The sequence below is a fragment of the Myotis nattereri genome, assembly GCF_964212035.1.
Source record: "Myotis nattereri genome assembly, chromosome: 8".
NCBI classification, from domain to species: domain Eukaryota; kingdom Metazoa; phylum Chordata; class Mammalia; order Chiroptera; family Vespertilionidae; genus Myotis; species Myotis nattereri.
Genome location: NC_138083.1, coordinates 72,806,371 through 72,950,549, shown reverse-complemented (window position 1 = coordinate 72,950,549; position 144,179 = coordinate 72,806,371). Strand labels below are relative to the sequence as shown.

Sequence of the window (144,179 nt, the reverse complement as noted above, 5' to 3'; positions counted from 1 at the left end):
AGCAACCACCCCTCCGACTCAGTGACCCCACTCCTCCTCCAGGGGTGGGGGAGGGAGCAGAGGTGCTCATCCACCTGCTGTGGGACAAGGGCGCCCCCCGCAGTGCCATTCCATTAACCCAGAGAAACTGGAGGCAACCCGAATCTGTTGTGAGAGAATTGGATAAATAGATTGGGATGCAGTCAGACTATAGCAAGTAAAAAGAATGAGGGAAATATATTTACTAACCTGCCAAGGTTTTGAAGATACACACACACACACACACACACACACACACACAGCAAGCTGAAGAGCATTCTAGACAGGGTATCCCAGCCCCCATCATTCTCTGCTGTGGGGCATCCTGTGCCCTCAGGGCATTTAGCAGTGTCTCTAGCCTCCACCACTGGATCCAGGAGCAGCCTCCCCACCAGCCGAGATGACCAAACAGTCTCCCGCGTTGCCTGTCAGCCCGCCTGAGAACACTGGGCCGGACAGCGTCAGGGATGTTTATGTGAACAGAGCAGACACCAAAGCTAGTCCTTCCTTAGGGAAGCTGGTGAGAGCATAAGGGAACGTCTGGAAGGCAAGACTGGGAGCTGGGCTACCTCTGGGGAGGTGGGGAGGGCCCAGGACAGGAGGGTCAAGGGAGAGTGTGGCCCTGAGTGTCTTGTCTGCATGTTTGCCAGGGAGAATGTATGTGCTTGTCCATTGCTTATGTAATAAGAAAGGAACGAGGGGAGAGGAAAGAAATCAGAGAAGGAAGAGGAAGAGAGGGGAAGGGAGGGGAGGAGAGAGGAAGGGACTGAGGGGGGGGGGAGGAGGAAGGGGGAGGAGGAGGGAGAGGGGAAGGGAGGAGAGGGAGAAAAAAGGGGACGGAAGGGGGAGGAGGAAGGGGAGGGGGAGAAGAGGAGAGAGCTGGGAAGAGTGGGAGGAGAGAGCAGGAGGGAGGGAGGGAGGGAACCCCAGAGCCAGGTCTGGGCTGAGATGCTATGGGACCTCCATGCTGCCTTCTTCTCTCCGGTCCTCAGGGTCTTCAGAAAGAAGGGGGCTGCCCTGTCCTCAGGCCAGGAGAGCTCCAAGGTGACCTGGCCCCTCCCTCCACAGCCCTCCCCACACAGCCCAGCTGTTACACAAAGAGAAGCAGCCTGGGGTCTGGCACCCCCTCTCCCAGCTCCAACTGATTGCTCCTCCTGGGAGGAGGGAGGACGGGCTGGTCAGCCGCCCAGCTCCACCCAGAGGACGCTGCGGGGCTTGATTAAATAATTACACAGCACCCACTCAGTAATCACGCGTCTCCAGAAGCACGGAGCACCTTCAGAGGGAGGCCCCATTAGTGATTTGGGGGCGTGTGGCTGTCTCCCGCCTGTGAAAAAATTATCAACCTCAGGCCTCATTAGCAAAACGCATCCATCTCCCCGTCTCACTCGCTCGCCTCCCAAACCGGGTATACAACATAATCCTCACTCGGCCCCTGCAGAAACTGAGGCTCGGAGAGTTTGGGGCTGGTTCAAGGACCCAGGGGTGGGGAGGGGCAAGTCCTGCTCCACCCGCCACCTCCAGGGGCTGGTGCCCACGGTGATCATGTGCCAGAAGCCCACACGAATGAGGCTCCAGACCACAGGAGCCTGAGAGAGACTTTGGGTGTTGCTTGCTGGTTGTTTTTGTTTGTTTTCCACGGGACTATTTCTCTCCTTCCCTTTTGAAATCAGAAGCTGGTCACATGAGCCTTCCTAAGATCTGTTGCCAAACAGCTGACAAGAAGTTGCTCCCGGCTCTCTGTGGCCCAAAGGGGCATGCCCACTGCCTGCTCCTTGCTCATAAGGCTACCCACCCGCAGGCCCCATTGGCTCATTTATGCCGGAACAGCCCAAATTCATGCATAATGATTAGTCTCTCCTTGAAAAGAGGTGTGCAATCAAGGGCCATTAAAATTTAAGTGCTGGAGGAGGGAGGACAGGAAGGGGGGGAAGCAGGAGGAGGGTGCAGGATGGGCCTGGGCGGCAGAGCTGGGGAGAATCCCCCAGGGGACTCAGACACTTCCTTGCCTCAGGACCTTGGGCCGGTCACATGTGGTCCTGTCGCTGAGGCTGGGTGTCCCCATCTCTGAAATGGACAGGCCGTTGTGATGATGGCATCAGGGGCAATGTGTGTGGAAGCATCCAGCCAGGATAAGTGCTGGGTGACCCTCCCAGTTGGCTCCCAGCACCAGGACCCTGGTGGGGAGTTAGTGGAAGGAGGCAGCGAGCATGATGTCTCCTGCTAGGCCACTTCTCAGGGCCAGTCGCCCTCCCTGTGGTCCCTGGGCACCACACACTGCCCACCTGCCCAGTCCCAGCACCCAGGACAGGGCCACAGCTCTGCCCCCTCTTCTTGTCGCTGGGCAGAGCAGCGTGGGAGAGGAGAGAAGGCACCTGGGAGGAGGCTGGGCCGGGCAGAGCCGCCCTCTGCCCTCAGCTCCCACCTGCCACCTGGTTTCTCAGGGGCCTTGGGTGCAGAGAGGAGGCCCCAGGACCCTCACACCCACCCACTGACCCTCCAACTGTCCTAAGTGACAAGAGACCAAGGCGTAGCCCTCTGCCGGGCACCAGGACATCCGACAGGGAGCCCTGTGCACGGGACACTGTAAAACGCGTCCCTCAAAGAAAATTCAAAGAGAAACAAAGAAAGGAAGCGGACGAAGCTGGAACCCTGCAGCCTGGTGGGTCCGCGTTTCCTCGGGGAAGGCGAGGAGCCCGCGTTCCAGGTGTGCTGGGCCCTGGGTGTTTGTGGCCTGGGATTCCCCTGAGGACAGGAAGTGAACTTTCACACAGGCCCCATCATGTGCCAAGTTCTCAGCCTTGTTACTTCGTCTACCAACCACAAGGACACCACAAGGTTGATATGAATCATGACTTTTTGCAGAAGAAAAACACAGAAAGGCCAAGCGGCTTGTCTGAAATCCCAAGTCTGGGGCAGTCACAGCGCTAAGGCCCAGATTCGGGGCCAGAGTGTGGGCTCTGACTTGCCTCTTCTTCTCCCCCACGCGCGCCAGGCCCCTGGCTCACGAGGATCAGGCCCTGGGCCTGGAAGGAGCTGCCATGTGATGACACCAATAACGATTCCTCCGGCGGACGCTTCCCAAGCCCTCCCGTGTGCCCGGCTGCGGCTCTCTGCAGGTTTGATCATCCACCCTCCCCACAGCTGGCAGAGCCCGGGACTACCCGTCAGACCCATTTCATAGTGAAGACCCTGAGGCTCAGCGAAGTTAAGTGACTTGTCCAAGGTCATGCGCGAAGGACGTGGCAGAGCCAGGACCCCACCAGAGGGACTGTCAACTCCACCAGGACCGAGCACCGTCCAGCCTGGCTCGCCCTGCCTCCCTCGAGTCCTGACCCTCTTCTGTCCACCACTTCCATCTGGGCTCCCCAGAGTCTGGCTGCCCCACCCTGAGGATGGGGGCTCTCAGATCAGCCCTGCCAGGGTCTCCAGCCTGGGAACAGTGAGCTCCCCATCACTGGAAGTTTAAAGCAAAGGCCGAATGGCCACTTGGAGACCCACAGGCAGGATAACTGCCTGGAGAAGACCGGAAATCACTTTGAAGTGATTTCATTGGGCTAATGGGCTAAGCATCGCCTTGCGAATGATCACAGCGCCATCTGGTGGCAAAGTGGGAGATGGCCCAGCTCATCCCAGGAGCCAAGTGCATCTCACAGTAGGGGTATTTATTTATTTATTCACTTATTTATTTTAATTCAAGTATAGTTGGTACACAACATTAGTTTTGAGTGTACAATATAGGGACTCAGCATTTACATACCTTTAGACATTCTGGAAATGTTGATGGAAGTCCTAATTAATGCCAAGCACTTTGACGGGTTGTTTTCATATATTACATCACTGAATTCTAACAATGCTCTCGAAAGTATCATTATCCTTTTTAAAAATAAGGACACTGGGGTGCAGAGACACAAGGTCACACACAAGTGACTTGCCCAAGGGCACACAGCTAGCAAGTGACAGAGCCAGAACTTGACTCTGAAGCCACACAGCCTTCCCTCCTAATCGCTAAGCCTCAGGGGTCTGGTGAGAAAGAAAACAGACATGTGGGCCTTTCTCATGAGGCTTACAGCCTAGGGGGGAACGGAAACCACTGATTCATTCATTAGGCACCCACTGTGCCCTAGATGCTGGGCTAAGGGCTGGAGACTCCGTGGTGAGCAAGGTGGCCAGGGTCCCTGTCCAAATGGACAATAATCAAATAATCACACAAATAAACATGCCACAGTGGCAAGACACAGGAAGGAAAGGACAGGGTTCTGAGGCAGGAGATGAAGGTGCCTGGAAAGTGATGCACTGAGCTGAGGTCTGAAAGATGACCGGTTCTCACCTGGGCAAAGAGGCATTCATTAGCGAATGGAAACAGTATCTGATATAAATCCATAAATAATATACTGAATATGTGCTTTTGCAACTTGCTTCCTCACTCCACATTGTTCCTCAGGTCAAGACCTAGAACCATTAGTTTTAACTAAGGAGACCGTCACACCACGGACATCTCCCACACACACGTGACGGATTTATCCATGCCCCTGCTGACAACGCTTGGGTGGTTTCCAAATTTCCCCTCCTACAAGCAGTGCTACAGCCCACATCCTCCACGCATGTGCATCTCAAGGTGTACATATGTCCTAGTTCCCCTGGGGTCTGTGCCCATATTCTTTTAAATTTTTAACATCGTTTTGGTGGGGGTGGGGAGAAATACGTTTCTATTTTTAAAAACGTATACAGAAACAAATTCGCGTACTAATTCATTTACCCTGACTGAAGCCAAGCTAAGATTCTGAAACATATTTGCCAAAATGTCCCCCACGTTTCTGTGGATCTTATTCTTTCTTCCCTTTTCTTTTATAATGTTTCCATCACAGACAACTTCTTAGGACACATACTTAACGAGTTTTAAACAATGGGGGATTTTAAATCACATGTTTCATAAATAGGACTACCTTTTGCAAGCCTGGTTTCAGAATTTCCGCTGAGTGCTCTGTGGCTGGTCCCCCCACCCGGAGAAGTTGCACCATGTGACCAGCAGAAGTACAATCCCTAGAGATAGGTGGCACCTGGGAGGAGGGGCTTACATTCCTATTCAGGTGTTTTCATGTTGTCTAGTCTGTGAGGAGCTAGTGAGAAAACCTGAGGTAGCCAGCACCATGCTTCCTGTCGATCCCCATCATGTGTGATGCCCCACACCTGGCTCCAGGTGCATGTGTAAACGCCAGCCATAGTCCAGGTTACTAGAGGAAGATACCACTGGCACAGACCCTGAGGTCCAGGGTGATCTGTGTGTGTGTGTGTGTGTGTGTGTGTGTGTGTGTCCATCCGTCCAGTAAAGGGTGACTCCCCAGTTCTCAACTCCCTTTTCTGAAATTGTCTCTGATTTTCAGAACTATGGTGCCGCCTGGGAAATGCTAGGATAGTGAAAGGTGAAATGGACTCTACAGCCAGGCCTTACCACTTTCTCTACCAGGTGTATTCACTGGGCACTCTCCTTGGTCCACTCCCAGGCGCTGAGCTGAGCTGAGCTGAGCAGAGCAGGAAGCCGCAAAAGACAGGGCATCTGATCCAGCAGCAATGCCAGAATGTGCCACCAGGTGGCAGAAGAGCAATGACTCTAGACCTGGTCACTCACTGGGTTGGGGGTCCACTAGGACTCAGAGCTACATCCAAATCCCTGTTTGCAGTGGCCTGTTTCAGCTTTGCGATTCCTTCTGGGTCCCCCTCCCCCAATCAGAAAGCCCCTCCAGCTAGACAAGGTCCTGCAGTCAGCTGAGGCACAGAGAGCCCATTGGTTCCATCACACAGGAGGCACAGGGCGGGGCTACCAGACAGCCCTGCAAAACCCAGGAGGCAACAGGAGGAGACTCAGTGTGCAAGACAGAGAGGACTTCCAGAACCCAATAAAGCAGCCTGCTCCCGGTCCCAGCTTCTGTCCCTTCCCCCCCTGTGGCCACAAGACTCTGAACACAGGTCAGCTTCTTTCTCTGAAGCCATGTCCTGGGTTGGGCCCAGACCGACCTGGGAAGGTAGATGGAAGCCCAGAGGTCAGTGGTCTGTGGCCACATTCCAAGCACTTCCATCTTCTCTGCCCACCATTTCAGGCAGCCCTGGCCTCAGACCCCTACATCCCATGCATCAGCACAGGGGGTTCCCTGTGAAACCCCAGATATCTGGGCCAGCAAAGATCCATCCCACAGCCCCAGGATGCTGTTTCTGGCATGGCTTCCAGCCCTTGGCAACCCCACTCCTTGGCCAGGGCAGACCAGCCTTTCTGGGAAGGTGGGCAAGAACCAGCCATAACCTGGAGACACTGCCCAAAGCCCAAGGTCGAAGCCTGAGGCCTGGCAGGTTCCCAGCTCCACATACAATCCCTACATCACACGCGTGGCAGTTATATTTCTATGACCTGCACATGTGTGACCTTTGAATGCCCTGCTACCCTCCTAACCTGTAAGCCCCATAAAAGAAGGGGCCATGTTCACCCCTAGAATCCTTGCATTGAGCACAGTGCCTGGCTCAAAGTAGGTGCTCAGAAGATAACTGTGCAATAAGCAAAAGAATAAGTGGATCTTCCTAAAAGAGACTCCTAACACCTGCAAATTGTTTTATACTTGACAAGGCACTTCTCATTTCATGCTCCCACCAACCCACAGAGCAGGTACTGTTATTACACCCATTGTTAACACACAGTGTAGTCATGACCTACCACTGCAGCAGCAAATTACCACAAACGTAGCGACTAAATCAACACACCTTTCTTATCTTACAGTTCCGGAGGTCAGAAGTCCAACAGAGGTCCCAGGGCTAGAATCTCAGTGTCAGCGGGGCGGCATTCCTCCTGGAGGCTCTTGAGGAGAAACCATTTCCTTGCCTTTCCCAGCTTCTAGAGGCTTCCCGCAGTCCTTGGCTTGTGGCCCCTTCCTCCATCTTCAAAGCCGGCAACGACGCAGAGCTCTGACAGAAGCCAGGAAGGCTTCTCAGCTTTAAGCATTTGTGGTTAGATTGGGCTCCCCATCTCGAGGTCTGTAACCTTAATCACATCTTCCAACATATTCACAGGTTCCAGGGATCAGGACATGAGCATCTTTGGGGGTGGGGAACCCACAGGACGCCTCTAGCAAATACAGATTCAAAAACAGAGGTGAATTCACTTGTCCGCCCCTCCCAGCTTCTGAGTGGTGAAGGGCGTTCAATTCAAACCCAGCCTCTCTGGCTGCAGAAACTGAGCTCCTTCTCCCCTTGTTGCCCTTTTATGTGAATACCCAGGGCTTCTGGACCCCTTTTCAGGAACCAGAAGGGCAGGACACACAAGCCCAGCCCCCTTAGGGAAAATAACTTTTATTTATTTCTTAAAACTGTCATTGTTTAAACATAAATATACCTTTTTCAATTAGGGGAAGAAAGGATTTACCCACCTCATTCACTTGGGGAGTGAGTGGGGCGGGGGCGGGGGTGGAGAAGGCGCTGAGCAGGAACCTCCCACCACTACACATTTGCAATTAAACAAATGGCCAGCAGATGGCGCGACAGGCTCACAGCCGGCTTCTCAGCCACCTGGACAACAGCTGAGGGTGCGAGAGGTGGAAGGGAATGGGTGGCAGGGTCGGTGGCAGGTGTCGAGGTCTTTCCCTTCTCTTTTCCAAAACCTGCCCTTGGAGGAAATGCCCAGAGGGGCCTAGTCTGGAAAAGCAAGGGCATAAAGTCCAGAGGTTTCACCCGGCCTAAAGGCAGTTCGTTTGGGGACCTACACCACCCCATGTCCCATCCGCTGAGTCAGGCACAAGGAGCAGAAGTCAAACCTGCAGGAGTTGAATGAGGTCAGGCTTGGTTGCAGGGCACCGGAAGGGAGGAGCAGCTAGTTTACAGGATGCGTAGGGTGGCCAAGCACCTTACACACTTTCACACACATTTCATCTCATCTTCCCTGTGGCCCAGAATGGGGCCTGGCATCAAACGTAGGGTGAAGGGGGACAACTGCCAACAATAGAGAGAGAGAGAGAGAGAGAGAGAGAGAGAGAGAGAGAGAGAGAGAGAGGAAAAAATAGTGGATTGGCTTGGCATGTAGTAGCAATGCATCATTTTTTAATCTCTCCCAATTCCCACATAAAAATAAACAGATAAATTTAGCAAAAGCCAAACCACAGACAAAATTAGGCAACATAGCAATGCCCACACCAAAATGAATGGGGGGGGGGCACCTGCATGTTATTGGATGCCCTGGGGTGCCCCCCCAACCAGGCTGGCCTTTGAAGGCCCACCCACTGACCAGCAGAGAGAAGCAAGGGTATGTCTGATAGACCTGAGAAGAGAACCCCAAAATAACCAGAAGGTATTCACTGCAGAACGTGGAGGGACAATTTGGTCAGAGCGACTGAAACCGGAGGGAGTCTTGCCCGGTGCCATAGCGGGCGAGGTGGAGTCCTCAGGAAGGACTGAGGGCGGAGCACTCCAGCCTGACCAACTTGACACCCACCTGTTCCAGCTCCCTTCCAGGCCCTGGTCCCCTGCTGAGGAGACACTGCTTGGAGTGGGATCAAAATGGAGGAGGGTCAGTCCAGACAATCAAGAGGAGGAAGGAGAAGATCCAGATCCAAGTGGCAGAAGGAGATGGAGCTGGAAACTTCGGCATGCAGGCCACCACGTTTGTGGAAACCACGGGAAAGCAAGAAGAGAGGCAGCTCCTGAGGTTGGAAATGCCTTCCTGAACATCACCTCTGAGCTCAGCGAAACTAACTCCACATAAAAATGAGCAACAGAGACGTCTGAAGGACAAATCCCATTCAGAGTTAATTTAAACAAAAGGAGAACTGGGAGCAAAATAGCAAAATAGCATGCCAACAAAGAGTAATAGCGTGCCAGCAAGACATTTATTCCAAGCAGATCAACCCCAAAGCCTTTGACTTCAAAATGACCTAAAAGACGTTTTTTAATTGTGCAGGATGTGAAAGGACAACATAAATCAGAATTAGAAAACCTTATAAGTAAGATAACAGAACTCAGAAAAGAACTAGAAATACAAAAAAAAATCATTTTAGAAAGGAAGACTTAGATAGAAGGAACACCAGAGCAAACCAGCTGGGCCTCAAGATGCCATCTACTTGGTTTCTTGCTGGAGGATGTGTGTGTAGTAAAATGGATTTCCTTATAACCAAAAAGTGGCAGTGGACACCCCTAGCACTGAGACCGTGGTCATGAAATACCATTTCCCACTTTTCTTAAAAAAATAATAAATAAAAGGCTTTCTTGAGGGAAGGGCTGATTCCAGGTCTAGAGCAGGAAATGTACGAGATGAATCTGGTACCTCTTGTCTAAAGAGAGCAGCGCTCAGAGACCGCTAGGTTATATCAAAAGTGCTCACTGGTGTGGCACAATAAAATGAGGCCATTTGAGCTTCAGAATAGACAATGCTTGTAATCAATTGCGGCCCATCAGATGTGTTTAAGTCCGAGCGTTCATAACGATATTGAAAAGAAATGTAATGGTCTCCTTAAAAGGATGGTAAAGAACCAATTGCTTTTCTTACAAACTAGTAAATAGAGGGAAAGCCTTTGGCAGGTGTCCTGCCTTTCCTATGTGAACCACGGCATGGAGTGACAAAGTAGCTGGGGGGCGGGGGGGGGGGTGGGGAGCATCTCCTCTTAAAAGTCTCTTTCCAATCGTTAGACGAAAAAAGGAAGGATGAGATTGGAATGTTGCCACTTGCAACCCCCACTGAATTGATGGACTATTGGTAATTGATATTGACCATCAACTAAGACAGAAAGAGGGATCACCTGACATAAAGTGCCGCCCAATACAAGCCCACCGAGGATCTCGCCACAGGTGCGGACCCTGAGTCCGGTCAAGCCAGCTGCCAACCAGCAGAAAGCACAGAAGACAGCGGAACATGCTGACCGGCGCCCTGAGGATGAAGTCAGCACAATCCCGACTGTGGGGAACTCTGCAGGCCCAACAGCGGGGTCCTTCAACAACTGGCTTGTAAGGAAGTAAAGGGCAGAGGGGGACCTATTGATTCCAAGTGACTTTAGAGAGATATCTATCTATTCTTTTTAACAGGCAAGTCTAAACCATAGTCGCTAGAGATACACAGGTACTAGTAGGTGGTAAAACAAAGCATTGCAAGAAAATGATTACAAAGTCTCACCTGCTGGTCAACTGCAGAGGCAATGAGAGGGCTCGGTGGGAAAGGGGCACCTGGAGGGCGTTGGGGAGATGTGTGCTTGGGAAGTTCTAGTTTATTCACTTTGGTAATGGTTACAAGGTGTTTGTCTTAAGATAATTCATTAAAACACCCATTTGTTTTGTGTGGTTTTTGCATCTGTTTACTTTATGATAAAGGTTTAAAACTACAAGATAGAAATGACTGAATGAACGAAGAGCCCTAGCACCATGGTCGGCAAACTGCGGCTCACGAGCCACGTGCAGCTCTTTGGCCCCTGGAGTGTGGCTCTTCCACAAAATACCACGTGCGGGTGCACATACAGTGTGATTGAAATTTCATGGCCCATGCACAGAAGTCGGTTTTCGGCCTGGGTGAGTCTATTTTACAGAAGTACTGTTGATATTTGGCTCTGTTGACTAATGAGTTTGCCGACCACTGCCCTGTCAGGTCTCTGCTGGTCTCTTCTGATGGATGACAAAGGGAACACTTCAAGAGAAAAGCAGTGCCCCCAAGGCCACACAGGTGCTGAGCTGCCCAGCTGAGCTTGAACCCAAGTGAGGTTCATCTGTTCATCCGACAGTTGCTGACACCTGCTGAATTGATTGCAGCCAGCTGAGTCAAAACAGCCTGACGCCAGATCCACCTGCCCTGTCCAGGCCTGAGGGTGCGGCAGATGTACGAGATATTGCTTGGTCTTTGTACCAGCTGAGTACAGCCACAGCACGCCGCAGGGCCCTTGGGCAGGGCTCATGCAGTGCTCTCAGAAGCTGCACCCACGCCCTGGCCCAGGACCCTGGACATGGCAACTCATTTGATGAAGTTTCACTTCTGTTTCTCAACACCTTCCAGACTGTCATCCTATGGAGAGGAGGAGGGTCTGGGAAAGGGTCCTGGTCTGAAGTTAAAAGGTCAGTTGACTTCCCCCCAGCCTTGTGACCCCTCCTGGGTGGGGCACCAATGAGTTGGGGCAAATGGGGAGAAGAGGACACTGTGCCCTCAGCTCTGCAGGCGGATTCCCTCCCTCATCTGCCTTGGTCTCTGGTATCCCCAGCATTTGGCACTCGGTCTCACAGAAAGCAGGAGCACAATACATGTCTGTTGAATGAATGAATGAATGAATATGTACCACTTTTTTTTTCTCTTAAATCTTTATTGTTGAGAGTATTGTATTACAAATGTCCCCCTTTCCCCCCCCAAGGGTCCCCCTCCACCCAATTCCTGCCCTGCCCCAGGCCTTCACCACCCTATTGTCTGTGTCCATAGGTAATGCATACTAGTATATTCATATAAGATCTTTGGTTAATCTCTTCCCACCCCCACTCTCCTTCCCTCTAAGATTCATCAGTTTTCCATGTTTCCATGCCTCTGATTCTATTTTATTCATCAGTTTATTTTTTATTAGATTTCTTGTTTATTTTTATTTTTAGATTCAATTGTTGATTGATATGTATGTATTGCCTTTTATTGTTCATATTTTTTATCTTTTTTTCTTCTTCTTGAAGAATACCTTTCAACAGTTAATGTAATACTAGTTTGGTGGTGATGAACTCCTTTAGCTTTTACTTGTCTGTGAAGCTCTTTATCTGACCTTCAATTCTAAATGAGAGCTTTGCTGGGTAGAGTAATCTTGGTTGTAGGTCCTTACTATTCTCACTTTGAGTATTTCTTGCCACTGCCTTCTGGGCTGCAAAGTTTCTGTTGAGAAATCAGCTGACAGTCATATGGGCACTCCCTTGTAAGCAACTAACTGCTTTTCTCTTGCTGCTTTTAAGATTCTCTCTTTGTCTTTAGCCCTTGGCATTTTAATTATGATGTGTTTGGTGTGGGCCTCTTTGGGTTCCTCTTGTTTGTGACTCTCTGTGCTTCCTGGACTTGTAAGTCTATTTCTTTCAGCAGGTTGGGGAAGTTTTCTGTCATTATTTTTTCAAATAGATTTTCAATATCTTGCTCTCTATCTTCTCTTTCTGGCACCACATAATGTGAATGTTGGTATGTTTGAAGTTATCCCAGAGGCTTACACTATCTTCATATCTTTGGATTCTTTTTTGCTCTTCTGGTTGGGTGTTGTTGTTTTCTTCCTTGTATTCCAAATTGTTGATTTGATTCTCAGAATCCTCTATTACTGGATACAGAGTTCAAAACAATGGTTATAAGGTTACTCAAGGATCTTAATGAGAGTTTCAAGGGACTTACTGAGAGCTTCAAGGGAATTAATGAGAGCATCAAGGGATTTAGGTAGACTTTCAAGGATCTTAGTGAGAAAGTCATGGAAAAGGACCAGTCAGAAATTAAGTATACACTGAAATAAAGAATAATTTACAGGGAGTCAACAGCAGAGTAGATGTACCACTTCTTTTTTTCTTTTTAAAATTTGTTATTTATTGATTTTGGAGAGAGAGAGAGAAACATCAGTTTGTTGTTCCACTTATTTATGCATTCATTGGTTGCTTCTTGCGTCTTGTGCCCTGACCTGGGGATCCAACCCACAACTTTTGCATATTGGGATAACGCTCAAATTTTTTTTAAAATTAAATCTTTATTGTTCGGATTATTATATTTGTTTCTCTTTTCCCCCCCATAACTCCCCTCCACCCAGTTTAGATGTACCCCTTTTTATCTATTTCTCAGAATCTAATGATCAAAATATACTTTTAAAATACATCATCTTTCACTCTAACATGGGAATTATACTAATGTCTACCCCTAAGTCATTGGGAAGATTGAATCACTTAATGAATGTAAAACCCTGAGACTATTGTCTGGCACATACTAAATCCTCAGTGAATTATTCCTGTAAACTGAGAGAAGTTTGTTCAAAGTTAGGACCCAGTGGATGTAGAGTAGGGGTCAATCTGGGGCCAGAGCCAGAGGTCAGATGGCGGAGAGAGCTAGTTTAATCTGAGATTAGGCTAAAGGACCAATTTGTAGCCAGCCTGCAGATTTTTACATTAACCATGTATTTGTTCATTGATCCCCGCATTGTTCCAGAAAGACTCAAGGCAGCCTTTAGGAATACCAACTGCAGAAATCAGGAGTACGAGATGGAAGTGAATATGATCCTAACCTGGGCATTCATGTTGGTACCCTGAGGACCTTCAGCCCAGAGCCCCCATCAGGTGATCAAATCCCAGGGTTTGATAGCCACTCTAAAGTCCACGCTGACAGCCCAGGGTCAAGCAGAGCCAGCCTCACAGAGTCCTGGTGAGAATTCCATGAGCTAACCCACAAGAAGTGCTGGCACATAGTAAGTTCTCAATAAATGTTGGCTATTAGCATCAAAACACAGACTGAGGTGGACCAGAGGGCCTGCTTGGAACATGCAGTGAGTAGTAGGGACCAACTGGCATTTTCTCAATGGCCCGACCAGCACACCCTCTTCCTATGAGCAGTCCCCATCCCTGAGTCAAAACCAGGGAGAGTGGGTGTTCAGTGTGATGCTAAAGTCCAGTTTAGTAAAAACAATTCCCTCCTGGTGAGTCCTCCAAGGTTAAATGCTACCAAATACCCGTTCAATAAGGGTTTCTAAGAATAAGAAGCTAAGTGACCCAAGGCATCCTGAGTTTGGGAGATGTATAAATTTGTGCCTCTGTGCTTCCTGCAAGTCGGCAGCTGGATCCAGAGACTTGATCAGAGTTGGATTCAATTCCTTTGGCTGGCTTCTCAGTGAGCTCACGGAAGCAGTAGGCACCAATGAGCATGAACTGTCAATACCTACACACGGAAATATGGATAAATTTCATCAGCACAATGTTGAGCAAAAGAAACCAGATAGCAAAAAGTATGCACTGCTGATGCGAAATATATAGAAGCTGACAAAACTGACATACACGGCTAGAAGCCAGGATAGCAGTTAACCTTGGAGGTCATGACTCTAAGGCAGTTGGAGAGGGCTCTTGGGATGCTGGAAATGAGTGCCGATGACATGGATGTGTTCAGTGTGTGAAAATTCTTGTACTATCAGCACTTTTCTTAGTGTATTTTTTTTTTAAGTTTTTAAAACTGGTAGCAGGTCCTTATAACACAAAATTTAAATTAGGGGTGCTGTTTGGGGAGACAGGACCCCAGTCTATAACCAGAGTTGGAGCTTATTCTAGGGCTGGAATCTGGGCTCAGCCAGGATAGAGGTCCGTGTGGGCCCAGGGTCCCAGCTCATCCTGGCGTAAGGGCTCAGTTGCAGCTTGACCACTGTCATTTCAGGGTCTGACCACTTGATGTCTCCTCTGGACAAATTGCTAAGTGAGGAACGGGCTGGAGAGAGCTGATGGCCCTACACTGAGAGAGGTTGGAGCTCACAGCTCAGGGAAAGACTAGGAAACAGAGAGTGAATCCAAGTGGAGTAGAGCTGGCCCGTCTGGGATTGGGGTCCAGGCCCGTGGAACAGTGGGCAGCAGAGGGGACCACGAAAGCAAGGCCAGCTCAGAAGCCCCCAGCTTCATTCCCTATCTCAGTCAGCATTATTTCATTCATTCATTCAGTTTAATGAGCCCCTGCTCTGGGCCAGGCATTGAGGATTCAAGGAGAGCAAACAGGCCAGAGTCCCTGTCTTCATGGAGCTCATGTCATACCCACACCTTCTCCCTTTCCTCTAAGCCCACCTCTCAGCTTAGCATCCACAGCACCCTCCCAGCCCAGAAGAACCTCGGTTAGAATCCACCTCCTGCTGTGGCTGCCGTGGCTCAGTGGTTAGAGCTTTGGCCCATGCACCAAAGGGTCACAGTTTGATTCCCTGTCAAGGGCACATACCTGGGTTGCAGGTGGATTCTAAGCCCCAGTCAGGATGCATTAGGGAGGCAGCCAATCGATGTGTCTCTCTCACATCGATGTCTCTCTCTCTCTCCCCCCCCCCCCCCCGCCCTGCTTCATCCCTCCTTTCCATTCTCTCTAAAAATTAATGGAAAAATATCCTCAATCAGGATTAACAAGAATAACAATAAAAGAGAATCTACCTCCCAACCTCCGCAGGACCCCTTTTCCTGTTGTCTGTCTGTCTTTCCTGCTAGGATGGGTGTCCAAAGGGCAGGGCCTCATCTGTCTTCTAGGTGTTCTCAGGGTCTGGCCCAAAGTTGATGACCAATAAATATGTGTTAAGTGGAAGTGGGATACTAGTGAGGTGATCACATCATCCCTGCAGAATCAAGGAAAATAAGGCAGGGGGGCTGCCTCTGGGTCGCGGCGCCAGGCTCCCCAGACCTGGCACTGCTGGAGGAGGCCTCTGACAGGGCTCTGGGTGAGGTGGGTGTGGGTGGGCACCTGAGTAGGACTGAGAGCTGGAAGTTTCAGGGGCCAAGGCTGCTGGAGAATGAGCTGTCAGCCCAGCTCACCGACCCTGGGGCAGATCCACTTCCCCTTTTTCAAAAGTAAACACAGTGGGGGAGGGTCGGGCAGGCTTCCGTACAACAGACCTAGGGACCTGGCGACAGGAACAGGAAATACGAGGCAGCAGAGATTAAGTAGGAACCAGCTAAAGTGAACATACAGAAGGCCAACAGATACATGGAAAAATGCACAACCGTCACTAATCACCAGAGAGATGCAAATTAAAGCAACAATGAGGTGTCACCTCACACCTGCCAGAATGACTACCATCAATAAATCAGCAAACAACATGTACTGGCGAGGATGTGGAGAAAAGGGAACCCTAGGACACTGCTGGTGGGAATGCAGACTGGTGCAGCCACTGTGAAAAACTGTGTGGCGTTTCCTCAAAAAATTAAAAATGGAACTGCCTTGCCTGGCCGGTGTGGCTCAGTGGTTGAGCATCATGGTTCAATTCCTGATCAACGCACATGCCTGGGCTGCAGGCTCCATCCCCAGTGGGAGGTGGGCAGGAGGCAGATGATCAATGATTCTCATCATAGATGATTTTTTTCCTCTCTGTCTCCCTTACTCTCTTAGTTGTTTTTTTTTTTAATATTTTTTAAAGTATGGAACTGATTTTTGACCCAGCAATCCCACTTCTGTGAATATATCCTAAAAATCCTGAATCACCAATCAGAAAAAATACGTGAACCCCTATGTTCATAGCAGCGTTATTTACAATAGCTGAGATCTGGAAACAGCCCAAGTGCCCATCAGTAGATGAGTGAACAAAAAAGCTGTGATAATTTACACAATGGAATACTACTCGGGCCATAAAAAAGAAGGAACTCGTACCCTTTGCGGCAGCATAGATGGACCTGGAGATTATTATGCTCAGTGAAATAAGCCAGTCAGAGAAAGACAAATATCATATGATCTCACTTAAATGTGGAATTTAATAAACTGCTGAACAAAATAGAATCAGAGGCCTGGATACATGGAACCGGCTGACAGCTGTCAGAGGGGATGGGATAGGGAGGACTGGATAAAAGAAGGTGAAGAGATTAGCCAAAGAACATGTATGTATAACCCACAGACACAGGCAACAGTGTGGTGCTGGCCAGAGGGAAGGGGGGGCGAGGGCTGGGTGGAGGTGGGCAAAGCGGGGGAAATCGGGAATACCTGTAATAGTGTCAACAATAAAAATAAAATAAAATAAACACAGTGGGGGAGGGTTGGGGCAGGCTTCCCCATCACATGACAGGCCCAGAGACCTGGCGACAGGAACAGGAAAGATGAGGCAACAGAGATTAGGTAGGAACCAGCTGGGGGTGCCCTGCCTGCCTCCACCATTAGGCAGCCTACCAGCAACCCGGCAGATAATGGTTGGGGCCTGCGAGGACCCTGGGAAACAGACCTGGCCATGACTTTGGGGAAACAGGCTAGAGAGGGGGGGATGGAGTGCAGGTACCCTTGGAAGAGGGAGCGGGACTAGGAGCCTGAGACAGACTTGGATGGCCATGTGGGTGCAGGGACACCCTGACCACTGGGACTTTCTGCAGTGATGACAATGTTCTACAGCTAGGTTTTCTGATCTGATAGCCACTAGCCACACAGGCCAGCAGCTACCAAACTGGACAGCACAGCCTGGACTCATGGGTAAGATGAGCAAAGCCACCTCCTCCTCCTTCCATTCTCTCACATGGAATATAGCTCAAGCTATCAGTCAAAAAATTCGTTGTAATGGGTGTGAATTTCACAGGCCATAAACTCATGTGAAATAAATGTATAAAATATTCAATTTTTCTGTAATTGAGTGTAATGCCTATCTCAAGTACCCATCCTGCCTACTGGCAAAGATTTACCCTAAATAAATTCATGTTAAAGGCAGTTGTGGACCCAGCCAGTGTGGCTCAGTGGTTGAGCATAGACCCATGAACCAGGTCACGGTTTGATTCCTGGTCGGGTATAGGCCTGGGTTGCGGCTCGATCCCCAGTGTGGGGCGTGCAGGAGGCAGCCAATCAGTGATTCTCTCTCATCATTGATGTTTCTATCTCTCTCTCTCTCCCTCTCCCTTCCTCTCTGAAATCACTAAAAATATATTTTAAAATATTTAAAAACTTTTTTTAAAAAAGGATTACTTATGGGAGAGGAAGAGACTAGAATGGAAAGAACAGGTACAAAAGCTAGATTCATCTGAATACACTTTATTTTGAAGATTTGGCTAGGAATGGTATAATAAATTCTAATTATTACATTCTAATAATTATTAAAGAAAATGTAATATTAAATAAAATAATCCCTAAAACTTGATAGCAAAACAAAACCGATGTATCACACTATGAATTAAGTTGATAGTGTACCCACTCAGAGAAGAATTTTTTCAAATGACATTAGACACAGTAAATTGATTATACATTCCCATCAGGATATACTCAAAGGACAAAAGGAACTGAAAATAAAACCCACAAGTTTTTAATCTTAAAATATTCTTGATAATCCTATTATTAGCAAAAATTGTTATTTTATGCATTATAGAATAAAGCAAATAAATCTAATTTTTAATTGAATTTATTGGGGGGGTGATACTGGTTAACAAAATTATACAGGTTTCAGGAGCACAATTCTACAGCACAAATCTAATGTGATTGCCACTAGAAACCAAGACTCTTGGCCTAAGAGAAAAGAAATACATATATAAAATAAAAGAAGTTAAGTAAAAACTCTGTAATCTAAACTGAAGTTGAAAATATCCATGTGAACTCAAGAACCTCTTAAATATTTTTATCTCTATCTATTGAAAAGATGTAGAAGCAATTACCAATGCAATAGCTACAAGCACCCTGAGAGAAAAGGTGGTGAAAATGCTAAATACTATTTCCCAGGATACACCAGGGCTCCTGGGAGAAATGGCTGATTCAAGGTCTGGAGCAGAAAAACGTACTAGATGAACCTGGAACATCTTGCCATTCCAGAAAGCAAGGAAGAAACAAAGTCGTGTCAGAAGGGCTCAGAAGCCACTTGGAAGAAGTTCTAACTGGCTGAAGATGAGATGATTTGAGCATCAATAAGGTTTAAAATCCAACAGGTTTAAAAGCCATAAGTTCAGAATTATTCTTTAAAAGTGGAAAGAAAGAAAAAAGAAAACCTCATTGGATTCCCTTTGCGTGTTTTAGGGAAGTGACTCGACATTTTGGAAATTGCTAAATAAAGGGAAAGAATTAACCATTCTTTCCTACTTTTCCTATATGTACTGGATCTCGTAACCAAATAATTGGTTAGAGGAAGTTTCTCTCCATAGTAGTATTTCTGCTAGGAAATAAAAAAAATTAAAGAATTAGGATTAAAAAAAATTTTTTTTTATTTTAGAGAGAGAGGAAAGGAGAGGGAGAGAAAGAAAGATCAATGTGAGACATAAACATGAATTGGTTGCCTCGATGCACACCCTGACCAGGATTTGAACCCACAACCTGGGCATGTGCCCAACCAGGAATCAAACCAGCAAGCTTTTGGTGCACTGGAGGACGCTCGACCAACTGAGCCACACCGGCCAAGGGCAAGAACTAGGATTTTGCATTTCGTATTTTGTAACCTTTAACAAAATAATAAAGTTAAGCCATGATCATCAATAGCTAGGAATTTCACAGAAAGACAGATATATATACGTGATGTGCCTCCTGGTAGAGATACACAAAATCACCTGTGAAATATTCTTGCTGAAAAACATTTCACCTGACTATTAAGATACTAGTAACATGAAATGAAGGAGTCAAGGAATGTTAAATGACACCACAGGGATGCAGTCAGCAAAATCCAGAAGACAGGAAACCCTACAAGACAAATAGTTCATTTCTTCAATAAATTAACTGAAGACAGAAGGGGAGAATCACTCCAAGTCCTGTCTGTTTCACCTCCCAGGCTTCGAAAAACAGAGAAACAGAGGGAAAACCTTTAGACTTAAGAGATGTATCAACCAGTGCAATATATGGACCTTGCTTGAATCTTAACTCAAACAAACACATTATGCGTTTTAAAATTATGGGAAAATTGGGTATATTTGAACACTGGGTGTTTGATAATATTAAGGATTAGTTGCTGATCTTTAAACACAGTGGCACTGTGGTTTAAAGTTCTGATCTTTTAGAGAGACATAAAGAACTGTTTGCAGATAAAATGATATATCTGACACTTGCATCAAAACGACCCAGTAGAGGAAGGAGGTAAGTGGACACAGACAAGCTAGGAGATGGGGACATGCAGGTTTTGTATAAACTTAAAATTTTCTATATAACAATGTTTAATTTTTTTTAAAAAAGCTAGCATTAGTCTTTCTACATTCCTGCTGTAAAAAACATCTCTAAAGCCAAAGGTACTAGTCTGAACCTAAGAAAGGTGATGGGATAAAAGTCTTTGTACAAAAAAAACCCAAAAAACTTCAAACTATTTTTTAACTGAGGTGACATTCACATAATACAAAATGAACTATTTAAAAGTATACAGTTCAGTGGCATTCAGTACATTCACCGTTTTGAACAACCCCTACCTTTTCCAAGTTCTAAAATATTTTCATCCCCCTGAAGGAAACCCCATACCCATTAAGAAATCACTCCTCATCCCCCCCTCTCCCAAGCCCTTGGCAACCACTTATCTGCTTTCTGTCTCTATGGATTTACCTATTCTGGATATTTCCTATAATAGAATCACGCATTATGTGAGCTTTTATTTCAAACTATGTCCAACCACAGATTTACCGAGCTCTGTTATGTACCAGGACCTAGCTAAGAGCTAGAGATAAGATGGTGCAGAAGACAGATGTGATCACCGCCATCGTGGGGCTTCTGAGACAGCCAGCATGCAAGTAAATACACACCATTAACTGTCTGATTACAGAGGTGCCAATGCTGCAGAGACGAAGAACAGAATCTCTGGGGAAGGTAGGACAAAAAGGGCCTGATCTGGTTTGGGGGATAAGAGAAGCTTCTCTAAAGAGGAGGCATTTAAGCTGAGCCTTAAAGAATGACAGGGGGTAAGCCACGGGAAGGAAGGACTAACCTTTTTGGCCAGGTTGGGTGGAAGGTCTAAACAGAGGAGTCATCAAACTTGATCTGTTGTTGTTGTTGTTGTGAGGGGTTTGCTTTACTTGACTAAAGTCCACAGTTTACATTAGAGCTCACTCTTGTGTGGTACAGTTCATTGAGTTTTGACATCCTATATAATACAGAGCTAATATGCTAATTAGACCGAACAGCAGAACGGCCACCCGGACGACCTTCCGGACGAAGCCAGGGCTGCGGGGCCGAGCCCCTCGCACGAATTTTGTGCACCGGGCCTCTACTATGTATAATAACATGAATTCACCATTAGAGTATCATACAGAATAGTTTCACTGCCCTGAAAGTACCCTGTGCTTCACCTATTCATCCCTCTCCTGTACCCCTCGACTGCTGGCAACCACTGATCACTACTGTCTCCTATGGTTTTGCCTATTCCAAAATGTCACGTAGTTAGAATCATCTAGTATGTAGCCTCTTCAGACTGGTTTCTTCAACTTAGCAATACGCATTTAAGGTTATTCCATGTCTTTTTTTTTTCATGTCTTTTCATGGCTTGATAGCTCATTCTTTGTGTGTGGGAGGGGGGCATAAAATATACATAACACAAATGTTATCCTTTTTACCATTTTTAAGTGTACATTTCAGTGGAATTATGTATATTTGCATTGTTGTGCAACCATCACCACCATACATCTCCAGAACCTAGCTTATCCCTGTTTATCACTGAATAATATTCCATTGTATGGACAGACCACAGTTTGTTTATCCATTCAATTCTTGAGAGAGTATTTGTGTTTAAATAGGAACACTGGCTGCCAGATGGAGGACCGATGGGCCGGCAGCTAAGAGTGCAGGCAGGGAAGCCAGGGAGGTGGCTAATACTGGCATCCAAGCAAGAAGTGACAGAGGCTTCAACTGGGCTGGGCTGAGTGCAAGTGGAGAGACGGGGACAAATATGAGAGAATGAGCGGGTGGAACTGGCAGAAATTGAAGACAGATGGGGTGTGGAGGTGGAGGGAGAAGGAGGGGGTACGGTGAGGGCCAGCACTGTTGTTGGAAATAAAAAGGGAAGGACAGGTTTGGGAGAAGACCACAAGTTCAGCTTTGGATCTGGGGCTTTGAGTTTGAAGTGTCTGGGAGACAGCCAAGTGGAAATGTGAAGTGCCCATGCCTCAGCCCACTTTGCCCTCCCTTACCAAACAACCCAGTCCACTGACCTTGGTTCCATTCCTGAACAGGCCAAGCTCCCTCCAGCCTCAGGGCCCGGAACACTTCACGCCACAGATGGCCATATAACTAGCTCCCTCTTAACATTCAGACCTCAGGTCAAATATCGCCTAATCAGAGACTCCCTCCTCGGACCCAAGCTAAAGGCAGCACAAGGAGTGAGCAAAGGACCCACTGGTCAGATTTTGCTGTGACAATGCTACATAAAAAACAACTTCTATAAACTCCGTGCTTTCAACGGTACACATTCATTTCTCACCCAAGGGTCTGTAGGTCAGCTGGGGTTCCTCAGGGCTTTCTGAGCTGGCGGGGCTCGGCTCCAGGCTCCAGGTGGAGTGCAGGGATGCCTTGCGTGTCTTTCACTCTGAGTCCAGCCTGAAGGAGCCCCAGTAATGGGGACTCGTGGTTCTCATGGCCGAGGACAGTTGCTCAAGGAGGATGAATGGAAACACTTGGTGTCTTGGAGCTGGCTCCTGTCACTTCCACACATACTCTTGTGATCAACGCAAGTCACATGGCTAGGTCCAGTATCAACAAAGTGGGGAAGTATATTCCTCCCACGATGAGGAGGGCTGAGGGAAGTAAATATTTGCTGAACAATCTACCACAAGACCTAACTCTTTTTTTCCTAGATGGTCATGTTTATTGAGTTATCCCAGTACATTCACCATCCTGTATGAATGAATGAATGAATGAATGACTGGGGGAATGTGCCTTTCAAGGCAGGAAGATTCTCCTTACTCTTCAAATGAGGAACCTGAGGCTCAGAGAAGGGAAGTCACTCGCCCGGGGTCACAGAAACCACCTGTGGCAAGCCCAGCCTGTTGGCCCACTTCCCTACACACAGTGAGGCAGGAAAATGCCATTCTCTGGGCAGGGGGACCGTATCACCCATCCTGCCCACTCTGAGGCGTGGTTGACATGCACACAGTCAGGGGGCGAGTACACTGGAGGGTCTGTCCGCTAATTCAATCTCAGGTCTCCCTCCAAAGCAGGTAGGATCTTGATTTGTCATTTCCGGGTCCCAGATGGTAAGTGCTCGCTAAGCAAATGAGTCATATGTACAATGGTGGCTTTAATTGCTGATTATGTGTTCCCTGAAATTCCGCGCCCCACCCTGACTGTACCTGCCCCTGGGGTTCAGACAGACATATCTACTTCTGCAGGGGCTCTGCAGTGTCTAACGCAGAATGGGGCACATAGCAGAGCTCAAAATCTGGGTACTGGCATAGGAAAAGTCTGGAAGGACATGCCTCAAATAAACAGTGACACTTCTTTTGAAACAGGCTTACTTAGGACTTTAACTCTCTGCTTGAAATCTCTATGTAACATTTGCACAGCTCACAATGTGCATAATTTGCTTCTGTAATCAGAGAGGACAAAGCAGTCTGGAAATATTTTAGAGTCTGTACTGGCGTGCAAAAAAGCAATCACTTGCTGGTTGATTGGGAAACCCCTGAAAATCATCTTCCTTCAGAATCCTCCTCCCACACGTTGTTAGAAGCCTGTTTTCAGGAACTGAGTCAATTCCCAACCACTCCTTCAGTCAACAAGCCAGTAAGCACCTACCATGCGTCAAGGGCTAAGTGAGCCACCAGGGTGACGAGTGACAAGCTGGGGAACAGGTGGCAGTCCGAGTGAGTGAGGTCTGCCTTCATACCACAGCCGACATGAATAGGGCTGGCCCACGGGCCAGACACTGTGCTAAGAGTTCCACATGGATTAGCACATTTAATCTGCGCAGCAAGTCGATGTGGTAGGAGCTATAATTATCCTGCTTTACAGCTGTGGAAACTGAAGTGCAGAGAAGCGAAGGAACCTACCCAAGGTCACAGACCGGCAGATGGTAGAACTGACATTTGAGCTCAGAGCCTGTGCTCTTGACCATGACCCCGCACCCCCTCCCCTAGGAGTCTGCCCACATTCCATAGGCAGGACGTGGCAGAATCAGAATCCAAACCAGCCTCCATAAAGTATGCTCTTCAGTGATCAGACATCCTTTCCATTTCTCCCCCTCCCCCCTTCTGGATCCAACACCACCAACACGCTGGGTGACTCGGGTTGCCTCCCCGAGCCTCAGTGTCCACAGCGGAAGATGGGAAGAATGCTGCTTACCCCGGGGGAGCTGAAGAGGCTCCTGTGAGAGGACGGTTCCTCCCATGGATCATGGCAGGCATGTTCCACGAGTTCCGTGCCACTGGCCAAGTGGACCTGGGAGCAGGCCCGTCCCATGAGCTCTACACCGGGGGGTGCATGAGGTGCAGTGAGGCCGCCGGGGCTGGGCACAGGATGAAAAGTCAAGGGTTACTGTGTATTCAGAAAACTCAGCTGAGGGAACCGTGAAATAAACAATCCCTAGAAGGGGGAGGGGTGGAGGTTGGTTCGTCATCTTTCCTGTTTTCCCAGTCTGGCGCAGTCCCAAAGCCTCTCTCTTAATCTTGTCAGGATTTTGGCCCTCGGCCCGAGGAAGGAGCCGCCAGGAGGCCCACAGTGAGCCAAGTCTTCAAGGAAGGGATGTCTTCTCTGGGTCAGGAGGAGGGAAGAGGCTTTCTGGGAGAGAGGGGAAAACAGGGGCAGAACAAGGGGAGGGCCCAGCTGGCAGGCCCCTCCTTGAATCAGTGGAGAAACCGAGGCTTAGAACAGGCAAGGTTTAGTCATTTGCTGGTGGCAAGAGTGGGGCAAGTAGCCTACAGCAGGTCCTCGAGTAATTCCATCTCATACAAGGTCTCTTGTTATAACATCTCTGAGATGCCTTGGAACTTAACTCTTGTTTACATCAATCAGCATATGGCAAAATTGGTTTCATTATACGTCATTTTGCCCTGGTTCCAAGGACTTATTGAAGATGTTAAGTGAGGGCTTACTGTACACACCTGCCTCCCAGTCCTGAGCCTTCTCCAAGTGCTCAGAACCAAGTGCTCACTCCCTTCCTGCTCTTGGGCTAGCTAGGCAGGAGTAGCTGCCACCACACCCTTTTTCCCACAGATTTTCCCAGCAACATCTCTCCATAACTTCGAGGGACACTTACTAGTAAAAAAACAGGTGTGAGTCCTGTGGGGACTGCAAAATCTTGTTGGGTTTGACCACGTAGAAAATGGGGATGATAGACTCTCTGAAACAAAGAACCAATACTTCATGACCACCTACTGTGTGCCTACACAGTGCAAGCACATTCAATCATCACACTAACTGTGGGAAGTAGATCACATCCCTATTTTGCATATGCGAAACCGGGGGCTGATGGGAGGGCTATTTCTGCCAACTCTACTTCCACCCCATAACTATCTTTTGAGCCCCAGACCCAGCTATCTACTTTGTCTTGGGCATCCCCATCTGTACGCCCCACGCAATTCTCCAATTCAACTTGAACAAGCCTGAACTCATGACCTCTAACCAGAGACCTCTGCTTTCTCCCATCACTGTTCACTGTTCAGCCTTGACTCCACCCTCTTTGCCCTGGTCCCTTCTCCAAGCAGTCGCCTGGGCCAGGAACCCCACTTCTGATTCTATTTCCCAGACACTGGATTTCCTTAACTCCAGGGTTCGTTGCATTGTCCAAACTTTCATCGCCTCACTCCTGATGACTCCCACGGCTTCTCATTAGGGCTTAGGCCATTCTGCCTCCAGGTTAGCCCTACGCTCATGTGCGCTTCAGCCTTCACCCAAATGTCAAGGTAATTTTTTTCTAAAATGCCAGTCTTCCTAGCCTCACCCAATGAAAACACCTCGGTGGCTTCTCAGTGGCCTCAAGAGAAACCCCTTATACGGGCTTACCAGGCTCCCCAAATTGTGGCCCTTGCTGCTCACCTTGGTCTCAGGTTGGATAGCTCCCTTCCCCCTGAGTCCCCAGCCCCCAAGACTCGGATGTCCTGGAATATACTCAGTTCCTCTTTCACTCAGGACCTTGGCACATGCCATTGTCTCTGCTTTCCCTGGCCAACTCCTTCTCATCTTTCAGGTCTCAGCTTAGTCACCACTTCCTGACTACCCTCCATTAAGCTTTGTGAGCTGTCACTCTGGTGAATTCCCACAGGCCCCCTGCCCTTCCTGCCCTGGGCTACCCGCCCCCTTTCTCTCACATGCCCCTGCATCCGCCAACAAAGCCTTGGAAATGGAACGCATGCCAGGGCCATGGATAACTATAAATTTTCTAGTAGCCACATTTTAAAAAGAAATAGATAAAATTAATTTTATAGTGTGTTTTTACTTGATATTTCAAAAATAGTCTTATTTCAACATATAATCAATATAAAAGTATTAATATTTTATTTTCTTCTCTTCTCATACTAAGACTTCAAATCTAGTGTCTATTTTACACTCACAGCATGTCTCTGCTTGGAGCTGCCACATTTTAAGTCCTCAGCATTACCATGTGCTAGTAGCTACAAGATTAGCTGGTGAAGTTTTACTTTTTAAAAAAATTGATTTGAGAGAGAGAGAGAGAGAGAGAGAAAGAGAAACATTGATTTGTTGTTCCACTTATTTATGCATTCATTGGTTGATTCTTGTATGGGCCCTGACCAGGGATTGAACCCGAAACCGCGGCATATCAGGAGGACGCTCTAACTAACTGAGCCACCTGGCCAGGGTTGGACAGTGGTTTAGAGCAGTGGTCACCAACCTTTCGGACCTCTCAGACCACCAGTGGTCCGCCGCCCACCAGTTGGTGACCGCTGGTTTAAAGGATGCTTAAAAATGAACTGTTGTGGGAGACACTAATCCTAAGAAATATTCCTAGGCATTCTGCAGGAAAAAAAAAAAGGGTTCTATGTCCAATAAGTCTTGAAAACACCAACAGAGTGAAACAGGGATTTTACGCTTCAGGACCTCCCAGAGTCTTATCTGTGCTAATGTACGATGTGATAGTAGACCTGACCACAGAGCATGTAGTCTTTACACAACTCATCTGAGCTCAGAGCTCTGTTTTCGTAAAGCATTGCTGGGGATCAGTGTCCAGTGCAATGTGACCTGGAAAATGCTGGTTTAGCCACATCCCAGGCAATTCTGGGATCCCCATGGGAAGAACTTGGGGTTCAGGGAGCCCACCTCATGTGCCTCTGAACCTGGTACAGAGGAAGCACCTAAAACCTGATTGAAATGACTAACTCTTGGAAGCTGTAAAAGTCAAGCTGAGAATCAGCAACCAAAAACATTGCAGCATATTTGAGCTCAAACAAGAAAGTTTTGGGGGGTTTTGTGTGTATGTGAGTGTTTTCAACAGTTTAAAGCAAACTTGCCAGATCTGTCTGGAAAATACAATTGGTGGCCTTGGAAGATGCTGATTTCTCCATCACTGGGAGTGATCAAGTTTGGCGTTCTGGGGGAGGGAGAAGGGAAGGGTCTTCCCCTGAGTTCCCAATTTCCTTCCTTCAGAACAAAAGGAAGGAGAGGAAGAAAGAGAAAAGAAAAGCAGCAGTTGGCACAAGAACTCGAATTTCAGAGGAAGTGATCAGAGGTGCATGCAGACATGTCTGAGCCCTTTATTAAGAACACACGTTGGGATTCTGGCAGCCCAGTGGAGGGTCAGTTTACAGCCAAAGCTCCTTTGAGGCTACAGGCCCTTGGTTGAATTCAGAAGAGTTTTTATCTAGTTTATAAGCAGTCAACATCTGGTCAATGACTATTCGAATCTATCAATCATGAACCAATCAAAATGTATGTATGTCTGGGGGGTGGACAAGAGGATGGCCTGTTTTAAAATTGTTTCTGTGGGACAAATGCAGGCAAGACCAATCTGTGCTGTGAGAAGCCATCAGAATAGCGGTTAACTTGGGGGTAATGACAGGAAGGAAGCACAGGGGAGCTTTCAGGGGGGATGGCAAATTCTGTTTCTTGATTAGGTGCAGGTTACACAGATGTGTTCAGCTGGTGAAAACTCACCATCTGAGAATCTGCATCCTTTCGATATGTGCACATTTCTGTGTCTATCACACTGTGGTAAACAGTTTTAGAAGTTGCTTTTGTGATGATATACGACTTAATCACACTAAGAACTAAGGTGTAATTGCGATTAACCTAACTAAACATTATCAGGCTGGTCTGAGATTTGAGCTGAGAAGGAAGAGGTTAACCAACAGCCAGATGTTTCTCTTATAGAGCCTGAGCAGCAGTTTTGCTGGCTCAGAGGGCAGCTGAAGGTTAGCCATGCTGAGGTGGCCCCTACCCATCCACAGACAGGCAGCAGATGAATTCAGATCAATTGCTTTAGATCTGGAGTTGCCCATCAATAGGATACTTAGAAGTGTCTGGAAACGGGAGCGTTAAAGATTGGGTTCTGTGTCCCCATGCCATGCATGGGTCCTGGCACAAAGTAGGTGCTCACCTAGGTGTCCCTTTCCTTCCTCTGACATGGATTTCAGGTATGGCAGTCCCAGATGTGCCAAGGCCTTATGTCAGAAGAGGCTGGAGGTCCCATTTAGAGCCAGCAACGATCTCAGAGATGGGCACAGCTGGGCTGACAGCAGAAGAGGAAATGAAACCTTGCATGGCTCACATGTGCTCAAGTAACTGCAAAGAAGCCACCTGCGGTCAGTTGAAAGCATGGATGGGGGAGAAAGACGGAGCTTCAGAGAAGTGGTGAAGGTGATGAAGAATGTGCATTTCAGGAGATAGAGAGGGGGGAGGTAAAAAAAAAAAAACCCCAAAAAACAGCAGTTAAGAATAGCAGATAACACACCATGCGTTTAGGGGTGGGGGAGGTAGGCTTCAGGTGGGAAATGTCAAAGTAAACAGCAGTTTATAATAGGCAGTTCACTATGGTGCCGAGGAATGAGACCCTGGACTTAGAGCTCTGTGGTGTTGGCGAAACACCTAACTAAGCAGTTGTTTCATCTGTAAAAATGGGACAATAATAGTTCCAGCCTCTAGACCAGTGGTTCTCAACCTTCCTAATGCCGCGACCCTTTAATACAGTTCCTCATGTTGTGGTGATCCCCAACCATAAAATTATTTTCGTTGCTACTTCATAACTGTAATTTTGCTACTGTTATGAATCGTAATGTAAATATCTGATATGCAGGATGTATTTTCATTGTTACAAATTGAACATAATTAAAGCATAGTGATTAATCACAAAAACAATATGTAATTATATATGTGTTTTCCAATGGTCTTAGGCGACCCCTGTGAAAGGGTCGTTCAACCCCCAAAGGGGTCGCAACCCACAGGTTGGCGGCCCACAGGTTGAGAACTGCTGCTCTAGGGGTTGTTGAGAGGATGAAATCAATGATGTGTGTGAAAATATGGTACAAATCTCATAGCTGCTGTTCATAACAATGGTATTGGCAAGAGCATGGCAGGGAGAAGCTCTGCTTCTGAAAGAAAACCAGGTGGACTGCTCTGGGAGCTACAAACCACCAGAAATAGAGGGGAGGGGGGAAGAAGAAAGACCTCCTAGAGGAGGAGCTCTTAATTAAGGTGCCCCTGCATTTCCGTGCAAAATGCTGTATTTACAAGCATATGTATTTTTTGAAGGAAGAAGGCCCATGACCCACATCAAGTGTCCTCAAAGGGGTCTATGACACCACCGCACCAGTTGTTTAAGAATGACTGATCTAGAGAAATGAAGGGACACGAGAGGGAAGCAGATGAGGCAAGAGGCCACCACCATCCATAGATGGAGGGGGGCACCTCCATGAACCTAAGACCCGGGTTTGGGTTATGGAAGAGAATCTAGAAAGAGGAGGCAAAGGAGAGAGAGTTTGCTGGAATGAAGACGCAGAGAACCAGCCAACTCACAGTGGGGCAGTGAGGATGGGGGTGGGGGTTCAGCTCAATCATCACTGCAGCACCCCAAAGGCTGGGTGAGTGAATGGATGGGCAGGCAGCCCAACCCAGCAGCTGAAGATTGGGAAACTAGTGGTGGTGGTGGTGGTGGGTGGCGGGTAGAATTAAGTGACCTTGGCTGTGTGTCTGGGGAACTGTGAAGGGACTGAGTGGAAAATTCTTTCCGTTTGACTGGTGTGATGGGAAAAACTGTCAGCCAGTGTACAGTGTTCTCCACCTGAAATACTTCTGGCTCTGTGGATGAGGATGTGCAAGAAGGCACACTGCCAGGGTGGGGGAGGGGGGACTCTTAACTGCTATTTTATGGCTGTCTCAAGGACACCCCAGGGTGGAGTGGGAGAGGCAGAGACTTTGCTATTTAACGATTGTGAGGTTGTATCCCGATTTGGCCATTTCATACATTTATTCACGCAGCAAAGATTTCTTAAGCACCAACTATGTGCCCAGCTTTCCACCGGGTGATGAAGATGCCACAATGAGTAAGAATGGTCCTTGAGCTCAGAAGTCTTGCATCTAGTTGAGGAAATGGGCAATGACAGTGCAGAATGATAGGGACTGCACTGGTTGCTATGGGAACAGAGAGGAAGGGCACTCAGACTTCTCCAATCTTCAGCCTCATTTGCAAAATGTGCCCCTCACTGCAAGGAGAAGTGAATCGTGTCACTCACGACAAGTTTCCTGGCACATTCCAGGCCCACTTCTCAACACATGGTAGGAGGAGCTCACTGCAGCCCATTATTATACTTAAAAAGTATTCATTGAGCATCATGTGTGTGCCAGGCACTGCTATAGATGCTAGAAATACAGCATGAAACTAAACAGACTTGTTTTAAATCCCTGCTTTCATCAAACATATTCCAGCAGGAGGAAAATGAACAATAAATAAGTAAAACATTCAGTATTTTGTGACTAAATACTGAAAAGTGCCTTGGAGACAAGCAAAACAGGAATAAAAGGTGGGGACGTGATGAGGGAAGGGGGTTGTAATTTTTAAATAGAGTAGTCAGAAGTATCACTGAAAAGGAGATATTTTAGGAAGGATCTGAAAGAGGTGAGAAAGTAGACCATGGAAACATCTGGAGGGAGGATGTTCTAGGTAGAAAGGTCCTCCAATGAAAAGGTGCTGAGGCTGGAGGGTGAGTGGTGTGTGGTGGCTGGAGAGGGGTGATGGAGGTGGAGAGCATTAGCAGATGAAGCTGGGGAACCAGGGATGGGGGAAACAGGTAGGGTGGTCTCTAAGGCATTGTAAGGACTTAAACATTTACCCTGAGTGAGATGGGAGCCACTGGAGAGGTCTATGCAGAAGAGTGGCAAGATCTCACATTCTCAAAGGATCACGGCATTAAAGGATCACTTGTTCTGAGGATGTCCCATGGGAAGACAAGCATCAAAACAGGGGATGTCGCTGAAACCGGTTTGGCTCAGTGGATAGAGCGTCGGCCTGTGGACTGAAAGGTCCCAGGTTCGATTCCGGTCAAGGGCATGTACCTGGGTTGCGGGCACATCCCCAGTAGGAGATGTGCAGGAGGCGGCTGGTAGATGTTTTTCTCCCATCGATGTTTCTAACTCTCTATCTCTCTCCCTTCCTCTCTGCATAAAATCAATAAAATATATTTTAAAAAAACAAAAACAAAAGCAGGGGATGTCAATGGGGTGGCTCCTGGTTAAGCCAGGTGGAGATGATGAGGCTTGGGTTAAAGTGGAAGCAGAGGGAACGGTGAGAAATGTTTAGCATCTGGATATGTGAAGATGGTGTCCAAGAGTTTGCTGACAGATTGGATATGAGGGGTAGGCAGGTGAGAGAGAGAGTCAGGGATGATTCTGAGGCTTGGCCTGAGCATTCATTGTGATAAGGAAGACAAGGGTAAGTGAGGTTTGGGAAGGAAGGCAGAAGCTTGGTTTGAGGTGGTGTGTTTAAGAAGCCCATTGGATATCCAAATAGTGACGTTGGGGAGGCAGCCAGACATACAAGCCTGCAGTTTACAGTTATAAACTTGGGACTCCTCAGTATGCAATGGGTATTTAAAGCCACAAGAGTGGATGAGGTAGTGAATAAAGAGAACAAAGAGATCTGAGGACTGAGCCCAGGGGCTCTCCAACATCCGCAATGGTGGCCTCACCTGCTTGTGATTTGGAGATTCCAAGGCTAGTCTTGGGCATTCTGTAAAGTTTTGTGTAAATATTTTTTCAGTGTTCTATCTCCCAGTTCTGAATACACATGCTCACTAGGAAGAAAAAAGTTTGCAGAAGGAAAAAAGAACATCAGTTTGAAATAGATTGTGCTCCATGTTCCCCAAAATAACAGGAGGGCCAAGCTCTGGGTCTTGAGGAGGATCTGAAACCCTCAGCTTTCTGCCATCAAACCCTGGAGGCTGGGCTCCGATGGAAGGGTCTGTCCGATTTGCCAGGCCATGTCTTGTAATTGATGGTTAACGTGTTGATCTCCTCTCCTGGACTGTGGGTTCCTCCAGGTGGAGGCTCGGTCTAATTCATCACATAGCCATGCTACTACCAGGGCCTGGCACCAAGAGGCATCAGAAAATGTTAGTGGAGCTTAACCACACTGCAGAATCTGAGAAGGAACACCCATCCCCCCGGGCTCTGGATGTCCTTCTCTGGCTCACCACCAGAGCTGGTGTCTGTTCTGCTGGGTTCTTTCCCTGACACATGCAGCTGAATCCTGCAAAGGTAGAGACAGATTCTGAAGGGCTGGACTCTGCCCTTTGGGAGGAGACTATCCCTAGGGGCCTTGATAAGCCAGCCTGCAAAACGAGTTCCCTGAGTCAGTCCTCACCCTGGAGATGAGGTTTGAAGCAGCCTGTGGCCTCTTAGAGGCAAGGAGGAATGTTTCCTCCAAGGGGACCTCTTACTGGAAATGTCCTTATTTGGAATTCTTGGCATGTCAACCCATTGTGCTAGCACTTTGTCAGAGGGGTTGAGATTATCTAGAAGACCCTGAACTAGAAATTAACAGGCCCTCTTATTAGCATGTCTTGTCCATCAGAAAACAAACAAATAAACAAGCCAACAAACAAAAGCCCTCTTAACCCCAGGGTACTCTTACTACTGCTTTATGTTCCTCCTCTTGCTTAAGGCCAAACTTTTGAACAACTTGTCTAAACTTGCTAGCCTCTACTTCCTCACCTATTTACTTCGTAACTCAGGCCTGTCTCTAAAATTAGGCTTTCCTTCCAGGCCCTACCAAGTTACCTCACCTAGTCTAAGTACTTCAGGTACCACCAGGATGTCGATAACTTTCCAGTCCCTCTCCAGAGCTCCAAACCCATATATACAACTGCCAACTAGATATCTTGACTTGGCTAACCCACAGATATTTCAAACTGGAATATATAGAGCTGAACTCATCATCTTTCCCCAAAACCAGGTCAGGTCATCCCCAAGTATTCCCTCCTTTGTGAATAGCATGTCTATCCATAGCCTCGATTCCTCCTCTCTTCCTTTCTCTGATTATATATATATATATATATATATATATATATATATATATATATATATAATCAATCATGATGAATATTTCAACCCTGTGTCATGAATATCCCTCAGATGCATGCACTGCTCTCCATCCTCACAGCTTCTTTGCCAATCAGGGCCGTCATCGCCATCATTTTTGCCTAAATGACATCAACCTTCTTAACTGTGCTCTAAGAAGCCTCTAGTCTTGACTACTTCAAACCCATTTTCTGCATTGTGGGTAATATTTGCTAAAATGCATATTATGTTCCTCCATTGCTCAGAACTCATCAGTGGCTCCCCACTAGGCTCAGGATGAATTCCAAACTCTTTAACCAAAAGGCCCTGAGTGAGTCGGGCCTTGCTTACCCCTCCAGCCTCATCTCTCATCACCCCTTCTCACACTCTAACCCTCAGCCCTACGGCAGTTCCCCAATGAGCCATGCTCTACCCAATTTCCAAGTCTGTGCCCTCCGCCTCTAGTGCTCATCTCCCTCACTTGTCTTCTCTATCTTCCCTAACCTTCACCTGGCTAACTTTTGTTTCCACTTCAGGCCTCAGTTTAAATGTTATTTCCACTTGGAAGCCTGGTTGGACTCCTCAATTCTGGGATGGCAGCTCCTCTAAAGGGCTCTTCTAGCAAACACACTACTTTATCTCCAAAGCACTTCTAATAATAAGTGGCAATTACTTGTTCTTGTGTCTGTCCCACCTACTAGGCCCTTGAGATCAGGCACCTTGTCTGTTGAGTTCACTGCTGAATCCCTAGCACCAGACATGACACCTGGCTTACAGTTGGTGAAGAACTCTAGGGAAGGAAGGCGAGATAATTACAGAAGGAGGCTTGGCAGACTCTCAGAGGTAGTAGCCACAATGGGATAGGGAGGAGGATAAGGTAAACTCAAGAGGCTCTAATTCTGCCTCTTGAGCTGAGCCTGTGAGACTGGGAGTAAGGAGAGCTATTCACCGAGCAGAGACCGTAGAAGGAAAGGGTAGGTTCAGGGCAAAAGTTGAACTCAGGAGCAGAGGATTCTGGGGGCCACCAAGTGGACACATGCAATAGGTGGATGTAGCTCCAAAAAGAAGTCAAGGCTAGAGACATCCATTTGAGGAGCTATCTACATAAGTCAATATAGAATCCATAAAGCTTCCAAGAGGAGGGTGTGTAGAGAAAGAAGGTTGATGACAGAAGCTTTGGGACTGTTTACATTCTGCTGGGAGAAGAGGAGGCGGGGGGGGGGGGGGAGGCATTTCTGGAGGTAGGAGGAAAACCAAGAGAATTCATGTCATTTGAGCCAAATGTAAAGGACCCAAAGAATGTGCCATCCACATCCTTGAGTGCTGCAGAAAGGCCCAGGAGAATAAGGCTGCTCTATTTAGAAACTGGGCAGTCTCTGATTAGAAGTCACATCAACAGTGTTTAAGAGATGGGAAGTAAGGCAGAAAAGGCAGCAAGCATGGACGAACTATCCTTTCTGAATATTTCAAACAAGGCGAGGGAAACTGACCTAAAGGCAACTTTGGAGGCAGTACAGGGACTCAGAGAGTGGGCTCCACTGTGAGACTACTTCGGTTCAAATCATAGCCCCACCACTCAATAGCTGTGTGACTTTGGGCAAATTAACTTAGTCTTCTTAAGCCTCAGTTTTGTGGTGTGTATAATGGTAGAACGAGTAGTACCTGCTTCATAAGGTTATTGAGAAATAATGTAGGTGAAGTATTTAGCATAGGGCAGAGCACATGATAATTAACATGAGATGTTATTTTTTTTAAGAAGGTCAAGGGGGTAATTGGGAGAGGAAGCAAGTGGAGAAGTTGCTATGCAGGAGGAAGAGAAGATGCTGTAGTGAGTCAGGCTCTGTGGAGGTGAAGGCGATGGGGTTGAGGACTTGGGGGGCTTGTTCGGGGTACAAGGAAGTAGAGCTTTTCAAAACCTGATCTGGCTAAGCTGTCATCTGCTGGTTACTAAGTGCAGTTGCCACTTCTATTCCATTTTCTTGGAGAGTCATGCTGAGTCAGCTTGGGGTTCCCCTCCCAGAATTTTACTGTATTTCCTGGAGCCCCAGTTCCTACCTCTTTGCTTCCCCTGCCCACTGGTTCTCAAGTTGGAGGCAGCTGGATCTGAGCAGCAGAATGATGTCCCAGCACCATACCCTGTGAGAGGAAGGTTTCAAGCAGCAGTTCTCAACTGGTCGAACGACCTTTTCACAGGGGTCGCCTAAGACCATCCTGCATATCAGATATTTACATAACAGTAGCAACATTACAGTTATGAAGTAGCAACGAAAATAATTTTATGGTTGGGTCACAACATGAGGAACTGTATTTAAAGGGCCAGAAGGTTGAGAACCACTGGTTCAGAGAGAGCTGCTGTCATAGCATCTCCTTGGGCTGCACCCTGGACACAGGCCAATAGCCTCTGTGCCCTTCACAGTCTGCATCCTCACAGTCATTCCATGGTTAATGATGCTTCTGAAACACTTCCAGCAGTCTCCATAGGCCTCCTGAGTAATCTTCCCATTTCGAACTGTCCCCAACTCCTGGTTGTTCTCAAACCCCTGGCATAGCTTACCCTGCAGTTGCTTGCTGTCACTGAGGCGGCCTCTCCACCTTTCCAGCCTCCTTATCTTCTCACTTCCCCTTATTCTATTCATGCCCATGACTTTGCCTTTGCATAGGATGCTCTTCTTCCTGCAATGCCTTCCATTCTTTTTCACAGGCCAGCCCTCCTCATCTTTCAAGAATGGCATCAAACTGAAAACCTTTCTTAATGTCCCACCCCCCAACCACTGGTGATTTGGATATGCCTCCCCAACCCCAGTGTTCCCACAGCAACTGATGGCTGGCCATCTCATGTCTGTTATTCCTTGTACCGTATGGTAACCGTTGGGAAATGTCTATCTTCTGATCAGACTAGAAGCTCTTTCAAAATGATGATTAGGTCTTCTTAATATCTGTAGCATCGTACCCATCTACCACGATAGTTCCCCCTCCCTCATTCCTCAGGGAATATTGGTTGAATGAATAAATGTCCTCAGGGCAGAAAGGATGTCTTCTGGCGGGAAGACAAAGGAGGTATGTGAAAGTGGACTCCCTTCCTTGCTCTGAGCTACATGCCAGCTCCTACATCCTTGTTGCCTGTCCTCTCGTTCCATGACTCAAGGGTTGCCAGCTTTCCTGTTGGTTCTCTTCTTCGGCAAATGTCAACCTTTGCTGAGCTATTAAGGCAAAGGGCATTTCTGGTTGTTTTTGGGATTGCCAGCCTTAGCCTCCTTTCTGGATGTCAAGCAGATTCTTTTCTGAGGGTATCCAAATCTCAAAAGGGCAGCAGGTCCTTAGGCTAGGCACCATAGGCAGGGACAACTGCCAGAAGATACTGCTGCCCCCAAACTGGCAAATTCGAGACAGTGCCAGCATCCAAGGTCAAAATGCCAGGAGGTACCCAGGTGCCATTACACGAGGGGCCGTGGGCTAGGGCCAAAAGGAAAATAGAGGCCTTGGGAATGCCCAGGAGTCAAGTATAGATTAGACTTGCATCACTTAGAGCTCTTGGTCTTAAGTGACCCATCAGAGCTCCATCAAATAAAAGGGGGGACTTATTTAAAGGTACAGGAGCAGGAGTGAAATAAGGCCCCAGGGGGCAGTAGGAACCAGGGCTCTAACCTCCATCAGTGTCTTCTCTTTTTTCATTTACTTGTTGGTTACACATCTGTTCTGTAGGCCCTGTTGCTGGGTGCTGAGGAGTGAGTACTAAGCAAGATAGACGAGGTCCCCACCCTTCAATAGGGGAGATAGAAATAAAATCATTAATTACCCCCATTAGTAACTTAATAGCAATTGTGATAAATGTTGCAAAAGAAAAGGACTCTCCATGAGGGGCTCCTAATCAGCCTGGGGAAGAGGGAGACAGAGAGTAAGGGTGGGGAGGAGGATCACTTTGAGGAAATGATCTTAAAATTGGGCTTTAAAGCATTCATACGAATTAATCCCAAAGTATTTACCAGTAGATGTGATAGGGACAATTTCAATGGTCCATGGGTGAACATTTTTGTATTTATTCATAAACTAGACACCTGGCGCATGAAATTCATGCATGGTACAATCCCTAGGCCTGGTCTGTGATCAGGGCCATCTTCCCTGGCTGCCTGCAGCCACACTTCCCTCTCCCCCTCACCGCCACCCACCCCCAGTTCCCTGTTCACCATTGGGTGATCGGAGCCTGCTGCTGGGGAAAGGGACCGAGAGGTGGTCAGTGTGCCTCATAGTGACTGGTCAAGTGGTCATTCTGGTCATTCTGCTGTTAGGGCCAATTTGCATATTACCCTTTTATTATATAGGATGATTTCACAGACATTATTATTTCATATAGTATCATTTAGGATGAAAGTAAATAAAGAAGGGTACAATTTAAATATTAAGTAATAATAATGGAAGTGGTAATAGGACAAAAGTCACAAAGGTCACACTTGAATTAAGCAGACTATGCAGGGCCTTGGCAGCTACTTTAAGAATTTTGAACTTTAAACTAAGAATGATGGGAAGTATTGTGGGAAAGGGATGATGGTTAGATTTCGGTGTTGAGAAGATCACCTTAGCTACTGCTGGTGAGCACTATGGGAGAGGGCCAGACCGAAGCGGGCACCCCTGTTAGGCGTATACTGTATTTTAATAATACCAGCAAGAGATGATGCCTACTTGGACAGGTGTGTGGGCAGGGGAGAGAAGTAGAAAATTAAAGAAATGCTACCAGCTGGACTAATGAGAAATGAGGGAGAGGAAGATGTCCAGCGTGGAGCTTTTCTAGCCTGGTGGAGGAGGAAGATGGTGAGTTATCCAAGTGTAGATGTCAAGTAGGTGGTTGTAGGTCACATGTCTGTAATAGTTTAACTTCAGTAAAATAGGCGACTTCACAGAGCTAGTGTGTATACTCACTCAGAGCGCAGAGGACACAGTAAATGTTCCACAAACTGCAGTTCTGCCCCTCTCTGTCCCATAGCGTGCTAGTGTTCCAGCGGTGGTCAACGCTTGGCTGTGGTTGTGTTTACTCCAGGCCTCCTTCCCCCTGACCCCTTGCACCACCCTCTTTCTCGTCACAATTCCTGGCTCACAGTGGATGCTCAATGTATGTAGAATGAACGAAAGGATTTTGCGCCTCTTGTGCCCCAGGGCGTCCTGTACCCGGCTGAAAACTGGAACTGAACCAGATCTTTGGTTAGTTGTAAAATTAAATTTTAAGAAGTGTGCATGAAATAATACAGAAGTTGGAAAGCCTGGACAAAGGCCGGGGTGGGGGCTCCTCCCGCCAAGCGGCCTCCGAGTCTGATGAATGAGTGAGGAAGCGCTGGTGGGAGCTCTGGTACCCCCGTCACCAAGGCTGAGCAGTCCTGGGGAGATGCAGAAGCGGGCTATCACGTCCCGCCCGCCCGGCGCGGTCTGCCTTTAAAGGCCCACCACGTGGCCGCGCGGCCGGCCGGGTCCGGAGGCGGGTCCAGGCTGCGCCTGCGCACTGCCATCAGCGGGGACCGGGGTTCCGAGAAAAGGCTCCGGGAGAGGAAGAATAGGTGTAGGTTGCTGGGGGTGGGCGGCCGTGGGAGGAGCCGGCTCCTTATGCAAATCACAGCGTCACGCGTGGGCTAGGGGCGGGGCAGTCGATGCAAAACCAGGTACTCCTTTGGAAGCGCGAGGGGGCGGTCCCTCTTTCCACGAGTCTCTGACGTAGCAGACGTCCCGTTTAAAAGCGGCCGCGCAGGCGCAGTGAGTCGAAATGCGAACTTAGGCTGTTACACAACTGCTGGGGTCTGCTCTCGCCGCCGGCCCGGCAGTCTGAGCGTCGCCGCCGCCGCAGCCGCCGCCGCCGCCGCCTCAGCGTTCCCGGAGGCTCAGACCCTCCGCCCCCGCCCCCGCTTACCCGCGCCTCCGGGAGCCTCCGAGAGCCCCCGTCCGCCCGCACAGGCCGGTCCCGACCGCCTGCGTCTCCTCGGCGCCCCTTGCCGCCCGCCGCGCTCGCCGCTCCGGCCGAAATGAGTGGGGACCATCTGCACAACGATTCCCAGGTACAGCCCGACCTCCGCGCCCCGCCTCGGCCCCCCGCGGTCTCCGGCCCCGGCCCCGACCTCCCGCTTTGACAGGCCGGAGCCCCCGGCCAGGGGCGGTCGGCCAGAGGACATCTGACCTCCAGGCCCCGGACGAAAGCTCCGAAGTTACGGTGTGGGGGGATGGCTGCCCCCTCGGGCCCTCCCCGGGGCCCCCAACCCCTGGGGGGCGCAGGGAGGGCCAGGCCCCCGGTGCGCGCGCTCGCCGCCCGCGGGGTTCATGTCCCTGTTGTCTCATAGTCTCTCCTTTTCTCCCTCCAGATCGAAGCGGATTTCCGATTGAATGGTGAGTGTGCCCCCCGCCCCGACCCCGGGCCCCCCCGCTCCCCCCTTCCCCCCGTCGCCGGCCGCCTGCCCCGCGCCCGCCGGCGCCGGCAGAGGACAGACATGGCGTCCCAGAGACTAAGTCCGGGCTCCTCGCTCACCGGCCCCATTGTTCCCATCGGGCCGCCTCTAGACCTGCTTTCCGGGAACCCCAGCCCCCCCAGATCGCAGCCCTCCCGAGAGGGGGCAACGGAGACCCCGTGTCGCCTGCAGCCGGGCCTCGGGCAGCCTGTGCGGGTCCGGATTTCTCCCGGGAAAGTCGCCTTGTCGACAGTCGGGACTTAGTCTCTGCGCCATTTTCTTTTTCTCTCTCCTCTCCTCTCAGTGCCTGAGCCTTTCTCTCCCTCCCTCGGCTCCTTCCCGGAGCTGCCCAGAGAGAGCTCTCCGCAGAGCAGAGCCGTGTCCATCACAGCCCGCGCCGGGCAGGGAAGTGGGGGACGGAATTGTGACTATTTTTTTTTCCCCCCGCAAAGTGAACTTTATTTTGGGGCTAATTCCCCTTCTGCTGCTTGTTTCCTTTTCTGCATCCAGAATGAAAGCGTCCCTCTGGCAACTGTTGATTTTTTTTTTTTTTTTTTGGTAAGATGTTTATGATAGGAATTATGGCTGTAAAACTAAAGCCACCCTTTGTGGAGTTCTTCCTATTTTGAGATTGTTTTTCCCCAAGTTGTGTTGTTTGCAAAGGTAGTGAGTGGTACCTCCCTTCAAAAAGTTTACAAGTTCTCCATGGGCCACCCAATGTAAATGTTGAACTCAGGCATATTGATTTTAAAAAAATGAAGGTAAAGTGTTATTGACTAGAACTTTTCAAATGGCTGAGGTTCCTAAGGCAGCGCTTTTTAAGAAATGCAGTTTAGTGTACTTGTCAGGGGGAAAGGTTGTGGAGCATCTCATCATGGTCCTGGGGTATTGGCTTTGTCTTTTGGACTATGGAGAAGGGGAAAAAAAAAGATTTTATTTATTGAAACAAAGAGTGACCAGCAACCCATCCAGCTTCCTGTTCATTCTTTTTCAAAAGCCGCTGTGTTTTTTTTTTCAGGTATCAAGAGCTATTTGCTTCCCCCTGATCTTTATGTTTTTGAACTTGGTTCAGCCAAAGCAAGGCATTTATTCCTTGAATATTTTCACTTCAGTTACCCAGTGAAGATTCTCCCAGTAAAAGGCTTACTGTAACTTTGAGCCTTTTCGACGTTCTTGGTTAAGGAGATCTGGTGTGCTGGGAATTCCCACAAATTCTGTTGGTACATAATCTTGTTCAGTGGAGTTGGGGGGTCCAAGAACCTCTCCAATGGGAGAAGCTGATGAGTAGGTTTTCTGATGTTGTCATCAGCAGCCCATCATGTTAGCCTGCTCTACTGAGAGCAGCTGTATGTCCAGATTTTGAAGTGGTACTCTGGCAGGAGATAGGCCGGTTAAGTAAGAATGTGGCATTTCTTGAGCACCTAAAATGTGCCAAGCCCAGTGCTAGACCGCAGTGCTGCGCCTGCCCTCAATTCAGTGTATTGGGGGAGACATAATTAGTTAATTATAAGGTAGGTCCTGGGGCATATGTATACCCAAAGGGCTTTGGGGACTAGGGGACTTAATTTTGTCTGGGGGTGGGAAAGTTTCCCAGAAGGTGACTTCCGAGCTGGGTGTTATGCAAGACTACATAGATGCTAAGTGTCTTAACTATGTTTAGCCAACCCAGGATTTTAAAAGAGGGCGATGAGACCCCTGGAGTTCAGAAAACTTCAAAGAGTATAAATATGCTTCTTTGGGATGTGGGAGCAAAGAAAGGATGTGGCAGGTAAGGATGTAAGAAGTCCTTTTAAAACCTCTCTTGGAGAAAGGATCTTAATACAGAAAAAGTGTTCTTTTGACTTTCAGAATGGGGCTGAGTAGGTAATATATTTAGTAATGAAACAGAGTTTAGTACCTTCTCAGAAAGGTAGGTCGTCACTTAAATTATACAAAGGAAATATTGAATATGTGAGTGACTGTGGGCCATTTTTATAGAGGCTGGAGTAAACCGGCAATATTGACTTTTAGAATGTGTTGACTTGTAATAACAATAATTGCTAGTATTTACGGAATACATTCTATTTGCCAGGCGCAAATTGCAGCTCTTTCCATGGAGCATCTAATTTAATCTTCAGAAGGACACTTATGAGTTAGGTACTATCATCTCTATTTTACAGATGAGGAAATTGAGGCTTAAGTTTATTTACTAACTTGCTCAGGGCAGTGAGTTGAGCACTCCAAAGCTCACAGGCTTTAGCCACAATGCTATATATGTGATTCTGAGATGATTCTGATGATTCTGTTTGAAGCTGCTCTACTTTCTTACAGAGCTGAAAAAGGCAAGAGAGGTGAATTGGATAGTTCGTCATTTGCTTACTTTTTCATCTAAATCTGCTCCTTCAAGAGAAAAAGCACTTTCATTGCCTCCCCATCCTAAGAGTCTGACAATGGAATGATTATCTTGTGTGTAGAAGAAAGATGTAGAGTTAGTAACACTGTGCTTGCTCTATTAAGGAACACTGGTAATTAGCAATTGATTTATGTAACTATAAAAGACAGTTTTGAAAAAATAAAAATCAATGTTTAATTATGCTCATGACATGTCATTATTGAACTTTGTATTAAGAGTTTGCTTAAGCTCAATTTTAAGTGGACCTAACTTAAAGCCATCTTACAGATTAACTGTGCAAGTTCATATATTAAAGCAAACATCCCTCATTTTTCCTGCCCTCATCCCCTAAGTTCTAGAAGGTTTTGCCCTTTGGAGCGCATTCTTTACATTAGTTAAAACTATTGGCTGTTCTTAGAGATTTAGAACATTCTGACCCATACTCAATTGTTGAGAAAATCTTTTATATGTGAAATGTATTTATATTTAAAATATTGACCGTGAGCTGGGAGTTTCAGGAGTAGAAACTATATTCTCTTTTACCTAAGTTAAAAGACTTCCCTTCTAACTGTAATGGGCTGAGTCATGGTTACAGTACGGTCAGGCTATCAGTAGAGTTGATAGTGATAACATCAGGTTGGAGGGGTAGTGATCCTTTTGCTCTTTCAGAGACTTGAAGTCTGCCTATTTTGGAGTTGTGGGGTTCTTCCCTCCCCAGCATGAGCAAAGTAAGATGCTTGATTCCATCAGTGATTATTCTGAGGAATGTTATATGGGGTTGTAGTTTGACATCATCTTGTGTTGATTCTGGTTAGCTTAATGGATTCAAATGGGATGGGGGAATGAAATATAAATTGTTTCTGATGCTAGCAGATAGTTGTACTTCTGTGCGGTTGGGTGCAGATTGGGGTGGGGGATAGCTGATGATGTAGCTATCTGAAAGGTCCTATCACATTTTAAAAACGACAAACTTCTAATGAGAAGTCTGGCACATCTTCCTCCTCAATCCAAAAACACTTAAGCATCAGGCTCCAGTGTCGTCTTTCCCAGCGCTGTAGATTACTTGGGGCACCTTTTCAGAATTAGCAACCTGTTGTAGAATCTTTATACCACACTTAGATATAAAACTAAAGTTGCCTGTTAACATGTGTTTTTTATATTACCAGTATATCAGGACTCATAAACAAATTTTAGATTCTGATGTTCCGTGGTAAAACAAGAAAATCTAGGAGTTACTAAAGGAATCTGAAATACCTCATGGTTTGAAAGGTGAATACTGGATTAATGCTAATTGTTATCAACTCACACTTTTCTTTGCTAAGTAAGGTAAAATGGAAAATATGAACCCAGGGTCAGTCCCCAAATCTCATTTTAACCAATAGTAGAAAAAACTTTTTTGAATCTGATTATTTTCTTTAACATCAGCATAAAAATGGGTAATTGTGAGAGTTTGAAAAAGGGATTTGTTCATTTGTTCTGGGTCTTAGTGAATTAGTATTCATTTATACATTATACAGTGCCAAGGATTCCTAACATATCTTAAAAGCTTATATTGCAAAATTAAGCTCTTGGGTTTTATTGTTTTTGGCATGTGGGGATGGGGAGGTGTGCAAAAAATGCCTGCCTTTTTAGTCTGTAAGTATGTTAGAGAAAGCTTTGTGTTGTCTATTAATTATAATAACAGTTATCTTCTGCTGATGGTATGGGAAATGATTCTGTTGTACTTTCTAGATGTTATTTCACGTTAGGAGCCTTCAGATTATACTGAAATTATTATTTCATGTTAGTTGGGTGTGCAATGGGTGTGTATGTTACAGGTTTTTAACAACTTCTGCCATACTTTCAGTGCAAAATCTGGTTTTCCTCAAACCCATAGTTTTTTCCCCAGAAGCATGTTTTGTGTGGGATTGCATTCTTTCCATATGAAACTACGTTGAACACAAATAAAGCTTTAGGTTCACTTAGAAAGTGGACAAAATTGTAATTATTTACATTTGAATGAAGCTATGGAAATTATTGAAATGAGTATTTGATCTGGGACCCTGAGTTTAAAACCCTCTTGAAAAGTAAAATGTAATCAATTCGTTGCATTGAGAGGTGGAAGAAAGTCAGTTGAGTGACTTTTCTGTGTCCTGTGGTTTAGTTGATCTGACTGCCCTTAATTAACTTGAAACCATTAACTTCTCATAATAAAGGCATTGGAAAAAATGTTTGAGAATTTGGCTTCTTAAGGTAAAAAGTTGGGGATGGGAGAAGTTCCTAACTGGTCCTTAAGAAGTGAATGAGGTATTGTGTTTAAAGGAAGCTTTCAATTGTGTTTAAACTTTGAGCAGTAATAGTCTTTTCTCTCTATTTCCATGCATAGTAAATCTGAAGTTTGAGAAGCAGCTTTCCATCTCCAGGGCTCCACACCAGTAGTTGAAGTAGGAAATCTAAAATAAAGTAGAGGCAAATAGCATGGAATGATTAGCATTTTGCCAACCCTCACCCTTTCCCCACAACCTGCCTATCTAGGTGTCTGCAGTGTGCTCTGCGCTGATAGCCTAAGTCCTAGGAACGGGGGATAAAGATATGGGGAGTACGGTAGCCTCAACTATATTAGGTGGGAAAAGCTTTATAGTTTATAGTGGAATATCTGTTAGGTATTAATGGTATTTTTGGTAGTGTTATAGAAAATGACTAATAGTTTGCTGAGGTGATTTAATAGCAAATAAATGTTTAACATGATTTTTATTCTATATGTTCAGGAAAGATTCTAAATTTTCTTTAAACTGGGAGAGAAGTGACTTTGCTGATTAAGTCAAGTATATCTCTATGGTTTATGGGTTGTAATATCATCAAGCTAGATAACCCCTTATCAAAATCTGTATTAATGGCTGTCATTTATGTCTCCATATTTTAGAAAAGAAACTCCAAGTGAGCTAGGAAATTTAAGTTTTAAATTTATTTTTGGTAGCTATTCATTTTTAATTTGTTGTCTTAAGTTTTTAGATCCATTCATTTATCTCCCTGCCACTTTGACCTTATATACTATTCTTGAAATATTTTCTGAAATGTCTAGCAAATACTTATTTTTATTTTTATTTTTTAAACATTTTTATTGATTTCAGAGAGGGAGAGGAAGAGAGAGAGAGAAGCATCAATGATGAGAGAGAATCATTGATTGGCTGCCTCCTGCACAACCTCCATGGGGATCGAGCCCAAAATCCAGGCATATGCCCTGACTGGGAATCTGTGACCTCCTGGTTCACAGGTTGGTGCTCAACCACTGAGCCACATCGGCTGGGCAGATATTTTTATTTACATCTCCCTTCTGCCCTCCTGATTAGATTTGGGGTAAGGTGCATCTCTACCAGGCCTTCAATTCCTCTTTGAGCCTTTGAAGTTAACTTTGTGTCTTTGGATTTAAGGAGCCAAAGGACTCAGTTCATTAGCATTTCTGAAACACCTAGATAAGCTCCAATAAAAGGTGTTAAAGCAATCAGGGATGTTGGGGACTTTATTTCTCTTTGGTGTTGAATATATTGAGAACAAGATAAGTAGATTCCTGGGTATTCTGACATTTTCCTGTATGTATTTTAACAACAAAAACAAATCAGTCAACCCTTGAACCCAGTAGTCTTTGTATTTTTCTTAGCACAGCCTAGCAAAGATAGATGCTTGGGAGATTTCTTGGAGGAGATATCCTTGTCGATTTGGTCCCCTCCCCTTATACCCCACCCAAAAATTTTATGTTGAAGGTTAGTCTTATAACAGAATTCATTAGAAATGTACCCTTTGCTGTTTAGTAAAAGTTCAGATTTTGATCTTGCTACTATATATGAATGCCCAGATACATAAAGCTTCATAGGCAAAATACTGGTTGGGCAGAAGACTTACCTAGCAGGTATCAGGATAGGTGGATTAGGGGATCTCATTGGCTAAGACCCCCTTACTTTACCCAATTCCTATAACCCCTTTATTTCTTCTTTTTTTAAAAATATATTTTATTGATTTTTTACAGAGAGGAAGGGAGAGAGATAGATAGCCAGAAACATCAATGAGAGAGAAACATCGATCAGCCGCCTCCTGCACACCTCCCACTGGGGATGTGCCTGCAACCAAGGTACATGCCCTTGACCGGAATCGAACCTGGGATCTTTCAGTCCGCAGGCCAACGCTCTATCCACTGAGCCAAACTGGTTATGGCCCCCTTTATTTCTTTTTTAAAAAGGTATTTTTATTGGTTTCAGAGAGGAAGAGAAACATCAATGCTGAGAATCATTGATAGGCTGCCTCCTGCACGCCCCCTGCTGGGGATTGAGCCCACAACCTGGCACGTGCCCTGACGGGATTGGAACTGTGACCTCCTGGTTCATAGGTCGACACTCAACCACTGAGCCACACCAGCCACACCTCCCTTTATTTCTTTGTAGTTAGCTGTCACAGCTCTTGCATAGCAGCAGAAGGGGAAATGAGAAGAAAGGAACTAATTTTGAGAGTTTAGTAAACATGTTTTTGTATTCATCAAATCTGAATTTAATGCAAATAATACAGATTACATAGGTTTGTGGGAGAAGCAGGGACCAGGAAAGGAAACTTTCTTTTTACACCTTCTCACCTCCCCTTTTTGGTAGTATACTGCCTTTCAGATTCCAGAAATCCCACTCAGGTTGTAGTTTGTAAGCTTCTAGTACAGATGTCACAGCCTGCCCTTAATTATCTGCTGATAGAGATATCTTAGACCCCTTGCACCTGGAATGTTAGGTCTTCAGGAGATGCTTTGGTGTTAAGGCTGGAACCAGGTTGATATTGAAGGGTATCAGTGATGAAGAGGGAGGTTATGGGGAGATAGCATACTCTTGAGCAGCTGTGGTAAAATAGAAAATTGGAATAGAAATCGGAAAAATCTAGATAAATCCCTGTTCTTACTATGAAACTTGCTCTGGCCACTATACTTTGTTTTGTCATGTACAAACAAGGATGTTATTTCTATTTTTCACACACTATTGAGAAATAAGTGAGTATGTGAACGTGCCTCTCTATTCACATTTTAAAATTTAAACGTTGGCAGACAGCTTCTACTTTGAAATGGATCTTCACTTTGAATATTAGGTTCGAAGTGGTGATGTTGGTAACTCCTTCCTTCACTGGTATTCCTTGTTAATGCTTTCAGTTTTTTCTGACAGTTGCATAGTAAACAGTAGCATATAACAAGAGTTGGTTGAATCTTCACCTAACTGAACTGCATAGCCTACACTGATCTCTTCCACCTATCAAGCAATCACTGTGAAATAAGAGGTGGCGTATCTATGTCTAGGTTTGGGAAAGTAGGAGCCCAATGTATATCTGGTTCCTACTTTTCTATAAGAACAAGTCTAAGGCAAGGTGGTCATCGCTAAAAAAAAGCTCTTCCAGCTATAGAGAAGACGGGCATAGAAATGAAAGAAGTGTATTGATGTGACTAATTTCTCAGTCCTTTCCTATGGATTTTCAATAAAAGATACCCAGAGCTTTACCTTTTAGATACATTTAATAAATGAAATGCCAAATTCATTATTTGTGATTTTTTTTTTTTAACCACAAAATACAGTGTATCTTGTGTCAACATGTTTTTTCAAAGGCCACTATTTTACTTCTCCCCTAACATTTTTTAAATGAGAAAATTCAAAGCATCCAAGTTACCTTAATTTTTCATGTATCCATATGGTTAAAGTGACCAACTCAACTTCCCGTGAAATAGTAATTCCTGGGAAAAAGAACCCCTTAAATCAGTGGTTCTCAACCTTCTGGCCCTTTAAATACAGTTCCTCATGTTGTGACCCAACCATAAAATTATCATCGTTGCTACTTCATAACTGTAATGTTGCTACTGTTATGAATCGTAATGTAAATACCTGATATGCAGGATGGTCTTAGGCGACCCCTGTGAAAGGGTCATTCGACCGCCAAAGGGGTCGCGACCCACAGGTTGAGAACTGCTGCCTTAAATAATAAAGCTGAGGTAGGTATGAGAATTTAAGTAGTGAACACCATGTTAACAGTCTTGTGTAAGTCCCAAGTTGAGAGATTAAAAAAAATGTAGTCAGCAGACATTTCAGTAATGGCTCATAAGTCTAGCTAATGTTGAGTATTGAATTGTCTTGAACATGTTATTTTGGAAGTGCTACTTGAAAATAAACCAGAGTCAGGGGTATGTTCACTAATGTCCATTCGATGAAGCCAAAAGGATCTTAGTAGAGGTCTTCCACAAAGGATTATCAGATAAGCATCACAATAGGAGCAGACTTCAAAATTAATATTCAATCAAAGGTAGGCCAGAGAATGTAATTTTGTAGAATAGAAACTACAGAATAGGGTCTAATTTTAAAGAGTCTTCCAAGACTCTGGCTGGTGTGGCTCAGTTGATGGGTGTTGTCCTGTGTATGAAAGGTTGCCAGTTTGACTCCTGTTCAAGGGCACAACCTGGGTTGCCAGCTCAATCCCTTGTAGGGGGCCTACAGGAGGCAGATGATTGATGTACTCTCACATCAATGTTTCCCTCTTCCTTCCTCTCTAAAAAATCAATCAATTAAAAAATATATAAACGTTTTAGGAATGTTTGGTTCTTAAAGTATATGGGAAAAAACCTGTGGGAATGTGAATATTTGTTAATATTGCATGGCTATACTGCCCTCAGTATGAGTCCAAAATAGGATTGGATTTTTTTTTTTAATATATTTTATTGATTTTTCACAGAGAGGAAGGGAGAGAGATAGAAAGTTAGAAACATCGATGAGAGAGAAACATCGATCAGCTGCCTCCTGCACATCTCCCACTGGGGATGTGCCCGCAACCCAGGTACATGCCCTTGACCGGAATCGAACCTGGGACCTTTCAGTCCGCAGGCCGACGCTCTATCCACTGAGCCAAACCGGTTTCGGCAGGATTGGATTTTTTAAAATACATTTTTATTGATTTCAGAGAGGAAAGGAGAGGGGGAGAGAGAAACATCAATGATGAGATAATCATTAATTGGCTGCCTCCTGCACATTCCCTACTAGGGACCAAGCCCACAATCCAGGCATGTGCCCTGACCAGGAATCAAACTGTGACGTGACCTCCTGGTTCATAGGTCCACGCTCAACCACTGAACCACACCAGCTGGATAGAATTGGATTTTTAAAAGGCTGCAAAACTTTGGTTTCTTTCTTTTATATAATTTTTCTGATTCAGGATGTTAATAGTTTTGGAGGGATTGGGTGGGGCTACCCCCTTCCCCCCGCCCTGCCCCAAGTCAGGCAACCTGATATAGTGGAAAGGATAGAGACTCTCAGCCAAGGGGAAGTTAACCTCCGAGTCTTAGTTCTTCACCTGTGAACTGTCGGAATACTTAACCCCACAAGGTTGAGGATTAAAGAGCATGTGAGGATCACTGGAGAAAGGTAAAGCTTAGAACAAAATTTTTAGTTCCTTGTCAGTCCTTAAAAAATCCCAAACACCTTTTTCAGAGATTGTTTCATTAGTCTTTTGTACAAAGGAAACTTCTTTAATTTCTTGAAATTTTGGTATTGTGAGATTGTACTCAAGGGGGGGAGGGTCACTAGGGAGCTCGAGTATGCTCCTCTTGCTTTGAATCTGAGACAGGCTGGCTCAGGGTACAGACTTGCCTTGACTTTGTGGCCCTGTACAAATCACTTGTTACTTGTAAGTTAAATTATAGTTTAAGAATCTTTGGCAGTGAGTAACTTTCTCCCCTTTGAATTTGGGATAGTGCAAAAGGTTACATATAAGCTAAGAATTTCATGTTTCATTGCAAATGGAAAATTTAAGTTGCCATATTCATTAATTCAAACATTCAGAAAGTAAATACTAGTAACGACTAGACACAGGTAAACAAGATAAACCCATATGGCTCTAAGAACAAACATTCTGAAGTTAGTCTGTTGTAGGTCTGTACAGTCACTTTCTCCATTGAGATTTCCATATTTTTCACTGGTCCATGGGACAAAGGCTCCTGTCATACCAGGGTGAATGGGGATGGATGGTACTTTCTGGCAGTTAATGCTTTAGTGAAAGAGTGATTTAGAGAGAGTAGTTCCCAGTACTAGGAGGTTTGTTTTGTTTTGTTTTTCCTTAAAATTGGAAACCTAGGTTCTTACATTTCCAAAGATGTTCAGATTCATAACTGTTCTAGAAAATCTTTATTTTTAGGATGCCTCTAAGCTCATTAAACCTTTTCACATGTAATAGAAGAATAGTTTAAAGTTCTATACATTTATTTCTCAGTGTTTCTTTGTATCAGACACCTGTACTGAATGAATTTTAGAATAGTAGGTTTTCAGGTAGATTTGTCAGAGTGACTAGAAATGTAATAAAGAGTGTGAAATCACCATCTTTGTAAATTTGAGAAACTAAAATCTTAGGGATTAGACCAGCCGTGGGCAAACTACGGCTTGCGGGCCGGATCCGGCCCGTTTGAAATGAATAAAACTAAAAAGAAAAGACCGTACCCTTTTATGTAATGATGTTTACTTTGAATTTATATTAGTTCACACAAACACTCCATCCATGCTTTTGTTAAGGCCCTCCGGTCCAGTTTAAGAACCCATTGTGGCCCTCGAGTCAAAAAGTTTGCCCACCCCTGGATTAGACTCAGTACTTAAACTCCTGGGAAACTAATTTCATGAAACACTTTGAATATATTTACTATTATAATTCCTTCCTAATCATGCAATATTTTGATATGGACAATACACTAAAGCTGTTAAACTCAGGAAGGGTCATAGTACATAGAGGTATTACTATATAGTGATTTGAGTACTGGAAAAGTGATTGAGACTAAATGTTAGACTTAACTGTACCTTATTCTTAACAGTCAGTGTGTTTTCACCGGAATGGATGCAATGTCGGTAGTTCTTGCTATTTAACATTAGAGATAAACAAGAGCCTCGGGGAATTGATCATACCTCAGAACCTGTTTCATAATTTTTCATGGTTTCAGTTAACCTTTTCAAAAGGAACCAAAAAAGGAGAAGATGAACACAATTGACTAGTCTTTGTAACTGCCACTTGTTACACTTCCAAACAAGAAGCTCTCCAAGGCCAGATACCCCAACTCTGTGAAGTCTCCCTTAGCAGTGCAGAAATCCTGGGCAGATGGGGTGGGCTCAGTGGAGGTTCAGCTGGTGATAGTTTGACGATAGTTACTACTTTTTCCCCTTAAAAATCAAATCACCTTCTTCCCTTGTGTGATATAAAAATAGGCATTTCAGCAGAACTAATCCTTTGTAGATGTTAGCACCAACTACCCTAATCTCAGAATGTTGGGAAAGTTGTCCGTTAGCAGAAGTATGTTGTTTTCTCTGTGGGGAAATGGATTCAAGTTGGGCAAACAAGAAGTTAAAAATTTTCTCCTTGCCCTGGCTGGTTTGGATCAGTGGTTAGAGTGTCAGCCTGCAGACTGAAGGGTTGCAGGTTCGATTCTGGTCCAGGGCACGTACCTCAGTTGCAGGCTCTATCCCTGGCCTAGGTCAGGATGCATGCAGGAAGCAACCATTAGGGAGGCAGCCAGTCAATGTGTCCCTCTCACATCAGTGTTTCCCTTCCTCCCACTCTCTCAAAATCAATGGAAAGAATATCCTTGAGTGAGGATTAACAAACAAAAAAAATTGTTTTTTTCTCCTTATAGTCCTGAAAATACTATAGAACTCCTTTAGGACTTGAGGTAACTCTAGAATTGAGATGTCAGATAATCTTGAGCTCAGATTTTTAGGGAAATAGTTTTAAAGTTATAATACAATATGATGAAATGTATCCATAAGTGACTGAAAACATAGTAAAAGTGTTTGCATAAGACTGGAAGAACATCAAGCAGAATCCACACTGATTGCACATAGGTAAATATGTAGGCCAGTAGGTGCTATTGTACAAAAGTGGAGATACTTTGCTAAGTGCTTTTATTGAAAACATTTTGTTGTTTTTTAAAGGTCTTCTCCAGCCACCCTATTTCCTGAAAATAAAGTTCAGTGTGCATTCTTTTCCCACAAATCTATGATCCTGTTTTGTTCTGTTCAAGTATTTCTTTTTACTTAGAGTGCCTCTTGGGTTTAAATAAGTATACCCAGGACTTCTCCAATTTATCACCTATTTTTAGGAAGGAAGGCAGTATTCTAAGCTCCTTAGAAATATCTCAGAGCCTGTTTTAGTATTGAAGGCACAGTCATAGATACTCTGTTTCCTTTCTAGTGATGTCTGTCTGCAGTCACCACTTAACCCCATGCCAGAAGTGACCACTTTTCTCTGGCTTTCACGGAGTCCTTGTCCTGTTCCAGTTTTTCATTCTGGTCTGGAGAAATTTTCATGTTTTCTTACTTTATTAGGAAGTCGGCAAGATTATTATTTAATTCTGTATGTTCAATAAAGAGGCCTTCAACAAATATTGTGAAATGAGAAGACCTCAGCTGATTGAAGATCAAATGAGAAACATTGAGAGCTTTCCACTAAATTTTCGTTGTAACATGTATAAGAATCACCTGGGAGTGTTTAGTACAAATACATACAGTGGGGCCTTGACTTATGAGTGTCCAGAATAACGAGTTTTTTGAGATACCAGCTGTCTCTCGGCTGATTTTTTGCATTGAGTTGACAGAGTAATTTGAGTTAACGAGCTCCGTCTCGGAAGGAATTAAACTCGTAAGTCAAGGCCCCACTGTATTCCTAGTCTTATGTCTCTAAGTTGATTCTGTAGTTAAGTATACTGAGAAATCTGCATTTTAAATATATCTTAACAATCTTAGGTGACTCTGATTAATGCAGGTGATCATAAGTGACCTTTGGAGAATCTGATTTATCTGGATTTTACTGTTGTAAATGGCTAAGATGGGTGTTTTGCCTCATTTGACTAAGGTACTCAATTGGTTGAGCTCTTAAGCTTATAGGATTTTTAAAAAAGGAACAGAACAGTATTTTCCAAAATAAGTTTATTAAAGCTTGATAATTATCCCACTCTAATTTAAATAAATATCTTCTACCTTTCAATGAGCATTTACCTAAATAGCAGATACTTAACTGCCTTTGCAGCTGTTTACTATGTGTCTTGTCAGAATCTGAATCCTTTCTCTTACTTCCACGTTTAACAAGCTTGTTTGATTCTGATGTCATCTTTTAGGATTGGGTGACTAAATGGAGCACAAAGTGAGAGGTTGTTTTCATGCTAATACCTATTCCTAGGATGGTTAAGGCGGGGCTTTAGTGGAATGCTGAGGATCTAATCTTTGTAGGTCACTCCCCTGAGATTAAGTTAGGGGTCTTTAAACTATTGATGGCAGTGATTGAAATGGGAGTATTTGAATAGAGCAGTGATTCTTAAAGTGTGGTTTCCTGATCACCAGCATTAGCATTGTCTAGGAACTTGGAAATGCAGTTTCATCCATACCTACCTCTGGGAGTGGGGGCTCAAACATCTAGGTTTTAAGGAGTCAAGTAGGTGCTCTGATGCACACTAAGGTTTCAGAACCAGTGGAATAGAGTAAGATTTGAAGTTATTTCTCCTGTTGAGCCTCGCATTTTTAGGAAGAATGAAAGACAGTTGGCAAAGTCCACCTGCTCCCCAGTGAAATATAACGTTGGGTTCAACTCTTTGTTAGCTGGGTGGCCTTGAGCAAATCACAGCTCTATCCTAGTTTTCTCATCTGTAAAAATAGGGATAATAGCTACCTCAGAATCATATGAAAGAGCACCTAGTATCTATCTGGTCCTGCTATTTCCCCAAAGTCAAATAATTGACAAGAATAAGATAAGTTGACTGATCAAAATAAACTTCTGATCAAATTCTTTAGTCACAATATTTATATGATGCCTAGAACTAGTATTATAGTGATTCAGCCTCTTTAAGCAGTGCTCTTTGTTTATTTTTTTCACAAGGTGGATAGCTGGGCCTCAGTAGTTGTTTAGTACTTGTACTTCCTTATAATTATGAAGTTGGAGTAATTCATAATGGGAGGAGGGTCCTCTGCAACATAAAAAGGAGCCAGTTACATAGCACCAGAAAGGCTTCTAAACAATCTGTGCTCAGGCTTAGTCTTTCTACACTTGTCTTCCAGAGACTGTCCTGTGCATGTCAAGCACCCTCCTTAGTGGTACTCTAGACAATGAAGGCCCCAGGTTTGAATTAGTAGTAATAGGATGTGTGAAGCAACACATCAACACACTTGACACCTTTATGGCTAGACAGCTTGTGGACTTGTTGGCATTTTGAGGCCTATGTCCATTGGAAACAAGCTGCTTAAGCTGAGCTGTGGATTTCTGTGTAGCTTCGGCACAAGGTTTGTACTCACGTTCACGACTTCTCAGGCATTAAGGGCTCACTTAATTACAAGCAAAGGAGAACAAGTTGGCAGGAATGAACTTGTCCTAATTGAGCTGGTACATTTTCAGGTTAGACAAGTCCTTTTTCCCCTTTAAGTTCTGCCTCCTGGAAAAGCAGAAGCATTTTCAGTGCAGGGGTGTGCTTGTGACTCACTACAAAGAGTATATGAAATGCAAATGCCCTCATAAGGGCCTTGTACTGCTTAATTACTTTAGGAGGCAAGAGTAAAAAATTCCAACTTTGTCTTCTATTTGAGAACAAAGATGTGTTGGTAAAATGGAATTTGTTTGCCATACTCCTGAAGCTTAAAATAATTGCTCTATCTAGGTTTAATTTCTACTTCGGTGGCCAGCACTCATTGAGGCTGTGATTCTCCAGGAGCCCTGTGCAGCAGTGGCCTGCTTTTTGAGATGGCCACTTTAGCCAGGCAAACTTCTGGCTGGCCGTAAGGAACTACACACCATGTAGAGCTTTGCCATGTAGGCAAAAGGCCTCTGACCTGGGGTCCAGCAGGGGAGTTGGTGTAGGCAAGGCATTCAGACAAAGAAGGTCTCAACTGGACTTTATCAGCTGTGACCAGAGCAAAATCACACTACATGGTACCTCCTTCTCCCTACCAGTAAAAGGAAGGTGTTGACCTGGATCCAAGTGCTTGTCAGTCAGCACCGATTGAAATAGAACTTTCACTGACAGCAGAACTTTCTGTCATGATGGAAATGTTCTGTACCTGTGGTGTCCCATATGGTAGCTCTTAGTCATATGAGACTGTTGAGTCCTTGAAATGTGGCTAGTGTGGCCTAAGAGCTTAATTTTTAAATTTCATTTTACTTAAGATTAAAATAGCTACATATGTGGCTAGTAGCTACCATATTGGATAGCACAGTTCTAGATAAAATTTAGGTAAGAGTAGAGAGATTCAGGTTTATATTTTGCTTGGAATATGGATGGCTGGAGCTCTTGGAACTTAAAAATCCAAAACAGGTGTAAATTCAGTGTATTATAAGTTTGAGAAACAGTCTTCCTTCTGTGTGCATACATTACCTTAGCTTGGGTGACATTCTAAGAGAACTTATGACTGGTAAGTTGTTTTTACTAAAGCAGTCGGAAGACCAGACAGTTCTCCATTGTACTTTAGTACTACACAAAGATGAACATTTAAGGCCTTTTGGATTGAATAAATTATCATTTTAGCAACCCTATCAGGTAGGCCATGTCCATTTTGTAGGTGACAAAACAGATTAACTTACATTTATATGCACCTTTAACCTTTAAAGTGGATGGAAGATATTAGTTTGCAACTTCATTTAAAATTGCAGGTTTTTAGCATGTTGCTATAACAAGTTAAATATGTATTTGTTAAATTGTACTCAAGTAATGAGTGAATGACTATAAGGATAAAGAATCTAAGATTGTATATGCAAGCAGACACACTCAAGAAGTTAACTCATCCAAGATGTTGCTGATAGTAAAAGCAGGTCAGAACAGTGCTTTACACCCAACCTGGGGTCTTCCTCTCTTTTGCATGCTTGTAGTGAATGTAGGCTGCCTCTTATAAGTCATCTAGCCCACAGTTAGCTAGACAGCAGTAGTCTGCCGGAACAAATGGGATTGTATCCTTGGCCACTGTGCGAACCACTGACATGGTGGATATAGTTGGCCTTAACACCTTAAGTAAACTGTTTCAAGACCAGGAAATGTCCAGTTTCCTCCAGCTTTACCTTCAAATTATGATCAGTTATTTTAGATTGGGAAGAAGAAAGGGAAAGGAATGAAATAGCTGATAATTTGAATATTTACTGTCTCCACTTCACCTTTGAAGAAACTGAGGCTCAGAGGTTTGTTTGGTTTACTTTTGAAGAATCTGAGGCTCAAGGCCGTGTGGGTTATAAGTAACCCACAGAGATGGGAGGCTGATTAGGCCTATCTGATGCCACAGCCTGAGTTCTTAAATGTGACACAAAACAAGGTCAATGGGGGAGGCTGGGTGACTCAGTTGCCTCCTGGGAATTCTGGGTTAGTCTGATAATATATGAGTAGTGGAGCTACTACGAATATAGTATCAGCCTAAAGGCTCTCATTTCATAGAGCACTCGTCTATACTTACAATGGATCCTTACCAAACTACTACCATTAACTAGTAGGCTCTGCTGCACTTCAGTGTGTGTAATCCTTCCCCTCTTGAGGAAAGGTTGCCTGCCTGTGCAGCAAAGACCCCTGGATTATTTATTTTTTAGCACTTCAGCTTGGAGCCAATTATTCCAGAAATCAGCGAAACCTCTCTTTATCTAAGTACTCAAGAAAAAGGATCTTTTCGTTAACCAGGGATTAACTAACACCCCCCATTTCAGAAGGATCTTTGAAGTCTGTATACTTTACTAAGGAATTTCATTGGAGGTGGTTTAGCAGTATGTGAACAACTATGATGTTGTTTCTACTTCAAGGGGGATAAAAAACAAACTTAACCAGCTTGCTGCTTAAGAAGCAGAATTAGCAGTGGGCTCAGCGTTGGCCTTCCCTTTGCACTCATGTGACTTAACTTTCTCTAGTTCTGCAGAGCAGGAGTAGATTTTTAACCGCTAATTCAAGTTGATGAATGACTGCTCATGAGCTGTTTGGAGGAAGGAGAGGGTTGGGAGCCAGGCTTATCCTGGATATTGGTTAGGAGAAAGATTGAGTCAGAGAGGCTTTAAAGCAGTGATTCTCAACCTTCCTAATGCCGCGACCCTTTAATACAGTTCCTCATGTTGTGGTGACCCCCAACCATAAAATTATTTTCGTTGCTACTTCATAACTGTAATTTTGCTACTGTTATGAATTGTAATGTAAATATCTGATATGCAGGATGTATTTTCATTGTTACAAATTGAACATAATTAAAGCATAGTGATTAATCACAAAAACAATATGTAATTATATATGTGTTTTCCGATGGTCTTAGGCGACCCCTGTGAAAGGGTCGTTCGACCCCCAAAGGGGTCTCAACCCACAGGTTGAGAACCGCTGTCTTATAGGTAAAGCAGGAAGGATGTTTTCCACTTACACTGATTTGAGAAAGGCACCTCTCTTTATAGTGGACACAAGGGTTAGTTTCTAGTCTATTAATTAGTGCAGTGTCCTGCAAACGGTGTCTCTTTTGTATAGCCCGTGAACTAAGAATGGTTTTTAAAGTTTTTACTGGTTGGGGGGAAGAATAAAATAAAGAATACTGTTAAATATACCTGAAACTAAATGTTATATATCAATTACACTTCAATTTTTAAAAAGAGAATGTTATTTCATGACATGGAAAAATGATGTGAAATTCAATTTTCAGTGTTCATAAATAAAGTTTTAGTGGAATGCAGCCTTGCTCTTCATTTATATATAACCTGTGGCTGCTTTTGTGCCACACTGGCAGAGTTGTGTGCCTTCAACTGAGATCAAGTGTGCAGCAAAGCTTCAACTATTTACTACCTGTCCCTTTACAGAAAAATTTACTGACCCTTGAATTGGTAAGAAGTACCAGTTGCTTACCTGATTGAGTGGTTATTGTGTGTATCACTGGAGGTTCACAGCACTCCATATTATCTGAAAGTCAAGTGTCAAAAGTGGACTGTGAGTTTGCAGCTTCATTAAGTCTTTATCCATTTTTTTCTCTAGTCATTTCCCCAACCGAGTTCCACTAGCAGGACTCAAGTTCACTGTTTCTATCTAAGCATGGCTCTGCCCTCTGATGCACAAACAACAGAATTTCTATTCTAAAGAGCCTGACTACCCTGTTCCTTACCTAAGTTGGGGTAGCTGTGTAGATCTTGCTTCTCTTAAATAGGGCCTGGGATAATAGGTGAAAACACCCCTTCCTTCCTCTATTGTAGAGACTCAATATTCTCAGCTGTAAATTAAAAATAAAATCCTCAGGCATCACCTTGTGCCTGCCTTTTAAAGAAGAGAGAGACATAATTGAGGTAGAAACATTAAAATGAAATCAGTAGCATGTTTATTATTGCATGTGGCTGATATTTGTTATTACTTATTGCTCAAAGTACCAAGAAAAAACAGGCAGGGGTGTTCAAAATATGATTCTGGGCGATGTAGATTATAGTCACCTGGAGAGCATGTGGTAAAATGCACATATCTGGTAAATCCCAGGTCTCACACACTGGAAAGTTTGAGAACCACTGCTCTTGAGCATTAAAACAATTTTTTTTACCTTAATTTGTTTGAACTAAAAAATTTATATATATATATTTCAGAGAGGACGGGAGAGGAAGAGAGAGATAGAAATATCAATGATGAGAGAGAATCATTGATTGGCTGCCTCCTGCACGCCCTACACTGGGGATCAAGCCTGCAACCCAGGCATGTGCCCTGACTGGGAATTGAAAAATGACCTCTTGGTTCATAGGTCGACGCTCAACCAGAGTCATGCAGGCTGGGCTGACATAAAACAATTTTTAAAGGGCATAGAATTCTTGTGATTGGAAGTGTAAGGGGGCCAGTGGAGATCATTTTACAAATTAGAAAACAGACCAGAGCAGAAAAATGAATAACCTAGGATCCCATCAGGACATTTTATATAAAAGATTTGGACTTGCTCTAAGGATGTCTTCTTACTGTTAGTGGAATTGACTTTTAAAATACTAGTATGTCATTTAGCCCTAGCCGGTTTGGCTCAGTGGATAGAGCATCGGCTTGCAGACCAAAGGGGCCCCATGTTCGATTCTGGTCAAGGGAAAGTACCTTGGTTGCAGGCTCCTCCTCTGCCCCGGCCCCTGGTCAGGGCGCATGCAGGAGGCAACCAATTGATGTTTCTCTCACATCAATGTTCCTCCCTGTCTTTCCCTCTCTCAAAAATCAATGGAAAAATATCCTCGGGTGAGGATTTAAAAAAAAGAAAAAGTAGTTCTTGGCAAAATTAAATAACAGTGAGCATCTTGTTCCGGCCTGTAATTGTGTCTAGAAACATCAGTTCAGAAGACCTTATAGTTAGATAACATACTTTTTTTTTGAAGACAGTTTGATGGTCCCTCACTTAAATTGTAAAAAAAATACAATTAACTGGTTCCTGGGAATGAGAACCAGAAGAAGAAAGGAAGATGAACTTGAATTTCAGGAGAATAATGGAAGGAATGGGATGGGAGAGAAGGTTGTTGTAAATTAAAATAAGGTGCATATACTGGGAGGGGCTGAAAAGAAAGATTAAGTTAATTGTAGTGTTGTAAAAGCATAAAAGGAGCCAAAGAAATTTAAATATGGATGTGTATTGGAAGATAACATCCCCTGATCATTTAACCTTTTTTGTGTGGGATTGAGGCCTTAAAGCAAACAAATTGGCTGCTTCATGTGGTGTCTTTTGCTTGTCAAGGCCCTTAGGACAACATCTGGCCACTAATCTCAGGGTTGCTGATGTTTAGAAACCAAGGTAGGTTCTCAAATGTTTTTTAATCCGTTTGTGGCATTTCTTCTGAATATGTAGACACTTTGGAAAATGTGACAGGTTTTAGAAATTTGAAGTTGTGCTGCAGAGCTGATAAAAACAAAATTGAAAATGCTGGGCTTCTATCTTAGAGCAACTCTGAGTCTTTTAATGCAATGTACTTCTAAGTTTCTGATGTTGAAATTTTACCAAGCATTGAATATTAAGGAGAAAGACTTGAGCACTTTGCAAAATAATTGGCAACTTTTATGTGATTATGTTTGACCCTTTCTTTGACTTGGCCTCCATAAGTTCTTATAAGGTCTTTTCTAACTACAACATTAAAGTCTGATTCTGGAACTTAAGGGGGGCCAAGTCCAAAGAAATGGGCAGTTATGGGAAATCCCTTTTTCCCTCTTTTTTCAAAGTTACTCATTGAACAGCTGCTGCTGTTGGGGTGGGTATTAATGCTTTATTATGGGACTTCATGAGGGCAGACTTGGTGTTGTTTTCTGCTATATTTTTACACTTAGAACAATGTCTGGCCCAGAGTTGGCACTCAACAGGTATTTGAATGAATATTGTGAACCCAACTTCCTTAAGGAGAGAAGAAATATTTATAGTTCCAGATGTCTTCTCAGCTGGAGGCTTTGCTTGTTTTATTAGCCTGAGAGTACTGGGTCCCTAATGGGTGAACCCCATTAGTTTTAATAATGAACAGGTCAGGTCTATCCATGACAAAGGGTCTTGTTTATATAAAAAACACATTTGGGGAGAACAGATGATAATTTGGACTTTGAAATTTGGAAATGTTACTAATTCCTTCTCTCATTCTTGAGTTTTAAGGTTTTTGTTGTTTGTTAAGAGCTGAATCCTCCCAGCATTTCTCTTTTAAATTGTGGAGCTCTTTGAGGTTTTAGCCAGAACAGCCTCTGTCCTGCTTACTTTGAAAGGCTATTAACCATGCCCTGGAATTTTGGAAGTGTTCTCATTGAGAATCACTGTGGAATAGTGGTAAGTACTCTTCTGTGGGCCACAAATTAAAGTCATCCACCATTAAGATGGACATAGACACAGTTTCCTGGATTGAAAGTGGACCAGCATAGGTAAAGTCTAAATTTAGACAGCTGTGTAGAGGAAGAGGGAAGGGTAGAATTCTTTCACCCTTCAACCCATCCGCCTTCCAGTTATGGGCTTTCAGGCTTCCTGACTGCTTTTAGTTTGGCATTAAGTTCCTGGGGAGATTTGCACACTCCTGATACTGACCACACTCCCGGATGCCAATCTTTATCACAGAGACCAGCTTGTTATCTGTCCTAGACAAAAACAGTCTTATTTTAAAGTGTAGAGTGTTAAGTAGAAATGTTGATTTTGTTTAAACTCCAGCTCCTGGGGATGTGGTATCCGTGAAGGTCAGGGAGGAAGATGCAAGCGTTTATCCCAGTAGAAGTGATTTAATAATGAGTAGGTGATATCTTCTTTAGAAAATTAATTTCTTCAGCCAGTGTTTTCACTTTCCTAATGCACTGGTTGTGTATTTGTGTGTCAGAGATTAGCAGGAGTTATTTTTGACAGAGTTGTGTTGTGAGTGCCTCTTTGGGAAATACAGCTTTGGTTGAGTAATTCTGTTCCCCATTCTCCACACACGACTTGATGACTGTCTTTGTAGGAGGAGCCCATCATATTACACATCTGCTTTAAGTGTCAAAAGCCTGTTGTCAGAAGTCAGTGTAAAGAGGTCTGGCTCAAAACATGGCAAAGAACCCCTCCTTTATACCAGAAAAGTCTCTCTCTCTGCTTTTGTTAAAAGGAAGCAAAAGACTCCTCTCTCTTGCTCTGATTTGATTGCCCCTAACCATTTAGAAGAATGGTGGAGTAACAAAATGCCTAAGATCAAAGATTAGTTGATAAAATGATCAGTACTCTGCCATTCCTTAACCTTTCTCTATTAAGGAAGTGTAAATGTTTATAGTACTTGGGTTGAAATGTGATTGCAGTAGAGACCATGGGTGGAGTAGGTTTGGCAGCATTATTTAGCTACCTACTGATTGCAGCTAAACTAATGCAAGTGTTTTTATGTAGGAGGTGTAAATTGATTACCAGTGAATCCCTTAAAACCTGTAGGTTTTTTTTAGGCTTCTGGCTATGATTGTTAGAGCAGGCCAAAGTTTTACTTCTTTCTTCACAAGTGCTTTTCTTTCCTAGGTTGGTGTATAGGAAAGACAATCAGGTGGTCTTTTATCTGTGGTTGGCTGGTCGGGCAAGGTGAATGGGAATGGTTGCTGTCCTAAATGCATGTATAGAGCTTGATTCCTAAGTTATTTGGAATAATTGGGTAGTCTCAGTTCAGTTCTATGTAAATTAGTCATGAAGAGGGTTCAGTAATAATTGTACTTTATTGACAGCTGTCAACATGTTTGTCATTTTGTAGAGATTAGTCAGGAATTCTACAACCATACACAAAGAATTTGACTTTTGAAATAAAATTCCTTAAGGTCATTTAAATATTCTGAGCTTTTTTTCCATCCAGAGGAGAGGTCACAGTTATCAAATCAATGATGAACAGAGATTTGAAGCTTTTAATCACTGACCTATGCTGCTTCTTTTAGACTCAATAGTTAAGTGACTTTTGCCCAAGGTCACATGGTAAGTGGTAGAACAAGGATTTGAATTAGATCCTGTTCACTCTGTTGAACCAGCTGGCTTCCTTCAGAGGTCTTATAGCATCCTGTGCTACTCTGTACTGTCTTTAACTGACATTAGGGTTTAGCCATGGTCTTTTGTGCTAACTGCATCACTCTTGAACATGTTTAACTAAGTGTTTTATGGACTTGACTTCCTGTTATGTATGTGTCTGGTTCCCCTGTGGGGACTGAACTGGCCACCTTATGCCTGGTTTGACACTGATTTGGTGGCTACTTTGGGTTGACTCTCTACCTGGTTTCCAAACCTGCAGCTTCATTGTCATACTGGCATTATACCAGATTACAGAGACTTTATAACAGCTGGATCAAATTTTGCTGGACTTATTTGATACTGAAGTTTATTATTCCTAGGTGTTTTATTTCTCGTCTATCTAAGCAGAGAATTAGGACTCCAAAGCTACAAGAAGCATGAGTTTATCTGTATCTTTTTAAAAGAAACTGCTTTTGGGAATACATGCATTTAGAGAGTCAAATATAATATAATTTTGGGATTTCATTTCTTAATATGTCCCTGACAAAAATCAACTTGACCATTTCCTAGCTGGCAGGAAGTAGATCTGACTTAATTTTGCTCAGTCATGACAAGATCGATTTTTTTTTAGCAGCAACAATAATTATAGATAGTTGATTTTCATGGCTCATGGCCAAGGATGCCTTTCTCCTTCCCCTATTTTGCTGACTCCCTCTTAACCTTTAGTAAGACTTAGCTCAAACACTGCCTCCTCCAGCGAGCCTCTGTTGGCTTCTCACTGCCCTCTTAGATACAGGCTCTTTATTTTTTGTTCTCTGGTGGAATCAGGCTGTTTTCCCTTGCTATATTACTTTTCACTTGGAAACAAAGGAGGCAGTTAACCCATATTAATTTTGTTTTTAATTAAGACTTTTTAAAAAATGCCTATAAATTAAGTAATCCTGCTGGCTTCCTACCCTTACTGAAAAAATAACAGGGCAGGAAAGTAGAAAATTCTGCCATCTTGAAAGAGATGGAGATAAATGACACCCACATGTTTCATGTGTAGACATTTGAGAAAATGCCTATTACCTTCATAAAAAATTTTTCATAATTTCTAAATAATAGGAGCATCATGATGCAATAAAAACACTGTTACTTTAATGTCAATCATTTGACATTTGAGATTTTGGGAGTAGGAAAAGAATTTTAATCCATTCCAGCAAGGCTAAAATTAAAACAGGTTTCTTCTGACTTAATTTTCTCTGCTTTCATGTATATATAAACCAGTTTAAATTTTCTACCTCAGAAGTGTATCTTCAAGGTAAATTCTTAGATATAAATTGCTGGGTCAAAAGAGTATGTAAATTAGTTTATTTTATTTTATTATTATTATTATTATTATTATTATTTTGATTAATTCTCACCCAAGGATATTTTTCCATTGATTTTTTTAGGGAGAGTGGAAGAGAGAGGGAAAGACAGAGAGAAACATCAGTGTGAGAGAAACATTGATTGGTTGCCTCCTGCACGCGCCCTCCACCCCCCACCCCCCACCAGGGCCCAGGCCGGGGAGGAGCCTGCAACCAAAGCACTGCCCTTGACTAGAATTGACACCCCCCCCCCCCCCCCCCCCGACCCTTTAGTCTGCAAGCCAGTGCTCTATCTACTGAGCCAAACCGGTAGGACTAAATTAGGTTTTTGGTTTTTTTAGATACTGTTAAATTCCCCCTCCATGGGGATTATATGAACTACATGCACCTTTTCAGAGATGTTAAAGGGCAAAACTGTGTCTTAGATTTGATGAAATTGGTACCACCCAGAGAGTTGTGAAACTAGAGGTAATACGAAAGTATACTACTACCTTTTGCAGAGTACACACTAAATAAGGGACAACTATTATTAGTATTGTTTGTGAAATGGGGATGATATTTCCTTATCATGATAGTGGTAAGAAAATTGAATGTGGGACAATGTTTGTTAAATACTCCAGCATGGTCTGGCACCTATATTAGTGCCCTTTTTCTCTTGCATGCCTTGGGCCCTGGCTGTTTGGGTTCCACCTTAATTAGGACCTTCTTGGATTGTAAATTCATTGAGGGCAGAGTTCACGTCTGATAAATCTTTTGCAGGGAGCTTTGGATTTAAGAATATATTTTAAATGGTTGTAAATGGAATTAGACCTCAGAATGTAATTCTGAATTGAGTAGTAAAAGGTTTCCTTTTCTTTTTCATGTTAACCATCAAGTGCTTGCATAATGCTAGCCAGCAACTGTTCCAGTACTCAGAGAAGACACTGATTGATACTTTCCTCTTTTGTCATTTGGAAATCTCTACTTAAAATCTTTGTTAGTCTCGAAGAACACTTTAGGTAACAACAACAAAAGATGTTGATTCCTATTCTCTCTTTTCATTATGGAGTAACTCACTTATCCAGTTAAGTTAGAATGAAAGGAATTAATTGCTACCTGTCCGCTGTTTTCTCAAGACTGCCTTATTTCAGGGGGTCTTCCTCCCATAAATTCATCTCAAATTTTTGAATGCTAGGATTTCAAAACAATTGTTATTAGGTGACCTGAATTCATAATAAATGAGGTTTCCTGGTGATTTAATATACAGTGGTTTTCATCTTTCATTTCTAAATCTGTCAGTCAAGTTCAATATAGTTCTTTTTGCATTTAACTGATACTTGAAATGGCAAGGTCCTTTCTCCAAAACATTTTAACAGTATCCTTTTTTTTTTATTTTTATTGCTTAAAGTATTACAAAGAGTATTACATATGTCTCCTTCCCCACCCCCCCCCCCCCGCCCTTGACAATCCCCTGGCCTCCCCTACCCCCCCAGTGTCTTATGTCCATTGGTTATGCTTATATGCATGCATACAAGTCCTTCGGTTGATCTCTTACCCTCTCCCTCCTGCGCCCCCCCCCCCCCGCCTTCCTGCTGTAGTTTGACAGTCTGATAGAGGCAGCTCTGCCTCTGTATCTATTTTTGTTCATAAGTTTATAATGGTCTTTATTATCCATGCATGAGTGAGATCATGTGGTATTTTTCCTTCATTGACTGGCTTATTTCACTTAGCATAATGCTCTCCAGTTCCATCCATGACGTTGCAAATGGTAAGAGTTCCTTCTTTTTTACAGCAGCATAGTATTCCATTGTGTAGATGTACCACAGTTTTCTAATCCATTCATCTACAGATGGGCACTTAGGCTGTTTCCAGATCTTAGCTATGGTGAATTGTGCTGCTATGAACACAGGGTTGCATATATTCTTTCTGATTGGTGTTTCTGGTTTCTTGGGATATATTCCTAGAAGTGGAATCACAGGGTCAAATGGGAGCTCCATTTTTAGTTTTTTGAGGAAACTCCATACTGTCTTCCATAGTGGCTGCTCCAGTCTGCATTCCCACCAGCAGTGCACAAGTGTTCCTTTTTCTCCACATCCTCTCCAGCACTTGTCGTTTGTTGAATTGTTGATGATAGCCATTCTGACAGGTGTGAGATGGTACCTCATTGTTGTTTTGATTTGCATCTCTCGGGTGATTAGCGACTTTGAGCATGTTTTCATATGTCTCTTGGCTTTCTGAATGTCCTCTTTTAAAAGGTGTCTATTTAGGTCCTTTGCCCATTTTTTGATTGGATTGACAGTATCTATTCTTAGATGAATTCCAGTTAAGGGGAAAGGGTATGTACTAAAAGTAATCTTCAAGGCCATTAGTAAGCTGTCTACAAATATTTTCACCATGAGGGATATAGATCCATATGCCCTATTGGCTTCACTTTTTCACCTACTGGCTTCTCTTCTGACCAACATGTTTAGTTAGATGTCCCACTGTTACCTTAAATACAATATGACTTCAGTTAGTTGCATTATTTCTCCAGTCTTTCTTTTCCCCCACCTTTTGTCTGCAGGACTTTCCTGTGTCTTCAAAGCCACTTTGTTCTCCTAATTACAGGGATCCAAAGACTTTGAGCGTTTGACTCTTCTGGATTTATTTATTACACATGGCCAGTGAGTTCCTGAAACTGAGTTCTAATTCCAGTTTCCTTAACATGCTTTTCTTTTTCTTTTTTTTACATTTCTTCCTTCGCAACCCTGCTGCTCTCACTTTTTTCTAGACTTCTTCAAAAATCATCAGCTAGTTACTCTGCTTTTACCTTTCTACCCACACTGTCCTCCAATTAATCTTTCTTAAGTATGGCTTTTATTGTGTGTGTGTGTGTGTGTGTGTGTGTGTGTTTCCTTTTCTGCTTGAAGTGGCTCCTTGTTATCCTTAGTGTAGGACACCCTGACTCTTGGGTTAATTTTATCTATCAAATTGTATCTCTTTCTACTCCTTAATACAAATTATCTCTTTGCTAGTCTTCTCCTTGATGTTCCCTTATATAATGAGGAAAAAAAAAAAAACAGATTAGAAGGGAAGAAGGTTAAACTTTTTTTTTAATATGTTTTTTATTGATTAAGATATTACATATGTGTCCTTATCCCCACGTTACCCTCCCCCCCCCCCCCCCGCTCATGCCCTCACCCCCCACCCCCCCGTTGTCCGTATCCATTGGTTAGGCCTATATGCTTGCATATAAGTCCTTTGGTTGATCTTTCCCCCTTACCCCCACCCTCCCCTACCTTCCCTCCAAGGCCCGACAGTCCAATCAATGCCTCTCCATCTCTGGATCAGTCCTTGTTCATCAGTTTATGTTGTTCATTATATTCCACAAATGAGTGAGATCATGTGGTATTTATCCGCTCTCCAGTTCCATCCATGCTGTGACAAATGGTAAGAGTTCCTTTTTCTTCTTCCTCTTCTTAAAGAATACCTTTCAGCATTTCATATAATGCTGGTTTGGTGGTGATGAACTCCTTTAGCATTTTCTTATCTGTGAAGCTCTTTATCTGACCTTCTATTCTGAATGATAGCTTTGCTGGATAAAGTAATCTTGGTTGTAGGTTCTTGGCATTCATCACTTTGAATATTTCTTGCCAATCTCTTCTGGCTTGCATGGTTTCTGTTGAGAAATCAGCTGACAGTCGTATGGGTACTCCCTTGTAGGTAACTGACTGTCTTTCTCTTGCTGCTTTTAAGATTCTCTCCTTATCTTTTGCTCTTGGCATTTTAATTATGATGTGTCTTGGTGTGGTCCTCTTTGGGTTCATTTCTTTCACCAGGTAGGGGAAGTTTACTGTCATTATTTCTTCAAATAGGTTTTCAATATCTTGCTCTCTCTCTTCTTCTGGTACCCCTATAATTCTGATGTTGGTACGCTTGAAGTTATCCCAGAGGCTCCTTACACTATCTTCATATTTTTGAAATCTTTTTTCTTTTTTCTTTTTCGGTTGGGTCTTTTTTGTTTCTTCGTATTTCAAATCTTTGACTTGATTCTTGGGATCCTCTTGTCTGCTGTTGGATCTCTGTATATTATTCTTTATTTCAGTCAGTGTATGCTTAATTTCTAGTTGGTCCTTTTTCATATCCTCGAGAGTCTCACTAGATTTATCGAGGGTCTCACTAAATTTATCGGCGGTTTCCATAAAATTCTTGAAAAACCTTATAAATGTGGCCTTGAACTCTATATCCAGTCGTTTGCTTTCCTCCATTTCTGTCATTTGTGACCTGTTTCTTTGTCTCCGCATTTTTTATGCTTCCCTGTGTTGGTAGAGTGGTTTTGTGTGCTAGGTGTCCTATAGGGCCCAGTGGTTCAGCCTCCCCAGTTACCTGAGGTGGACACTCTTGGTGTACCCCCTTGTGGGCTTTTTGCACAATCTTATTGTAGTTATGCCTTGATTGTTGTAGGATCACTGGGAGGAATTGACCTCCAGGCCAATTGGCAGTGAGAATCAGCTGTGTCTGCAGTGGGAGAACTGTGCTGAAGACACCCTTCTGGGGCAAGACTTGCTTCAGTGGGGTTTTGGTGCTCACTGAGTCTGCCCCCTGAGTGTGTCCCTTATGGATCTGAGGAGTTGTAATCTGGATGGTCCCCCTCTGACCACTGGGTACACTGGCTCTTGGATCTAAGGAGGTGCTAATTTAGCCTCTGCCTGAGGTTACACAGCAGGAGTTACGAAGAGAACTGCAGATTCCCCTTCCTTTTTTGGAGTTTGGAGGTGCCCTGATGAGGCCCAGCTGTGAAGCAATGCAAGCAGCTGTGGGGCCTTGGGCCTTCTCTTGGAAGTTCTGGGTCTGTCTGGCCCAGCTGCAGTTAGGTAATTTTCAGGTTGCAGAGGGCCGGGGCATTCATATGCAAAAGCCTCTGCCGCAGCCTGGGTGGGGCGGGGTCTCAGGGAATCAAAGGGTGGAGCAAGCAGCTATGGCAGATCCTCAGCCCTTCCCTAAGGGGCCAGGCGTCTCAGTGTCTTGTAATTGCTGCAAGCACCTCTGAGGGAAAGCCGCCCTCAAGCTCCGAGTTCTGCCCGCTGCCAGACAGTCCAGTTTCTCCCCGTATGAGTCCTGGGTCCCCAGAGACTTCCCGGAACCAGAGTTCAGAGCAGTAGGGAGCTTGTGACTCCCTCCCGATTCAAAAAGACAGCCGCGTCCTCAGGTGCCAGCCCCTTTCTGCTCGCGAGCCTCCGTACCTCTGCACTTTACTTCCGCAGCTCTTCTGGCTCTCAGTGTGCTTTTCTTTCCTTCTAGTTGTAGAATTTCCACTCAGCCAGCTTTCCTGTAGTTCTGGATGATGTCCGTTTTGTCTTTATGTTGTTTTTCTGATGTTGTTGTGGGAGGCAGCAATTTCCCGGTGTTTATGCCGCCATCTTAGTTTCTCCCCTAAACTTTTTATTATGAAAAGTTTCAAGCATATATGGCAGTAGAGAGAGTAATGACCTCCTGTGTATCATATCTGCCCACTTCAATAACTCTCAACCTTTTGCCAATCTTGTTTTATCCATCTCTGTATCTCTTCCCCACTCCGATTTTTTTTTTTTTTTTACTTGTAGGTATTTGAAACCTACCTAGAATTACTTTCAATTTATTTTTTATTTAATTTCCTTATTCTTTAAATTTAGTGCTTTTTAAGTGAATTAAATTATACTAGTACTTCTCAAAGTAAAAAATTATAGCTTGGTAATTTTAAAAATAACTTTTTTTTTATAAAAGTGATTCACATGGGGAAAGGATTGGAAAAGAAGACAAAGTATATACCAAAAATCAACTTGCTCAGAAATTCACTACCCAAAGATAACTACTTTTAACATTTTGTCATCTGTCTTCTAATCTTTTTCTTACAAGTTTGTTTTTGTGTTTGTTGAATTATACAAAAGAGTAATTAGAAAAAGATATGTCCCTGCCATACTCTTGAGCCATAATAGTAGATCATAATATTCTGTTTTCTGTTTGCTAAATCTGGCCCATAAATAAAATCAAACAATACAGACATCATTCCAGGTTGTACTGCTGGAGGCATGTTTTGTCATTATTATGATTTTACCCATAAGTGCTTAGTTTAGAGCAGAAGTAATTGCGGGTTTTTATTACTGTCAGGTATTGGGGGCCACCAACTTGGTACATTGGATTGACTCAGCATTTTAAAGTTTTAGACTTGAGACTTTTAGAAGTTGGAGTCTTCTGTGTGTATTGCATGGAGGATTGCGTTCAAGTCCTGCTTCTGATACCATATCATTTTATTCTTCCCATCTCTGTGGGATGAGAAATTCTTATAGGTAAGGGTACGATCATGTACATTTCTGTCCCCATAGGGCCTGGCACAGAATACTTAGTGGATTATTCCAAATGTAGCTTCTTTTGACACATTTTGGGAGCCAGGAATGGGATGAACACATACATTGCCTATCCATTATTAGTTATCTATTCCTACGAAATATGCTACCTCGAAATTTAGCAACTTAAAACAACAAACGCTTGTTTTCTCACACAGTTTCTGTGAGCCAGGAATCCAGGAGCAGCTTAGCTGGGTGGTTCAGCTCAGGGTGTTTGTGGGGTTGCAGTTATCTAAAGGTTTAACTGAGACTGGGGGCCTACTCCAAGATGGGTCACCCACATGGGTCTTGTCGGAAGTTTCAAGTCCTCGCCATGTGGGCTTCTCCATAGGCTGCTTAAGTGTAACAATATGGCAGCTGGCTTCCCTCAGAGCAAGAAGAAAAATCCAGTGTCTTCTATGACCTGGTGTCAGAAGTTACATGCCAACATTTCCATTTTATTCTGTTTTTTTAGGAGTGAATCTCTAGTCTACTCAAGAAGGAAATTAGGCTACACCTATTGAAAGGAAGAGTATCAAAGAATCTGTTAAACATATTTTAAAATCGCCACACGTGTGTTAGGTACATAAACTTCCAATTGATGAATATTTAACTTTGGGGTGACCTGGCCCCAATGAACCTCATTTTTAGTAGGCCCTTGGATTAATTCTGATACACCCTATAATTTTGAGATTTACTGACTTAAATAAGTGGAGAGAGAGGCCCTGTTCATGGATTAAAAGACACGAGAGTGTTTCCAAATTGCCCTATGGACGCAGTTCCCAGCTGGCCTTCTCTTTTTTAAAAGAAATTGACAAAATGAATCTAAAACTTACATGGAAATGCAGAAGACAAAGAATAGCCAAAATTACTTTGAAAAGAATAAAGCTAAAGTACTTAATATTATCTGATTTCAAAACTTCCTATGAACAAGAACCTTACTGTGAAGCTATAGTAGTAGATAGTGTCTGTGTAAAGATAGGATAGAGTTGAGAAATAGGCCTGTGATTATATGGTCACTTCATTTTCAGTAAAGAGGTCAAAGCAATTCAATGGGGAGAGGGCTATCTTTTCAAAAAATGGTGAAAGAGCAACTGGGTATCTTTATAGATTAAAAAATGTGCCCTGTGTGTCCCTTACCTCTGTAAAACTCTTTGAAAAAACCTATTCACAATATATATAGCTAGCCAAAAAAGTCATAATCCAGAATGTATAAAGAACTCTTACAACTCAGTGATAAGACAAATATTTTTAAAATGGGGGAGAGATTTGAAGATATACTACATTAAAGAAGATATATGAGTGGCCAATAAACACATGAGAAAATACTCATCATTTAATGGAATCTTCCAAGGAAAATTTCACAAAGCAGCCCAGACTAGGCCTCCCATTACCCTGCCTCTAAAACCAAGACGTGTTACAAATGCCATTAGAATCTTGTCATTGTGCTTTAAAAAAAAAAAAAAAAATATATATATATATATATATATATATATATATATATATATATATTGATTGATTTCAGAGAGGAAGGGAGAAAGAGAGAGAGAAAACATTAATGATGAGAAAGAATCATTGATTGGCTGCCTCCTGCACACCACTAGGGATAGAGCCTGCAACCTGGGCATGTACCCTTAACTGGAATCAAACCTGGGACCCCTCATTCCACAGTCCCACGCTCTATCCACTGAGCCAAACCGGCTAGGGCTGGGTTTTTTTGTTTTTATTTTAATCCTCACCCGAGGACATGCTTAGAGAAAGGAAAGGGGGTGGGGGGAAGAAACATTGGTGTGAGAGAAAAACATTGATCAGTTGCCTTCCATACATGCCCTGAACAGGGATGGAACCTTTCAGCGCACAGGATGAAGCTCAACCCACTGAGCCACTCTAGCCGGGTGTCTTCTTGACTGGCCTGTCAAGGTAGGCAGGCAGGAGATAACTCATGACTCCTCTTAACTGGTTCATCTCTTATGGTTGCAGATTCTCATAAACACAAAGATAAACACAAAGATCGGGAACACCGGCACAAAGAGCACAAGAAGGACAAGGAGAAGGACCGAGAAAAGTCCAAGCATAGCAACAGGTAAGGGTTGAACCAGCAAATCCTTCATTCCTCAGCTGGTTGGCTGTGGCTTGGCTCACCTAGAATAGGCTTTAACTTGAGCTACAGTCATAAACAGTCAATCCTAGATAGCAAAGTAAGCAGAGACTGTATTTGATTTGAGTTTTTAAGAGATAGCTTTGATAATTCAGGCTTTACTGGTGATTCCATTGTTCAGATCAGAAAGTGTAAGGCAAGTATAGTGAATTTCTATTCAATATATACCTCATTAAAAGTATAATTTTTAAGTAAGTCAGCTATGGCTTTATTGTAGTATGATGGAATTTAATCAAGTGTCCAGAGAACTTGTCTTGATTAAAGGTGACTAGATTGGAGACATGATTTATTTTTTCCTTTCTATACTTTTAAAAGGGTATAAATGAAAAATTCTTAACTTGGGTTTCCATGGTCTGTGAGCTCCTGAAATCATATGCAAAAGATTGAATATATGAGATTATCCTGGAGAGGGCATTCCTAGCTTTCATCAGGTTATCAGAGGAGTTCAGCTCTCACAAAAGCCAATGACCCACCAATATAAATGAAACTCAGTAGTGCTGCCCTCTGGGATCCAAGCCTCTGAAATATGTTTGTGTTTTTTTTGTTTTGCTCCCATTTTTTTGGTGTAGGAGGCAAGTAGTTAAGCTCAAAGATGTGTAGGGTATCTTTGGATATAGTACTACTTGTTGAAAATGAGGACTTAGGCTTCTATTTTGAGTTAAAGGCAGTTGGTGAGAAAGTTGTATGGTATTCCCATGGTAGCTTAAGTTTTGTTAGAAGGGAATGTAAGATTAAACATTTATTAGAACTAGTGCCTCCAGCCTAGAATCTCTTAGAACTACACTTGGTTCTTGAACAACTTGTTGGTCCACTTATATGCATTTTTTTCCAATAAATACTGTAAATGTATTTTCTTTATAACATTTTCGTTCCTCTGGGGGCTTACTTTATTATAAGACTAAGTATATAATGCATATAACATGCAGAATATGTGCTAATTGACTGTTTATGTTATTGATAAGGCTTCCAGTCAACAGTAGGCTATTAGTAGTTCAGTTTTTGTGGAGTCAAAAATTATACGTGGATTTTTGACTATGAATGGGGTGGAAAGTTGGCACCCCTACCCCCTCATTGTTCAAGGGTCAGTTATACTTCATTAGCTTGGTCTATTGGCTGTAGACAAGTTAAAGTGAGAATTGCTTTTAAAGTATGTTCTTTTTATGAATCACTAAAATTTAAAAATACTTTTCTTTTTATGAATACATTTCTGAACCATTAAAATAAGTAGGTTAATTTTCTCTAGTGGGAATATTTCTTCATGAATCATCTACCACTTCTGTGGTCTTTTTTTCTCCACTGCTAACTCATTTCTTGCTCCCTGATCATCTAGTTTCCATTTTCATTACTCTAGTGAATTTAATCTTAGTAGATTAGATGAAGAAATGCTCATTTTCATGTTACCAGAAATTTGTCCATAAAGACTTTAAAAAGATAGAGGTTAATATTGAAAACTTGAAAAAAATGATCCCTTCTTCTCTGGTACATACTTCACCAATCATGATTTGCTATTGTGGTGGGAGACAAGATTGGGTAAAAGTGGCATAAAAGGCTTTAGGACATAATTTTGGTCCTGCCCTGACTTGTCAGAATTTCCTTTTTAAAAATGAAAGATGTGATTTTGGTGTTATTTTTCTTGAAAAATCCATAGTAGCTTAATTACCTCTATCTGGCAGAAGGCCTCTTGTCTTTGTCCACCTGCTTTGGTCTCATGTGATGTTGGCTAGGTTAAATAGCCTTTCTTAACACAGCTTTCTCATCTTCCTTAGTTTCCTCATATTACATGCTTCAGAGGGGACCAGTCAATAAGCATAAAAGCACTGTAACTGTGACTGCTCTACAAATGTGGGAGATACTTTGTACATTCATCCTAGCATACTTTCCAAGATTATAGTATAGGCAAATTCAGGAATTTTTCCTGTGCAATTTTGTGTCTTTTAATATTTTCTTCATGTCTGCTCAAAATGCTTAAGAAAATAATAGCCTGTTTGCCAAGAGGCATTGGAAAACCTGGCCTGAGTTTCTGTTTACACATGACTACATGACTAAATCTAGCCCTGGACCTCTAATTCACATGCGAATAACTTTAAGACAGTTTAAGTGGATGATGTGTTGTAAGCAGACTTTTAAATACTTTCTGTTTGACCTCTATTGACACACTACCTCTTTGCAACAAAGGAAGTGTCTTGGTTATAGTCCATTAAAATCCTGTACACCATGTTCCTTTTTTAAATGGCTTCTAATCTTTCAAGTAGTTTTGGGTTTTTTCATTTTTCTTCTGTAGCAGATTAAGGAAACCTTGAGGCTTGTTAAGTCACCTGTGAAGCCCAGAATAATTAAGATTTCATATATTCTGTTTGAAAATGCTTCACTTTATTCTGATACTTTGTTAACAGTAATGTGTTTGTATGTTCCTTTTGACTGTTAGATTTTAGCATCAGTCATTTTTCCTTGGGTTACACTAAGGACCCATATCCAGGAGGCATCTTTTTGCTGCGTAGTAACACGTGCTGCATACTTGGAATGTCAGAGAATGGAAAACCAGCCTTTCTGTTGAGAGAATGGGATGTGGACCCACCCCTCAAGGAATCCCATCTTATTCCTGTGATTTTCCCTTTGTTCTTAAGGTGAAAATAAGGGAAAGGGTATTAAAGATTATTTCATCTTACCTCTTTGTGTATCAGAAGTCTGAGGTGATATGCTCATAGTCACAGGGCAGTAGGGTAGTAGAGAGAGGATGAGACCAGGGCTTCTGAATCCTCATGTTTTTCTTCCACTACATTATTCTTTCCAGTCAAAAACAAAACAAAACAAAACAAAAACTCCCTCCCCAAGGAAGGTTAGTTGTGTAACTAAACTGTCTGTGTTTAAATAATAAGCACCTCTTTCTCATTTGCATGTCATAAGCAGCTCAGCGTTTAAAATGCCAGAACATTTCAGGCACGACCTCTCACTTTGGGCCCCACATCTCTAAAGTTTTTGGCACTAGTTGTATTAGTCTCATTAAATTCTGACCCAATGAAAACCCCATCTCTGACTATCTCCTGTTTGGTCTGTAACATCACAGGAAGAGTTTATACCAAAGTCAAGTAAAAATAATTTCTTCTGTTTATCTCTGACACTGCTTCTTTCTGTTAGCATTAATATTTAGCACTTTAGATTCTTGTAAAAAAATGTATATATAGATCCTTCCCCAAAAAACCCAAAAGGAATACTATTTCTTTTTAAGATGTTTAAAATTGATTTTTAGAGAGAGAGGAAGGGAGAGGGGAAGAGAGAGAGAAATATTGATGTGAGAGTGTATCATTGATTGCCTCCTGCATGCCATTCCCACCAGGATGAGTGTGAGGGGGCAATTGAGCCTGCAACTCAGGCATGTGCCCTGACCAGAAATCAAACTGGCAACCTTTTGGTGCATGGGACAACACCCCCACCCAACTGAGCCACACTGACCAGGTCAGGAATACTCTTACTAGATGGTAAGGAATCACTGGGCTTATAGGCTCTCACCAAACACTTCTCTTGAAAGGTTGCATTATTTTTTTTTATCCTCACTTGAGGCTATGTTTATTAATTTTTAGAGAGAGAAAGGGGCATCAATCAGTTGCTTCCCACACGTTCATCTGGGGATTGAACCTGCAACTTTTTGTTATGCAGAATGACTCCCATCAAGTGAACCAACTGCCCACGGTGAAAGGTTACATTCTTAGCCATAAATTATCTTTAATACTAGACCTCTTCTGTGAACATTATTAAAAGCAATTTTGGCCCTAGCCAGTGTGGCTTTGTTGGGCGTCAGTCTGTGTACCAAGAGGTTGCTGGTTCGATTCCTCGTCGGGGCACATGCGTGGGTTGCAGCCAATAGATGTTATATTCTCATATCAGTGTTTCTTTCTTCTCCCTTCCTCTCTCTCTAAAAATCAAACTATTTTTTTTCTTTATTGAGTAAGGTATTACATATGTGTCCTTATTATCCCCATACTCCTGCCCTCCCCCCCCTCCCCCACTCATGCTGCTGTAAGAAAGAAGGAATTCTTGCCATTTGAAACTATTTTTTTTTAAGGCAATTGGGGGATGGATGGTGGTTTTAGAAAATAAAGGCTATCACATATGTGAAAAACAGGATTCTTCCTGCTGGTTTATTTTTTATTTATTTTTATTTTTTAAATTTTATTTTGTTTAAAGTATTACAGATAGTAGTATGTCTCCTTTTTTTTTTCTTTCCCCATTGACCTTCCCCCGGCCTCCCCCCTCCCCCCCCCCCCCCCCCAGTGTCTTGTGTCCATTAGTTATGCTTATATGCATGTATACAAGTCTTTCGGTTGATCTCTTACCTACCCCCCACCCCCAATACTCCCCAGCCTTCCCACTGTAATTTGACAGTCTGTTCAATGCTTCTCTGCCTCTGTATCTATCATTTTGTTCATCAGGTTATAATGTTCTTTATTATCCATAAATGAGTGAGATCATGTGGTGTTTTTTTTTCACTTCCTGGCTTATTTCACTTAGCATAATGCTCTCCAGTTCTATCCATGCTGCTACAAATGGTAAGAATTCCTTCTTTTTTTATAGCAGTGTAGTATTCCATTGTGTAGATGTATCATAGTTTTCTAATCCACTCATCTGTTGATGGTCATTTAGGCTGTTTCCAAATCTTGGCTATTGTAAATTGTGCTGCTATGAACATAGGGGTGCATATATCCTTTCTGAAATGAATTTGGCAATACAGCAGGATAGAAAATTAACACCCAGAAATCTATGGCCTTTTTATACACCAATAATGAACTCACAGAAAGAGAAAGGAAAAAAACAATCCCATTTACCATTGCACCAAAAAAATTAAGATACCTAGGAATAAATTTAACCAAAAGACCTGTACTTGGAAAATTACAGGACATTGAAAAAAGAGATAGAGGAAGACATAAACAAATGGAAGAACATACCATGTTCATGGATTGATAGAATCAACATCATTATAATGTCCATACTACCCAAAGCAATCTATAGATTCAGTGCAGTACCTATTAAAATACCAATGGCATATTTCAAAGATCTAGAACAAACTCTCCAAAAATTCATTTGGAATAAAAAAAGACCCCGAATAGCCACAGCTATCCTAAGAAAGAAGAACAAAGTTGGAGGGATCACAATACTAGACACCAAACTATATTACCACGCCACAGTTCTCAAAACTGCCTGGTACTGGCACAAGAACAGACATATAGGCCAATGGAACAGAATAGAGGCCCCAAAATTGACCCAAGCCATTATGCTCAATTAATACTCGACAAAGGAGGCAAGAGCACACAATGGAGTCAAAACAGCCTCTCTAATAAATGGTGCTGGGAAATTTGGTCAGATACATGCAAAAAAATGAAACCAAATCACCAACTTACACCATACACAAAAACAAACTCAAAATGGCTAAAGGACTTGAATGTAAGACGGGAAAACCATAAAAATCCTACAAGACTCCATAGGCAACAAAATTGCAGACATATGTTGTAGCAATATCTTTACAGACATAGATCCTAGGGCAAGAGAGACTAAGGAGAAAATAAACAAATGGGATTACATCAAAATAAAAAGCTTCTGCCCAGCAAAAGAAACCATCAACAAAACAACAAGAAAGCCCACTGCATGGGAGAACATATTTGCCAATGTTATCTCCGATAAGGGTTTTATCTCCAACATTTACAGGGAACTCATACAAGTCAACAAAAGGAAACTAAACAGTCCCTAAATAGACTCTTTTCAAAAGAGGACACTCAGAAAGCCAAGAGACACATGAAAACATGCTCAAAGTCACTAATTATCCAAGAGATGCAAATCAAAACAATGAGGTACCACCTCACACCTGTCAGAACGGCTATCATCAAATCAACAAATGACAAGTGCTGAAGAGGATGCGGAGAAAAAGGAACCCTCCTCTGCTGGTGGGAATGCAGACTGGTGCAGCCACTGTGGAAAACAGTATGGGTTTCCTCAAAAATTTAAAAATGGAACTGCCATTTGACCCAGTAATACCACTTCTAGGAATATATTCCTGCTGGCTTTTGACTGTGTGCCGTTCTTGCCAGTTTTAAACCCGACACTTAGGCTGAAGTGACAAATTTTGGAAAGCCAGGGAAGACAGAAAAGCACTGCTGTGAAATAATAAACAAGTGCTTTTCCAGCCATGTTGGCCTTGCTGATCCATACAGTCAGTGTGAGAGACATTTGAGAGTAAGGATGCTTTGGGTTCTGCTTTCCTTTCAGTTCCAGATCCTACTTGAAGTAGAATTAAGAGAATGTAGGATCTTGGGAAGATGTACTGGAATTAAGCAATTATATTAGTGGAATTTCAGATTAGGGAAATTTTTCAGAAGATAATCAAAATTTTAAAAAAATATATTTTTTTATTGATTTCAGAGAGGAAGGGAGAGGGAGAGAGAGATAGAAACATCAGTGATGACAGAGAATTATTGATTGGCTGCCTCCTGCACACCCCTCACTGGGGATGGAGCCCGCAACCGGGCACATGCCCTGACCGGGAATCAAACTGTGACCCTCCTGGTCTATAGTTCGAAGCTCAACCACTGAACCACACTGGCCGGGCTGAAGGTAATCAAATTTAAAAAGAGATGTTTACTCCTGGTTTTTTGTGGGGGTTTTTTTTGGTGAGCTGTTTGCTGAAGCCTTTTATTTATCTGCACATCCCTGTATCATCAACCTGTCTGGGGGAAATGAACAATTAACATAGGTAGGTAGAGAAGAGGGTTGGGTACTTTAAAAATGAGGAAACTGAATACATCACCACCATTCACATAGGAATTAATGTGATGTAGTGAAAAGCACACTAAAGTAGAACTCAAGGCCAGGTTCTCCCATTTACTAACCTGTGTGCCCCACATTTACTCGCTGTGTGTCCTAATCCAAGCCACTTAACTTCCGGGTCTCATTTTCCATTTTGGTCAAGTGTTGAGAGCATTACTGGCCCAGTCATGTTTTCGAGTTTGTTATAACGTACTAAACAATTGAAATGATGGTGGTGGTGGTGGTGATGACAATGATGATTGCCACAAAGCCTGGTGAGTATCAATGAGATATATTGGAGCTGTCAATTTTGTTGGTTGAATCTAATTTATTAAAGATTTCATGGTGGAAACAGCATTTGAGTTAGTCATTGAAAGATGGTTAAAATATATTGATTTCAGAGAGAAAAGGAGAGGGAGAGAGAGAGAAGAATCAATGATGAGAGAGAATCATTGATTGGCTGCCTCCTGCACACCCCCTCCTGGGGATTGAGCCCGAAACCTGGGCATGTGCCCTTGGTCATAATCGAACCTGGGACCCTTCAGTCCGCAGGCTGAGGCTGTATCCACTGAGCCAAACCGGCCAGGGCAAGATGGTTAAAATCTTGACAAAGAAAGGTGATGGCTAGAAAGAGGGGCATTTCAGACAATAAGAAAAGCATGAACAAAACATGGAAGCATTGTGTAATATACATTGCTCTGAGAAGACTCCAGTTGGGTGGGTGCCTGGATTATAACATGATGGAATGGTAGAAAATGAGACCATCAAAGTGACTTGGGGCAAGACTATTAAAAGCTATTTCAAGAAGTTGGGACATTAAAAAAAAAAGTTTGGGACTTGATTCTAAAGGGAACAAGAGGCCACTGAAAATAGTTGAGAAAGGGAGATAAAGAATTTAGCCACAAAGGGCATGAGGGGTCTAAGAAAAATGGCTCCTAGTTTGGATAACTTGGGTGGCTGTTTACCCTATTAATAGAGGTAAGGAACTTAGAGATAGGGGAGAAATGGAAGTTGAGTATATGTATTGGCTTGGCACATCCCTTTATCCTTTCTGACCTGCAAACAAAGAATTAAATAATTTCTGAGATTCCATTCAACTCAAAGTTCCAATAATTCTCCTCATTTTGAGCATTCAGTGATAAGCATTAAGAAATCTTTAGAGGGAGAACCAAGATGGCGGCATAGGTTAACGCCGGAGTTTGCTGCTTTGAACAACTACTTCAAAAGTGAAACTAAAAGACAGAGGGACATCACCCAGAACCACTGGAACGCTGGCTGAGTGGAAGTCCTACAACTAGGAGGAAAGAGAAACGCATACGGACACTCAGAGGAGGCGCAGTGCTGAAGTCAAATTCTGAGGTGCGGAGTGCGCGCGCGGAGCGGGCTGGCGGCGGAGGGCGCGGTTGGCGTTTTCAATCGGGAGGGAGTCGCAGACTCTGAGCTCCAGATCCGGGCGAGTCTTTAGGGACCCAGACTCAAACGGGAGAAGCGGGACTGCCTGGCTTTGGTCAGAGCGAGTGCAGCTTTCCCTCCGAGCTTTGCAGCCATTGCTGGGACTCAGAGAGGCAGAGCCCCTGGGGACAGGACTGAGAGCGGCCATAACTGCTCTCTCTGGCCCACCCTGTTGATCCTGTGCGACCAGCCCCGCCCAAGCCCTGCACAGAGGCATTTGCCGGATAGCCTCAGGCAAACGCCAGATTAGCACCTCCCTAGAGGACAGAAGTTCTCTCACTGCTGACACAGCTGATTCTCATAGCCACTTGGCCTGGAGGGCAAACCCTCCCTGGAATTAGCTACAAGACTGCACACAAAGGCCACTAGGGGGTGCACCAAGGAAGCATAACAAAATGCAGAGACAAAGAAACAGGACAAAATTGTCAATGGAAGATCTAGAGTTCAGAACCACACTTTTAAGGTCTCTCAAGAACTGTTTAGAAGCCGCCGATAAACTTAATGAGAGCTACAAGAAAACTAATGAGACCCTCGATGTTATATTGGGGAACCAACTAGAAATTAAGCATACACTGACTGAAATAAAGAATATTATACAGACTCCCGGCAGCAGAACAGAGGAGCGCAAGAATCAAGTCAATGATTTGAAATGCGAGGAAGCAAAAAACACCCAACCGGAAAAGCAAAATGAAAAAAGAATCCAAAAATGCGAGGATAGTGTAAGGAGCCTCTGGGACAGCTTCAAGCGTACCAACATCAGAATTATAGGGGTGCCAGAAGATGAGAGAGAGCAAGATATTGAAAACCTATTTGAAGAAATAATGACAGAAAACTTCCCTCACCTGGTGAAAGAAATGGACTTACAGGTCCAAGAAGCGCGGAGAACCCCAAACAAAAGGAATCCAAAGAGGACCACACCAAGACACATCATAATTAAAATGCCAAGAGCAAAAGACAAAGAGAGAATCTTAAAAACAGCAAGAGAAAGAAACTCAGTTACCTACAAGGGAATACCCATACGACTGTCAGCTGATTTCTCAACAGAAACTTTGCAGGCCAGAAGGGAGTGGCAAGAAATATTCAAAGTGATGAACACCAAGAACCTACAACCAAGATTACTTTATCCAGCAAAGCTATCATTCAGAATTGAAGGTCAGATAAAGAGCTTCACAGATAAGGAAAAGCTAAAGGAGTTCATCACCACCAAACCAGGATTATATGAAATGCTGAAAGGTATCCTTTAAGAAGAGGAAGAGGAAGAAAAAGGTAAAGATACAAATTATGAACAACAAATATGCATCTATCAACAAGTGAATCTAAGAATCAAGTGAATAAATAATCCGATGAACAGAATGAACTGTTGATTATAATAGAATCAGGGACATAGAAAGGGAATGGACTGACTATTCTTGGGGGGGAAAGGGGTGTGGGAGATGCGGGAAGAGACTGGACAAAAATCGTGCACCTATGGATGAGGACAGTGGGTGGGGAGTGAGGGCGGAGGGTGGGGCGGGAACTGGGAGGAGGGGAGTTATGGGGGGGAAAAAAGAGGAACAAATGTAATAATCTGAACAATAAAGATTTAATTAAAAAAAAAAAAAAAAAAAAAGAAATCTTTAATTCTGAAGAGTCTTTCAGAAACTGCTGTTGTGTTTTTCCCCCAAGACAACAACTTAGTTTACCTAGAATTTTTATTTAGCAAACATTTAAGCTTTAATTGTCTGCTTTCAAAGGGGCTATGTATTTCCTCCTTTCACAGCCTTGAAGCTCTCTCTCTCAGCTCTCGGCTCTCCTTTAGAAATCCACTGGGATTCTATTGACCTGCAGTGAAGGACTGGCTGCCTTGAGCAGTCAGATAGCTGAGATGAGTGCCTACCCTTAGCCATTAGTGGCTAAGTCCTGTCAGAAGACAAAGGCTCCTTCTACCCCCTAGCAGTGCCTCATGTTTTTGTTTGTTTGCCTCACTTAATATTTTCCCATTGATTTTTAGAGAAAGCGAAGGGAGGGTGGAAGGGAAAGGGAGAGACAGAGAGAAATATCGATGTGAGAGAGACACATTGATTGGTTGCCACTCACACGCACCCTAACCAGGGCCAGGAATTGAGCCTGCAACCTAGTTACATGCCCTTAGCCAGAATTGAACCCAGGACCCTTTAGTCCACAGGCCGACGCTCTATCCACTGAGCCAAACCGGCTAGGGCTAGCAGTACTGCGTTTTTGCTTTATTTGGGAAGTATTGTAACACAGCTGTCCACTCTGGAGCCACACTGCCTAAGTTTAAATCCTACTTATCTCTCCTTAGATATGTCTCCTTGGGTGAGTTACTTAACCTTACCTGCCATGTCTCAGTTTCCACATCTGTAAAATGGAGATACTAGAACTTATCTCAGTCTTTTTATGGGAATTAAATTGCTTAGAAGAGTGCCAGGCACTTAGTGGTATTCAAGTATCTGTTAAATACTTTTATTGATGATAGAGGACAGATTGAGGTGTTTGTTCGTTTGTTTTCTTTAACAGATTTAAATGGTTTCCCATAGCCAACATCCTAGCGTTCCAGAATATCAGACACGGGCTTTTTGTTTTGTTTTCTGAAGAGATAGCAAATGCTATCCGGGGCAGAAGGAAAATAAATGCTTTTCCCTCCTGGCATTTCCCTTCCATCTTCTGCCCGAGTGCCTAAGAGTGATAACCCTGGTCAAACTTGTCTGCTCAGCTCCAGCAAGGGTCACAGACAAAGCTTTCACTGTCGTCACTTTAAAAATAGTGTAGGTTACTTTTTCCTTGGTGGAATTTAGCTAATTGAAGCCTAAGACTTTCATGAACACTCTTGGAGAGGTGGGTTTGACTCTTGCCATTTGTTCTCTTTGGCATTGACTTCTGCTTATCCAGACTCTGCTGGTGTGGTGGATCTTACCCTCAGACAGACATGAGCCTTGAGCCCCAGGAGTCAGCATGTGTGCATAGCCACTAATTGGGTGTTTTCTCATTCAGAGTTGCTGATGATGAAGTTCCTATTTCATCCCAAAGTGTGACCATTACAAAGGTTCTGAAATATTAGCTACCGTCAGTGCTTTGACCTTCAGTGTATCTCAGTCTAAATTCATTTTTTAAAATATATGTTCTTCAAATCTTTTGTTTCCATACTATGACCAGTTTTAAGCCTTTCTCCCAGTTTATTTTTCTTATTTATCCCTGCTGAAGTTTCTTCAATTTCTCCAACATCTGTTCGACAGCCTCTGAACTGGCTGGTATTTGTAGCCTCCAGTGGTATTCAGTGAGTTTGACATTGTGTATGTAAAAGTAGTGGATCAGTATAAAGGCAAGAGGAACATCTCTTAAAACAGGCAGTCAACACATGAACTCCTGCACTGGTCTAAATTTCCATCATCTATCAGTGGGAAAGGTGCTGCTCTTTAAGCCACCATAAAAGCCAAGTTAGTTCCAAACATTTTGGAAAAGAGGTACATGCTAGGAGGAAATCCTGAGTGATGATGAGTTGGCCTAACTCAGTGGTCAGCAAACTGCGGTTCGCAAGCCACATGCGGCTCTTTGGCCCCTTGAGTGTGGCTCTTCCACAAAATACCACGTGTGGGCGCGCACATACAGTGCGATTGAAACTTCGTGGCCCATGCGCAGAAGTCGGTTTTCGGCCTGGGCGAGTCTATATTTTGAAGAAGTGATTCCGAAGTGGGGGTGTCCTGCGACCGGAGACGTAGCAGCATGCAGCGCGGGGGAGGCAAGCGCGTGATTCATGCGCGAGTTGAGTGAGCCAATCAAGATGAGTGTGGATGGTAGAGTTGGAAGGGGTCGACCTCAGTGAACATATCTCAATCAGATTGAGGACGTTTTTAGCAAAGGTCAGCTTAGGAGTACCCTAATTAAGTTAACAATGTACCTACCTATATAGTTCAAGTTAAAAAATATTTGGCTCTCAAAAGAAATTTCAATCGTTGTACTGTTGGTATTTGGCTCTGTTGACTAATGAGTTTGCCAACCACTGGCCTAACTGATCCCAGATTTGCTCCATTTTCCACCACTGGCCAAATCCTGCTCCTAATTTCTGTGGCACAGCCCTAATGAGACCTATCACAGGACTTTGTCCCCCAGATGCATTTGCTCCTTCAGGTAGATTCCTAGGAAGCACTGGCACCATGGTTTGCCCTTTGCCAGCACTTCTGCCTCTGTAGGGGTTATGGGTGACGGGTAGGACCTGAGTCCTCTCTATTTCGGGAGATAGGGACAGGAACAGCAACTGACAAGTAGATATATTAACATTGTATTCAGATGCTTAGTAGAGCTCCACAAACTCGAATTTCTAACAGTTCCAGTGAGATGCCTTGTATACCACAAGATGTCCTTACTCCTGAATCATCTGAGTTCACTTAATATAAAAATCCAAACCTGTTCTCTTACATCTAAACATTGGGAGAGAATTTCCTTTGGAAAGTTAAGTTGATAGTTTCATTTCATTCTGGTCTTTGTGTTCGATTATGACTACAACCGGGTTACTATTCTAACAGGGACTTTGAATTTCCTGAATCGACTTCCCTCTGGGTAGCAGGCAGAGGAAGTATCTGACTTTTTTTCACTTTCCTGGGTGGCCTGCATACTGTCTCATTGCCTTGTCATTTGTTGCCTTCTTTCCCCTTATCTCTGGTCAGTGTGATAATGAACAACAAAGCTGAAAGCTGGAGGGCTGTGTGCACTTACAAATTGCCTGTGCTGTGAATGCCAAAAGGCCAGAAAGCTAGTTTTGTAGTGAAATAGAGTAATGTTCTGAGAAATGCCTTCATTGAGGAAGAGAACAAGGGGGAACAGTGGAACATAAAGGCGGATAGAGTGTTTCTAAATTTAGATTCCTGAATTGGCCATTTATAGTTTTGTGGGAAGACAAAATGAGGAGCAGCTATCTCAAAAGGTTTTATCCTTTCAGTTATCCAAGATCTCTATTCTAGAAAGTTTCTACTTGGTGGTAAAATAAAGTCTTGACCTTAATATATCTCAGATTGGCTGTGCATTTGTCTCCTGCTCTAATCTGCCTTTAGTGGTAGGTATTAACTTTATGAAAATGTGATGGTATTGATTTAGTGGGAGGCACTCTGAACTTGGAGATGGAAACATGAGTTTAAATCTTAACTTTGCTTCTTTCTAACATATAACTTTGAATAAGACTGAACTCCAGGCTCCTCTGTTTCTAAATCAGTCTAAGGCAGTGGTTCTCAACCTGTGGGTTGCGACCCCTTTGGCGGTCGAACGACCCTTTCACAGGGGTCACTTAAGACTATCCTGCATATCAGATATTTACATTACGATTCATAACAGTAGCAAAATTACAGTTATGAAGTAGCAACGAAAATAATTTTATGGTTGGGGGTCACAACATGAGGAACTGTATTTAAAGGGCCAGAAGGTTGAGAACCACTGGAAGGGATTGAATGAAACAATGTATGTGAACATACCAAGCACATTGCTTGCTTAGAGTTTTTCACTTTTTGTGGGGGGAAGTATATTCATCCAGTAATATCGTGGATGTGATTGTTGCATATTTTTTGCTTTTAGGCAAAAACTTGTGTAGATGTCCATAAATATCTCCTACAGTTAATGTTAAAAAAACAACAGACAACTAAAACTACAATGACTGTAGAATAGAATAGTGATAATTACCATACATTTTGCTGGTAATATAAAATCATGTGTAAATTCCTGAAGTGGATCAGTTGCAATTTTGGCAACTTTGCAATTTTACCCGTCATTCTAAAGCTGGAGTGTTGTGCAATTGAGAGCTATTTTTGTACAGAGTAAAGAATAAATTTTTTGACAAAACATTGCATTTTGGTAAAAACAGATTATGAGAGTACGTAGAGAGTGACATTATAATGATGCTGAGAATAAAAAGCCCGGTGGGAAAGCTTGGTTGCCATGTGCCTCTAGGCACACAGGAACTAGACTCAGCTGTTATGAGTTCAAAAGAAAAGTTTGCTCATGTGGAAACTTGTTATTTCAATATGTGGCACCTCTGAGTAACCTAAGGAGAGCATAGTATATATAAACAAGGGAAAATGGACTTTTCCCCCCCAGACATTTCCTAGATCTTCCCTATCCTGTAGTTGTGTGTTTCTATTAGGCCCCATATCCTCTGGCTAGATTTCATAGTTTCTGCTTATTACTCGACCCCCCTATATCTATTTGGGGCTCCTTTTGTGTACAGAAATGTACGTGACAGCAGATGCTCTCCTCACCCAGGTTCTGTGGCTCTCACCTCACTAGATGCTATCGTTTGTTTATCCATTTTTGGCCTTCAGTGTAGCTAAGTAAGCTGGCCGAATCTCTTTAGGACAAAATTCATGGGGTGAACATAACCTAATGAGCCCATTGCTGGTAAAATGTTTTTTGTTTTTTTTTTCCTGGGCTGAAGGTGTTAATGTGACAGATGGGAAATGCAGTCTGTGGTGGGAAAGGCAAGGGGCCCATAGGCCTGATTGTCCCTGTCAGCTGTTTTGTGTGTGGGATGAACCCCACCAATTCATAGCACTTGAGCTCAAACTTCCTTTTGTTGTGGAATATATTGGTGATGTAAGCAAGGATCCTAAATCATCTGCCTGGTGCACTGAAGAAAACAGTCATCCAGTGTTCTGCCACCTTAAACTACAGCATGTAGTTTTTGCTTATTGCCCGTCTGTCTTTGTTCACATCATGCTTTTTATGTTGTTGCAGTCATTTTATATGTGTATGTATGTATTGTTCTATACCTTTAATATAAGGGACTTGAGCATCTGCAGGATTGGTATCTGCCTGGAAGAGATGGTGTTCCTGGAACCAGTCGCCCTTGGATACCGAGGGATGACTGTATCCCTTTTTTCCATTTGTGTTATAAACATTTCCCATGTATATTTGTAGGACTCATAAATTATAGCATATTAGCTACCTAATTTGATATATCACAGTTTTTTCCTGTTATTACTCACTAAGGTTATATCTAGTTTTTTGGTGGTTTGTTTATTTTTATTTGTTTCTTGTTATGGGAAGCATCAAAATAAACATCGTTTTGCAATGTTATTTTCCAAAGAGAAATTTCCAGGAGCTAGATGTGAGGGTGTGGACATTGTAATGGCTTTTGCTTTGTGATGTCGTATTTTGTTTTCCAGAGGCGCAGTGCCTTTCTACACGGCTGCCAGTGTATTTACAACCCCTTTTAAAAGCAAGGTTTTTAAACGTTTTATATGCCTTGTTTTTAGATGGGTCTTTTCTTATTGTAAAGAATGGACCAAGCAGCTTCATCTAGCAGTAGCTAACTTTTTCTAGTAAAAACTAGCAGGAAACATCTATTGCAGTGGTTCTCAATCTTGGCTGCACATTAGAATCACTTGGGAATCTTGTTAAAATCCTGATTTCTGGGCCTCATCATTAGTAACAAAGAAACAGAATTTCCGGAGGATGAGGCCCAGAAATCAGGATTTTAACAAGATTCCCAGGCGATTCTAATGTGCAGCCAAGGTTGAGAACCACTGATGTATTGTGTTGGACTGCTCACTGCACAAAGCCCTGGCTTGGCTACATATCTGATATATCTTAAGTCTGGCTCAGAGCTACCAAGTGCATTTTTGGTGAATTGTCTTTACTCCTCACATCAGATGTGAATGCTCAAGTTGAAGTTTTCATTATAGGTTTTTTGCTGGTAGAATATTGTAGAAGTACAAAGGAGCTTGCTGTATATTTTTAGTCACTGGTAAAAAAAAAATGTCCTGGTTTGTTTAGAATGACTGTGTTTCTCTATATGGTTCCTTTGCTCCTTTGAAAAAATAAAAACATCAAAATAAAGTCCCGTGTAGACAAAAGCATCTACTTGAACCTTCTGTCAGGACTGTTTACTTAACCATTGTAAGTTTCCATGGTTCATATGATCTTAAGTTATCTTGTGAGTTTATCTTGTGAAATGAACCCTCTGTTCCCTCCTCTGGGCTAACCATTTGTGTCTTATTTTTCACAGTGAACATAAAGATTCTGAAAAGAAACACAAAGAGAAGGAAAAAACCAAGCACAAAGATGGAAGTTCAGAAAAACATAAAGACAAACATAAAGACAGAGACAAGGAAAAACGAAAGGAGGAAAAGGTACAGAATTTCCAGTGAGAGAGGAAGAGATGGGATGTACTTTTCATTTGGTTTACCTTTTAAACAGATAATGAAAGTACCTTCATTTCATAGAAAGATCCCATGGCCTTTGAGTGAAAAGGTCTGTCAGGAGACTTTAGAGTCAACCATAGTCTTATTAAACTATGAAAACAAGGTCTGTTGCCACTGTATAGCATATCTATTCAGGTCATTATTTTATAGATAAATTGAAGATGTAGTGTTCTGGAGATGTCAGTTTTCCTTCATGGGGAAAATTAATTCTGTTTTGGGGGAAGGGCTTAATGCTACCTTGGTCCTCTGTTGAATGAAAGTTCTTCTTGAGTGAAAATGTGGTGATGCTGGTGCCTTTGCTGACTTTTGGTTCTAGCAGAACCAGTGTAGCCATCTTGAAACAGCTGGCCTCCTCTGGCTGCAGATGAGTAGTGTTGTGCATAGACTTTTTAAAAATTGTCTTAATTTTAGGTTTTAAAAAAGTAACATTTATATTTGGTAAATTCAGATAAGTGAAATAGCGAATATAATGAAAAATACATTTCCCTTCTATCCATTGCTCACTAGCCTCCATCTTTCCCTTTCTGGAGGCAGCTACAATGCCAACGATTCTTTTGTATTTTTCCAGAGGTGTGTGTGTGTGTGTGTGTGTGTGTGTGTGTGTGTGTGAAGATTTTTGAAATACCCCTCTGACAAGTCTAGAAAATGGGAATTTGAAGAAAGGGAATGTGAATACACTTTTCCAAACCAGAGAAAGCAGAAAATAGACTATTTTTTAAAAAATATATTTTTATTTATTTCAGAGAGGAAGGGAGAGGAAAAGAGAGATAGAAACATCAATGATGAGAAACAATCATTGATCAGCTGCCTCCCACATACCTACTACTGGAGTTGGAAACTGCAACCTGGGCATGTGTCCTGACCAGGAATCAAACCATGGCCTCCTGGTTCATAGGTCAATGTTCAACCACTGAGCAACACAGTCCAGGCTCATTTTGTTTTGTTTTTTATTTCCTGTCTGCACTGTGAAGGGCAAATCCTTGAGAGGTGGAGTATATTTACTGAGGGAGGGGGCCCTGCCATAATTTAAAGGTAAAAAGCTGTTATTTTTCACGGAAACTTTTCTCAGTGTATTGGATAGTTTATCCTAAAGAATTGTATAAAATGAGTCTTAGAAAAATATGAAGACCTTCAGTTCACCTGGTCAGCAAGAAGAAGTCCGTCTGTGATTAGGGTGTCCCAAGGATTGAAGTCAAATGTCCTCTAATAAAGAGAGAGGCTTCTTTATTAGAGTCAAATGTAGCTTTCAAGGTACTAATCAGTTACTGTTGTTTGACTTTTCAGGTTAGAGCCTCTGGGGATGCAAAAGTAAAGAAGGAGAAGGAAAATGGCTTCTCGAGGTAAGAGTCCTCTGCTTCCTGTGGGTGCCCTGCAGGCCAGCTGCCCATGTGTCTGCTGCCCAAGTGTGCCTGTACCTAACACACACTGACCTGGCCATCTCCAGGTTTCCCAGGAAGTTGGCAGTGAGAGGACTTGGCCAAAGTCCTCTGAGCATTTCCAGAGTGCCCTTTAGTGAGTCTGACCAGGATATTTTCCAGAAGTTATTTTGAGTGGAGAAGGTTGACAGGAAGAAATTTTTTTAAATTGCGATATAATTTACATACCATAAAATTCACCCTTTTAAAGTGTATAGTTTATTGGGTGTTAGTATATTCACAAAGTTGTGCATCTTTCCCACTATTGCACTGTCTGATTTCTGAACCTTTTCAACACTCGAAAAGAAATGCCATACTTAGTCAGTAGTAATTAATAGTAGTATTCAGAGGCTCATATATAGATGCCTTCTTGACCTACATTTTAGGAATGGGTGTAGACTTGAGTAGATACAGGCTGTGGCAAAAGTAGATGTACAGTTGTGAGTACTGGAAACACAATCTGCACAGTCTAGAGGTCACTTTTCCTGTGCTATTTTTGTTGTTATGATTCTGTTTTCCTTATCAACCTCAACTTTTTAAAATAAGTCTAAGAATCCCCTCTAGCTTCAAAAAACTACAAATTTATGGTCATATATTCTCATTTGCCTCCACAAAACATCAGAATGGATTTACTAGAAGTTGTTGGAAGTAAACATTATTGACTTGGACAAAGTGTTTTGAGAGTTTTGCTTCCTTGAAACTTCGAACTTCCATTTTCGTTTGAAAACATTTTTGAAAACTGTGGCATGCCCTCTTCAGGCATGTTTTATAACTGTTCTAGGAATGCTGAATAATAAAATTCACTATAAGCTACCGTAGGCATTCTGATTTCTTAGATAAAGTGACTGAGCACAGGGAGGCTATTCTCTGCCAAGAAACTGACTGAGTGGATTTTTATTAAACCTAATATGTACTAAGAAAAAATGGACTCTTTGGACTTGGAGTAGTTTTATTAAACTAATACGTACTAAGAAAATAATGGATTCTTTGAAACTTGGGTTCAGTTTCAGACTTTCTGGGTTAGAAGGTTAGGAACACACCTTTCTAGGCAGTGGGCTCTGCATTTGCTTTGCTGGACTGCTTATTTGCTTGCATGTGTATCTGCAGAGAATCACTGGATGGAACCCAGTTTTCTGAGACATTGTTTGTAACTTCACCTGTGACAATACTAGGATCTAGCATTTACTGGCTGGGTAAATGGCAGTGTTTCTTTCTTTCTGGAACAAAGCTTGTGGAGATTTTGGACCCTTGGATCTATGTTAGTCACTTTTGTAGTTGGGGGAACAGCTTTAAAGGCTGGCATTTGGGGAGTGTGCAGAAATAAGGAAGGAAAGCTAATTGCTTTAAACATTCAAATTCTTCTGCAAGCAAGGCGATCCAGTATGCTTAAGGGGATGAGGTGATGTGGAGGTGGCATTATCTACTCTTAAAACCCTGTGAATATCCTGACTTTCTTTGCAGCTGAGTTTGTGTAAGCTTATCCCCTGGGTGTCTTAGAGGTGAAGCTTCATGTCCAGAGACCATTCCCTGTACTGAGTTAGTTAGCTCTGTAAGTGCTTCTGGCTGTAAGCAATGAGGTTCTGATCAGATGTGTTAAGCCAGGGAACATCCCAAGGCTGTGGTGATTATTGGTTTCATGGCTTTCTCTCTTCTTCCTTCTGCTTTTGGTCCAACATAGTTGTCTATAACAGAATTATCTTTTTAAATTCAAAAGACAAAATCTTAATAAAGATAAGGCAAGGCACTCTTTTTATGTCAAGTAAATAAACCTAAGGAGGACATTGAAAAATGTCTAAACTTGGCTTAGAATGAATTGAATTTGTCCTGGGCCTCTCATTTAGCATGTGCCCTTCTTTTGTTGTGATGTCATCTTGGTTGTTTTCCCATGTAACTAAGGTTATTTTCCTTAGACCTTTAAGGTACCAAGTTTGGGAAATAAAATTTTATTCCTTTCCTTGTAGAAACTATATATTAGGTTTTGGAGCACTAGAATGATCAGTTCGAATCATTCCTGGAGTCAGATACATAGTCTATCCTTCATGTGAAGTGAGGAAACAATTCAGTTTAAGTTTGTTCCTGTTATGGTTTGGGTCATGCTGGCAAAGGCAGCTAAGATGTAGGGGAGATGAAGACTGACTTTGAGTAAGGAGTCCTGATCCCAGATCTTGATGTGCCTGTTCATCTGTAAAGTGAGGACAATACTATCTACTTCACAGGGTTGAAGTGAGAATTAAGTGAGAAAAGTGCTCATGGAAAACCTTTATAGTAGATACAAGTGTATGTTGTTCTTATATTAGCTGCTTGTCAGTGCAGTAATTTATCCCTGCTTTGGATTACTTGATGTGTAGATGTTTCAACACTCATTAACAATTTTTTTTCTCTCTAGTCCACCACGAATTAAAGATGAACCTGAAGATGATGGCTATTTTGCTCCTCCTAAAGAAGATATTAAGCCATTGAAGAGACCTCGAGATGAGGATGAGTGAGTATATCTCATTACTTTGATTTTTTTTTTAAACAAAAAAGGTGTTGTTTAAAGGATAAATGTGATGTATGTCTCTGCAGTACACAGAGAAACTGCATTAATTGACTTTTACTCATTTGGAATTTGTGATTAATGGACTGACTGGGTGACTGATTTCTGTTTGAATTATGAGAAGTAGGGTTTGCTGAGCAAATAAGTCGTGCACCTGAGGCTTAAATGGAGAATATATATTTCTATTTTTCTTATTAAAAAGGCAGTGCATATTGTAGGAATGTCAAATAAAACAGAATTCATGAAGAATATTTAAATTATTTAAATTAATTTAGGTTTATCATCACTTATCACAGATAAGTTTTCACTGGTAAACCAATTCCTCCTGGGATCTGTGCCTGTCAATACATTCTAAGTGAAGTTTCCGTGTGTAGGATTTTGCTCTGAATTAAGACAGGTATTTGAGACTTATGGTACCTCTTTCTCAGATTCAATCAGTGATGTTAAATTCTATTCATTATTTTCGATCTTGTATAGCTTATTATGTTCCAGGAATCTACAAAGGATTTATGGTAGAAAGTAGTAGGTGGGAAGAGAAGAAGGAAATATTTAGTGAACTCATTTGTGTTCATTCAGAATTCATACAGAATTTCTTTTCTGTCCTTTTGAGTCAGTCATTACTTTGTGGCAGTCATTGTTGCACTGTAGGTTCCCAGATTTCCATCTTCTAGTGGTGTCGTTTATGCATATGTCCCTCCATTCAACTTTCCTCCCAGGCCTGCGTGTAGTATATGGTTGTTTGTTTTGTTCTATCTAGGGCTATAATGATTGGGCCTTGGTCTGGCCTTCTTTCTCTGTCCCATTCTTGACAAGAATGCTCAGCCTAGAATAATAGCAAACACTCCTACCTTGGAAGCCTCCAGGAGGAGTTAAGAGGTCCTAATCCTATTGGTGAGAACTATTGAGTCACAGTTGTGTTAATTGCATATTCATGTTCCCCTTTCTAGTGCTGATTTTAAACCTAAGAAAATTAAAACAGAAGATATCAAGAAAGAGAAGAAACGAAAACTAGAGGAAGAAGAGGTTAGTAAAGAGACTTAGGCCCTTTGGGGCTTGAGTTTGGAATAGGGAGTTTTACATAAAACAACTTTTGAAGGCAAATGGGTTTTAGGGATTTAATTGGTCTGTAGAGGAAAAACTCTTACATGTGTACAGTGACTGTGCACTGTTGGTGTGAAGATCTCTCCTAGCCTTCCTGGGTGTCTGTCCATAGCTATGGTGCCAACTGACCCTTTTAGGGAAACTACCCTCATCATACATACGGAGGGAGGTGTAAACAAGAAATCATATTTGCTTACAACCCAGAATAGTTTTCCCTAAGAATGTTTCTTAGTGCTCTCCTATATATAACAAGGCTTGCTCATCTCTCACTTCGGGTAACCATTCCTATTTAGCGACCTTTAATTGGTGCTGCTTGGATGTAGGATGAAATCTAGGTTCTTTACCACAGCTCTACCCAGTCTGGCTCTTGCATCTTGTGCCTCTGTTCATCTTGTGCCTCTTCCCTAATTTGCTTTGTCCCAGCCACACTGATCTCCTGTGTTTCTTTTCCACACAGTTCTTTTGTGCTTTGGAGCTTTCTGTTGCATCGACTGTTCCCTGTGTCAGGAACACCAATGCTCATCCTCCCTTCTTCTCCTGACTTATAAACCTCCCCTAAAAATCTCAGTTCAAGTACTTTTCTAAGAGTTCTATTCATGTTTGTGGTAGATTAAACATATGATGTTATGGTTCCTTCTTTTGACACTTGGTATTTCTTATACTAAAAAGTGGTTAGCAAGTAATTCAAGTAAAACCTGCCAGCAATTCACAGGGGTCTTAATCCTCCACTCGCCTATAAGAAGGAGGTGAGTGGGTTTTCACTTTTATGCTGCATTTGAGATTAGCCATTGTCTTAGGCAGAATGGATTCACAAGTGTAAAGACAATAGCTTTAAGCATCACCAGTAAAGATAGTGATAGTGAGGGTCAATGACTCTTCAGAGTGTAATCTATCATAGCAATAAGAATAAAAGTAATAATTAAAGTTAAATGTAATAGGTGCTTAATATGTGTCAGACACTGTTCTTATTTTAGATATTTAATTTAATCCTAAGAAAAACCCTTAGAGACAAATATTGCTACTATTAGCTCCATTTTACAGATGCAGAAACTGAAATATAGAGAGGTCAAATCATTTGCCTAAGTTCACACAACTACTAAGTGGTAAAGCCGGGATTTGATCCCATGCAGTATGATTCCAGAGCCAGCACAATAGCTACCATATTATCTAGCCTCTTGGGGGACTTTTTTTCCCCACAAGAAAGGAGAAGAAACGTCTTTAATGAAATCATATTAAGAATATTAATGAGTAAGTGAGCCATAGAGAGATGATTGGGTCCTGGATTTAGGGTATTGTAGTTTTTCTGACAATCTGTTCTTGGCAGAAGTTGAAGTTTAGAGCCAACTCAAGGAATTGAGAGCGAGGTGTTGAATAGTGATTATGGTAGTCACTCCACTTTCGTGTAGATCCGGTGGGGAACGTTTTTTCTGTCAAGGGCCATTTGGATATTTATAACATCAGTTGAGGGCCACACAAAATTATCAAGTTAAAAATTAGCCTGCTCTATTTGGTCATTTAATTAACTCACCCCTAATACCATTTCAGTGCCAGACCAAATGATTTCACGGGCCTTATACAGTGCAGGCCAGACATTTCCCACCCCTGGTGTAGATCATTAGACTAGTCAATAAAGAATTGTAAAACTTAGCTCTCCATGCTTTCTGTATCGCCTTAATGCTGATGTTGCATTTATGCACAATAGTACCTTTCTTGGAGCTTGGAAGAGGTTAGTCATAACTGTTAGGCCATTTGGAAAAAAGAACAATTGACTCCTCCTCTCCCCTTCTTTTTTAAAATTGTTTTTTAGCAACCCCTCTCTGTACACGGGGAGAAAACAATTTCAGGCTGAAAGACAGAAGTAATACAGTCTTATTGTGGCAAGGACCCCAAATGGCAAGATCGGTCATGAAACCACTTGCTGGCTATTTTTTTTTCATTTCTGGGAATTAGTCCGAAGTCTCTGATTATCCCATTGTAAGGCTTGAAGCGTATACAGTAGCCAGTAGTTCACTGATGGGACCTGCCTGTTCAGAAACTATTCAGAGAATGTCTTCACTGAGAAACATTTCCCTTTCCTGTGGTGTGTTTCAGCCTAAATAGTAAACATTCTCTGAATTATGTGATCCTCCAGTACTTTCTACTCACAAACATACTTACACATTCCTATTTTCAAATATATATGGTGTGTAGTCTTTCTTTTCTTCTACCCCAAAGATCATTTGCTTAGCGATGCTTAGTTTGTCTTGATTTCCATCCTATCACATAGTCCCGGAATAGTATCTATTCCAGTCATTCCCATGAGTCACATTCTTTTATTTTTCTGGTCAACTTGGGCTTTCATCATGGTCAGTATTAGTGATATGACGTTGAAGAAGTAACGAAACCTCTGCTTCAGACTTTCCTTAGTAATAACTGGAAGAGGTCAAACCAAACTGTCTATAGAGCTCTTTCAAGCTCTGCCATGCTGTAATTGCTCTTAAGATGGTGCAAAACCACCTTTCAGAGCTACATATAAAATGTGTTGACTTAAATTATCTTGAATAGTAGAACAAAGGAACATTTTTCTTCAGAAGAGTTTCAATTCTCTTGAGTGGTAGCCCCACCTTGCACAGCACATATTTGCCTGATGTGTATATGTTTTGATATTTATCTCCTGTATTGGTGAATTGCCCTTGTTTATGTTTGATGATCTTTTTCTGTGACACTGTGATAGTCATCTAGGGTTAGAGCCATAAAGAAATGCCACCATAAGAAACAGTAATCATTTTAGGACCTTCCAAATACTTGCTTACTGTTTTGTGACTGTGTGTATGCAAACAGTAATAATAGAAAGTTCCCCACTAGACTCAATCAGGAATTTCCTTTCCAGTTGTATTTTAAGCACTTCATAGCTTCATGTACTCATTATTTGGTGGTGTTAGAAGAGGTTTAAAGATGAGTAGATTAAAACTAAGTGAGGATAAACACTGGGATTACTCTGTACAGAAGCAGTACTTTCCCAGTCTTTCCTGAGGTTAAAAAATACACTTTCCTAGGCTCTTCCTCCACAGAATGAATGTTTTTAACTGCTTTCTTGAGCAATTATATGTCGGAGATTTGGGAATTACTGCTCTAGAGAAAAGTACTAGTAAATTTTTATTGGGGGGATTGGACCTAAGAAAGTCTGTAGTTCTAATCTTCTATGACTCCAGTTTTCTTCCTAATGGTCCCCCAAAACTACTTCTAGAAAAGCAGCTAGTCCTTTCCTTTTTTTAAGTGCTTTGTCACCATGTTTCTTTGTAGGATGGTAAATTGAAAAAGCCCAAGAATAAAGATAAAGATAAAAAAGTTCCTGAGCCAGATAGCAAGAAAAAGAAGCCGAAGAAAGAAGAGGAGCAGAAGTGGAAATGGTAAGATCTCAGCACGGGGTTAAAATGTCAGCTCTTTGATTCCACAGCCTAATTAAGCAATAGTGTTGAGTTATTAAAATTAATACCTTGATATCTGAGGGAAGAGGGAAGTACTTAAAAGAATCTCTCTAGAATAACATTCTGAAATAAGTTTCCCAGGTCCTAGTGAAAGCATTAACTAGCTCTTAACCTATTGAATCTCAAAACTAGGTCCCAGTCTATTGAACAGAATGAACTATAGAAGTAGACTTATGCATATATGGGAACTTAGCATATGAAGAATACTGCATTTAAAATGATAAGGATTATTTTAAATAAGATGCATTATTACATACATAGTGCCGGGGAAACCGCCTGTTTTTAAAAAAAAATAATCTCCCCAAGAAAACCTGGATGAATATTTTTATAATCCTAGAATAGTGAAGTCCCTTTAAAGCATATCATAATCAGAGCCATAAGGAAAAGCTTTATAAATTTGATAAATCAAAGTTAAATCTACCCTGGCTGGGTGGCTCAGTTGGTACACCAAAAGGTTGCAGGTCCGATTCCCGGTCAGGGCACATGCCCAGGTGTGGGCTCGATCCTCAGTAGAGTGCAGCTGGTCAATGATTCTCGCTCATTGTTGATGTTTCTAACTTTCCCTCTCTTTTCCTCTCTCTGAAGTCAATAAAAACGTATTTAAAAAAAATAAATGATTACTAAACGTCTTAAAATATGGTCAACCATACAAGTAACAAAGGCACAAAGAGAAATAATCAATGATACATCTTTTTGTTTAATGTCTCAGACTGGGAAAGATTAATAAGTATCAAAATATCTAGGGTTGAGAGTACGAGAAAACAGGCATTCCCCTTCACTGTGGATGAAGAACCACGCAGTCTTATGGAGGACAGTTTAGCAATAACAGGTTACGTTTGAAAAGTGTATTTAGGTGGAAAATTTCATTTTCTACTTAAGTTTGGGTATTTAAAATTTTGAAATAAACATGTATTTTTAATACTGATTTTACTTAAAACTTGGTTTTCGGTGTATTGTTTTGTTTTCCAATTAATCTTTACCCAAGGATATTTTCCCCATTGCTCTTCAGAGAGAGTGGAAGGGAGGGAGAAAGAAAAGGGGAGAGGTAGAGAAAGAGAGAGAAACATTGATGTGAGAGAGACACATTGATTGATTGCCTTCTGAGTATACCCCAACGGGGATGGGGATCAAACCTGCAACCCAGGTATGTGCCCTTGACTGGGAATCAAACCGGTGACGACCCTTTAGCGCAGTGGTTCTCAACCTTCTGGCCCTTTAAAACAGTTCCTCATGTTGTGACCCCCAACCATAAAATTATTTTCGTTGCTACTTCATAACTGTAATTTTGCTACTGTTACGAATCGTAATGTAAATATCTGATACGCAGGATGGCCTTAGGCGACCCCTGTGAAAGGGTCGTTCAACCGCCAAAGGGGTCGCGACCCACAGGTTGAGAACCGCTGCTTTAGTGCATAGGCCAACGCTCACCATGGAACCACATTGGCCAGAGCAAAACTGTGTATATTTAACTTTTACATCAGTAATATATGATCTGTATTTATGTTGAAAAATTCAAATGAACCAGAGGCATAGGAGTCAGAAAAAAATGACAGTTCTCTTTCCCTCTCCCCTGTTCCCATTTTTCCTTTTCAGCTTTGGGGCAACCACTGTTTGTAGTTTGGTGTGTAGAGTTCCAGACCCATTTATATGCATTTACTCTATGGCTTTTATGACTTAGAAAAATAATCTCCTCTGAACCTGAGGGATGGGGAAGTATCAGTGATTAGGTGGTGGCGGAGAGGACCAGAGCTGCAGTAGCACAACTGCTGCCATGTAATTGTGGGTGTGAACACATGGGGGTAAAAGGAAAATGTAGGAAAAAATCAGAGTCAAGGAATCCTGGGCCTGTGCAGAGGTCAAAGTCAGAAAACAAAATATGTATTTTTGCTCTTTTCATTTTTTTCTTTGGAACTAATTGAAGTTTTTCAGTGATAGAATATTGAAAAGGTTTTATGACCTTCAATAAAATGATTTTTTTTATATAAAATAAAGTGATTTTGTAAATCAGGGGTTATTATTGGGAATTGTGAAGAAGGGTTAATGATTCATCAGTCTTTTGTCTCTCCAGGTTCTGTGATGGGAGCTCGTATTTACTGAATGAACAAGTTCCTTGTCATAACTAGCTCCTTGCTGTCTGCCCCCTTACTTGGCCCTAATGTTCTTATTGGGCCCTAATGTATTCTTTTCCTGGCTAAGCCTTGTGTGTGTGTATACCCTGGAAGAGTCTAATAGCCTAATTTTGCTTCCATGGTTGAAATCCTTATTGGTGTTGCCACACATTAATTCTGAGAGACTAGCTTCTGTGTTTGTTTGTTTGTCTGTTGTTCAAGTGTGGGACTGGTTAGTCTTGGACTGAAGATGGTTGGTTTGGAGGAAAGCAATCTTTGCTGTAGTCTCCTTGTATGCTTTTCTCAAGTCTGATTGTTAAGTCCTGCCCATTCTTAAGCACAATGCTTTGTGGTGGTGCAGTGTAAGTTTTAGAAGTAGAGAATAGGAATGATTAGTTTCTTACTTGAGAGGTTGCCTTTTCCTTCTGTAACTATTGGCTCCTATTACACCCTGAAGTCAGTGGTTCAGACGTCTCACAGCGTAGTCAGGGAACTTTGATGACAGATACTCTCACTTGTACTATCCTCTTGATATTCCACTAAAAGAATTACACACTTTACCAGCTTGGCTAGTGTGCAGATCTTTTGTTTCCACCCAGAGCCTACAGACTTGCTGAAAACAAACTTTGATCCCTATTTCCCTCTCTTTGGTAATTGTGGGGATGGGGAAATGGTCAGGATCCCTCTAGGTTTCTTCACTGTCTTGCATTTCCCCCATAGAAAAAATGTTACAAGTGGAGGCAATATGTTCAGGCTTAGTTTCATGAGGATCTCTTTAACCCAGATCCCCCTATTTTACTGGTACCCATTGTAGCTGTATAGGATTTCAGCTTGTCCTCAGTTAAGTACACTTTTGTGTCAGGGCTGACCTGTTGAAACATCGGTCCCATGTTTATACTACAAAGAATACTTCACCAAAAGACCTGAGACTGGAGTTTGTTGCTGGTGTTAGGTGTGACTTTAAATGGAGTTTTGAGGGTTTTTTTTAGCAAAGAGACTCAAAAGATTATAATGTAGGGAATTTATGTTGAAAGACTGGGCCTCATGAATACAATCAGTATTAGTGATAAGAAATTTATGAAATATGGATTGACATTCTCCTCAAACCATAGAAACTGTCCTTGATTCCATAGGTTAGCTTCCAGAAAGCTGTAGCATGTGACCTTTATTTCTGAGATTTAAAAGTTAAATGTTCATTTTACAGTGTACTATGAGGTGTTCGTTAACTATAAGGGAATATGATTTCAGAGAATATGTGGATGTTTACTTTCCTGTCTTACACACATTTCTAGCACTTTTCCATTTTGTTTACTCAAGCACATTTTATTGTCACATATATACCTAACGAGTTAGTAAGTTAAGTCTGCCATAGAGAAGTCATTTCGATGTCTACATGTTTTCCTCTTTATTTTTTAAAAATATATTTTTATTGATTTCAGAGAGGAAGGGAGAGAGATAGAAACATCATTGATGAGAGAGAATCATTGATTGGCTGCCTCCTGCATGCCTCACACTGGGGATTGAGCAGGCAATTCAGGCATGTGCCCTGACTGGGTCTCGAACTGTGACCCCCTTGTTCATAGGTTGATACTCAGCCACTGAGCCACGCTGACCGGGCCTACATGTCTTTCTTAATTCTGATGATGAACCACTGATTGGGGAATAAAGGGCATCAGTAGTGTCAGAGACATTTTGTACAGGGTGAGTTGCTGATCTAATAACATCAGCCTTTGGGAGTATACCTTCTATCTGGAGAGTTAGACTTGGCGATTTGGACGGGTTCCAGCTTCTAGACCTTTTTATGCCAATGAAGAGTTGGGAGATCCTGCCAGTTTCACATCTATAAAAAGTGGTAGGTTGGTCATAGAGGATCTTTAATGTTCCTTCTAGGTCTAACATTTTATTACATCTTGACTTTGACTTTTATTTTTTTAATTATCTTTAATTGTAGTAAAATAACATAAAATGTATCATCTTAACTATTTTTTAAGTGTTCCGTTGAGTGGTTGTAAATTCCCATTGTTGTACAACCGTCACCACCACCATCCATCTCCAGAACTCTCTTCATCTTACAAAATTGAAACTGTTAAACAATAACTCTCCCTCATGTGAGCCTTTCCCCCTAGCTGTTGGTAACCACCATTCTACTTTCTGTCTTTCTGAGTTGGTTAGTCTAGTACCTCATATAAGTGGAACTATACTGTTTCTGTCCTTTTGCGACAAGCTTATTTCACTTAGCTTGTCTTTGAAATTCATCCATGTTGTACATGTGTCAGAATTTCTTTCCTTTATAAGGCTGAATAATAATTAATTTTATGTATATACTATACTTTGTTCATCCATTCATCTATGGTGGATACTTAGCTTGTTTCTACTTCTTGACAGTTCAGTGTTGCTATGAATGTTCGTGTATAAGTATTTGCTTAATTACCTGCTTTCAATTATTTTGGGTATATTCCTAGGAGTGAAATTGCTGGATCATGTGGTAACTTTTGAGGACCTGCCATGCTGTTTTCCACAGTAGCTCTACATGTTCACATTCCTACCAGGGCACAAGAGTTTCAATATCTCCACATCCTCGTGCACACTTACTATTTGTAGTTGTTTTTTGTTTTTGTTTTTTAAATAAAGCCATCCTAATGGATGTGAGTGGTATCTCATGGCTCTGACTTATATTTTCCTAATTATAGGTAATGTTGAATATTTTTTCAGATGCTCATTGACCACTTGTGTATCTTTGGAGGAATGTTTATTCATGTCCTTTGCCAGTTTTTTAATTGGGTTATTTTGTTGTTGTTGAGTTTGTGGTTCTTTATATATTCTGGATATTATCTCCTTATCAAAATTTTTGCTTTGCAAGTTATTTGTCAGTGCATGGGTTGGTTTTTCCCTCTGTTGTGTCCTAAATTTTGTAGTCCAGTTTACCTAATTTTTCTCTTGTCTATATTTTTGTGTCAGATCTAAGAAATCATTGCTATATCCAATGTTATGAAGCTTTTGCTTTATGTTTTCTTACAGCGTTTTATAATTTTAGGTCTTACATTTGGGTCTTTGATACAATTTGAGTTTATTTTTGTATATAGTATAAAATAAGAGACCACCTTCATTCTTTTGGTGTGAATATCCAGTTTTCCCAAAACCATTTGCTGAAAACACTGTCCTTTCTCCATTGAATGGTCTTGGTACCCTTATCAGAAATCATTTGACCATATATGTTGACTTTGGTTATATAGTATACTACTACTACAGCACGGTTTGGTACATGTAATTTTTATTTGATATTTCTAATCTTCATTTAAAATATTGGAGTTGGAAGATAATAGGAAGTAATAGAATGTGAATAATTGGCCTTTGGAATGATTCTGTAGGTGTGTAGGGCTTTTTATTTAAGGTAGAAATAGTGAAGATTAAAATATGAAGTTTTAAAATATTCTCTCTGTAAGACAACTGAGTGACTCTTAAAACAAACAAAGTGATAGTGTGAGGTCTGTCTAATTCTCGAGAAGGAAAGACTTGGAGACATACACAACCAATTGCAGTACATGGCCCTTAATTAGATTCAAGTTTATAAAATATATTTTAGATTTAATTGGGAAATTTATAATATGATCCAGATAGTAGAATGCTACTAGGGAATTATTAATTTTGTTACTTGTGGTAATTGTTTTATAGCTAAATAAGAGAACATCCTTATTTTTATAGAGATGTTTGTTGAAATATTTAGGGGTGAGGTGGTATATCTGCAATTTATTTTGAAAGGGTTCAGCAAAATAATGAAAATTTAGTATAATATTAACAATTGTATATAGGTGATGGTATATGGTGTTCTATATATTCTGTTTTCCCCCCATGTTTGATCATTTTTAAAATAAAAAGGTTTTTAAAAGCTGTTTCCACTATGTTTTACATTTCAGTTATCATTGTCTGCGAGATAACTCTAGATCAGCGGTCGCCAACCGGTAGTCCACGGACCACTGGTGGTCTGTGAGGTCTGAAAGGTTGGCGACAGCTGCTCTAGATAATCCAATGCCAATCCAGTATAACCCAACTGAACTATTATTTCCCAGTCTTCTATTCCATTATGTATTTTCTCTTATGATTGTTTTTCCCTAAACCTCCAACTGGCATCTCCACTCCCAGGAGGCCTTTTCCTATGTACCAACAGCATAAATGGTTATATATTTCATTGTTACTTACTTTCATACCGTAGTGATAAAACAACGGTTTTATTTCCATTTCCCCACTTGTTGCCAAGCTTCTTTATTGATGACCTCTTGTATCTAATATCTTTAAACTGAACTGTTGAAATGTATTTTCCTCTATTTCATCTTACTTGTTGTATTGGGTTTTTCAAAGTGAAAGACACTGGTTATTTTAATCTAGGCTTTGAATATAGGGCTCTGAGTCATTCTAAACCACCAGTCAATTGAGCAGATAATACTTTTGTTTTTTAATAGGTGATAATCTCTATAATAGATAAAATGGCTACTAAATGAGGTTGTACCTTGTCTTCTAAAGGTGGGAAGAAGAGCGTTATCCTGAGGGCATCAAGTGGAAATTCCTAGAACATAAAGGTCCTGTATTTGCTCCACCATATGAGCCTCTTCCAGAGAGTGTCAAGTTTTACTATGATGGTGAGTTGTTCAAGGTTATCCAATTCTTGGACAAGAAAAGAGACTGATTCTGTTTAGGAATAGAAAGTGAGGAAGGATCCTGTGCTGTATATCCTTTTGTGTATTTCATTGTGTTTTATTCTCTACATAGCTCACAGCACTGGGCCCATAGTCTAACCTTTTATCTGAACTTTATTTCTAAGGAGCCACTCTGCAAAAGTTATTAGAAAAGCCTTACTTGAATGATAGTGTTTTATTTTAGCAATATAATGCAAACTTGACAAGCTGTGCATCACTGGAAATAGTACTAATATTTGGTTGAGGATTAGTGTGTCATCAACCTCTAGGTGTAGGCCTGGTAGGTGTCTGTCATTCATTCTACATAGCAGAACACTATGCCTTTGCTATATGTGCATTCTAGTCTGATGAGCTGCTTTGAAAAAATGCCTTGCCTAGTTCTCATAGAACCCTTAGAAGTGTCCGTTGACTCTCATAGATATTCTGTCCTTCGGTTGAAGAATTTGAGAATAGTCTTTGACTCTCCTTCTATTGGCAGTATAGCAGTATGAAGATAATAATGTTCAATTGATTTCCCTGGTTCCAAGATTTATATCCAGAAGTGGCTAGAGCATTATTTTTCAAACCCTTATGTGCTTGACCCCAGGTGGATCTGGGCCATTAAATAGGTGTGAAAGTGGTATTGGGTGCTTCTGAAGCAGTTGGTCTGCTGACCAAACTTTGAGAAACACTCAGCAGAAGAACTGAAAGCATCGGTAGTGAACACTCAAAGTTCTTATGCATCTCTGTCTACTAGCAGTGGCCTCAGGGCCATGGATGCTTACAGGTCAAGGCAGTAATTTATATTGAAAGGCTGGGTCTTGCAAGTAAGTAACTTGGTAAACTGGAATTTGTTTTTAAAAACTATGTTTCTTCAATGTGTCTGTGTTCAGATACCGAGATTCAGCAGTGGCCAGTATTGACTATTCCTCGATCGCGTGGTGTTTGCAGTCTACTGGGACCTCATAGCCTCAATGACAAATGCTTGTATCAAATAAACATTCTGATCTGTGTTCACCAGAGAGCACAGGACAAAGTTCTGTTAGCCCTCACAGTGGGTCATTTCTGGAGATTCTTAAATGTGACTCAAAGCCAAAAATACAAAGAAAAGAAAGAGCCAACGACCTTGAAAAAGACCGTCATAAAAATACAATTATTCTGTAGCCCTAGTCTGGGTTTACCAAGGGCTTTAGAAAGGCCAACTGGTAAAGACTCACTTTGAGATTCACAGTGATTTGAGGGGAAGCTAGATTCCCTCCCTAGTCTTTGGGTTTCTTTTCTCAGGACTGGAAGCCAGGGCCTGAACAGTCATCACTTGTCACCATGGTCCCTCCCCCACCTCTTGCCCAGTTCTCCGTTATAGGACCTCCAGTTCCAGGGCTATCGTATTTTCTCAGTTGGTCTTTCTCTGGAATTCTTTCCTTTGATTACATAAGCTCCCACTGCAGTAAGCCAGGAAGTCACAGTTCTCTTGCTTAGTCCTAATTGATTCTGTAAGTCCTGCCTACTCTCTAGGGAAGAGAATTCTCAGATTCTTTTAGCCTGCCAGAGAGGTGGAGCATGGGCTGGCTGAAGCAGTGAATTGCCTCTAAGAACCTCGTTTTCAGCTCTGACTCAGCAATTTCTTCTTCCTGGAGCTCAGCCTCTTCCACAAAGCGCTGTCATTGCCAGGAACCTTCGAGTCATTCTCCACCACCTGCTGCTGGAAGCTGTCATTTCATCTTTTGACAGCTCATCTAAAACAGGAGGTGTCAAAATTGCTTTCTCTAATGAGATAGAATTCAATAAAATTGTTCAGTCTCCATTTAACAGAAAATACTGTTGTTTGTTTAGTTTATACCAAACAGACCCGAGAGAACAGTTCACATTCTTTCTTGCCATTTATTTTATTTTTAGTGACTTAATGTTTTCCTTTATATTAGAAGCATGTTACACTTTTACTGGCAAGTCTGGTTCAGACCTGAATGGGGGGGGGGGGGGGGTTCTGAAGAAGTGCAGGAAACCCCTGAAAGCCAGCCTATTTGTTGCCCTCAGTCTCTCTTCCAAAGGCTGGAGCTTGGGAGGTTGATGGGGAAGCAGCGCCACCTGTCGGCCTTTTAAGTTACAGATTCCAAGTAGGCTCTTTCTGTCTACCATGGCAGTTTCAATTTTGTGCTATGATTCCTTGTATCCCTACAATCAGGAACAAGAACCTGCCAATGATCATGAGATGAGATGTCTTCTGAGTTTTGAAATGACTGGATTTCTAGTTGTTAGTTTTCTTTTCTTTTTTTTAAATTAAATCTTTATTGTTCAGATTATTACATTTGTTCCTCTTTTTCCCCCCATAACTCCCCTCCTCCCAGTTCCCGCCCCACCCTCTGCCCTCACTCCCCACCCACTGTCCTCATCCATAGGTGCACGATTTTTGTCCAGTCTCTTCCCGCATCTCCCACACCCCTTTCCCCCCCCAAGAATAGTCAGTCCATTCCCTTTCTATGTCCCTGATTCTATTATAATTACCAGTTCATTTTGTTCATGAGATTATTTATTCACTTGATTCTTAGATTCACTTGTTGATAGATGCATATTTGTTGTTCATAATTTGTATCTTTACCTTTTTCTTCTTCTTCCTCTTCTTAAAGGATACCTTTCAGCATTTCATATAATCCTGGTTTGGTGGTGATGAACTCCTTTAGCTTTTCCTTATCTGTGAAGCTCTTTATCTGACCTTCAATTCTGAATGATAGCTTTGCTGGATAAAGTAATCTTGGTTGTAGGTTCTTGGCATTCATCACTTTGAATATTTCTTGCCACTCCCTTCTGGCCTGCAAAGTCTCTGTTGAGAAATCAGCTGACAGTCATATGGGTATTCCCTTGTAGGTAACTGAGTTTCTTTCTCTTGCTGCGTTTAAGATTCTCTTTGTCTTTTGCTCTTGGCATTTTAATTATGATGTGTCTTGGTGTGGTCCTCTTTGGATTCCTTTTGTTTGGGGTTCTCTGCGCTTCTTGGACCTGTAAGTCTATTTCTTTCACCGGGTGGGGGAAGTTTTCTGTCATTATTTCTTCAAATAGGTTTTCAATATCTTGCTTTCTCTCATCTTCTGGCACCCCTATAATTCTGATGTTGGTACGCTTGAAGCTGTCCCAGAGGCTCCTTACACTATCTTCGTATTTTCGGATTCTGTTTTCATTTTGCTTTTCCGGTTGGGTGTTTTTTGCTTCTTCACATTTCTATTCTTTGACTTGATTCTTGCGCTCCTCTGGTCTGCTGTTGGGTGTCTGTATAATATTCTTTATTTCAGTCAGTGTATGCTTAATTTCTAGTTGGTTCTTTATCACAACATCGAGGGTCTCATTAGATTTCTTGAGGATCTCACTACATTTATCGGCAGTTTTTAGAAAATTATTGAAAGACCTTAAAAGTGTGGTTTTGAGCTCTATATCTTCCATTTCTGACATCTGTGTCCTGTTTCTTTGTCTCCGCATTTTTTATGTTTTTTTGGTGTAACCCCTAGTAGTCTTTGCGCAGTCTTGTTGTAGTTAAGCCTAGATTGTTGTAGGTAATACTGGCGGCGATTTTACCTCCAGGCCAACTGGCTGTGAGAATCCTAGTTTTCTATAATACATGTGAAAATCCCTGGTGAATTATTAGTACTTATGTAGTAGTAACGTAATGGTATGGTATTTAACCCAATTTTTAAGTATAGCCAAATTATGCTATGGATAGCATTGTAAAGTTGGATTTTCAAGGGAGAAAATGGAAATGGGCCCTAAGAGAACTGTTAAAAGTACTCTAATTAAAAAGTAGATTAAACTCCCAAGTACTTTTATTAACTACTTGAGGTCCACAAAACCCCAAGAACCCATTCAGATTTACTCTACGCTGTATAACATCAGGACTCCCTTAGAAGGGCTTTTATTAAATGTGGGAAATATGCCGAGGACCCAGTCATCCCTTGTATTCTCACTGAGTCCTAATGCCCTGAATGAGGCAACCTCATAAGGCCTGTTCCAGGGCAATGCATCTCAAACTCTGCTGTGCACACAAGCCACTTGTGTCTCGTTAAAATGCATTTACTAATTCAGTAGGTGTGGTGTGGGGCCTAAGATTCTGTATTTCTAACAAACTTCCACTTGATGCCAATGCTGTTGGTCTGTGAGCCACACTTTGAGTAGCAACATTCTAGAGGAAGGTCTTACTTAGACTTTGCATAAGGGATATCTGGGCTTGCCTGCTATGGATATATTTCTTTATTCATATTCCACCCACCTAACTTGAAAGAAGAAAGTAGTCTATTTCTTTTCTCCACAATTCCTTTCTTCTGCTCCCTGCCCTATCCTTTCCTCCCCTTCTTGAACAGAACCTGCTTAGCTTAGCAGTGGCAGGTGTCCCTTGAGGATTTCGTTTTTAAAAAATCATTGAAGAGGTGTAAAGGACCCTGCTTGTTGAAAGGAAAAGGAAGAGTGACTGGGCCTCCCCCAGGTCATCCCAGTCTTGAGCAGACCCCTGGGAACAATTTACTGACTGACATAGTCTCCAGAAAAATGACTCTGGTAAATATCTGCTAAAGAGAAGGAACATTTATACAAGTAGATATAAATCAGAATATTATCTTTGTTGTTGTTGTTACCATGTGTCACCAGACCTATAGATATCTTGGGAAGGTAAATCCTTATTAAAGTAGATTTCTCCAGAGCTCAGTGTTTATACTCAGAACAGGAATATTATACCTTATTTTTTGGAACCACTTTTTTTCCTAGGTAAAGTCATGAAGCTGAGCCCCAAAGCAGAAGAAGTAGCTACGTTCTTTGCAAAAATGCTCGACCATGAATATCCTACTAAGGAAATATTTAGGAAAAATTTCTTTAAAGACTGGAGAAAGGTACTGTAGCTCATGTATTAATATCCTAGCATCTTGCAAAAATATCGATCAATTACTAAGAAACTAATTTTACAGCAAATCCCTGGATATAAAATTTGAGTTTATGAATTGTACTATGTTAAAGGTTATTTTTTTCTACTCATTTACTATATTATAAAGGATTTCTATCCAACAAGAATGCTTACATTTCTTCCCTCCCCACTGTCATATGGCTGCAGGAGGGAGTTAATTGGATTTGGCCAAAAGAAACCTCAGCTCCAGTTGTGCAAGGGAGAATTTGTCTCAGAGGCTTGCACTCTGTCTGCTGTTGCAGAGAGATGTTAGTGTGATTCTTATTTGCGTTAGGTACTTTCTGCTCTTAAAACCATCTATCTGCCTAGGTGATTTTAAACAGTCTTATTCTCAATTTGGATAATGTAGGCAGAGGCCAAGCTGAAGTTTACATTCTGAATAGCTCTGGAAATAAGGTGTAATAAGTGAATAGAGTAGGGATAATGTTTCTAAAAGAGACTGGGTATGAGAATAGTTCTTTATTTCTGTTTTTCCAACTGTGGTATTCATATGCCTAGAAAGGGTTGTGGCGATGTGCCACGGAGTCCAGGATACTACATCAGAGTTACCTTTTTTAGTGATAACTGATTTTAAACATTTTCCTATCAGATAAATATTTATCCATATCCTATATAATAAGAGAGGGATATGCCAATGAGCCTGGATATGCTAATTAGTCATGTATGCAAATTGACCAGCACTCCAACACACAAGATGGCTGCCCCCATGTAGCCACAAGGTGGTCAGCAGGGGAGGGCAGTTGGGGGCGACCAGGCCGGCAGGGAAGGGCAGTTGGGGGTGACCAGGCTGGCAGGGCAGGGCAGTTGGAGGTGACCGGGCCGGCAGGGGAACAGTTAGGCGTTGATCAGGCTGGTAGGGGAGCGGTTAGGGGGTGATCAGGCTAGCAGGCAGGAGCGGTTAGGGGCAATCAGGCAGGCAGACGAGCGGTTGGGAGCTGCAGTCCTGGATTGAGAGAGGGATGTCCAACTGCCCGTTTAAAGGGGCAGTCGGATATCCCTCGAGCGGTCCCAGATTGGAGAGGGTGCAGGCTGGGCTGAGGGCCACCCCCACCCCAGTGCACGAATTTTTGCACCGGGCCTCTAGTATATATATGTGTGTGTGTGTGTGTGTGTGTGTGTGTGTGTGTGTGTGTGTGTGTGTATATATATATATATATATATATATATATGTATGTATATATATATATGTAAAAGCCTAAGCGACTGGCTGGTAGCTATGATGCACAATGACCAATGCAGGAGCTGCCGAGCGACAGCAACTTTGCAGAGTGCCCTATTGCACTCTGGGACCCCTCAGGTGATGTCGGACTGCCAGTTTTGGCCCAATTCCTGCAGCCCAGGCCAAGGGACCCCACCTGCCTGAGGGACCCCACTCACTCCACAGATGCCCTTCAAGCCCCAGCGCTGCCCAGTTGTGGCAGGCCAAGGAGGGGCCATGGGAGGTTGGCTCCAGGGTGTGTCAGGCCTGTCTCGCCCATCCCTGCCACACTGGCCACCTTCTAATTAACTTTTTTTTTCAATGTGCATGAATCCATGCACCAGGCCTCTAGTCTTATCTAATAAAAGAGTAATATTCAAATTAACCGTAACTCCGCGACAAAAGATAGTGGCGCCCATAGCGGCAGGGCAGGACACTGGCAGCGTCACTTTGGCAATGTGAGCCCAGCAGGCATTGCGTCGGCGACCCACAAGCAGGTCGCGCAGCCCTGGAGCAGGCAAGCACGGTCGCAGGCAGCTCCCAGCAGGGCCTGCTCCTGGGTCGCCACGGTGATCTGCGAGCAGGAAAGCGCGGCCTGCAGGCAGTCCCCAGCAGGCAGCCCCCATTAGGGCCTGCTCCGGGTTGCCGTGGGGATCCCGGAGCAGGAAAGCGCTGCCCGCAGGCAGCCCCCAGCAGGGCCTGCTCCCGGGTTGTTGGGACGATCTGCGAGCAGGCAAGCACAGCCGGCAGGCAGCACCCCACCCTGGCCACAGCTCAAGGGAGAGAACAACATGCAGGCGAGGTCAGGAGCCTGAAAGATCAACACAGAGGGGCGCCTGCTCCAAGCCTCCACGGTGTGGCTGGGGGCATGTCCCCAACAGACACACACACACACACAGGGTGACTGCTCTGAGCCTCTGATGCGGCTGGGGGCAGGCCCCCAACGGGGACACACACACACACACACACACACACACACACACACACAGTGCCTGCTCCGAGCCTCTGGTGTGTGGCTGGGGGCAGGCCCCCAGCAGGGACACACACACACACACACACGCACACACACATGGGGCAACTGCTCTGAGCCTACGTGGTGCGGCTGGGGGCAGGCCCCAGACACACACACGCGTGCACACACACACACACACAGACACACACGGGCACCTGCTCCGAGCCTCTGCTGCCAGACTGTAGCCGTCGGTAGGACATCCACTGAGGGCTCCTGCACTGTGAGAGGGGCAGGCTGGGCTGAGGGACCCCCACCCCCCAGTGCACGAATTTCGTGCACCGGGCCTCTAGTCCTATCTAATAAAAGAGAAACATGGTAATTAGCCATACCTCCACTACCCTTCCCATTGGCTAATCAGGGCCATATGCAAATTAACTTCCAGCCAAGATGGCGGCCGGCAGCCAGGCAGCTTGAAGTGAACATGAGGCTTGCCTGCTTCAGTGACGGAGGACTCCAATGTTCCCTGCCTGCCTTGCCGGCCTCAGCTTGCAGTTTGAAACATTGTTACAAATATAGAATCTAAACAAACTCTAGAAACCTGCTTTCAGCCAGCTGGGATCTCAGAGCAGGAGGTGAAACTGTGTTTTGATTATAGAACCCAAACAAACGAGATACCTGCTTTCAGCAACAGAGGCCTCAGAGCTGGAGCCAAGCCTCCGAGCTAAAGCTGTCCCAGAATAAAAAACAAAAGAAAAATAGGAGCGGTTGGGAGCTTCAGTCACCAGCCAGCCTGAAAACAGCCCTCAGCCCCTCACCCAGACTGGCCAGGCACCCTAGCGGGACCCCCACCCTGAAGGGTGTGTGACCAGCTGCAAACAGCCATCAGCCCCTCATTCAGGCTGGCCAGGCACCCCAGTGGGGACCCCTACCCTGATCCAGGACACCCTTCAGGGCAAACCAGCCGGCCCCCACCTGTGCACCAGGCCTCTATCCTATATAGTAAAAGGGTAATATGCCTCCCGGCGCTGGGATCAGCGTGACGGGGTGGGGCCACAACCTCCCTATCCACTCTGCTCTGTTCGTGACAGGGGAAGGCACCCCAAACCCCTGATCAGCCCTGCTCTGTGCCTGATAGGGGGGGAGCTCCCCAACCCCCTGATTGCCCTGCGGCTCTGTGTGTGACAGGGTGCAGCGCCCCAACCCTCTGATCCGCCCTGCTCTGTGTGTGACAGGGCGGTGCCCCAACTCCCCTATCAGCCCTACTCTGTGAGTGACAGGGGGGAGCTCCTCAACCCCCTGATGGGCCCTGCTCTGTGCGTGACAGGGGGGAGCTCCCCAACCCCCTGATGGGCCCTGCTCTGTGCGTGACAGGGTACGGAGCCCCAACCCCCCTGATGGGCCCTGCTCTGTGAGTGACAGGGGGCAGCGCCCCAACCCCCTGATTGGCCCTGCTCTGTGCGTGACAGGGGGTGGCGCCGCAACCCCCCCATCGACCCTGCCTTGAGTGTGACGGGGCGGTGCCCCAACCCCCCAATCGGCCCTACCCTGAGCGTGATTGAGGGTGGCATCGCAACCTCCCGATCTGCCCTGCTCGGTTCATGACAGGAGGCGGCACCCCAATTCCCCAATCAGCCCTGCTCTGAGCCTGACCAGGGGCTGCACCTAGGGATTGGGCCTGCCCTCTGCCACCCAGGAGCAGGCCTAAGCCAGCCGGTCGTTATCTCCCGAGGGGTCCCAGACTGGGAGAGGGCACAGGCCAGGCTGAGGGACCCCGCCTCCCCCCCGAGTGCACAAATTTTTGTGCACCGGGCCTCTAGTTTTATAATAAAAGGGAATAATAAAGTTATATATTTTTTTCAAATCTCACTAAGTTAAATTGACTACCTATCCAGACACCTTTGACTGAAGAAATGATGCTTTGCTATAAGTGCAGGGAAATCTGAGGGCTTATTAGAGTATTTACCTTTTTCTATCTCCCCGTTTTCTTTTGCCTAGGAAATGACTAATGAAGAGAAGAATATTATCACCAACCTAAGCAAATGTGATTTTACGCAGATGAGCCAGTATTTCAAAGCCCAGTCAGAAGCTCGGAAACAGATGAGCAAGGAAGAGAAACTGGTACCATTTTTTAAATTTCTGAGGAGTTTGGAATAGGGATTGGTTCAGCCATTTTTCTTCTTGGTTCTTATAAGACAGCTTTGACTTGAGTAATCTCACATGGCTCTGTACTAAAGATTTAGGATTCTCAACCTAGTGGAGTAGATTTTCTTCAGGGTTTTGTGTAGACTGAAGATTGTGAATAAGAACTTTGATGGTTCAGTATAAAAACCCTGGTGCTGCTGACCTAAAAACTCCCAACAATATAGTTTTTAAGGATTGACAGATCTGTCTCACTCACAGTGGCTCCTGGATGTTAGAGAGCTATGATAGATCAGATACTACTGGCCATGTACCTCCCTCTTCTCTGATCTACTTTACACTGGAATCTAGCCATGCTCATTTATATTCATCTTTCAGCCTTGACCATCCTTTTTCCTGAAGGATCTTTTCAGTATCCAGCTGGGATGTCATTTTCTTCTAGAGCAGTGATGGCGAACCTTTTGAGCTCTGCATGTCAGCATTTTGAAAAACCCTAACTTAACTCTGGTGCCGTGTCACATATAGAAATTTTTTGATATTTGCAACCATAGTAAAACAAAGATATTTTTGATATTTATTTTATATATTTAAATGCCATTTAACGAAGAAAAATCAACCATAAAAATGAGTTCGCGTGTCACCTCTGACACACGTGTCATAGGTTCGCCATCACTGTTCTAGAGCATCAGTAGGCAAACGATAGGCTGCCTGTTTTTGTAAACAAGTTTATTGGAACACAGCCACATCTATTCATTTACACATTATCTGTGGCTACATTCATGTGGCAGAGTTAAGTAGTTGCAACAGAATCCTTATGGCTTTCAAACCTAAAATATTTCCTATCCAGAAAAAGTTTACCAATTCCTGATCTAAAGGAGTGCAAGCTGGAGTTTCATTGTTTTTTCAAATTGGAGGTCCGGAAGTTAAGGATTTTAAGAAATTCTTTGCACTTCAAAGTCCTTATAGTTTAAGTGTTTTAAAAACTTGGCATGATTTTAAAATTTAGGCTGTTGTATTTTGTTATTTCTTAAAATTTTATTTGATTTCAAGAGAGAGGAGGGAAGGGAGAGAGAGAGAGGAAAAAAAAACACACATCGATTTGTTGTTCCACTTATTCATGTATTCATTGGTTGCTTCTTGTATGTGCCCTGACCGGAGAGCAAACCTGCAACCTTGGCAGATCAGGATGGTGCTCTAACCAACTAAGCTATCTTGCAAGGGCTATATTTCTATAACTCATTGTTTGATGATGCCTATTTGACCTTTAATTTGAAAATGAGTTACTATAAGAATGATAATTGCATCAGCCTTTTTCATGTCAGCTTAGTCTTCTCCCCAATATTTCAGATTAGTGAAATTTGGTTTATTCAGTGGTGATTTTAAACTTAAAAACCTCTTTGGTGTTTCGTTCTTGGAATATTGATCCAAAGATAGGGAGGTTTCATAAGTATCACCTTGTCAGAGCCCCTGCCAAAGACACTTGTTGCCAGTAAGTTCTGAGTCTGGATCCACCCACAGGGAAACAGGACTTGGTCAAATTAAATTGCTAAGTATAATAGGACTGACAAGGCAGCAGAGGGCAAGGGGGCTTCAAATCCGTCCCTTTCCTTTTTGGAGCAAGGGTCACAATGTCTGTAACCTGTATCGAGGAAAGAATCTGTAACAGGCTTGTTTGAGCTTGAAAACCCATGTGAAATGCTGTTCAACTGAAATGTCTCCGGAACCTGTTAGAGAACATGGAGTTGCTGCCTATGAGGCCCTGTCAGAGAGGCTCTTATTCATCCATTTTGATAGTGCTTAACAAAATGGTGTTAATTTTTACATTTTAAATATATTTTTATTGATTTCAGAGAGGAAAGGGGGGGGGGAGAGAGAGAGAAACACCATTGGTGAGAGAGAATCATTGATCAGCTGCCTCCTGCACGCCCTCTACTGGGGATCGAGCCCACAACCCAAGCATGTGCCCTTGACCGGAATCGAACCTGAGACCCTCCAGTCCGCAGTCCAATGCTCTATCCACTGAGCCAAACCATCTAGGACTGGTGTTAATTTTTAAAGTTACATTTAAAACTACTGAGGTACCCTAGCCGGTTTGGTTCAGTGGATAGAGTGTCGGTCTGTGGACTGAAGGGTCACAGGTTAGATTCTGGTCAAGGGCACCTACCTCAGTTGCAGGCTCCATCTCAGCCCTAGTTGGGGTGCATGCGGGAAGCAACCAATTGATGTGCATCTCTCCCCCTCCTTTTCACTCTCTCTAAAAATCAATGGAAAAATATCCTCCTGTGAGGATTAACAACAACAACAAACTACCAAGGTAATGTATATATATAAAAGAGTAATATGCTAATTAGACCGGATGTCCTTCTGGACAACCTTCCTGACAAAGCTGGGGCTGCAAGTGCCAGCCAGTGGTCGGAGGGAAGCCCCGATCCTGGGTGCCAGAGGGAAGCCAGTGCCAGCAGCCGGGGGAAGGAAGGCCTACTCTTGCACGAATTTCATGCATCTGGCCTCTGGTATATTTATAAACATATATCCTTAAAGATGACAGAATCAGTTTTGAATTTACAGTTGAATTAATCCTTATAGGTAGATATTTAGAGAAATTTTATTGTATTTAAGTTTGAAAATTCTATTAGAGGTTTTTCCGTAATTCATTTCTTAGCAATTTTTAGACTTTACTTTGACCTGTTCTCATACAAGAGATAAAAATAAGTAGAGAACAGCCATTTGAACCCATTTTGAGTATTTTCTTTCTGTCTTCCAGAAAATCAAAGAGGAGAATGAAAAAATACTGAAAGAATATGGTTTCTGTATTATGGATAACCACAGAGAGAGAATTGCCAACTTCAAGATAGAACCGCCTGGGCTTTTCCGTGGCCGTGGCAACCACCCCAAGATGGGCATGTTGAAGAGACGGGTCATGCCTGAGGACATAATCATCAACTGTAGCAAGTGAGCCCGGTTCATCTTTTGGGCCAGAAATGAAGTGGGGGCTTCCTTTGTTCTTAGTAGTTGGGAATATTTCCCACGTTAGAGAACTGATTAGGGCAGCTCAGTATTTCCATGTGTACGTCTCCAAGTGTGTTTCATGTATTGATTGGTGAGGAAGAAACTTGGACATATATGCTCAGCAGATTAATCCACATTAGGTCAAGAAAGGTGAAATTGTTCCTCGTGTGTCCTCATTTCTCTGCCCTCCTGTTTTGTTATTTCCACAGAGATGCCAAGGTTCCTTCTCCTCCTCCAGGTCATAAATGGAAAGAAGTCCGACATGATAATAAGGTTACTTGGCTGGTCTCCTGGACAGAGAACATCCAGGGTTCCATTAAATACATCATGTTGAACCCCAGTTCAAGAATTAAGGTAAGGGGTGGCTCAGAGCTACCCCAATTAGTGGGTAGTTTCTTTTTGTTGAAATGTAATGTTTTCAGACTTTAGAATCACTTGGACAAATTAAAAACCCTCCCCACAAAAGGAAAGCAAGTACTTTCATGGTTAGCATTATCCAGTGACCTTCCTAACATGTATCCGTTTTTGCATCACATTGTAATCTTGCTCATTTATTCACAAATATTTGCTGAAATCCCAGTATGTGCCTGACACAGTATGTGCATGGTGCTAGGAATGGTATAAGTAAATAAGGTAGCTGCCTTCACATTGCCTGCTAGCCAGTGTTCAGAATGTACATATATATTGGCTTCTACAGCTCCTTTCCTTTTCCTCACCTTTCCTGGCTCTGAAGAAGGGAATGTAATTGCTCTGAATAAAAAAAAAAGTTGTAAAATCTTACATAATCTGACTTGTCAAGGTTTCAGGTGAGTAGGTTCCACCAGGACCAAGTGGGATAATGCATATGAAAGCATGTCACCAACTGCTGAACACCCACATGCTGTTACTGAAAGGGGAAAACTGGGAAGGGCAGTCAGTTCTTGTTAGCCGGCCAGGAATACCCTGTTTCGGAGAGCCCCACAAACTTCCTTCCTTAGACATACCGTGGAAATGTGACCAGCAGACAGAGAGGAGCTCCGCAAGAAAACAGTTCAAGGAATTAGTTCCATGTAGACTATGACTGTTTACATGTAGGGGACTGGGACTAAAGACCTTCTTAATCTTGGTTTATAGGTCATTAAACGTTTGTTTAACCAGTAAGGCCATAACTCAAAAGGCCATGTATCTTAGTGAGACTAAACTGCACCTTTTCTAGCTCATAATCCTGTGTTCTGATGAAAATTGCCCATTTATGTTTTCTTCATTTTGAAAATGTCACTTTTTCTAGTTTAGAGTAAGTAGAGAATCAGAAAGAGAACCTCATGGTGAGCAAAAGTGAATTCATGTAAAGAAATGTATTATATTGTATTCCCTTTTGAAATCCCACACAGGTGGATAAACAGCGGTTTTAGCCCTCAAAGAACTTGTGGTCTGGTGGGCAAATTCAGTAAGAATTCAGTTATACTAGAAGAAAGGCAAATATTAAATGCTTTAGATAAATCGAGCAGTTATTCTCAGCAGTTAAGAGGCCAGGAACAACTTTATGAAGGAAATTCAGGGAAGGCTAGAGAGGGATGCAGGCCAAATCTTCAGACATTTCCTGAAGGTTTTTTATATTATCCTAAGTCCAATAGGAGGCCACTGGGTTTTAAAGAGGGTGAGTAATACTAGGTTTGTGTTTTAGGAACCTGTGACATAATTGATCATTCTGACTGCTGCTCTGTGGTTTAGATGCAAACAAGTAAGGAGACTCTTTAGTATTCCAGGCAAGAAATGGTGATGACCTAAAATAAGTGATGGTAGTACTTCAAGGGCAGAGATTTGTGCAGGTTTCTGGATGATGGTTATGGCAGTGAACCTAGAAGTCACCCACATGTAGGTCCTGCCTAGAACCTTATATCCAGTGGCTGACTCTAGTCAGCTGGGTTGGGATCCTAAGAGTCAAGAAGATGGTTAAAAACTTGGCAAGTGGTATTTGTTGAGGGGATAAGAAATGTGAATCCTTCAGCTTTTACAAGAGGCCCAGTGCACGAAATTCGTACACTGGGGGTGGGGGAGGGGGAGGTGTCCCTCAGCCCGCCCTCTCGCAGTCTGGGAGTCCTCGGGGGATGTCCGACTGTCAGCTGCCGCGGAGGTGGGAGAGGCTCCTGCCACTGCTGCTGTGCTCGCCAGCCATGAGCCCGGCTTCTTGCTGAGCGGTGTTCCCCCTATCAGAGCGCACTGACCACCAGGGGGCAGCTCCTGCGTTGAGCGTCTGCCCCCTGGTGGTTAGTGCACGTCATAGCTACTGGTCGTTTCGCCATTAGGTCGATTTACATACTAGCCTTTTATTATATAGGATAGGATTGATTTCAGAGAGGAAGGGAGAGGGAGAGATAGAAACATCAGTGATGAAAGAGACTCATTGATAGGCTGCCTCCTGCATGCCCCAGATGGGATCGAGTCTGCAACCTAGGCCTGTGCACTGACCAGGAATTGAACTGTGACCTCATGGTTCATATGTCAGTGTTCAGCCACTGATCCACACCAGCTGGGCAGTGGATTCTTGTCCATTACAGAGGGTTGACTGAGTAGGGGAAGAGGACGGGGTTAAAGGCAGCCCCTCTACAGTGGATACCTTGTTTTACTGAGATGGTTTTGGTAAAAACCTTGGCTTGGAAGACCAAAATAGATACTTTATTTTTTACAAGTATTCTGAAACTTGCTCAAGTGCATTTTACTCTGGATTCTGTTCAGGGACACTGAAGGCAGCAAGTATAAACATACTTCCTAGAGGCCTGCCCTCCCCTGCTGGACCTAGACAAGGTGGCTTCTGCCTCATCCCCATCGCTGGGTCCTTATTTGAGAGAATCCTGGATCCCTGTATCAGAAGCCCAACCAACATATGAGGAAAAGTTGGTCTTGTGGTAGCCTCAGCGAATGAATTATTTGTTGGGTTTTCTAAACCTTGTTTCAGTGGCATGACTAAGGGACTGAGGAAATAAATTCTACAGGACTTGGAAGAGTCAGAGTCAGGCTGTGGTAGGCCTCTGTGCCTTTTAGAGTAAGGGGAGAGAAGCCCACTCCTGAGCTGGAGACTGTATTGTTGTAGACAAGCCTTCCGTGTCTAATCTTATGTGTTATGTCACGGAGATGTATTACTGACTTGTTCACAAGGACAGCTTATATCACACCTGTTCTTACTCTTAAATGTCAAAATGTACTGAGAAAAATCTGTGAGAAATTTTCAGCTTTCCATTGTCTGGAAATAGGTATTTCTTCTGTATCATCAAACGACTAAATCACCCACCCACAACAACATATAGTTACTGAACCTCTTGTTTTATGCCAAACAAATACATATAGCTAGTCCACACTCAGTGTGGGAGGGTGCTGACAACTCCTTAGTATACTTGAGTGAGCTTTCATTTCTGAGTGTTTGTTAGGAGAAGTAGAAGACATTTCTTGTTCCATGTACCTCACACTCCTACGTGCTCAGGCCAGTTACCTTGATCACAGTTCTTACATCTCAAGGACCACGTGTCATAGGCAGGAAGCAGGCATATGTGGGTAAAATCACTACTACTCTTTTGTTGTGGGGTGGAGGAATTAAGAGCATATTCTTGGGTTCTGAAATTCCATCCCTGCATGCATGTCCATATAGTGTGTTTTAGGCCTGGTAATACTTCTGATGATCTTAGATTTCTTGGATATTTTTTCTCTCCTTACCTTTCTGACTTGATACTAATTGATGCAAGATTTCAGCCTTTTCACACCCTTTCAAAAGTCTTTAATTTGCTGTAGAATTCAATTTTTAAACCTTCCACAAAAAGCTCTAATGTTTACAAAGAAAAGACTTCCCAGTAACATTATTTCCCCCAGTCTAATCAAGAATACTTTTAAATGCAGAAGTTAGAAAATGGTGCTTAATTACGGCTCTTTCTAGAAATCATTGTGTGCCTTCATAATTACATGTTGTAATCTTTGGTTCTGCTTCCTTCACAGTCTCTTCCATCAAACTAAATGGTTGTCTTGAATTTAATGAAATTCCGTTCCAGTGGAAAACTGCTGTTGGGTCACAGATTCCACAGTAAAGCTGTGATGGGGGTGTTTATACCCTTTGTGTTGACAGAAGTCAGTTTGGGGACATGCCATGTGGGCCTTTCCCAAGAATGTAAACATTTCAAAAAGTGGAAGCCAGAGGTTTTCTTAGTAATTAGGAGTCAGTTGAGCTCGATAGTGAAACGGGACCACATGAGTTCTCATCAGGTTAAAGGCCTGAAAATTTTTCTTTAGTACTCTGCTTTTCTCCCTTGCTTAAAAGCTCAAGTTTCTTCTTTTTGGTGCAGAGCCCTGAACTTGGGTATTTACAGTTTATCATTACTCACCATCCCTAAGCAATCCACCTTTGGGGGTTGGGTCTTTGCAGGGTGAGAAAGACTGGCAGAAATACGAGACCGCTCGGAGGCTGAAGAAGTGTGTGGACAAGATCCGGAACCAGTATCGAGAAGACTGGAAGTCCAAAGAGATGAAAGTCAGGCAGAGAGCTGTTGCCCTGTACTTCATCGACAAGGTGAGAGCATCTGCCTGTCACATTGCCTGATGTGTTCAGCTTAACAAAGATGTAGGGAGTGTTTACTCCTCTGGGCCCCATGCTAAGTACTGGGGAGGTGGTGACAAGCCAACACCTGGGGTCCTACTTATCCAGTCTCTGGTCCAATAGGGAGGGTAGAAATGGAGAGTCATTCAGTCCATGTCTGGTGCTGTCTGAACAGTCTGCCTGATAGGAGTTTGCCTGAACCTGAATATGCCGGAAATGCTGTGACATTCTCAAACTCTATGAGCCACCAAAAATAATTGGCATCACATCCCAACACAATTATATTTGTGTTTGTGTAACTGAAACAAAAGTTGCACAAAGCAATGCTTTTGCTGTCCTACGAGCAATGAATTCTGATATTTTCCTGTTTCTTGTAAAAAAATAAGATTATAACCCTTAAAATTGGTTGAAATTCTGCTAATATGTCACAACTACAGTTTGAGAGACTGTTCTGGAGATCACTTTCTCAGTATTCTTGAGAAGAAAAGATTCCATGTTTTTCCCCACAAGTTTTATACTTTATATATTTGAGCACAAATTCTAAATTGTCTCAAAAATTAAGCAAAATTAAGAAACTAACTTTTTGAGTCTGATTGCCAAGACTAGAAACACTCCCTCACTTGCTGCTTTAAAAAAAAAAAAAAGTCCTTCCTTTTCTCCATTCCCAGTTGAGAAGACAGGGTAAAGAGGTTAGATTTATAGGGAAGTTTAATATCCCCATGACTCTTCATACTTCATTTTATAGAGGAAGAAGCAACAATGCAGATCCCAGGTCTTGCAGAATAATGCTCTGTCCCCAAAGAGAATTGAGAGGATTCTGATTTTGGTTTCGTAGAGATCCTGTGAGACTGAAGTTTCTTCATTCATGCTAATCTTTATATCTTCTCTCACTTTCTCCTCCTGGGACAGCTTGCTCTGAGAGCAGGCAATGAGAAAGAGGAAGGAGAAACAGCGGACACTGTGGGTTGCTGCTCGCTGCGCGTGGAGCATATCAATCTGCACCCGGAGTTGGATGGCCAGGAATATGTGGTCGAGTTTGACTTCCTTGGGAAGGACTCAATCAGATACTATAACAAAGTCCCTGTTGAGAAACGAGTAAGTTGATGTGGCCTATTTTTTATTCATTCATCCATCCATTCAACAAGCATTTTTGTTGAGTGCTTTATGTGTGCTCTGTGCTTTGCTGGGCACTAGAAAAATACTCAAAAGAGAGGAGAGAGGTATTATTTGGTGTCCCTGCCCTCACCCCCAATTCCTGGGAATGAGGGCCATCTCCCATAGCAGTATTCAACAGTATGCTGTAGAGGTTGGCCCTCATAATAAACTCAGCATAAGATTAAACCCACGATGTCATTTTAATGATGTAACTATATTTCCATATCCCTTGGTCATGTTGCACATTTGTCATTTGTTGCTTGGCTCGACTTCTCCCCAGGTCCTGATTGAGTGAAAAAGTAGCCTTTTGGTGCTTAGATCTCTAAGCCTGTAGCTGAAGAGGTATTGCAGCTCAGTGCACCTCCCCTCCCCCCATATTGGGCTTTAACCAGAGGCCTACAGAGTGTAGGATCCCAGTAATCCAGCCTTCGGGCTGAGGTTTCATCAGTAATGTGGGCTTTACTGGCTGTTGCAATGCTCCAGATGAAATAAAGCTAAAGGGACCTGGCCGTTAAATGTAAATCCTGAGCTTAGATTGGATTCCACATTGGGAGTGGTTGGAGGGTGAGGATATCATTAGGTCAGCTGACAAAATTGGAGTATGAACAGTAGATTCGATAAAAAGGTATCACTGTAAATTTATGAAGCTGATAAATACTGTGAACCTCCATCCTGTGTAAGTACCCACAGATTGTTCAAAACAGATAATTAGCGCACACAGAGAGAGAGCCAGCAGACATGCACACTGCACAAACGGTAAATGAGTTTGGGTAAAGAATGTGGTGCCCCTAGTGCTTTGTGTGTTTTTTTTAAAGTTATAAGTGTTTCCAAAGTAAAGGTCTTAAAAATTATTATTTCTTGTAGGTTTTTAAGAACTTACAACTATTTATGGAGAACAAACAGCCTGAGGATGATCTTTTTGATAGACTCAATGTGAGTGGACAAAGTGCACTGGGTTGAAGAGGGGCCCGGCCAGAGCCCACAAGCTCCTAATGGAGAGGTTTGCCTGGGGTGACTTGGGCTCTCCCCTCAGCTTATCCTGTGGCGTCCTCTATGCTCTTCCTCCCTTGGGCATACAGTGAATCCAGGGCCAAAGCCCTAAGACGAGGGTAAACAGACCCTGCTTTTATCCTCTGATTCCTGCAAGCCTTCCCTTGGCTAGATGCCAGCCACCTCTGGAGACCCCAGACCTGTCCTTCATATCCTGCTGGGGTCCAACCCCAGCAGGTCCAGGGGTCCCCAAAGGTGTGGACGGAGTCGGCGAAGAAGGAATGACACGGAGACCGCGTTCAGTTGATCAGCAGCCTAGCCAGGATCTCTAGCCAGGTTCTGGTCAGGATCTCCAGCCAGGTTCTATGTCCATGTTCTCTTGCTAGGTTCTCCAGGTTCTCCAGCCAGGTTCTGTAGCCATGTTCCCTCGCTAGGTTCTCCAGCCAGGTTCTGTCCAGGTTCTCCAGCCAGGTTCAGTCACCAGGTTCTAGTCAGGTTCTCTTGCCATGTTCTATCCAGATTCTGTAGCCAGGTTCTGTCTCTAGGATCTTCATCTAAGTTCTGTGTCCTGTTGTCTTGTTACATCTGTATTTATACCAGTTGATTCCAATCCTATCAATCTTTATTCCAAAGGTTAGGGTGTTTCTTATCTCCATTCCAGGGAGTAAAGATTATGTAGCTTAAGCGTGATTGTTCATAGTTAAACTGATTAATTACCCACCTGGTACTTAGTTAAGAGGTTTTATTCCCTCCCTAACTTCAGGGGAAAATCCCTACCTGGGGAAACAACCTTTCTCAGAGAGGTGACCTTGGTTAAAACACAGCGCCAAGAAGGTGAGCAAACATATTAAGAACAGTATGCCATATATGCCAGGTCCCTTGAAACAGCAAGGATGGACCGGCTCCCGGCAATATCCTATCAGGGATGATGTTAACAGGGAAGGACACATTTGCTTTATGGGCCTGCTTAAGATTGAAGTACATCTTAGGGAGGTATCATGACCCCTACATTCCAGAATTCTCTTTCACTTTTCCTACCTTCCGTCTGGCAGAGCAGTAAACTTGGCAAGGTCATGATGCACTGGTATCAGTGTCCTCGAGCTTGCCAGAAGGGATGGGGTTGTGTGGCTTTTACCATAAATTCCAACATCCTTGTTGCTTTATCTCATCCAGACTGCTATTTTAAATAAGCATCTTCAGGATCTCATGGAGGGCTTGACTGCCAAGGTGTTCCGTACCTACAATGCCTCCATCACGCTACAGCAGCAGCTAAAAGAACTCACAGCCCGTAAGTACTGCTTGGCCACCCAGGGCCCACACCCTGCTGGTGATGCCCAGTGCCCTTGTCCCACTAAAATCCTAGGTCTGTTCCACATTTTCTCTTAACATTGTGACTGGAAACTTTTCCCTCCATCCCTCCAGTAGAGAGCTAAGGTTTAGTCTGTATAAATATAAGACCAGTGCCATTTCCTCCATTCCTACCCCAGCTTCTAGTTTCGATTTGTGGAATGCTGACAGGGGCGTTCTATCTGCTCTGAAAATGCTTGCACTTTCTGTTTTATATGTATGTTATTTTAAAGCTCACAGAGAAAAGACATAGTGCTGTAATGTTCTGTTAAATTGGAGAGTAGGTTGTCATGGTTACTAAAGTAATATCAGAGCAAATCCTTTCCTTGAGGTTTCTGTCAATTTTTTCCCTTATGAGTAGGTTGAATTCTAAAAACCAGCTGCAGAAGGTATCACCACAGTCTGCAAGCTTTTTTCCTGGAGCCCAGTCACTGCTAAATTCCTACTGTCCTCTATAAATATGTTCAATGGTTTTAGAATATGAGCCAGAAAAGCCAAAGATGGATATGTAGAAGGTCAGTATTTTAGGGCAGGATAAAGAATGACACAAGTAAGAAAATTCCTTGGCTAACACTTTTTATTGTACTTAAAAAAATATATTGCCTTGGGGTTTTAAAATGTAAAATTTATGGTCCCTTTGTCTTCTCTACCTTGGCTTCTTTCTGTCCCAAGTCCCTATTTTCTTCAGGTTACATTGGGTGGGGTAGGTTGGGGAAGCGGGCATTCCGCAAGCAGATGAGTGTGTAGACTTTTGATTTTGAACTGATTGGTGGTTTGGGGAAACTTGATCATTGGAGTGACATGAGAGCCAGTAAAATCATGAGGATGGAGCACTAGGGAAGGCACATGGGTATTCTCTCTGGTTGTACAAATTCACTCTTTTTTACTGTCACGTTTCTTTCTGTACAGCGGATGAGAACATCCCAGCAAAGATCCTATCTTATAACCGTGCCAACCGAGCTGTTGCAATTCTTTGTAACCATCAGAGGGCACCACCAAAAACTTTTGAGAAGTCCATGATGAACTTGCAATCTAAGGTATTTTGAATCTGGATGGTGGGGTAGCAAAATGAAGAGAACTGTGTCTGCCATGAGTTGATATTCTGAAAACAAAAGGCATTTTTAATTCAGCCTTCCAGGCTGGGATATTAGAAGGCCAGTTCTGGGTCTGTTCTGGAAGAAAGGTCTACACTAGAGCTAAACAAATGGAACTGTGATAGCAGTCATCCTTGAGGAAGACACTGAGTGCCTGGTACCCACTGTTCAGAAGGTGCTCATTCTGTGTGCACAAGTTCTGCATTGGCCACTTCCCATTTTGAAAAGCTCAGGTTGAAATATGGCTAATTGTCTTTATTATACACGAGGATAATAGATAAAGTCTTCACAATTCCTTGCCACAGCCCAGAAATATAATTATTTCCAAATTAGATAGTATCAAATTGAAAAGATGAAACAATGATGGTTAATTTCCCCCCAATTCTAGCACAACTATTCTTATTTTTGCACATTCCACAGGGAATCATATTTTATGTAGCTCTTCTTCAAACATCTTTTGAATGCTAGGGAGAAACTGACATGCAAACAAATAGATACTGTTCCTCTTCTATGTGCCTTTCTCCTTCCTCCGACTCTGCCTGGTACTGAGCTTTTTTGTGTGAGCAGTGGTTGCAGAGCTAATTCATTCTTATGTACTAACCCACAGTGAGAATTTTCATTGCTGACACATAGGGTTATAAAGGAAACCAACTATCATGAAATATACTTACCAAATATATTTTAAAGTCTGATATAGTAATAAATGTGTTTCCTTATTAACTTATTAAAATCGCAAGGTGGTTCTAATAACCTGTAAATTTCAAGGTAGTAATGAATATGATACTTTAAGAGATCTGCAATAATTATTGATATGAAAATATCTACTTATCTATTGCTGATAAAATCATAGGTACTACTTGTATCACATCACTATAGTTTGTTGCCCACATAATTGGAGGATAAATGATGAATTTCAACTAGAGGTTGATGAAATTACAGATGTGATATTTTTCCATCCATGTTCACAGAATTCTGTACTTGGACAACTGGAGTTTAAAAACTGCTATATAGTGAGACCACATACATATTTTCAAGCCCATCATGAAATTTTGTTCTGTTGAAATATCTTCAAGATAAATACCTAGGAGTAGTACATCTGGGTCAAAAGATACGCACAACCTATGGTGCTGACTTACCTGAAGGGATGCATACATCCACAGTAAATGAATGTGTCCACAGAGCTCTCAAATCCTTGGACCATATGTTTGGCAGGCAAAGAACCCTACAGACCACCCTTCCTAGCAGCTCCCTTTTCTTGCCACTCTGTTAAATGGCTGTCACCTGGTATCATTTACTCTTCTCATGTTGTTCTGAGCCAGAAATAAAAGCATGAATATTCAGGTGTTTACCTAATTCAGGAGACCCCTCCCTGGAGTATGAGGAGGTCTTTTGTTGACCTCACTCTGGAACCACTGCCTGGGCAGCCCAGGCTGCCTGCCAGACGAGCCCTCCAAGCCCAGGAACCCTCTCCTTGTGTGCCCACAAAGCAAACACACGCCCCTTTGCCAAGTGAATCAATGGATTCTTTGATGCTTTGAGAGAATTTGACATAGTCTGCCAACTTAGCATTCACAGAAATGGTTAAAAGATTGTGGTGTGTTGCATTTTTAGCCTAAGAAGAATCTGGCTAATGGTGTCTGTGATGCTTTTGTGTATAGAGTCAGTTCCTTCAGCTTGCCTTTGGACAACATAAATGTTGGAAGTAAGCCATTCATAGTAAAATGCATTTAATGATTGTCTCACAATGGTAGCCTCTGTTTCCAATCTGGGGCTGTGTATGTGCATCTAATAGGCAATTCTAGGCTGAGAGCAACAGCCCAGTGTGTTTGAATCAGGCATACATTTACTCTGCAGCGGTCCCCTTGACCTCCAGGTAAACAAGGTGAGCAGGTCCGGGGTACCTGCACTCAGCAGCGAGAGCTCACAGGTTGGGTTCTAGTTCCATGGTGTTGCCTACTGCCATCCTCAAACAGGAACTCAGAGAAAAGCTTAGGTTCTCGAGGTGTTTTTCAAGGGCTCTGTCAAGCAAGAAAAGTTGCAACTGCCCTGGTCTTTTTTTTTATAGACTGGGACTCCATGAGATTCATTTGGAAAAAGAGGTCCACTGCTAAAAATGTTTTCAAATCTGTTTCTGAGGAGTACTACTTTGTCTTCCTGTCTCAGCTCCCTCTATCTTTTTTTACAAATCTTAACCAGAGGATATGTTTATTGACTTTAGAGAGGGGAGAGAGAGAGAGACATCAATGTGAGAAAAATCTATTGGTTGCCTCCGGTACAGGCCCTGAACCTGCAACCTAGGTTTGTGCCCTGACTTGGAATTGCACCCATGACCTTTTGATGTACAGGACAACACCCCAACTAACTGAGCCACCCGGCCAGGGATCAGCTCCCTCTCCTTTTGAAAACAATGCCAAAGGCAGGACATGCCATATATCAGCTTGGAATGGACTAGCTGACCTTTTAGTTGCCATTTTTTAGTCCCTTGGATATTCTCTTCACACATCCTTTTTTCTCTAGAAGCTGACAGCTCCTTCCCAGAGTGCTGGCATAATCTAAGAAATGAAGTGGGCTCAGTCAATGCAAGGATCCTGTCTCAGCTGCAGCATTCTTGGAATGAAGGCCAGGGCCTGGCTCAGGTTCCATTGTATAAACAGCTTGTCTATAGCCCTCTTGTCAGGTGTCTATGGCCACATTCATCTAAAAGATTAGCACCCACATTCCTAGTCCCAGCTGGTTCTCTTCCTGAACATCTGGATTAATGGAGCCCTGGATCTCTGCTTATAGAATGCTCATTTCTTGGTGGGTCACTGAAGAACATAAATGGCCAAGTAGCAGTTGAATTCAGCAGTCACTGTGCACCTACTCTGTGCTTTCATGAAGCCACCCTTGGGTGTTTTTACCTGGCAGATCACCAAGGGAGACTGCCTGCCTGGTGGAGACGTCTAGGTTTCATCTTCTGTGATACAGTAGTTCTTTTCTTCTCTCTAGGCGTCTTGTATTTCTAAAACTGATTGATGTTCTTCCCCCACCCAGATTGATGCCAAGAAGGAACAGCTAGCAGATGCCCGGAGAGACCTGAAAAGTGCTAAAGCTGATGCCAAGGTCATGAAGGATACAAAGACCAAAAAGTATGTGCCTGGTGATGTGCAAAGCTGAGGGTTGGTTGAGAGAAAAAAGCATGTGTAATATGGGCCAGGTTTCTGGGCTCCAGCTTTTCTAGGGTTTCAGAATGATGCTTTTTGGAAATCTCTGTACTTGGGACTTTTCTGCTTTTACTGCCACCTAAGTGTCAGGGTGGGGTTGCAGTGTTCTTGCCAGAGGCCAGGTCTGGTTCTTGATGACATCCATTCTCCCAGGGTGGTAGAGTCAAAGAAGAAGGCTGTGCAGAGACTGGAGGAACAATTGATGAAGCTTGAAGTTCAGGCCACAGACCGAGAGGAGAATAAACAGATTGCTTTGGGAACCTCCAAACTCAATTATCTGGACCCAAGGATCTCAGTGGCTTGGTAAGCATTGAGCCCTTTGCTACTGGCTTGAGAAGGGTGGCGGGATTATGAAAGAACCATGCACTTCTAGTGCTCTGGGAAACCTCTGCCAGCCTGTGCGTGCTGCAGAGGCATCAGAACAGTCTGGATGGACTTCAGTGGTCAGTGCTGTTACAGTGCCTTTGAGTGTGTTTATGTATGTTTTAAAAACGCAGGTGCAGTCCCCCTCCTAGATAAAAATAGAAACTCTTCACCTGTATTGAAGGAAAAATATAAAAGAGCCCCTCACTTCAACAAAACCTCATATATGTAAAAGGCTAATATACAAAGTGCCCCCTTGGGAGTTCTACAGGGAGTTCAATTGCTCACTATGATGTGCGCTGACCACCAGGGGGCGGCGTGGAACAAAGGAAGGCAAGGCCCCGATCGGCCCTGTTTGTCCGCCAGGCCTAGAGACCCTACCCAGGCACAAATTTCATGCACTGGGCCGCTAGTGTTTCAATAAAATAATTTACAAGTGAAGGAAGAAAGGTAGGAACAAGGAGAAAAAACAAAAATGAGAACACTGATTTAAGCAACCTATACAAAGAGTTCGAGGGACCTTTTAACAAAGGCAGATAAATTTTCTATGGTTTGCTCACTTCCTCCATCCCCTACCACACACACACACACACACACACACACACACACACAGTCATAAAATAATATCCCCAAATAAGTGGCTTTTATGAAGATGCTTATTAGTTACCTTGAGTTGATAAGTTCTGGGCCTAGGTAGAAGAATCATCCTTTGTGGCACCTACTCTTCTAGGCCTTTTTCCATCCTACTCTTGTACCCTTTCCTACTCTTTTGCCCTGTTTGGTGTCAGGGGATTGGTTAGTTTGCAAGGCACTATGGACTTGAGTCAGATGCTTGGGTTCAGTTTTCAGCTTTGTGCTCATTAGCTGCATGAGAACATAATTGTGTTCTACCTTGGTCTTTTTATCTGTATCTTTCTCATTTGTGCATTTGTAGTAGCACCTACTTTCTCGTTCTCACCAGATACATGTGAAGGAGAAGGCAGCACATCCAAGCCTTGGCCCCAGGTCTGGGCTATTGCTCCCAGAGACACTAAACCCCCCTTTTTCTCCCTTGTTTGCAGGTGCAAGAAGTGGGGGGTCCCAATTGAGAAAATTTACAACAAAACCCAGCGGGAGAAGTTTGCCTGGGCTATCGACATGGCTGACGAGGACTATGAGTTCTAGCCAGTCTTGAGGAGCAGTTCTGTGAAAAGGAACAGTGTGGTTTGGAGAAGATGGATAAACTGTGAGCCTCGCTTGCCCTCACACCTGATGGGGGAGAGGCAGCAAGTCTTAACAAACCAACATCTTTGAGAAAAGATAAACCTGAAGATATTATAAGGGAGAGCTGAGCCAGTTGTCCTATGGACAACTTATTTAAAAATATTTCAGATATCAAAATTCTAGCTGTATGATTTGTTTTGAATTTTGTTTTTATTTTCAAGAGGGCAAGTGGATGGGAATTTGTCAGAGTTCTGCCAGGCAAATTCACTGTTTCACTGACACATTTGGATTCTCTTAGCTACTGTATACAAAATCCGATTATATTGGTGCGTTTTTACAGTTAGGGTTTTGCAATAACTTCTATATTTTAATAGAAATGAATTCCTAAACTCCCTCCCCTCTCCCCCATTTCAGGAATTTAAAATTAAGTAGAACAAAAACCCGGCGCACCTGTTAAGAGTTGTCAATATCTATTGTCATGGGAATCAATTTTCATTAAACTTGAAGCAGTTGTGACATCGGCAGTGTTTTGGTTCAGACACCTGTTCACAGAAAAGCATGATGGGAAAATATTTCCTGACTTGAGTGTTCCTTTTTAAATGTGAATTTTTATTTCTTTTTAATTATTTTAAAATATTTAAACCTTTTTCTTGATCTTAAAGATCGTGTAGATTGGGGTCGGGGAGGGATGAGGGGTGAGTGAGTCTAAGGATAATGAAATAATCAGTGACTGAAACCATTTTCCCATCATCCTTTGTTCTGAGCATTTTCTGTACCCTTTCAGATAACATCTTTTTCATTTTAAACCCCAGTCTTTCACCTGAAAGATTTTATTGTATAAAAAGTGTCACAGGTCAATAAGTCTAGAGGAAAATGAGTATTTGGTCCAAAAAAAAAATAATCAAGATTTTAGGGCTTTTATTTTTTCTTTTGTAATTGTGTAAAAAAAATGGAAAAAAAGAACACATAAAAAGCAGAATTTTAATGTGAAAACATTTTTTGCTATAATCATTAGTTTTAGAGGCATTGTTAGTTTAGTGTGCGTGCAGAGTCCATTTCCCACATCTCTCCTCAAGTATCTTCTATTTTTATCATGAATTCCCTTTTAATCAACTGTAGGTTATTTAAAATAAATTCCTACAACCTAACGGAAACTAAGTGTCTGCCTCTTTGTTACCTAGGGCTCCAGGCCAGAGTGGGACTCTGGGGTTGGGACTTACTTGGTACAGAAGTGGTCTGGTCTGGCTACTCTGGTCAGCAAGGTTGGGTCCCTCCCCAGGAGTCCTGCTGCCATGGGTGTAGGTCAAAGGAGAGTCAAAGTGCACACCTTTAGGATGAAGGCAGGCCCAGGAAGTGAGGGAGAGTGCAGAAAGTCTACAAGAACAGATGGGGTGCAGGGACTGTATTAGAAGGCTAGAGCAAGTGTATTTGGGAGGCAGATTTTGGGAGCACTTTCCATGTGTGCTGGCCAGAAGCAGTAGGGAGCTTTGGGTTTGCTTGTGTGGCTAGACTTAATAGGAGGGCAGGGATTGAAGGTACTAAGCCAGTTAGGACACTGGATCCCAGAAGCCCTCTGCCTGGTGGAATGCAGACTTCTCACTGCATTGATTGACTGAATGAAAGACGGTGATCTGTGACCATTTCCCAGTGCTCTGGTACCCAGGCTGACCAGGGACCCTATAAAAATTGTTCCTTTCCTCATCCGAGGTTACAGCGAAGTCTGGAATTGAGGGTGAAGGATGAGATCTCTGGGTCCAATGGAGCAGGAAGGCCAGAGTGGCCAGAACTGGTCACTTAGCTGTATGCCCTCCTGCCAGCAAGTGCGAGTTTGTTCCGGAGCAGAGCCATCTCCTTGATAGTCTCTCAACTCCCAGGGCCTGGGCCCACTGCAGATAATTGGGGGAGGGCGGGGCTCCTTTTTTGGCAGCCTGCATTTCATTGGCCAGTGGTGGGGGGAGGGGGAGTAGCATTCACCCCAGGGAATAAAGGAGGTTAAGTAGCCACCATGGCTTTGGAGCTAGAGGTTGCAGCCAGGTTTTTTGTTTGTTTTTTCCAGCGAGGTATTTTTAAATTTGGTGGTGTAGCTAGACCACTGAGTGTAAGGAATAGCAACAGAGAGGATCTTTCAGTGCCCAACTGATAAGCTTTATGACTGGTGGGTGGGTGATAAGAAAGTGGACCTCAAGTTTGGTTGGGATTTGAGCAGGACCTGCCACAACTAGGACACAAACTTTGGTCCACAACCAGAAATCAGGGACAGGAGGCCTTGCAGGCAGAAGATTTTATTAATGAGCAGGAACTTGTGCCTACCTTTTCCAGTTTTCTGGGGGCAGATGTAGGGCAACTAGGTGCTGGTTAAGAACAACTGTGAAGAGCATCCTGAATGGTGGCAACAGGACTCAAAGAGGAAGCCAGAAAATGGGAAGCTGGCCTGACTACTGGGCATGAGGGAAGAGGCTGAACAGGTAGGGAAAGGCCAGATGTGAAGGGCCCTGAAGGATGCTTGAGCATGGAGTCAGGAGACTGCCTCCCTTGCCTGTTTACCCACTGATTGGTTCCCTCCTCCCAGCTATGTTTTTTTGTAACAACTTCCTCCTGTCAGGCCTTTCTGTGATGCTTGAGTCCGGCTGTGGGCAAAGGGAGATTGCGTTTATGTACTGTGCTTCCCATGCCAGACAGCTTGGTGCTTCCTTGGCTACTCTCCCTCTTACCCCCCACATCTGGTCAGCAGGTCCTGTCCGTTCTCCCTGCCAAATCTACCTGAGGTCTCTTACACATTTAAAACATGAAAAAATAAACCACAACTCCCAGCCCTTTCCAGCCACCACCCCCTCCCTCTCCATTTCACAAACAAGCACCTGGAATGAGTCATGGACACAACCCTGTCATTCCCCACCCACTGCAACTAGCTTCTGCTCCGTCTTGCCCCCAATTCCCCTCTCCATCTGACCACATTCACCAATGAATGAGGGACCAAACCAGTAAATGGGCAGTTGACTACTATTTTTTTAAACTGCTCTATTGAAGTATATTTTACATATCATAAATACACCTATTTCAAATGAGTGGTGCAGATATCACTATAAATCAGTTTTTGAATATCCACCCAGTAAGATCCCTCCCCACCCCCACCTCCAACCTTCACTAGTCTACTTTCTCTGTGAATTATCTTTACTGGACATCTCACGTAATGTGAAATTATACAATACGTGACCACCCCCTTTAAAGCACTTCTCTCTGGCTTCCACAACACCACCTGGTTTTGCTCCTACCTCTATCAGGCTGTTGCTTCTCAGTTACTCCTCTTCTCACACGGCCTGGTTTCATTCACACCTGAACGTGAAGGCTCCAGCCTAGACCCCTTTCCTGAGCTCCAGACACATTGCCAACTACATCTTTGTGGGGGTGTCACGGGCTACTCAATCTCAAATCTCTAGAACTGAGCTCAGTACCTACTAGAAGCCGGATGGTGAAACCCATCCACTGTCCTTCAACCGGAACCCAGGGGAGCCATCACCCTTCATTCCTTTCTCACAAGTCCAATAAATTAATGACTCTGAAATCATCTGAGGAAAGAGTTTACTTACATTTGGGTCCTTACAAAATCTCTCCTATAATAGGATGCTCTCTAAACTTGTTGTGAACCAAAAAGCACTTTTTTGGAGAAAACACATTACCCTGAAATGACCTCAGCCAAGCTACTTTTGGATGATTGTAAGTAGTCCCATGACGGAATCAGTAAACAAGGAGGCAAAGAAATTGACTACACACTTAGTAATTATTTCTCACAATCCTAAGTATTACGTGTAAACAAACTTCTCAACGGTCATTTTAAATAGCAATATGGTGATTTTTTTTTAGGTTTGATAATGGTACTATAGTTCTATATATAGTTTTAAAAAAACTCTTAGAAAAAACCACCAATATTTATGGATAACATAGAGTTAAAATTTGTGTCAAAACATTATAGAAGGGGTCTGTGGGTAGTCTGACCAACTGAATACTAATATATAGCTATGGGAGAATGGAAAAAAAAACCTGTTTTGTACAAATGCTATACAAAAAGGTTCAGTTAAAATTCCCAGTGATAGCATCACATAATTCAAAAAGTATTCTCTCTACATCAATGTGGACAAATCTCAAAAACTTTATGCTGGACTTAGACATATGGTGCATATAACTAAGGATTTCATGTATATGAAATTCTAGAATGGGCAAAACTAATCTGTAGTAACAGAAAGTAGATTAGTGATGGCCAAATCGGGGGCAGGGGAATGTTCTACATCTTGATTGGGTGGTATACATTTGCCAAAGCTCACCAAACTTTACACTTAAAATGGATGCATTTTATTATAGGTAAATTATTTCTCAGTAAAGTTGATTTTTCAAAAGTGCTCTCAACTTAGAAGGCAGCAAAGTGATGTGCTTTCAGAAATTAGATGACTCAAAAGTGGCTCTAGTGATTTCTACAAAGAAATGAAAGATTCATATAAAGAGTTTGAACATTATTACTGCAAAAGTAAGAGCAAGAAAGTAATATTCACAAGTTAATATATTGTTTCAAATAATGTGATTTAAGATATGTGTAACTAAAACTTGTATGTGGTCATTTGAATCCTGCATCTCTAAAAATGTTTATATTTTAGTTGCAAAAAAGCCACAGAACACCTGAAGTGACATTTTTGGAAAAAAGAGTGATCACCTTATATTTGGACCTGCCATATATTCAGGCATATACTCTGCCTCTCACTTTTCTCCAACCCCTCAGCCATAAAAGGGCTAGGTCAGGTAAGGTCTGTGTCCCTTCTCAAGGTTCCAGGGGCCTTTATCACAATGAACTGTCCTGGTTGGCATTTCTGTGACCCTACTGGAGTGGAAACTTGGTCTGATCCATCTCTGCTGTGTTACTGCTATAGAGGAGGCACCAGGAGTATTTGTTAGGAGAAAAGCAGAAAAATAGGTCTGCCCTAGCTTGGGCCAGTGGCTAGCAAGGACTCTCCCCTTCTCTTCCTTCAGTGAAGCAATTACATATCCCTGCCACCTCCCTGAAGAAGGTACATCTGGAGCCCAGCTCTCCTGCCTCTCTGGGTCCCAGTATAGAGACCCATCAGCAGAGGCAACGAAGGGTCTTCAGAGAAAGCAGAGTCCCTGGATGTGGCTGGGCCAGGCCTTGTTTTGCCTTGAATGATAGAAAACATGAGGTTCTTAAGGGGCTGAGAGTACATTCCAGGTGAGGAGGAAAGCAGGACATCACTGAAGTGTCAGGTCCAACGACTACATAGGAGGCACAGATAGATATTGGGGCCAGAGGTCAAGGAGCCTAGACCAAAGGTGGGGTGGAGCTCAAGGTGCACTGAGGTAAGTACTGGCTGTACACCAAGGTGCAGGCTGGCTCAAAAACCCTTGAGAAGGGCTGGTTAGACATCTAACAAACTACTGAGTAAAATTTAAAGATTACTTTAAAGAAAAGGGATAAAGTTTGATGTATGGATCAAATTAGACACTGCCAATCTATAAATCAATGGTAGAAGGGGCTCCACTAAGCTATACAGTTATACCTTCTATATTTATTCATGGTTATTACCAGAAACAAATAAACTGGCAGCATTTGCTGTAAATTTGTTGAGAACATTCTCCACTATTTCAAACAAATAAGTGTCCATATGAGAAACTTCTTTTATAGTTTATCCCTAGGAGAATTTTTCTCCCCTAAGTTAATCAGTTATCAGAATAGAAAGAATTTTTGCTTTGGCTACGAGGAAGCTCAGCTACATCTGATTCTCAGTCACAGCAGCTATGTTAACCCATATTAACCATACTATAGTTCTCCTTTTATAACTGCAAATCCCATTTCTGTACTACAATATTTTTGCCCTTTAAGTACCCTAAACTTGTTTTAAAGGGCTGGAAAAGAATATATTTGTGGTGGGCACAGTGATGTGTGCCACCCAGATTCCCCAACAAGGAAGCACTTATTGCCCCAACTGCTGAGAGTGCTGTCAGCTCCCTAAGGTCACCTCAGCAGCAGAGAGCCATTTGGCCAGGGCTCCCTGGGGACTCTCCCTGTGCCTCTTCCTTCCACAGTGTGGTATCAGTACCGCGCGCTAACCAATTGCGCCACCGGAGCTCCTTTCCAGAGTGCTGATCGCAGCCAAGGGCACTCCCTAATAAACATTCTGCACACTAACCTCTGTAGAATCTGCTTCCCAAAGAAACCCAACCTGTGACAGCACTTCACCAAATAACTAAAAATAGAAAACAGCGGGTATGGGTATTATGCAAAGGGGTGAGGATATATAATAGAATGTTCATATCTACATGAGAGGTAACACAGAATTGACTCGAGCCAGGCTGCCTGGGTTTGAATCCCATCTCTGCCACCTCCTAGCTGTGTTTTTGGACATGTCTCTCCATGCGTTGGTTTTTCATCTGGAGGATGGGGATAATGAGAGTACTTACCTCAGTGAGGAGTAAATGAGACAATGTGAGTGCAGCTGTTCTATTAGGCTTACTATATGCTAAGTACTATTCTAAATGTTTAGTAATGGATACCTGGGAGGTCAGGCCCACAACGCCAGAGGGTCATGTGGGCTGAGACACCTCCCCAGACCTCAGGCACAGGTATTTGTGGGGGCCGGGCATATTGAAGCATGAGTGTTGGCAGAAACAGGCCCAAGCAGGACTAGCCTGGGTGATGTCACGGGCATGTGCCTTGAGTGGGTGCTAGGCTGCTCCCTCCCAGCCAGTGCAGCTGCACGCATTGCCAATGACACCCACGTACCCATATACTAGTATATGCTGAGCTGGGGAAAGCCCATTATCAGCCACACCCTTTGTGCGCCCTGATTTTCCTGAAACTCCTTTGGTGGAGGGAGGCACCTGAGGCCTGGGTTGCTGGCTCAGAAGTCCCAGGAGGAAGTGGGGCCCTGTTTCCTGAAGGAGGGCCTGGCAGCTGACTGAAAACATGAGCTTCTGTTGGCAGGCATTTCTGAAGCCCCTGGGGGCCCGGCCCCAGAGACCAAAACACAAGCAAAAGCAAGGAAGCATGAGTAGCATTATGGAAGCTTCAGAAAATAGAAAAGCCGACTTTAAAAGTACATTACAGCCCACAGGCTGCCCAAGTTGGCATAAGAAGCTCAAGGAGAGCTGCAGCACTTAGGAGGGGTCCTCCTAGAAAAATGGACAAAGTCAGATAGGCAGGGAGGGTCCCCATACTGTCTTCCTTACTTCAAATGCTCTCCAAGTGTTCCCCCATACTTAGTAAACTCTAGCCTTCTTTCTATTCCTCAATCCACTAAGCTCTTTCTAACCTCAGGGCCTTTGTACATGCTGTTACCTCTAGAAAGTACTTTCTTACCCCTAAAAATTCACCTGGCCATCTACTCACATCCTTTGGGCCTTTGTTCGGTCCTAGAGGGGTCCTCCTTACCTACTAGATCTGAAGTAGGGCTCTCTAATGTTTATCTCATAGCCCTCTATTCTTTTCCTCTGTAGCTCTCATCCCAATTTACCTTACATAACAAGTGTTTGTCTGTTTAATGCCTATGAATTCCTGGAGGGCTGGTGCTGGATTTCTCTTGTTTTCCCAACTCATGCCACCAACGGCCACATAGGGAAGCTCAGGGGCTGCAGACAGGGGCAGCACCATCTTAAGCCCAAGCTAGTTCAAGCCTCACTTTATGAGCACTTATGTTTCTGAGTTCCATGTGCCCTGGGCCAGCCATACCCAAGGCCTCCCCTCACCTACACCGATTAGCCAGCTAGCCTCCATGCCCACTGACTATTGACCTACTTAAGCCAGTGGCTCTCTTTGAGGCAGCAAATGCATGGAGTCAGACGGACTTGGGTTCAAATCACCTCTTGTTAGTTGTGTGGCCTTGGGGCAAGTTACAGAACTCCGAGTCTGTTTCCTCATCATTAAACTGGGGACAATAATCCCTGATTAGAAGGTAATTATGAGGATCAGGTGAGACACGTGTGCAAGCACTGCTGCACTGGGGTCTGGTATTAGGTCAACTTCAGTTCCCTCCCTCCCTCCCACTTTAAAGGCTTGTCGCTAGGTGGCAGTCCATCTCAGCAGCTTGCCTCCTCCTCAGGTGGCTGAAGCCTCCTAGCACCAGGCACTGGACATCAGGCTGAATACTCAGCTTCCTTAGGGGCTGCATTCGAGGGAATCAAAACACAAATACACACACGTTACTACTACAACAAGACACAGAGGCAGCGCGCCACCATCACCACCCAGCCGGGTGGGCTGCCTGAGCGGTCACTGCTACACACACACACACACATCCCAGAAGACGGGGATCTTTCTCTGGCATCTGCTGCATGCTCTGCTGGGCCTCACCTCTGAAATGTGGTAAATAATTCTGCTCTGGCTCAATATCTGGTTGTCCGGCTCCACTGTGATCTCAGATGTCTTTGGTTTGGGCAGTTCTCTGTGACAGGGGCAGCTAGATTGCTGGGGCGAATCTAGAGAATGGCTTCAGGAAGACAAAGAGTATGAATTATTCAGATACAGGTATATCTCAGAGATATTGCAGGTTCCGGTCCAGACCACCTTAATAAAGCAGGTATCATGATAAAGCGAGTCATAGAGGGTCTTGCCTTCAGTTTGTAAAAAATCACAACACCTGTGAAGCACAATGAAGTCAAGTGCACTAAGATGAGGTCCACCTGTAACACAAAAAGGCCTTGTGGCTGGAGGTGGTGAGAGAGGAAGTGGGAGAGCAAGGGACCGGGACACACAGATCTTGCTGGGCCAGGCAGGGAGTGTGGATTTTAGGAGCAATGACAAGTCACGGAGGGGTTGAGGCTGGAGCTAGTAAATCATTTAATTTCCTTTAGAAGACCAAAGAGGGTCAAGTTTGGGTGAGAAAAGATGGGCCTTGGGCTTGTGGATGGAGTGGAGATATCTGAGAGCAGAATGAACTGCTGTGGGGTTGAGGCAGAGAGGAATCAAGAACACCCCCAAGGGTTTTGGCCTAAGCACCTTAGAGGTTCGGGCCATGTTCTAAGAAAGTGGAGGCTGTAGGAGGCGCAGTTTGAGGAGGGAGCGAGGTGCCTGTTAAGTGGGGACGTGGAGCAGGCAATGGGATGCAGGGGAGACACAGGTGGGGCGCTGCGGGGGCCAGGGTCAGGGCGGGGGCGGGCTGTGAAGCCTCGGGAAAGGTCAGGGCGTCTTGGGAACTGGCTCAGGACCCGGCCCGCAGGAGGCTTCTGAGGTTGGAAGGCAGCGGCCGGACAGAGAGGACAACAAGGGAGTCAGTCCAGGAAAGCCAAGGCGCAGGGGAGCATCTGCAGGAGGGGCGCCTTAAAGGAGGACCTGTACCGTGTGCTACCACGCGGACGCGGAGAGCGCGGGGTGGCGGGCAGCGGCTGATGCCAAGGCCAGCGCCGCAGGCCACCGGGGCCGCGGGTGCCAAGGCCCCGTAGGGGCTGCTCGGCCTGGGATGCTTCTCCCCACGGCCGGACCCTCTCAGGCTGGACCCACGGGCCGTAGGGGCGGGACAAGCGTGGGTCTGCGGCCTGTGGGCCAGCCCTGCGCGGCCAGAAAGGCGGGGCGGGACAGCCCTGCTGTCCATCAGAGCCCGGCGGCCAATCCGCAGGCAGCCCCGCCCCCTCCTCCCGGGAGAGGGGGCGCCGAGGACCCGCAGCCGCCGGGAGAGGCGGCCCGCCTGGCTCACCGCGCCGGGCAGCCCGCCCAGCGACGAGGTTTGACTGGCGGGCGCGGGGGCCGCTCAGCGCCCTCACCTCTCTCTCCGGTGGCTTCGCGGGCGGCGCTCGAGGAGCGGGGGTGAGGACACGGCTGCGGCCGGGCCTGTGCGGGACAGGGACGGGGCGGCTGCGGCCGACTGCCGGGCCGGCGCGCGGCTGCCGCGCGTGACGAGATCGGCCGTGGCCGCGTGAGGCGGCTGCGGGACGGGGACCGTGGGCTGGACTGCGAGCGGCGCGCGCGCCCCGCCACCGCGGCGCCCCTGTCCCCGCCCGGGCCTGTCGGGGGTCGCGGGGCGCAGGCGCGGCGGGCGGCGGGCGGGGGTCCTCCCCACGGGCTCGCGGGCGTCTTTGTTCCCGGCGCGCGGGCCGGGGCGGGTCCTGCAGAGCCGCCCGCCCTCCCCTCAGGCCCCGCCCTGTCTCCGCCCGCAGGAGCCGTCGCCGGGCCCACTCGCCGGCCGCCCCAGCCTCAGCCCCCGCCGCCGCCGCCTCGTCTCGCCGGCCGAGCCCGCACCGTCGCCTCCGCTGCCCCAGCGCCGAAGCCATGGCGGGCGCCGCGTCCCCCTGCGCCAACGGCTGCGGGCCCGGCGCGCCCTCCGACGCCGAGGTGCTGCACCTCTGCCGCAGCCTCGAGGTGGGCACCGTCATGACTTTGTTCTACTCCAAGAAGTCGCAGCGGCCCGAGCGGAAGACCTTCCAGGTCAAGCTGGAGACTCGGCAGATCACGTGGAGCCGCGGCGCCGACAAGATCGAGGGGGCCAGTAAGTGCGCCCCCGCCCGGGCCCTGCCGCCCGCGGGGACCCAGGGGCCCGGGCGCCACTCCGGCAAACTTTCCGGGCCTCCCCACCCCCTCCGGGCCCCGCCCCCGCCTCGGCCCGGGTGGTCACCCCGGTGGGGGCATCCGGGTCCTCGGTCGCCTGGCAGACACCCCTTCCCCCAGCCAGGGGGCGTGTTCTGGCGCTTGGCCCAGAGGCCTCAGAGCCCTGGTGGGCGGGAGGGCGGCGGAGCAGGCATCGGGTCCCCCCCTCCTCGGGGATGCTGGTGGGCTCGGGGGTGCGGGGAGCCGAGGCAGAGCCTCCACCCAGCCCCTGAACCTGGGGCCTGTCGCCTCCCAAAACCCTTTCTCCCCAAAGAGCAGTCGTGGTGATACTCTCGGGCCCCGGGCTGGACTCTTCCTTGCAAAGGAACCTTGGGGTTCTCCAAGGAGAACTTGGGTAGGTGTGAGGGTCAGGCTGTTTTGGAGCAGAACCTAGTCTGCTCATCTCCCTCTTGGTGGTCCCGTTTGGTTGGGCACAGCCTGCGAGAAGGCAGTGGCTGCTTCTTCCTGCGGCTGCTTTTGTTCTGAAGCTGGATAGTGGAGGTCTGTGTGGGTGGTGAAGAGTCCTCAGGCCCCCCTTGGCCCCTGGAAGCGCCTTCTGAAAGCCTGGCTCCAGCATGGCCAGCCTCGGAGTCAGGGACGTTTTGCAAGAATGGGCGGCCAGTTTGGGGGTCTTTGTGTCCTCTCCTGGGGCTGCAGGGAGCCAGGGACAACTCCTCTTGATTTCCTGCCTCTTTGCCCTCCCAGGCCTGTGCAGGGCTGCTTTTGCACTGGTCTCAGTGGGAGGAGGGAGTGGGGAGATTTTGAAAAATCGCAGATCTGTCAGAGCATTATTCCACTTAGTGCATGCCTTTGCTGTGGCCCGATGGGCACCCAGCTCTGTTCTCTGCTCCCCGCCTCCAGGTGTGAGAGATGATGTGTCTGCAGCCCTGTGCTGTGGGTTGCTTCCTGCAAGTTTCCCCCTGCGCGCCCCCCGCCCCCCCCCCCCAGACTAGTGTTAGAGGGAGCCAGGCTCAGAACTAGGTCCACGTGGAGGAGGGTGGTCAGGAAGTGACACCCCAGGGGAAGGTCCTGCAGACCTCCTTGGGCATGGCGTGTATGCTCGGAGAGGGGTGAGGGGATGGGGAGGAAGGAAATCTTGTGGTGAGGCAGCCATCCTCAACTACAAACTCCAGATCTGATACAGCTGCTGAACTTAGAAACGGCAGCCGCCTTCCCACATGCCCCCATGGGTCCTGTCAGCCACTGGGTGAAAATGTTAGTGATTTGAGAGACAGGATTTCAAAGTGGAGAAAGGACCGACATTGCTGAGGGTTGAGGTAGTTCGGGGAGCATCACCTGGGTGTCAGATTCCAGGCACAGCCCCTTCCTTGCTTCTGTGGTGCTCCCTGTGAATTTGTGGCACTGGCTGGAGGTTCCCAGGTAGAGATGTCCTGGGTAACAGGCTGCACTTTAACCATTCATGTGACCAGCAGGCAGTAAAGGCAGCACTAATTGAAGGCTTTGAAGCCCACGGTTTAGTTGTGCCCCCCCCCCTTGTCTTCTCTGAGCCTTAGCTTTCATCATCTTTAAAATGGGAGTAATAATATATCCAGTATATATACTGTATGGTTGCCGTGAAGATTAAATGAGAAAATTTATATGAAACATTTAGCACAGTGTCTGACACATGAACGTTTAATAAATGTGAACTGTTAGTAATAACAATAGATTATGACTGTCCGCCTAGACCAGCCGTGGGCAAACTATGGCCCGCGGGCCGGATCCGGCCCATTTGAAATGAATAAAACTAAAAAAAAAAAAAAGACCGTACCCTTTTATGTAATGATGTTTACTTTGAATTTATATTAGTTCACACAAACACTCCATCCATACTTTTGTTCCAGCCCTCCAGTCCAGTTTAAGAACCCATTGTGGCCCTTGAGTCAAAAAGTTTGCCCACCCCTGGCCTAGAGCCTGACTGAATGTTGTAGAGGTGGAATGTGGCTGTAGGAGAGGGTGAGGGTGCAGGAAGAGCGGAGGATGGGGACCAGACTGAGTTAACATTTCACTTAGATCACTGCCCAACCTCTGGCAGGGTTGGAGTGTCATTCTGTGCACCAAAAGGTGGTGGGTTCAGTTCCTGGTCAGGGCATATACCCAGTCGGGCGCATATGGGAGGCAACAAATTGATGTTTCTCTCTCACACTAATGTTTCTCTCTCCCCTTTTTCTCTCTCTAAACTCAATTTTAAAAAAACAAAACATATCCTCTGGTGAGGATTAAAAAAAGGTTTTTTTTAGGTCACTACCTGGAAAAGGGGAAGAAATGTTTTTCTGTTGTTGTTGTTTTTGGTGTGGTGTGTTTTTTTTGTTTGTTGTTTTTTTTTTGCTCCAACCCACTTAACTCACCCACCCTCCTACCGTGTAGAACAGTGAGTAGAATAAGTATATGGAGATTTGCACATCTGATGCCTGACTTCTTGTTTGTAAGTTGGGTCCTGAGCAGAAGGAAGTGGTGTGTAAAGGCAAGAGCCTAGTCCATGGTGTCTCAGGTCTTTGAGGGATGGAGGGAGGAATGCTGAGAACCTGAGAACCCTAGCCCCTGAGGATGGGTCAGCCAGATCTCATTAAGTAGCTGGGATTTGAGAGGCCTGGAGCAAAGGTAAAAGACAGAGAACGGGCCCTGGCCATTTGATTTTGAATGTGTCTGGGTAAAAAGACTAGTAGACACTTGTGTGGGGTTCAGATCTTGTAAATGGAGCCCCCTACTGAAGCTGGCCCACTTCTGCCCATTCATGGGTGCACCTCATTGATGGGTTCTGATCCCTGCAGCCCCGCTCTGTGGACTCTGGGGAAGGTTGGGCTGCCAGCTGGGTCCCCTGCCACCTGGCCTCTTGCCCGTGCCTCAGGTGTCTGGCCTTTTCCTGCTGGCCTTGCCAAGATACCATGCAGTGCCTGTAGCTGGGCCAGAGAGAGAGAGAGAGAGAGCGCGAGAGAGACATTTGTTACCCTCGGGTGTCCTTGGCCCTAAAGGAACAATGCTGTGGTTCAGGGAAGTGCACAGCACTCACGTAGACCTTCTTCTGGCCTAGCAATGCCCTCTCACTTCACCACTTGTGAAGTAGGGCTGGTTTTTAGGGTGGTAGTTTGGCCCTAAAGAGGGGTGGAGAAGTGCTTTGGTGCCAGTTGTCATGGTGGTATGACAGGAACCAGGGTGATGTTTATACTTTTTTTTTTCCAGTTACTGACATAAGTGAATACAAAGCAGTTACAGACTTCCTGCTGAGTGCTACAGACACTTTTCATCATGTTTTCTTGGCTAATCCTCACAAGGGCCCTAGGGGATAGTTTGGAGTACCATTCCATTTTACAGATAAGGAAATAGAAATGCAGGGAGTGAATTTTGCTGTGGGTGATAGTGCTGGTGTGGGACAGCCTCAGTGTACCCAACTCTCCAGGCAGTGGCTGGCTAGCCAATCCCAAGAGGACTCTAAGCCTTAGGTTTATGCTGCAAATGGGCCTCAGGCCCATGTCATTGTGATCTGTGTTTCTCCTCTAAGGAGAAACCTTTGTGCTCAGACCTTAGGTGACAGACAGCCTCAGCCTCTCTAGGCTCTGGTTGCATACTTTTCTTCTGGTGTCTTCTGGATGAGATGGTTCAATGAAGGGAGGTTATGGGCAAGTGACCCAGGTGGAGGCTCCCTAGAGAGCTCTGCATGCCAGTCAAGCACATCTGTGGGGATTTT

At 43.7% G+C, this 144,179-nt stretch overlaps 2 protein-coding genes across 3 annotated transcripts in view; both read left to right on the top strand.

The window, feature by feature from the left end:
* The first annotated feature begins 38,663 nt into the window (after positions 1–38,663).
* On the top strand, positions 38,664–131,072 carry TOP1 (DNA topoisomerase I). Its single transcript, XM_081096956.1, has 21 exons — positions 38,664–39,066; positions 39,367–39,391; positions 71,873–71,975; positions 88,282–88,405; positions 89,762–89,817; positions 92,279–92,374; positions 93,376–93,451; positions 96,812–96,918; positions 103,623–103,738; positions 108,518–108,639; positions 112,856–112,978; positions 115,764–115,951; positions 116,218–116,362; positions 120,396–120,539; positions 121,476–121,661; positions 122,586–122,654; positions 123,885–123,999; positions 124,968–125,095; positions 128,186–128,280; positions 128,509–128,658; positions 129,780–131,072. Exons 1-21 carry the CDS (start codon positions 39,034–39,036, stop codon positions 129,880–129,882), a joined length of 2,304 nt encoding a protein of 767 aa, XP_080953082.1. The 5' UTR covers positions 38,664–39,033; the 3' UTR covers positions 129,883–131,072.
* Positions 131,073–140,179: 9,107 nt separating this feature from the next.
* PLCG1 (phospholipase C gamma 1) overlaps positions 140,180–144,179 on the top strand; it is a gene marked incomplete at its 5' end in the record, with an annotated part of 36,300 nt that continues 32,300 nt past the window's right edge. For both annotated transcript variants that reach the window (XM_081096955.1, XM_081096954.1), the window contains one exon: positions 140,180–140,396. In XM_081096955.1, the coding sequence (XP_080953081.1) occupies positions 140,180–140,396 (217 nt within the window). The remainder of the gene's footprint in view (positions 140,397–144,179) is intronic.

Coding starts and splice junctions, on each gene's coding strand:
- TOP1 (XM_081096956.1), top strand. CDS start 39,034: ATGAGTGGGGACCATCTGCACAACGATTCCCAG. Junction 120,540..121,475: donor CCCTGTACTTCATCGACAAG/GTGAGAGCATCT, acceptor CTCCTGGGACAG/CTTGCTCTGAGAGCAGGCAA. Junction 125,096..128,185: donor TGATGAACTTGCAATCTAAG/GTATTTTGAATC, acceptor TCCCCCACCCAG/ATTGATGCCAAGAAGGAACA.